This window comes from Bubalus kerabau, chromosome 13 (genome assembly GCF_029407905.1).
Source record: "Bubalus kerabau isolate K-KA32 ecotype Philippines breed swamp buffalo chromosome 13, PCC_UOA_SB_1v2, whole genome shotgun sequence".
In the NCBI taxonomy this organism is placed as follows: domain Eukaryota; kingdom Metazoa; phylum Chordata; class Mammalia; order Artiodactyla; family Bovidae; genus Bubalus; species Bubalus kerabau.
This window is the reverse complement of record NC_073636.1, coordinates 58,018,208-58,161,542: the sequence shown is the minus strand read 5'-3', so window position 1 is coordinate 58,161,542 and position 143,335 is coordinate 58,018,208. Positions and strand designations below refer to the sequence as shown.

General features: G+C 45.7%; 2 protein-coding genes and 3 long non-coding RNA genes across 32 annotated transcripts; 3 read left to right on the top strand and 2 right to left on the bottom strand.

Annotated features, from left to right (window-relative positions):
* The first annotated feature begins 24,643 nt into the window (after positions 1–24,643).
* LOC129625772 (neuroendocrine secretory protein 55) lies at positions 24,644–81,858 on the top strand. Of its 3 annotated transcripts, XM_055544605.1 has the most exons (9): positions 24,644–25,782; positions 26,030–26,115; positions 45,595–45,662; positions 45,898–45,954; positions 52,060–55,535; positions 69,916–69,994; positions 70,275–70,510; positions 77,339–77,411; positions 81,348–81,858. In XM_055544605.1, the coding sequence occupies exon 1, from the start codon at positions 25,015–25,017 to the stop codon at positions 25,738–25,740; it is 726 nt and encodes a 241-aa protein (XP_055400580.1). In that variant the 5' UTR covers positions 24,644–25,014; the 3' UTR covers positions 25,741–25,782; positions 26,030–26,115; positions 45,595–45,662; positions 45,898–45,954; positions 52,060–55,535; positions 69,916–69,994; positions 70,275–70,510; positions 77,339–77,411; positions 81,348–81,858. The 3 variants fall into 3 exon arrangements, with proteins under 3 accessions (XP_055400580.1, XP_055400579.1, XP_055400581.1); XM_055544604.1 differs by lacking the exons at positions 45,898–45,954; positions 52,060–55,535; positions 69,916–69,994; positions 70,275–70,510; XM_055544606.1 differs by lacking the exons at positions 26,030–26,115; positions 45,595–45,662; positions 45,898–45,954; ... (1 more) ...; positions 69,916–69,994; positions 70,275–70,510.
* LOC129625770 (guanine nucleotide-binding protein G(s) subunit alpha isoforms short) lies at positions 26,328–91,846 on the top strand. Of its 21 annotated transcripts, XM_055544582.1 has the most exons (15): positions 37,851–39,745; positions 44,220–44,223; positions 73,554–73,617; positions 77,339–77,411; positions 80,371–80,415; positions 84,641–84,695; positions 84,781–84,900; positions 86,678–86,775; positions 89,873–89,927; positions 90,059–90,132; positions 90,248–90,306; positions 90,414–90,534; positions 90,701–90,831; positions 91,047–91,114; positions 91,339–91,846. In XM_055544582.1, the coding sequence occupies exons 1-15, from the start codon at positions 37,851–37,853 to the stop codon at positions 91,483–91,485; spliced, it is 3,009 nt and encodes a 1,002-aa protein (XP_055400557.1). In that variant the 3' UTR covers positions 91,486–91,846. The 21 variants fall into 21 exon arrangements, with proteins under 21 accessions (XP_055400575.1, XP_055400570.1, XP_055400569.1 ...); XM_055544583.1 differs by lacking the exon at positions 80,371–80,415; XM_055544594.1 differs by lacking the exons at positions 37,851–39,745; positions 44,220–44,223; positions 73,554–73,617 and adding an exon at positions 26,531–26,592.
* Positions 45,992–59,882, bottom strand: LOC129625774 (uncharacterized). Of its 3 annotated transcripts, XR_008701603.1 has the most exons (7): positions 58,558–59,882; positions 57,151–57,911; positions 54,292–56,516; positions 48,516–48,586; positions 46,944–47,169; positions 46,500–46,562; positions 45,992–46,124 (listed from the first exon to the last, which is right to left on the bottom strand). It is a non-coding gene; the product is annotated as an uncharacterized LOC129625774 (long non-coding RNA). The 3 variants fall into 3 exon arrangements; XR_008701601.1 differs by lacking the exons at positions 45,992–46,124; positions 46,500–46,562; positions 46,944–47,169 and having other exon boundaries at positions 48,236–48,586; XR_008701602.1 differs by lacking the exons at positions 45,992–46,124; positions 46,500–46,562; positions 46,944–47,169; positions 48,516–48,586 and adding an exon at positions 52,148–52,294 and having other exon boundaries at positions 54,127–56,516.
* LOC129625773 (uncharacterized) lies at positions 87,335–140,485 on the bottom strand. 4 transcript variants are annotated; one of them, XR_008701599.1, is made up of 4 exons: positions 135,657–140,485; positions 123,601–123,879; positions 96,786–96,905; positions 87,335–87,472 (listed from the first exon to the last, which is right to left on the bottom strand). It is a non-coding gene; the product is annotated as an uncharacterized LOC129625773 (long non-coding RNA). The 4 variants fall into 4 exon arrangements; XR_008701600.1 differs by having other exon boundaries at positions 136,062–140,485; XR_008701597.1 differs by lacking the exon at positions 135,657–140,485 and adding an exon at positions 134,451–134,486.
* Positions 121,090–121,933, top strand: LOC129625775 (uncharacterized). Its single transcript, XR_008701604.1, has 2 exons — positions 121,090–121,228; positions 121,456–121,933. It is a non-coding gene; the product is annotated as an uncharacterized LOC129625775 (long non-coding RNA).
* Positions 140,486–143,335: the final 2,850 nt, after the last annotated feature.

The window sequence follows — 143,335 nt, the reverse complement described above, 5'->3', positions numbered from 1 at the left end:
ATTACTTTGCCAACAAAGGTCCATCTAGTCAAGGCTATGGTTTTTCCAGTGGTCATGTATGGATGTGAGAGTTGGACTGTGAAGAAAGCTGAGCGCCGAATAATTGATGCTTTTGAACTGTGGTGCTGGAGAAGACTCTTGTGAGTCCCTTGGACTGCAAGGAGATCCAACCAGTCCATCCTAAAGGAGACCAGTCCTGGGTGTTCATTGGAAGGACTGATGTTGAGGCTGAAACTCCAATACTTTGGCTACCTGATGCAAAGAATTGACTTATTGGAAAAGACCCTGATGCTAGGAGGGATTGGGGGCAGGAGGAGAAGGGGATGAAAGAGGATGAGATGGTTGGATGGCATCACCAACTCAATGCACATGAGTTTGGGTGAACTCCAGGAGCTGGTGATGGACAGGGAGGCCTGGCCTGCTGTGTGTGATTCATGGGGTCGCAAAGAGTCGGACATGACTGAGCGACTGAACTGAACTGAATTGTGTGTAGTCAAAGCTGTGGTTTTTCCAGTGGTCATGTATGGATGTGAGAGTTGGATCATAAAGAAAGCTGACCGCTGAAGAATCAGTGCTTTTGAATTGTGGTCCTGGAAAAGACTCTTAGAGTTCCTTGGCCAGAAAGAAGATCAAACCAGTCAATCCTAAAGGAAATCAACCCTGAATATTCATTGAAAGGATTGACGCTGAAACTGAAGCTCCAATACTTTGGCTACCTGATGCAATGAGCCAAATCACTGGAAAAGATTCTGATGCTGGGAAAGATTGAAGGCAGGAGGAAAAGGGGATGACAGAGGATGAGATGATTGGATGGCATCACTGACTCAATGGACACGAGTTTGAGCAAGCTTCGGGTGATGGTGAAGGACAGAGAAGCCTGGCATGCTGCCGTCCATGGGTTTGAAAGAGTGGGACATGACTGAGCGACTGAACAACAAAAGTGTGTATATGTTAATTCTAAACTCCTGTTTACCCCCCACCCCCAGCCCCGCTACCCCCTTTGGTAACTGTCAGTTTGTTTTCTATGGCTGTGAGTCTATTTCTGCTCTGTAAATAATTTCATTTCAATCCTTTTTTTAGATTCCATGTATGATATCATATGATAGTTGTCTGACTTTTTTCACTTAATATGATAATCCCTAGGTCCATCTGTGTTACTGCAAGTAACATTATTTCATTTTTTATGGCTTAAAAGTGTTCCATAATATATATATACACACATATATATATAAATATGCAACATATCTTCTATATCCATTCATCTGTCAGTGGACATTTAGGTTGCCTCCATGTCTTAGCTATTGTGAACTATGCTGCTTTGAATATTGGAGTGCATGGGTTTGTTTTTTTTTTTTCACTTAAAAAAATTTATATTGTAGTATAGTTTATTTTGAAATTCCCTGGTGGCTTAGATGCTAAAGAATCCGCCTACAATGCAGGAGACCCGGGTTCAATCCCTGGATCAGAAAGATCCTCTGGAGGAGGGCATGGCTACCCACTCAGTATGTTTGCCTGGAGAATCCCATGGACAGAGGAGCCTGGCAGGCTACAGTCCATGGGGTCACAAAGAGTCAGACATGACTGAGCAACTAACACTTTCACTTTCATAGTTTATTTTGGAGCAGGAAATGGTAACCCACTCCACTATTCTTGCCTGGGAAAGCCCATGGAGAGAGGAGCCTGAAAGGCTACAGTTCCTGAGGTTGCAGAAGATTTGGACATGACTTAGCAACTAAACCCCAACAACATAGCTGATTTACAGTGTTGTTTTAGTTTCAGGTGTACAGCAAAGCGATTCAGTTACACATATATCCATTCTTTTTCAGATTCTTCTCCCATACAGGTTATTTCAGAGTAGAGCTCCCTGTGCTATACAATAGGTTCTTGTTGATTATTTTATATACGCCTGCATGCTAAGTTACTTCAGTCATGTCTGACTTTTGTGACCCCGTGGACTGTCTAGCCCACCAAGCTCCTCTGTCCATGGGATTCTCCAGGCAAGAACACTGGAGTAGGTAGCCATGCCTTCCTTCAGGAGATCTCAACCCAGTGATCAAACCTACAGCTCCTGCATTGCAGGTGGATTCTTTACCACTTCAGTTCAGTTCAGTCGCTCAGTTGTGTCCGACTCTTTGCGACCCCATGAATTGCAGCACGCCAGGCATCCCAGTCCACCACCAACTCCTGTAGTTCACTCAAACTCACATCCATCAAGTCGGTGATGCCATCCAGCCATCTCATCCTGTCGTCCCCTTCTCCTCCTGCCCCCAATCCCTCTAGTGTATATATTAATCCCAACCTCCTTTTGTCCCTTCCCCTACCCATCCCCTTTGGTATCCATAAATTTTTTTGGTTTGGTCTTTGAGTCTGTTTCTGGTTTGTAAATAAGTCCATTTATATCATTTCTTTTTAGATTCCACATGTAAGTGATAACATTTGCCTTTTTCTGACTTCAGTTAGTATGATCATCTCTAGGTCCATCCATGTTGCTGTAAATGGTATTATTTCATTCCTTTTTATGGCTAATACTCCACTGTACACATGTACCACATCTTCCTTTTCTGTTCATCTGTTAGTGGACATTCAGGATACTCCCATGTCTTGGCTATTGTTAAGTAGTACTGCTACAAACATTAGGGTGCATGTATCCTTTTGGATAATGTTTTTCTCTGGATATACGCTCAGGTGTGGGACTGCAGGGTCATATGCGTGTGTGTGTTAGTTGCTCAGTCGTGTCTGACTCTTTGGAGGCTCCTCTCGCCGTGGAATTCTCCAGGCAAGAATACTGGAGTGGGTAGCCTTTCCCTTGGTAGCTCTTTTAGTTTTTTAAGGAACCTCCATACTGTCCTCCATAGGTGGCTGCATCAGTTTATATTCCCACCAACAGTGTAGGAGGGTTCCCTTTTCTCTACCCTCTCCAGCATTTATTATTTGTAGGCTTTTTGATGATGGCCATTCTAATCAGTGTGAAGCGATACCTCATTGTAGTTTTGATTTGCATTTCTCCAATAATTAGCAAAGTGGAGCATCTTTTCATGTGTCTCTTGGTTATGTGTATGGACAATGTGGTCTATATAGACCATATTTGGAAGAACTATTTAATTCTTCTGCCCATTTTTTGATTGGGTTTTTTTTGTGATATTTAAAAAAACTTTTTAAATTTGTTAATTCATGTATATATGAATCACTTTGCTGTACACTTGAAACTAGCACTACATTGTAAATTATACATTTTTCAGATTCTTTTCCCTTATAGGTTATTACAAGATATTGAGTATAGTTCCCTGTGCTCTAGAGTCCTTGTTTACCTATTTTTATATACTAGTGTGTATATGTTAATTCCAAACTCCTATTTATCCCCTGCCCCCGGTCCCACTATCCCCTTTGGTAGCCCTAAGTTTGTTTTCTATGCTTTCCTATGTCTGGGAATTTGTTTCTGTTCTGTGATTCTTTTTTTTTTTTTACATCTCACATATGATATCATGTGATAGTTGTCTTTCTTCAGTTAATATGACAATCTCTAGGTCCATCTATGCTGCTGCAGATAGCATTATTTCATCTTTATGGTTCAAAAATATTCCATTATATACATGTACCATGTCTTCTTTATCCGTTCATCTGTCAGTGGACATTTAGCTTGCTTCTGTCTTAGTTACTGTAAATGATGCTGCTCTGAATGTTGGAGTGCATTTTTTTGCTTTTTAAAAAACATTTTATATTATATTGTAGTACAGTTGATTTACAATGTTGTTTTAGTTTCAAGAGTACAGCAAAGTGATTCAGTTATACATATATCCTTTCTTTTCAGATTCTTTTCCCATATAGGTTATTTCATAGTTTTGAGTAGAGTTCCCTGTGCTATACAGTAGGTCCTCGTTGATTATTTTATACATGCATGCATGCTAAGTCACTTCAGTCATGTCCAACTCTTTGCGACCCCATGGACTGTAGGCCGCCAGGATCCTGTCCCTGGGATTCTCCAGGCAAGAATACTGGAGTGGGTAGCCATGCCTTCCTCCTGGAGATCTTCTCGACCCAGTGATGGAACCTACAGCTCCTGCATTGCAGGTGGATTCTTTACCATTAGTGTATATATTAATCCCAACCTCCTTTTGTCCCTTCCCCTACCCATCCCCTTTGGTAACCATTAATTTTTTTTCTACATCTTTGAGTCTGTTTCTGGTTTATAAATAAGCCCATTTGTATCACTTCTTTTTAGATTCCATATATAAGTGATAACATTTGTCTTTTCCTGACTTCACTTAATATGGTCATCTCTAGGTCCATCCATGTTGCTGTAAATGGTATTATTTCATTCCTTTATATGGCTAATACTCCACTGCACACACGTACCACACCTTCCTTATCTGTTCACCTGTGGGCGGTCCTTCAGGATACTCCCGTGTCTTGGCTACTGTAAGTAGTGCTGCTACAAACACTGGGGTGCATGTATCCTTTTGGATCATGTTTCTCTCTGGATATATGCTCACGTGTAGGATTTCAGGGTCATATGGTAGCTCTATTTCTGGTTTTCTAAGGAACTTCCATTCTGTTCTCCATAGTGGCTGCACCAACTTACATTCCCACCAACAAGAGAACATTTCCCCTTTCCCCACACGCTCCAGCATTTGTTGTTTGTAGACTTTTCAGTGGTGGCCGTTTTGACCTGTGGGAGGTGTTACTTCACTGTAGTTGTGATTTGCATTCTCCAGAATTAGCAATGTGGAGCATCTTTTCATGTGCCTGTTGACCATCTGTATGGAGTAAGTGTTCCATACAGACATTTGGAAGAAATGCTGATTTAGGGCTTTTGCCCATTTTTTGATTGGGTTGTTTGTTTTTATATTGAGTTGCCTGAACCGTATATTTGGAATTTAAGCTCTTGTCAGCTGCCTCATTTGCAAATATTTTGTCTTGGCCTATAGGTTTTCTTTTCATTTTGTTTCTGCATACCTTGTTTTCTTGTTTCTTTTAGGCTGCTTCACTTTTTTGCAGAATTTATCAGTTTCTAATGAGGCTTATCTTCAGTCTTACTCTTGACCTTCCCCAGAACCCCTGGCCTCCCTGTCCTGTCCACCCAAGTGCCTTTCTGCCTGGTACCCTGCTGTGGGGGCACTTGAGCCTGGTTGGTATTAACTGCTGGAGCAGAAGAGGGACAGCCATCTCCCAGGCAAACCCCAATATGAGGTGACTGGAGGCCTGGCACTGTTCCTACAGTTCCTCCTCAGCTCCCCTTCCCAGCCTGTGGAGCCAGGCCACACCCAGCAAGGTTTGTGAATGGGCACCAGGCCCCAGGAATTGTACATCAACTCCAATTGCTGTTGTGATTGGGTGGGGGGGTGGGGAGCGGTCAGTTTCTCAGAGGAATTAATCTGCTATACTGGGAACAGGGTGTCCTCCTCCTGCCTCTGCTCAGATCGCTGCATCCTGGGCCACCGCTCATCCCCACACCTCCCGCCCCTGCCCAGAGCGTCCCATCAGCTGTCGGGAGGCCACTCTGCACTTTTCAACTTCACTGCCTTTTGCACATCCTCAAGTGTCTGAGTCTGTGTTCTGTGCCTCCATTTGTCTGCCCACCCATCCCCTCATCCAACCATCACCTCAATGCCTACTCTGCTCTAAGTGTGCTCTGGGATGTAGTGTTAGGCTCCATAAGTTAGAAGCACCTGCGGGAGGGAAGACCAGGATGTGTGTGCACATGGTCTTGCAGGGCTCCCATGTGTGGAGCTGCGCTCCATGCACAACGAACAAAGAGAAAGAGACCCATCTACTCATTCTGAACAGGTTTATTAGGCACCTACTGAGTGCCACGTGTGGAGAAAGAAGCTGGAGGACCATTCAGTCGGCACAGCAGCTCTGGCCATCCCCTGGGTGCTCATCCACAAGAACTAGAAGCCATGGGAAGCAAATAGGCTTCCCCAGAGAGATCAGACGAAAGGGATGTGATGTCCAAGGAGAGCCGGACGGTGAGAGAGGCTTCCCAAGGGTGGGGAGGGCTGGCCAGGCCAGGTATCCAGTTGGGGTGAGGGAGAAAGACCCCAAAAACGGGTGCACAGGCAGATGCAGACCGGCTGACAGCTGCAGGCTAAAGAATGTGAGGGCTGATAGGGAGCTGCAGGTGCTCAAGGCCAAGGCTGGGGTCAGGGGCCTGCGCTCCTGGGTTTTCATCTTGATGCTCACTGGCCGCCACAGGGCAGTTGACCAGGTCGGGCCTCCATCAGGGAAGCAGGCAGACACGTGGCCAGGCCGGGCTGGCCTTCCCCTCATCCAACCCCCCACGTCCTAACTCCTGAGTACACAGCCTGTGGGTGCTGCTCTCTCAGACCCTTCAGGAAAGCCTCCGCCCAACCCTCTGAACCAAGCACAACAGGATTGGGGGGGGCCCTCCGGAAGGGTCCTTCATGGTCACTTTCCACAAGGCGGTGCCTGATGCCCCTTCCCAGCTCTGCCCACGTGGGGCCAGGTAGTGCCCAGGTGGACATGGACCCCTCTCCCCAGCCCAAGTTTTCACACCATCATAAACCAAAGAACCCCTACCGCCCCTTCAAACATGCACATGGAAACGGGCCTCCCAACTGCCCGCTTCCCTTCCCAGCTCAAAGGCGGCACCATTAACTTTGAAGAAACAGCCTTTGAACGTGGGCTTGGCAGCAGGCTCAGGGCACCATGGGAAGCAGAAGAACTTGACCGTGGCTCTGCCGTGGCCTCAACATTTCACTTCCAAAGGCTTCGCTGGGAAGGTTCTGTCACTGCCTTGGTCTGAATGACGGGTGGTGCTAACAATGTCGTCCTGCACAGGGGGCCCCAGAGAGAGGGCCATGGCCATGCCCACCCCCCACCCTACCACCCAGTGCCATGGTGATGGACAGAGACCCTGACCAGAATCCAACAAAAGCTGCAAATGAAAACGGGGCTGGCAGCTCACCCAGGTGCCAAGCAAAAGGCTTGTCCTTAGCAGTCACAGGAAGCCCTCTTCAGCCTGTGCTCCTGTGTCCTGCCCTGCAGGCTGGCCTCCATGACAGGTCCATGAGACTGACCATGAGGACTCTCAGCTGATGGGATGGACATCCTGCTGGGAACAGTCTCTGGGGTCTAAAGAAGAGTTAGAAACCCTCAAACGCAGCCAGACCTGGACGAGGGACCTGGGAGCAGCTAGGACGACTGATGCTGGCTGTTGCAGGGTGGCAGGGGGGTGTGTGGTGGTGCTCTGCCTTCCACAAATCTGGCGCCCCGGGTGAGAGGGATGGAGGACAAGCCCGTGGCCACCTCAGCTGAGGTCACTGCATCCAGTGGGCTCGTTGACTATGCAGCAGTACAAAGTGTTAGCTCTAGGGCTGTGCCGCTGTTAATTTTTTATTTTTAAACAGATGGTCTGGAGTTTCCTGCTTATCAACCAATACAGCTTGGCAATAAACTGGTACAGTAAATCCTCGTGTCTCGGGGTGGCTATGGGTGATGGGGAGGGGGGCACCATGAATTAATCAGGCCTCTTAGAGAAGCCCAGTTGTGAACCTAAGGTCAGCTGTGATGAGGTATTTCTAAGAGGCCCATTGCTGGCCCAGACAGGACCCCAGTCTAACTGATATCTGCAGACCCTGCAACATGGAGACCCTTAAGTATAGGTGGGTTCTATTGGAGGGTGAAGACCACACCTTACCTCCCAGGACTCTATTTTCTGAGCAAAGCTCTCCTTCAAGGGCAAGGTGAGATACCCATCAAGAAGAGGCTGAAGCACTAAGATTTCACAGCAAGGAGGGACATTAAGGAGGCTCAGTAGTATCACACAGAGTAGTGTCAGGGCTTTGTGGGGGACACAGCTGCTGATGGCTCCAAGAACACTGAAAGCAGAAAGGCTTGGGGGAGAGAGAAAAGGGGGCAAAAGGTTAACACGATAAGCAACCCCCTCACACACCACAACACGCCCACAGCCCCCAAGGTCACACCCGGATGGATCTTCAACTTGGTGTCCATTAGCCAAAACAGCCCTCAGTGCAGCAGACATTTACAGGTGATCTTCAGGCTGTTGTCTGCTGATTTAGAGAAGTAGCCATGATTTTGAGAATGGGCCCCTTTCTCAGGTGAACGTGAGCAGGCTGTAATGAAATGGGCCGAGTGGAGCTCTCCCAGGCCTCCAACATGATCTCAGACAGATCACCTGTGTGAAGTTAACTCCTTCGGCCTTAGCCCTTCTACTTGGCCAGAGGAAGGAGTCAGAGTCGTGAGGCCCTGCTGATGCTATACAGCAGGGGTGGGGTGGGGAGCTGTATGGCGTGGCCTCCTTCACAATGGGAGGGAAAAAGCTGGTGGAACCCATGATGCGTCGTCACCCAACCATCATGCAGACAAGGAAACCCACATGGGTCACGTCACCTACCTGAGACCACAGGGCCACAGGTCCAGAGCAGGTCCAAGAAGTGTCCAGGGTGGGGGAGCATGGGCGGGTCTAGGAACCTACCCTGGAGAGTCTCCTAAGAAAGGGGCATCACCTGTTGGGCCTGGGGCACTTTGTGCCAAGGCTGTAGCCCTGGCAAGGTCAATGACCCAGAGAGCAGTACTATGGGTGGCGCTCCAACGAGATCATGGAGGTGTCCAGGAGCCCCCATCATAGTGGACACACTGCACCAGACACCCCCCCCGCCCCCGCCCAGCTAACCCCCAGGTACCTGCTGTTCCCATCGGGACTAGAGGTGGCGCTCGTACTGATCTCTCTCTAGGATCACTTACCTCACTGGTCAGAAAACCTGGGAAAATCTGTATCACCCTGTCCGGAAGATGAGGATGAGCGGCCTCCTCAAATGGGGCCAGAGGAGGGGAGGCACTGCTGGTGTCCGTAAGGCCAGCGGGGTACCCTCCCCACCATGTGGGCTCCAGGCCCCAAGGAACCAGTTCAGGACAGACTGAGCCCCAAGAGCTGAGGAAGGGCCCGGAAGCAGCAGAGACCCTCTACTACACAGTCCACAGAAGGTCTCAGAGGGAAAGCCTCCCAGACACTGGCCTCTGGAAGCCACCCCAGCTCCAGCCTGACCCACCACCTGAGTTCAAATCTGGGCTCCCCCACTTTCCAGCTGTGTGGCCTCAGGCAAGTTATTTGACCTCTCTGTGCCTCAGCTTCCCTCTGAGATTACTGTAAAGATTGAACGAATGAACGTATTCTCCTGGGAGAGAGAAGGCACCGCGTGTTGTGTGTGCTCACTTGTGTCCCACTCTGTGACGCCCATGGACTGGAGCCCGCCAGGCTCCTCTGTCCATGGGATTTTTCAGGCAAGAATACTGGAGTGGGTAGCCATTTCCTCCTCCAGGGGATCTTCCTGATTCAGGGATTGAACCCGTGTCTCCTGCATTGCAGGCAGATTCTTATACCCGCTGAGCCACCAGGGAAAAGACTCATCAAACAGAGAGGAACAAACAAGGCAGGAGGAGAGCTTCCCTAGGCCAAGCTCCTCAAGGAAAGAGGACCTCCCAATCCCCCAGCAAGGTGTCCCTGAAGGCCTAGCAGTAGTCACAGCTGCCGTGGCTCTTCCCAGGGGCCTGGACAAGCAATAGTGAAGTTGGAACCACAGAGGACCAGGAGGAAATTCTGCACAGGAATAGGAATTACTCGAGAGCTGCCCACAGCCAAGGCCCCGAAGGCCCCAAGAGACCCCCACCCCCCCAGCAGAGCGCCCTCCTCCTCTCCCTCCCCTGTGCCTTGAGCCACACCCAGACTTCAGCCTTGCCCCAGCGTCCTTGGTGCCTTCCTAACCACAGCTGAGAGGCCCAGAGCTGCACAGATGTTGGTGTAGCCGTGGTCACTACCCTGACCCTGTAGAGTCTGTTCAGACTGCTAAGCGGCCACTGGAGAAAACCAGGCCACCTTGCTGGCCCCATGGGCTCAGCAAAGGCCCAGGGAGGGCTCACTGCCCCCTTCTTCCACTGCCTCCTCGCCAGGCCAGGCCACTCCAGGCAGGTCCATGAGCCCAGGTCTCCTGGCCCAATGTCAAGGCAAAGTCAAGGAGGCCCTGGGCAGCCGCTCAGAGGCTAATTCTGATGGCCCGCATTCCTCCTGAGGTAATAATAGCTCCACTTTACTGCAGGAGGCAAGTGCAGATGCCTAGAGGCCAGGCCTGCTCAGCCTTGACTGATGGGGCCAGGTGGCGGCGGGTCTGTGGCTCACCGACAGGGGGCGGCCGCCCCTCAGCTTCAGGGCCTGTGGACAGTGGGCCCCAGACACCCAAAGGCTCCCTTAGGCCCAGAAAAGTCAAATCTCCAAAGCTTTTGGGAAAATCTCCTATGATCGAAATGTTCGCGGCGAACAGAAGTCAGACTTTAAAAAAATCTGTGTGGATGAAACACATCCTGGGTGGGTTCAGGCCTGGGGGCAGCGTCCAGCTCCCCTCTGGGGTGGTAGGCATCCACAGATGAATTTCTGCTGTTAATAACAGCGGTGGCACTTCGGGGCCTGTGCGGGAAGGGAGAAAGGTCCTAGGCAGAGGAACAGCTGCCCAGGGGGCACTGGTGGGGTGCTGAGGCAGGTGCTCAGGTCTGTTCTACAGCCAAAACCAGGGCCTGAACCAAAGTTGTATCCCCACTCCCCTCTGAGCTGGGGGTTGGGTCCTGCTGACCTCCCACCTCCAGACCTGTCCCTTGTGGGCGGGTCCCCTGTCCCCAGCACCCGCTCAGAGTCCTCACCTGCCCCCCCTCCGCTTGCCAGGACCTTTAGCTCACTCATATGACCTTCTCGCTACCTCTTCACATGCTGGGCTGCCTCCCAGACCTAATCCTGCCCTGCTCTCCTGACCATATCTGGCCATGGTGAGGCGGCGGCCTCCAAACCCCGCTGCCCCTCTACCCTGCCATGACTGGGCTTCCGTGTGTCCTGGGACATTAAAAATATCTGTGCAGCCTTGGCACATAAAAGCCCAGTGCCCCCAGCTGTTGGAATACAGGGCCTCACTGGCCGGCACATGCCACCGCTTCCAATAAACGTCAGCTGACCTGGAATGCGGCGGCCAAGCCCTCCACCCCATCTCACAACTCTTAACTTGGCTCCTGTGTCAAGGGTATTGTCAGCCCAGCCCATTCCCGACCCTACAAGGAGAAGGCAGGCGCAGGCTGGGGGCCTCTGTGCCATCTGTGTGCCCGGGACACAGAGCACATGCCTGGAGTGTGGTGCGGTATCCACCACAGCTGTCCCTCTGCCTGGCTGCCGACCCCGACGGGCCCCACGGCCCTGGGATTAATAGAGCACAAGGGGGCCCGGCAGCTGGCGGGGGCAAAATCTTTCCACACGGACGGTGACAACTGACATCATGCTGATTTGGGCCCCGTAGGCTCCATGTGTGCATTCTTTTGGAAAGACCACAGCTGCAACCTGCCTGCTCACTGGAAATGTGTCCACTTCGCTGGGGAAACAGAGGACATTTCCAGTGAGCAACTGGGGGCCTTTAAGAGGGAACTCAGATGTCGGGTGGTGGCTTTGGGAGACTCGGGCTTGCAGGAGTGAGGTCTGCTCCTCAGGCCAGGTCCCCTCGGTCTGTGCCGTGGTTACACATCTTGTGGGGAAGAAGGGAAAGCAGGTTCATGACCTGACATGCTCACCCCCGGGGAATGGAGGAAGAGGGTGGCCTCAACAGCCCCCAAAAGAACTCAAAAAGAGTAGGGGTGAAATGAGATGATTTCTGGAATTGAGATCCTTTAAAGTCCACTCAGAGAAAAGGTAGAGGCAATCGAGGGAAGCAGGGCAGCGGGGCTGATGGCCATGCAGACGTGCTGAGGCCCTGGCCCCCTCTCTGCCTCGGGGCGCTTGGAAACTTCCATAACAAGTTTAAAAATATACACGTCAAAAAAGTATTCAACAGAAGTTTGCTGAGGGCCTAGTGTGTGCTGGTACTCTCTGACAGAGAAGGGAGTGAGGCCTGGCAGGTGACGGAACATCGGGTCCCCTCCTCGCGTGCCCTGGATTGGTGTCAGATGTCCCATTCCACTGGTGCATACCTTTTAAATTCAGTGTTTAAAAATACCACAATGAGCCTTGTAACCCTCCAGCCGACCCAAGAAAGCACAGGCGGTAACCTGATCAACTGGACCCCCTGTTCCCCTGCCCACCTTCTCATGGAGACAGCGAAGACATCACGCGAGTTGATCTGGTTTGACCATGTGCTGCTCATGAACAGCACTTCGCCTTCATCATGCATAGACCACTTGCTTTTGAACTTCACTATGTCTGAATACGGCCTTTCAGGCACAGGCTCTCTTTCCTGGCATTTTCTGGCAGTCAGTCAAAAACAGAAAGCGCGATGGAAGACCCCCTCCCCCACCAAACCCCTGAGCGAGAAGGGCAGCCACAGCCCTCCCAGGCCCCGGGGGCACTGCTTGTGAGGCAGCTCTGCTGAGGCCAAGGGCATAGGGTGAAGCCCCCCGTTAAGCCTCATTCTTGGCTGTGTCTGCAAACGGAACTGAAGTATGTGAAGTGACAGCAAATGTCATGGTAAAAGCAGAGCAAGACAACTGCGTCTGTCGATGTATTACGAGAAGGCAAGTGTCATTGAAAGTAGACCCGCCCCAGCCACTGGGTCCCGGTGAGCCTCCACAGGGCGCTGCAGTGTGGGAGAACTCTTCTCACCACATGTCCACCAGGAGAGGCCTTCCCTGGTTCTGGCGTCAAATCTAACCTGTCCCCTTTGATGGTGAGGGATACAGGAAGACCACCTGTCTTCACAACCCCTCTGGGTTCCACATGAGTATCTATCAGGGAGAGGAGGGTGCTGGACTGGATGTAGGCAGCGTCTGGGCCGATTTCCAGAGACGAAGACCACCGCTATCTGTTTTAAGAGCTATGCATTGATCTTGGCATATTGTATATGTATTTAAGAAACACTCAGCCAGGAGCTAAGTGATGGTGGTATAACTGTCCTTTAAAACCAAACTCATTTATGTAAAGAAAGCAAGTGAACCTAAAGAAAACCATTTCATGGCTAGAGTGTGGCAATATGGCAAAATCATGAAGCTACAAGAGCAACAAGTTTGAGCACAAATGATCTCGACACTTCTAAGAGACTGCAAAAGCTTCTCTAATTTCTAAGCTGCTACTGAGCTCAGAAAGTTCTGACTATGTTACCTGCTTAGAAGTGGCCATTCCACACAATAGGCAGCCACCTGGCTGGACTGAGCCTCCTCGGCTCCCCGTCCTGTGCTTTGGAGCATTTCCACAGCTCTGCCAGCCCAGAGCCCACCGCCCACCAAAGCTGCTGCTGAAGGAAGCCCTCAACAACAGGGCTCAGCTCTTGGTCAGGAGCCCCAAGGAACCTCTTGGAAAGCTCCCGTTTTTCTCTCCTGAGTTTGCTCTTTGCCCCAAGTTTCCATAGTGACTAAAGAAAGAAACAGACAAGCACATTACTCTTCATGCAGGCAGTTCACCCAACTCCACAAGTGCTCTCAACTGCAGACCCTCTCTCATCACACACAAGCCTATTTGAAAAATACTTTGAGATGGGAATGACTTCTTTTAAACATCATTAAAAGTAATTATATTATTAATTGTATTACCTCCCTTATGTATTTTAGTGCCACATTATTAATACTATTAAGGGAAAGCCAGGGGTTACCTGTCATCTCAGCACCCTTCTCCTCCTTAGCACTGCCTTCCACACTCAAGTATGTCCCATTTGGATGACAATGACAGTCACCCTAGTTGTGCACCATGACGAACTTGTCTATGTCTGCAATGAGTGGCTGGGTAGGAGCAGGGGGAGGACAGAGATTCAAAAGGCCGAAGAGCATTGTTTAAATTGCGGCCATTCCGAACTTAAACTGTCCAGATCCAGGATTAGGAAAAGAGGTCTACTGCTTGGGTTCAAAACTATCAGCTGCCACGTGGTAGCGGAGTGAACAGTGCTATTTCTACAGGAGCTCAGTTACCTTCAAGAAGAACTAAAAGTGGCCCTGACCCCAGAATACACGGCCTCTCTCTTCTCAGATCTTTTATTGAGGTTTTTCTACCCTCTGTCTTCGTGGCAGACTCTGAAATAAACTTCACTGAAATTCAGTGTTTTTTCTTGACCCATTAGAGACAAGAATAATGAAGGCCAGGTCACGACCCCACAGACCCAGCCCTAAGCCCTCACTCCCACCCTGGGGAGGTCTAGGCTTTCCAAGCCAGAAGAACAGGGTGGTGTGGAGAGTGGAGTCATATGTGCTGCTGGGAATCAAACTGGTGGCCTTGTATTGAAGGGCAGCTGAGCCAAGGCCCCGTGTCTACCTGTGACCCAGGCAGACAGTTAGATCCACCTCAGCAGTCGCAACCCTAGAGAAGCCCCTGTGAACACATACATAGGAGCAGGTTGAAAGGACAGGGGCGATGGTCTTCTAACAGGGACCAAGTGCATGGGGTGGGGGTCGGGGGGGGAACTATCAGCATCTTCTCTTCAGACAGAGATGATGACTGACAATCTAAGAGCCAGGCAGCTTCCGTGACCCAGCCAAGGGTCTCCAAGATACAGGGCCAAGTGAAAAGCCACAAAGTGGCATAGACATTACTTCCATTGTTTTTTTTAAAGCAATTTTGCTGTGGAAACTGGCCAGTATGTGAAGTTCGTAACCTCAGGGGCATTCGAGAGGTGGGTTATGGAGACAGTCACAAGTTGAGGGTTATTAAGGCAGACTTTGGCCTTTAGCTCTAGTTAGTATTTAAACTTATGTAATGTACTAGTTCATATATTCTACTTGTAATTAAACATTAAATATTTCAAAGTAATGCCAGAGAGGAGCTGCTGCTATGCCACAGGTTTCATGAAGCAGACATCTTGAGAAAACTGACTTGTCTTTCTTGTACCTAACTTCCATATTTGGGGGACAAGCTTTAAGTAGTTAACAGGTGCTTTTGGAGTTGGGTGAATTTTTGAACCACCGGCAGAAATAAGTGTCACCAAATTATCTTCACTTTAACCTTGCCCAAGCCTTTCCTGGCTGCTGGGTGGACTCTGCCAGGCTTGATTACTAAGGGCAGGTATAGTTCTATTTCTAGCTTCCAAACCACTTCTGGTCAGTTCCTGCTCTGCTCTTTCTTTAACAAGAGGCCGGCAGAATGTCAGTTCTAAAGTGATCAAGAAAAGAATGCGAAGCTGGGAACTGTCCATTTGGATGCTCACAGAAAGTAGATCTGATATCAAGGGGCTGACATCCAAGCCCTCAGCTTACGGTCCACGTCTCAGGGAAGATGTCTCACTTGTCGGAATGAACAATAAACTAAACCTGAATCACAAAAGTTCTCATCTAAGAGATGGCTTTGCCATTCCGAGCAAGTCCCACCTCTGAGCCTCAAGTCTCCCAACCTGTACTGCCAAGGAGCTAAGATTTCATCTCTCGAGGCACATGAAAAGATACCCAATATCACTGTTGCTGCTAAGTCTCTTCAGTCGTGTCCGACTCTGTGCAACCCCATAGATGGCAGCCCACCAGGCTCTCCCGTCCCTGGGATTCTCCAGGCAAGAACACTGGAGTGGGTTGCCATTTCCTTCTCCAATGCATGAAAGTGAAACGTGAAAGTGAAGTCGCTCAGTCATGTCCAACCCTTAGCATGGACTGCAGCCTACCAGGCTCCTCCATCCATGGGATTTTCCAGGCAAGAGTACTGGAGTGGGGTGCCATTGCCTTCTCCGAACATCACTGTTAGGAAAATGCAAAACAAAACTACAGTGAAGTACCATCTCACACCAGAGTCTACAAATGACAAATCTGGAGAGGATGTGGAGAAAAGGGAACCCTCCTACTGCACTGCTGGTGGGAATGTGCACTGGTGCAGCCACTATGGATAACAGTATGAAGTGTCCTCAAAACACTGAAAACAGAGTCACCATATGACCCAGCAATCCCACTCCTGGCCATACATCAGGAAAAGACAAGAAGTCCAATTCAGAAAGTTACATGTTCCATTATTTACAATAGCCAAGACGTGGAAGCAATCTAAGTTTCCTTCAAGAGATGAATGGATAAAGATACAGTACAAAGAGGCCACTAAGACACAAGACCCAACTTGAATGGCTGCCCCAACTTTACATTAGGTTCTTCTTGCCTCTCTGGGAGGAGCACCATCGCCTTCTTGACCTTTACCACCACCACCAACTGAGCTACAGTCAATTAAGCTATCATTTCAGCAGCTCAATACCAGTTTGCTTGCTAATTCCTTTCCTCATTTCATCACCTTCACAACTCTGGAGGGTAGGTTTCTTTGGACCCTAGAAGGACCTTATTTTGCAACTGTGGAGGCAGAAGATGGGACAGGTAGTGCCACTGGTTAGCTATGAAGCAGGAGGCAAGATGTATCTCCAGCCCCAGCTGTTCCCAATCCGGCTTCTTGTCTCTCATCCTAGCCTTTCTGTTGAGTTCCTCTCACAGGATACCATCTTATTTGCTTTTATTTTATTATTATTTTTGTACACTTTTGGTCATGCCACACGGCATGTGGGCTCTTAATCCCCTGAACAGGGATGCCTTGGAAGCTCAGAGTCTTAACCGCTAGACCACCAGGGAAGTCCCTGTTTCCTTTTAAAACCCACCTAAGTAGCTTCAGACAAAAGACATTGAGAAAATCCCTTTAAACAAAGAAGCACAGTGAGGATGCCCCACTGCACCAATCTCCTCTAGAAAAGGAGCAATGACTCCTGTCTCTCACATAGTCTCAGGAACATGCCAACACACAAAGGAAGGGTGAAGAAGCCAGGAAAAGAGGAAGGAAGAAATAAAAACACGAATCTAACTACATGACAAGACTAACTAGAAGAAGACAAAAGCATAAACCAAAATTTATTTTTAAATTAAAAAAAAAAGCCCAGAATTACCAAATAACACAGAACTGTGAAGTCCAAAAGAACATGAGTTGGAAGTTCCTGGTTTTGACATTTCAGAAAACTCTAAAATGTTCAAATTAATATGGAATGCCAACCTAGGTTGCCAACGAGGTTTTGTTTTTTTTTTTTAATATGCTGTCATTTAAAAAACTAAATAAAAACCAAATTTTAAATAAACTTCTAAAAAGTCCTCTAATATCTTCCAACAAAAAGCCCCAAGTTGCTATCAATTATCATCCAAAAAGAAATGACACTGAAATACCGAAAGGTAGGAAGCTTCTGCAGCCTCCATCTCAAGGACAGCCCCTTCCCGAAATACACTTAACCTGACAGAAACCCCACGACATCATCTTGATTTCTCTCACTCTACTGTGCGTTGGCATCTGGCAACCAGTGACTTAGCGGGACTCTCTCCTATGTACGGGATTCTCTTCTACAAACCTTCCCACAGCCACCTCTCAGCGTTTGCTGGAGCAGTTCCTCGATGCCTCATAAACCAACCAATTCTAAAGGGAGCAAAACAAGAGAAAGATGCACAAAAATCAATACCATTTCTATAAACAATAATCAACAGCCTGAATATAATGATAAAGCAGATTCTGCTCACAATAGCAACAAACAAATGCTTGGGAAATACTTGATACATATTCATATATCAAACTCCACAAAGGATATATTAGAATTATATAAAGAAAACACAAATCCTTAACGTAAGAAATAGAAACTCAAACGAAGAAGAGACCAAACTTCTGGCTGAAGGCTTAACAACGCTATTTCCCAACTTAATTTATAGATTGACTCAAAATCCAGTCAAGGCATCACCAAGGTCATTACAGAATTTGGTAAGAATGATTCTTAAATTCTATAGAAAAATAAATGGGCAAAACAATCAGAGGATTCTGAGAGCACACAGAAGATTCTTGTCCCAGAAGATCTTGAACTATAGTATGAAATGATGACTGTTAAGGCTATAAACCAGCTAAAACACTGGGAAAAGAGACCACAACTTAATACAGCAGAATCAAATTCGCTACCAATAGAAAAATACACGGGCCCCACGACTGTCCCCGTAGTCTGAAGATAGAGTGATAGTTTTCAAAACCTTCTTGTCTCAATTTGGAACAGGACCTTTTAGAGTTTCTAAATATTCTTGCCTGGAGAATCCATGGACAGAGGAGCCTGGCAGGCTACACGGTCCATGAGGTTGCAAGAGTCAGACACGACTTAGCAACTAAACCAAACCAAGCAATACCAGAAAATTTCAAAGTGACAAAGATGAAGATTTCTTGGCAATCTAAAAAAAACCCTTTTGAATTCCTGTGTGTTTCCCTAGGGTCATCTCAAGCCCTACCTCCTCATTCCTAGGCTGTCCAAATCACAATTTGAAATTCATTAGATTCATCTTGTTCTCTGTGAGTGTGAGGATGGGGTGGCAGAGGTGCTGGCAGCGGGAGCCAGAGAATTTTCCAAGTTCTTTAGTCAGGGGCCCTGGCCCACCTGCCTGGCATCCAGCAGGCCCCATCCAGCCCTCAACTTCCCAGCTACACAGATTGTTCCAGAAAGTAATTAGGAATTCTCCAAGTCCTCACTTGCCACAAACCAATCAAACTCAGCCATTTGGAAAACAAGTCTTGTTTTTCCTTCTCTCACCAGTGAAGAGCTGGGAGGGAAGTGTCAGCTCTTCAGGAAGAAATTTCTAGACCAGCAAAGGGAAAACCTCCCAATTTACAATGATTTTAGGCTTCCCCCTCAAAAAAAACCCCCCAAAACAAAAAACAGATGGAAGTAAGAGGGTCCAGAAGTCATCACCAGTCAAGAGTGAGTTTCACTTCTGATCTAAGAAGACCTGCTCTCTCATTCTTCCAGTTCTGGGACATTTTCATTAACCCCAGCAGTTCGTGTCTAACTGTGGGCCTGCTGAGACTTGTATAATCCTGGCCCTGGAAGTGACCTTGTCCATCCTCTGGCCCAACATCTCAGGACGAGCAGGCACAAGGGAAGAAGGGGAGGCAGGTATCCACCAAAAGCAGGAAGCAGAGGGTGGACCCCAGCAGGCCGGGGACCTGCTCATAGGGAGCTGGTCCAGAGCACCTCCCACCCCTGCCTGGCTGACAGGTCCCACAGCCTACAGACACTCGCATCTGTGTCAGTAGGATGGCCCTCCCCTGACTGCCTTGGGGAAAAACAAAGCCAAGTGCAAATAACAAACAAATACCTTAGAATCCTCCTAAACTCAAGCACCACCACCATGAATGAGGCTGATTCCCTAGTTATCAGAACGGACTGATTACAGAGCCCAACGTCATTTGCCTGAAGATAATTGCCTCAATTCTCCACTTCACTTTGCCCATATAGAAAGAGTCCCAATCTACCCGAGCCTCAGTGACTAGACGTGTAAAATTGGTCTAATCACATCTTGAAGAGCCTGGGCTCAAACGATGGCTCCGAGCGCCAGCCTGAACCATGACACCAGCAGACTCTCTCCCTCCCTCTGGTGCACCACTGCCTCACCCGGCCCCCAGCCAGGATCAAGCCTGGAGAGGTGAGTCAGACCCTCAGCAGAGCAGAGAAAAACAATGTGGAGGCTCTCAGTTAATGCCAGTGGCTGGGGGACAAGGTGGGAGTCAAGGTGAGCTGAACAAAAGCAAAGCGGCATGCCGAGGACACTCCTGACGGCTGAGCATCCTCTGCCATCAGCAGCGCTTTCACCCACTGCCCACCATCCCCACGAGGGGCTGCCACGCAGGGCAAAGGGTGCAGCTCACACTACATCACCTGGGCCGTGGGCAGCGCTGGCCATGGAAAAGCACCAGGCAGGCTGGGGCAGGACAGGTGACTGAGCCCAGTCCTCATTTCTCCAGGACAGAGTAGGCAGAGAGCCCGAGTCCAATGTGAACCTGGGACCACATCACACGAAAGCTAAGAGCCAGAGTCAAGACAAAGAAAGGGAGGCGTCCCGCCCCAGGAGGCCCTGGCCACCCAAGCTTACACCCTGCCTGGGGGAAAGGCCTTCCAGACACTTTCTGTTCGATCAGTAGCCTAGAAATTGCTCTGCCCATGACAGGAGCAGGTGGGCAGGCGGGTGGATGCAGGGTTGGTGGGAGAACCTCGAGAGAGCACAAAGCTAAGGCGAACGAAGGCCACTCGTGAGAGGACACCACCAGCAGCGCTGCACGGGGACACACAATAGAGAATCGCAATCCCAACAACAGAAGCCAGCCAGGTCAAAAAGATGATGACTTCCTCCTGTTGTCTGCTTCTGCTCTGGATGGGAATGCTCCCCAAATCACAACATCAGGGGCCCGGACCTGTGGCCCTTTCTACTGGTGAGAGCCAATCGATGCCGGTGCTGCTTGAGTAAGTGACATGGTGCCCAGAGAAGCGAGACAAACCCAGACCTCTGTAGGGGGCAGGCAGAAGGGCTGACGCCAAATTCCCAGGGCTGGAGGGGTTGAGCCTTCTGGCTGATTGCCACAGTCAGGGGTGGGGAGCACTTCAAACTCCCTGAATTCATTTCTACCCAAAGGAAAGTTTGAAAAGCTCTCCATCTTCAAAAATAACCTTTTCGAATGATTGTCCAAAAAATATGTTCAAGAGTGATTGCACCCACTCGCCTGGAGGAGCAGAACCGATCTTTTATCTTCCGTCTCATCTTGGAAAATGTACTGGTGTTGAGAGGACCTGTGACAATGGCCCGGCAAGCCTTCTGAGAATTCCTGTGAGTCATCTGTCTCCCCAGAGGTACCAGAGCAGGGCTTTGCACACAGTAGGCACGTGGCTTGAAAGCCTTCTAATGGGCTCCAAACAAAAGAAAAGAAAAGAAAACAAAGCCTCAAAGTCAGACGAGGGAAGACCCCACCTCCTGCAGAAACCCACCAGATGGACACTCCCTGACATAACCACTGCCCGCCGGCTTCCCTCTCTGGTTTGCCCATCTGGGAAGGATTGAGGATTTGCCACCTGTCGGCAATCCACTCTCTAATAATTGGGGGCATTTCCCACTGACGTGCATGTTGTCGAATGGCAGGGCTTGGTCCCCTCTCAATCACCTCCATCTCCCCACAGGCCTGGAAGACTGTCCTGGTCACAGAAGTGACTCAATGTGCAATTGCTATACAGCTAATTTCATTTTTAATTTCTGAGACAGCTCAGGGCAGGGAGGCAAAAAGGCCCAACATAATGAATAGACAGACGGCTGATTTCTCTGCCAGTGAGTTGTGGAGCAGAGAGCCACAGAGTCCCACCTTGGTTACAAAAGGCCCACCCACCACTGGCTGAGGCTTCCCAGTTAACACCTGTTTGCTTGTGTCCTAAAACTGCCACCCAGACATTCCTTCCCGCCATTGAGCCACCTGCACTTTCATATGCCTCTGAAATAGAAGCCGAGTTGGAAGAACACGTCCATTGATAGAGCCCTCAGCTCCTCTCCCAGGGCCTCCAGGCCCCTTTCATGAAATCAGATTCTGACTTGAAAAGAACTCAGTGAGCGTGGGGTTCTAATTCCATCTGGCTCAGGAGTCCTGGGGAAAACATCTCCAATATGTGGTCCTCTGTCTTTTGATTTAATGCTGCTCCTGACAAAGAGCCAACCACCTCCTGACAGCCGTTGCATTTCACAGTCCTAATTGTTCCAATACTCTTCCTTGGGCTGAGCTGACACAGCCTGCTGGAACTGTGTCCCGTAGGTTCTAATTCTACCCTCCCAAGCCACATAAAAGACATCTTAGTGCCTCTTCCCCAGGATGATCCTGTAAAGGGCTGGAGACAATACTCCTCACGATGAACTGGGAACTGCACTTCCCTATCCCATGGGCTCAGGGGCTACCCTCCAGCCGAGCCCCGCAGGTGACATACATCCGCACTTTATTTACCACAGACAGACAGCCCCTCGCTCCTTAGCCTGGTAACAACCCGAGGTCGTTCATCACCACTTGCTCCTTTTTGAAATTCATCCTGCAGCAAGCACTTTTAAAGTCATACACGTAATGCATTTTAAAGAGCGTTTTCTGCACAGAGCCATTTGCTTGGCCTTGGCACTAAGTGCGAGATGGAACAGTATTTTAGTGTGGTCCTCCTGCTCTCGGAGCCCGTGTCAAATGAACGCCAGAAATGTACCTGTAACTATACATGACTGGGGCTCTAAATGCGGTGCTTTGTTAAATGTTCGTTTGTTGATTAAAATGCATCTTGCAAAGAAAGTGCATTTCTAATGCGGACTGTAGTCCAAAACTATGTATTATGTAATGCACATTTTTTAATAATGCAGGCAATCTTGTGTATCTGTATTAGTGGATCAGCTCTGAGCTGCCATCTCCATTACAGGCAGAAAGCACTCCTGCAAAACGAAGTACTTTCTTATGTCCACTAAAGAATCATAATCCCCCTCATTGCTGACAGCTGGCATTTGTCTCCATTGAAAGGGCATTCAGCAGCACCCACATCTGCCTGATTTTTTCCCAATGTGCCCTGAGAACCACTTGAGTGATGTCTTTATGTTTCACTCACTGTCAAGGGGGCTGCACTGATTGAAAGAAAGAAAGCCGATGGGTCAACGTGGGCAGAACCTTTGGAAATGTCTCAGGGTGGGGCTGAGAGATCAGGATTTGAGATCTATAGCTCCAAAGGACCCTGTCCCCTGTCCTGTAATAACATCCATATGTGATTGGTGCCATCCAGGCATCTGTGACAGTAAACCCCTTTCGGTCACTCTGGACCAAAGAGGAGGAAGAGAGCACGACAAGAATGCAGACATGTGCCCTTTGACGAGGTCTGCAAATCGATTCCACTTTATTAGACCGATCAGTATTTTAATGCTACAAACGAACTCAATGAACTCAAGACACAAGACAGGCACTGCTGAGAAGCCAGGTCAGGAACACTCAAGACCATTCACAGCCAAGACGCAGATATAAAACCTTCACATGTCCAAAACAGTGGCTAGGATCTCACTAAGGTCTTAACTCTGGGCTTCACAGCTCTAAGGCGAACATGGAAGGAAAGGGGTGAGGGTGTGCCCCACCATGCTGAGGAACCGCTGTGGATGCAGGGCACTCTACTGTGGACTACCACAGAAGGTAAAGCAGAATCACCTCATAGAGGAGGGACCACCCTGATGGTCCCGTGGTTAAGAATCCGCTTGCCAATGTAGGGGACACGGGTTCAGTCCCTGGTTTGGGAAGATCCCACGTGGCATGGAGGAACTAAGCCTGTGTGCTACAACCACTGAGCAACAGAAGTCACCTCAATGAGAAGCCCAAGCACCATAATGAAGAGTAGCCCCCGCTTCCCACAACTAGAGAAAGTCCAAGTGCAGGAATAAAGACCCAGCAGAGCCATAAAGAAAGAAAGAAAAGAAAAAGAATTACCTCATGGACTCTTGAAGTCTCTGCCACGTTGACTCAAAGACAAGAAAAACCACCTGTGCCACTTGGAAGCCTGTTGGTACTTGCAGACTTGAGGAAGATGGTTTTGCTGAGTTGTACCACTGGTGGACCTGTCACTAGGGCAAAAGGGATGCTCTGTATTTGAATAAGGTGGGCAGAAGCAGCAGTCAAGTTGCAACTGGAACCCCCGAGCTTCCAAAGTACTACCCTTTCCTAAGCAAGGACCACTCCAGGGACCCCCTCCAGGAGAACATGGAACTCGTTTGATTTTCCAGGGCCAAGAGATGGTCTCATCTCCTTTGGGGTTCAACGATATGACCTAGGGGGTCTAGTTGTCCTGTAGCCCTAATACTCTGGTTGACCCAATAAATTTTCTCATATTGTAGAATGCATACTGGATCAAACAATGCTGATGGGTAAGGAGTGAGTCCTGAGTGGTTTAATGCTCTGATTAACATAAGATTAGTCCTAAAGATTCTCTCCTTAATATAAGATTGCCTTTCCTTTCCTCTTCTTCCTACTCTACCACCTTCAGCACCTAGAACAGAGGTTGGCAAGAGCTAGGCATTCAATATTTGTTGAATGACTGCACTTTGTTGAAAACCTGTTTATGAAAAGAGCTGTGAACGGTACCCTGCGGTTTCCTTGATAGCCGAACGCCCTGCAGCGCCCTCCAGGGTCGGCGAACTGGTTTGCACGTACTGAACCATCAGCACAGATCTTCCTTGAGGGATGTTCTGGGCAAAGAGAGACTTTCAGCCCGCGTTCTGCGCTAGAGCTCAGGGTGGCCCACCAACGGGTTTGGGGACGTGTAAACCATCACCTCGTCTGTCTGTGGGTGTCCTTCTTAGCGAAGATGCTTATCTAACCATTCCGTAATTAATTAGTCGCTTCAGACCGCATTGGGGAAGGATCTGGAAACGTCTCAAATTACAGTTTCTAGACCAGATCTGCCAAAGGTGTCTCACGATTAATGATTGCCTGAGATTACCCTTTTCCAACTATAATATTAAGCCCTTGGAAAATGCCCTGGACTGGATAGTTAATAGTGACGTACAGATGCTCATTCCTCCAGAATACAGAATATCTGCAAATTTTTTAGCTGCTTCAGGCTTTGTTCAATTTATCAATAACCCTGGAGAAGCTGGGGAGGGGTCCGGACACCATGGAGAACCCATGCCCCGCTGAGCAAACACTCTAACCTGTGGCTCGCTGGCTGGCTCGCTCGCTCGCTCCATGGCACCCGCCTGGTCCCCCCGCCGCTCGCGTTGTCCAAAACCTCTCAAACAAGGTTCCCTCCTGCCACCTGCCGGTCCACTAGGGTCTGAGCCTCGGCTCCGCGCCACCGCGCACCGCGCGGGGACCCGCCCCCGCCTCCCTACTGCACATGCCCGGCAGAAGTCCGGGCGCGCAACTTTGCAGAACCTCTCAGCCCCGTCTGTCTTCGCCTCAGTCTCCTCTTTCCTCTCCCAGGCGAGAGGACCAGCGGAGACACCTCTCTGGAGTCTTAGGCTGCAGAGTCTAAGACTTAGAGAGAGGGGCCCCGGAGGAGACGGACTTTCCCACCCCTTTTCCCATCCTTTCTTTATGCCCAGAGAGGGAAGCAGAGGCGCGCAGCTTTAGAAAGTTGAGTGGTCAGGAAGGTAGGTGCTTCCCTTTTTCCCCTCGAGCCGAGGTGGGGCTGGGACCGCCGGACCCAGCTTCTTCCCTCGCGAGGGGCACCTTTTTCGGCTCTAGCGGCCGATGCGCTTCGGAGCTGCTCTCTGCAAAGCCAGAGGGTGGGTCGGATTCGCCGAGTGTGCGTGAGGATGGATCGTAGATCCCGACCTCAGCTAGGGCGCCGAGCTCGCCACAATTACAACGATCTGTGCCCACCCATAGGCCGCCGGGCAGCCACCGCGCTCCTCTGGCTCTCCTGCTCCATCGCGCTCCTCCGCGCCCTTGCCACCTCCAGCACCCGCGCCCAGCAGCGCGCGGCTGCCCAGCGCCGGAGCTTCCTGAACGCCCACCACCGCTCTGCAGCCCAGGTATTCCCCGAGCCCCCTGAATCTGACCACGAGGACACAGACCTCGAGCCCTCCCTTCCCGAGTGCCCAGAGTACCAGGAAGAAGAGTTCGACTACGAATCCGAGTCCGAGTCCGAGTCTGAAATAGAGTCCGAGACCGAATTCGAGACCGAGTCTGACACCGCCCCCACCACTGAGCCGGAGACCGAGCCCGAGGACGAGCGGGGTCCCGTGGTGCCCAAGCGCCCCACCTTCCACCAATCTCTCACCGAGCGTCTCAGCGCCCTGAGGCTGCGGAGCCCCGACGCCTCCCCGAGTCGTGCGCCGCCCAGTACTCAGGAGTCTGAGAGCCCCAGACAAGGGGAGGAGCCCGAGGACAAGGATCCGAGGGACCCCGAAGAGTCAGAGGAGCCCAAGGAGGAGGAGAAGCAGCAGCAGAGCCGCTGCAAGCCGAAGAAGCCCACCCGCCGCGACCCATCCCCTGAGTCCCCTTCCAAAAGGGGGGCCATCCCCATCCGGCGTCACTAATGGAAGACGCGCCCCGGATTCTCCTTGTGTTCTTTGACCCAGGTTGGTTGCCCACCGCTAAACTGGGGAGTCTGGGGTCGGTGCAGGACCGGCGGGAGGAAGGGAGGGAGGAAAGGCAGGTTAGAGGCAAAGTGGGAAGAGAACGGGCTCAGTGAGCCGGCCCGGGACGGGCAGGGGCACAGGGCCAACTGGGAAGGGCTCCCCAGATCTCCCCCAGGGTGCCGGTGGGCGCCCAGGTGGCTAAACGCTTGTTGGACGGTGGGGCGTCTTTGCGCCCCTCTGGAAACAGCCAGAGGTCTCCGAGCTGGTGTCCAGGACGCGCGACTGAATCCCGGGCGCACCCCAGGTTTCGAGCTGCACACCCAGAAGGCACGGGTAAGTCACTTATTTTACGTGCTTTTTTCCCTCCTAGAGAAACTAGTCTCAAACCAGTTGGCCATGGCGGGTGCCAAAAACGTGGTTCGGAAGTGCTCGAGCCAACTTTCGGAAAGCAGGGCCGCTGCGCTCTAGCGACACTGTTGCAATGTGCGAAAAGTAACCAGGCAGGGATTGGGTGAGAACTCCAGAGACTTGCCCGCTCCCGGAAAGTCTCGCGCGCGCGCGGCGATTAAGGCACTTGGAGCCTGGAGCCCAGGACCCGTTGCTGCCAATTTGGAGCCGCGGGACCTCAGCGCCAGTGCCCCTCGCGGCTCTGCGCCAGTCCTGGCCGCCACAGCCCGTCCCCGGGCGCTCGCGGGGCCAGAGACCGCTGCAAAGAGCGTGCGCACCTGCCTGTGCGCCTCGTAGCCGACCTCTCCGAGCCAGCCGGCGGTTTCCCACGAATCACCTGTGCTTGGAGGGCAAGCAGAGGAGGTACGGGAGTCTCAGGAGGTGCCCAACGGGCTACCAGGGTTGGGGGCACGGACGTGGTCGTGTCGCGGTATCGCCAACCTTTTGGCGCAGCTGGTCTGATGGCGACGCTGGATACATCTTGGCTGGAGAGGTCCCGGGCTTTTTGCGCAGCTGCCTGGGGATGTTAGATAGTAGCTAAAAAGTCAGGGAGGTGGTCACGAGCCGAAAGGTAAAGCGGAACAAGGAACAGGCTGGAGACCGAGTCGCGCCTATCATCAGGGAACCCCACAACGCACCCGTAAAGAGCACGTAGCCAAAGAGCGCATTCCGAAAGAGCGCAGCACCCGCCGAGCTGGGGAAAGGTGTAGGAGCCGCCGCAAGTCCCTGGGCGGTTAGTTGAGAGAAGGAAAGGGCCAGAGGCTACGGCAGCCTCGGGGAGGGGAGGGCAGGCGGCGCGTACCTGCCATTTTTGGCTCGGGTGGGGCTAAGTTTGGAATCTGTGACCTGAAGGCAAAGCTGGAGCTCGGAAACGGCCACAATCCGGTAACGCATCTTCGGTGCGTCGTGTGCTTTTCTCGCCAATCCTGGGGGGAGAGACTGGTTAGTGAAAATGTATTTACAAAACCTCCCCCGATTTGGAAATTGATCTTTTTCTTGGTGCGCGGGCGTCTCGTTTGGTGCCGGTTTGAGCTATTCAGATGAGAAGGATTTGGGGGAAAAGTGAGGCGTTTGGAAACTTGAAAAGGCGGGTCGGGTTCTTAGACTCCTAAAATAAGGTTTCGGCGTATATTCATAACATATCTTAAGGGGTCTTCCTTCCAGGTCTCCACCCGGGGGAAGGCGTCGCGCAGCCCCAAAACTTAGCTGTGGTGGGCTGCGGCGCTGACTAATAATTCTTGGATGCTGCCCTGGTCTTAACTAGTAAACAGCGGCGAGGGGGCTTCCTTGGGCAGCGGGGGTAAGTGTCCAGAAGTCTGGAGGCTGCCTAGGACTTGGAGGCGGGTCCGGCATGCCCTGTCTTTGGCTTGAAAGCATTAAACTACCTAGGTGAAATGGGGCTCCCCAAAGCTAACGTTTCTACTTAGTGTAAAAACAGCGGCGCAGTGTTCCTATTGGAGGCATTGAACGTGCTGGCTTTTTCTCTGTTGATGTCTTGGAAGCCTGAGCTTACCCAGTTAAAGGTCTCTGGTGAATAGGCGGCTGCGGTCAGGATGCCCTTGGCTTTTCAGTGTGGGGGCTGCCCTCCCAGGTTGGAGAGTCTAGGGGAACTGTTTTCCTGCAGAGCTGGGTTTTCCATTAGAGAAACATGTTGCTTTAGCATATAAAAGTTGAAAAAAAAAGTCCTCAGTGCAACGCCCACACCTGTCACTCCAGTCTCGGGCTGTTTTTTAAACAGAAGCCTGCGCGGGAGAGGGTGACTTTCTTAACTGTAGGCATTTTACCACGTTAGTTGGGGCGGCTGGGTCCCTCCTTCCAGGAACGCACTGTGGGCCATCTTTCAGACACTCCTCCATGAACTACCTGATTGAGAAAACCTGTTACCCTCCCCCCACTCAGTTCCCTTCCCCCACCCCCTCCCTCCTTCCATCCTGATTCCAGGGTGGAAGAGTCATTAGGAACATACAGAACACCTGAGGAACATACCAAACCCCTGTGAGGAGGACCTCCACCCCACGGAGAGGGGCTTTTGCTACACACAGGATTCAAAAAGCCCTCTTTCTACCTACGGCACTGGTGTTTAGCTGCCTTTCTCTGCCAGAAGCGTTTCTGGCAAGTTCTCCAAGCATTCCCCACTCTCTAGTCTCCAACCTAGCCCTTTGTCTTGCCCTGCTGCACTGAGGTATTAGCATTTGAATGGCCTTATTTGCCCTTGCAACTTAGGAAATTGGCTCCCAAAAAGCAGCCCTTAGAGTTGACCACAGGGGTGAATTACCAGCCAGTTACTAGCTTTCAACTGGAGAGGAAGAAAGGAAGAGGAAGGGAAAACTAGTAAAATAAAGCTGGTTAAATGGTCTGCTCCAATATTCAGGATTTTTTGTTTTGCTACATTAATCATTTGCTTAATAAAAATGTGCTTTTTCTTGGACAAAAGTGTTCTTTTAAGTGAACTTGAGTTGGAAAATCATGCATCAGTGTTCAAATACTGTGTGGTGTCAACAATCTGATGCAGGTTTATTTCTGAGGCTTGGCAAAGAAAACATTTAATCTGTGTTTATCAGAATTCGGGAATTGGGAATTTTAAAGTTTGGAATTGTTTTAAGATAATGTCTGTTTAATGCACTAGAAACTTTTCCCCTGGAACTGCTATCACCCCTTTACTCTTTAGCCTCAGTTTTAGCAGTTTTGATAGAAGGTTTAATAAGGAAGAAAGCTGAAACTTCAAGGTTGGTAAGAAATGAGCTTAAAAAAAAAATGCATGGATTTTACTCAGTTTTTCTATATTATCACTGCGCTTCAGGTAAAGGGAGGCTACAGAGAGGAAACTGAGCAAAAATCTTGGTGGCTGGGAAAGTATGTCTCTTAACAGAAAGATTACAAATCACTAGAATCAAATCAAACTTCCAGAGTGATGCCACATGCCAACTCAAGGACTGCCCTTCCCTTAAAAATTGTCCAGCAAAGAGGCGAGGAGATTCTCAAATTACATCTTTAATCCCGTTTTAGAATGAGGGCTGGAATTCCTCATCCTGTTCTTCCAGTTTACCATTAATGTCGCTGTTTTCTAAATTCTGATGCCCCAGAGCTGGACAGCTGGGTCTAAGACCTCAGGCTCATCGCCCACACCTGCCTGCAGCCTGAGGTCAGGCCCAGTGGTCTCTGCCTCAGTTTCTTCATATGGAACATGAAGGAGCTGAAGAGCAGGTCCTAGCATCCCTTTCTGCTCCCAGTACCTGCAGGGTGACTAAGTAAAGCCCAGAGTTTCCCAGTTTGACTCAGATCAATGATTTTAATGCTAAAGGAGCACCCCCCCAAATGAAAGGTTGATAAAATAAAAACACCAGTTGTGAAGAATTCTTTCTGTTTTGTGTTTGTCTAATTTGATTTTCTCAAATCTGATTTTGCATTAGGGGCAAAAATGGTGCAGAAGCAAGTCAGAAAAAAAAAAATTCCATAAATAGGATTTAGAGAATTCAGGCAGACAGGTTAGAGAATTCGGGATTCCACCACAACCTCTTACTAACAAGGATTGCGGGGGGGGGGGTGACTGGCCTTCTGAAGAGCAGCTGTTAAGCTTAAGAGTTACTGTCTGTTGTAGGTGGGCTGTTGCTCATCTGCCCTCCTTCATCGCAGGGTCAGAAGATAGGCTTTTCAGGGTGGGGGCGGGCAGCCTGGAGATGCTTGCCGTTTGGGGAGAGAGCAGACAAATGCTCCCAACCTCAAACTGACCACAAGTGCAGAGTATATGTTCTAGTAACACTTAAAAGTGTCCTGATGAGGAATGACCTGAGAAATTGGCTCAGAGGCTGCAGCTAATTAGGATAAACCAGTTTTCTTTCCACCTTTTTCCCCCCTCATTATCGCTCCCTCCCAGGAGCTTTTTCAGACATTTTTTTTTCTGAATTAGTCCTCATTCATGAAATGTGAATACCACAGATTCAGAGATACACCATGTATCTGCCTCTCTACTGTGGGCTCCTGGAATAGCTAAGGTTTTTTTGCACCCTCCCCCAAACCAATCTTTAACTCTGTTGCAAATGCATGAGATTGTTTTTTAAAAACTGTTTAAGAAAAACTAATTTATGTCAAGTGATTTAACATGCCATTTTTGTTCTGTATTTTAACCTTGGGGCGGGGGGCTACATATCACAAGGCTATATATAACATGAATTTTACTGATGTTTGTTTTCTTTAAATCTCATGTTTTTTCCCCCCAAGACCCCCGATACTGGTGCTAGTGAAGTCCAAGTGAACAGCCTAGTGACTTAGTTCTTCCAAGGCCAAGAGTATGCAGTGCGGGGCCTCTGTCACCTGCTGAAAGCACCCAACCAGTAAGTGCAGGACACCTGAGAGGAGCTGGCACCGCAGCACCCCCACCTCCCCATCCCAGGGCATGCAGTGCTGTAATTCAGTGGGAGATTTGAGGACTACAAAAGCAAAGTGTAGGGGAAGTCAAAGGAAAAAGGAAAGATGGAGGGAGATGAGACACCTGAGAAGAAAGGAGGCTAAGGTTTGGAGATGGGGATCACAAAACCTGTGTTAGGGCTAGAAAGAACAGGCTGAAGCAAGAGATTTGGGGAGGAAAAGGTTTAGAGGAGCCTCCATGGCAGTCTTCAACATCAGCTTAGTATTAGGAAGAGCGTTTTTCACAGCTGAGGGTAATGGTGGGTTAGTCACCCTACAGTCACTGTCCCCCTGAGAGTCTCTTACAGGCCTGGCCCAGAAATTTCAATTTCATAGGTGCAGTCGAGCTGTCGTATATACACTTCAAATGCTTCAATCAAATGGGAAGACTTACAACCTAGGAAACCTTGCTTTATATGGTTTAAATCCTAAGTCCTGGATTCTGGATCAGGGAGAGTCCCCGAATCTCAAACTTGAGGGGTGTGAGGATCACAGAGTCCAAGACTGCCTCCCACCCACCCCCAAGCTGAAGAAGACAAATTTTTCCTCCCCCAGGCAAGAGCCAGCTTCTGAGTGCCCTGGCTTATGTTGCTGTCTCAATTAGATTTCATTAGGAGACTTTGCTCTGGGTAATTGAAGTTGTGCACAAAGGTGAAATATACCATTCCCCTTACAAAGTCAAGAGGAATAAGTCACGCAGCCAAGAAGCCCCTCGGGGCCTGGAATTTCCACCAAGAATTACCGAAATTTCAAATAGAGCTTCCACTAAAGCCAAATGTCTCTTCTGGGATTTCCTCCCACCATCCCTACCCCCAACTTTTGCCCCTCTTAGTCCCCGTTCCAGGGTGGCATTGTTCCTCTAATCTGGAATAGCCACTTCCTCCCCTGGAATTCTCAGCTGCACCATCAGCCAGCCTAGAGGAGGAATCCACAGCTCTGTCCAGGTGGCTGTAGAGAATGTCTGGACCCACCCTACAAGCCCAAGGGGGTCAGGTGCCAGCCTCGTGTCTGGCTGCAGAATGGGGTGGCCGTTCCAAGATCAGGGCCACCAAGGACAGCTAGTGAGCTGAACGCAGGGGCTAGCTGAACGAAGGGGCTAGCTGAACGAAGAGGGCTGGATTCTTGGTGGGAACCCTTGGTCCCTGGGGCTTTTTAATCTGAGATCAAGTCTTTTCACACCTCTGACTAACATCAGCTCTGCGCCTGCTCCTAAGCCTCATCCATTGGAGGCATTTTCCCTGCACTTGGCATTTGCTGAAATAGCCTGGTCACGCAGACCCTTCTGCAGACAGCAGTAGACTGCTGCTGCCTCCACCGGCTGAGGCTGGCAGAGGAGATGCTGGGAGGTAAAAGGATGGGCACAGCGAGTCCTAATTGAACAGTAATTAATTGAACAGCATCAAAGTCTTATTGCTACTCAGTCAGCACTCAGAAAACATTTGTCACTGGGAGGTTGAGAACCATAATCGTTGCCTGAATTCTCTTCCCTTTGTCCTTTCATTTCTGCCTTTGCCTTTTCCTCACAACTGGTGAAAAGATTCTCCTTTTCCTCACCTGACAGTAACCCACTGCCAGCTAATGACACATGGGGGCTGCAGAGAAGGCTCTGCAAACTGCCCCCCTGCCAAGCATCCCCCCACCTTCCGGGAGGAAATGCCACCACCAGGGGAAGAGGGATCGTTAATTTGTCTTGGTTTCTGCTCTCTTCTCTCTTGCCTACCTCCCCTCCCTCTCAAGGGACCCTCTTCCACTTTGCTTTCTCTTTATTGGATACAGGGATGAACTAAAACAGAAAGCTGATAGGCAGCTACTTACAGTCTGGATAGGCTTTAGCAATGAATAAGAACCTCCAGACGTAAGTACACTGACGATCCTTCACTGATTATGACGTGTGCTGCCATGGAGGCGTCAATAGAGCAGAAGACGGAGTTGGTGGGCGGGCGGGCAGGGAGTCATGTGGGGCCACCAAGGAAGGGGGCCACGTCCCTGCAGGTGACACTGGTGCCGTTTAAGAGTCAACAGTGAAGAAATACTGTCTTTCCATTTGGGGTTACTTCTTTACAAAAAGCCAGCTCATCACTCCTGTGGCACCTGGGCTGTCAGGTCTGACTTCCTTAGAAATGCAGTGTTTGACTGAAACATGCGTAGTATTTCCCAATCCTTTCTCAATGCATGAAGTGTAGAAACCCTATTCTTTTTAAGTAGTAGATATACAATTTTCAAGAAACCTCCACCTGGCTTCTGACAGCTCAGGCTTTCCTCCTCTCAGAGTACCATTTCACTGCAGACCCTAGCACAAGCCCTGCTGGGTGGGCGCCAAACCCCAGCCTGCAGCTTCACCCCAGTTCAGTCTTTCTTCAGGCACCCTGCCTAGTCTCTGCCTTCCTCTTCTGGGCTACATGAACCCATTAACTAATGTTCCTTCCTCCTTCGTGCTCATTTCTAAAAATATTTACCTTTTCCCTGATAGAAATCCATTCAGAATTGGAAATCGATGCCTAAGGTGATACTTTGCAATTATAAAATCATAATGGCAGATCTTACAAACTGTGCCCTCTGGCCACCTCCATCCAGGTCAAGGCCATGTTTCTGTCTTGGCCAACAAGGTCACCAGCCCTGAATGGGCTCGCCAGACAGTCCCACCAATCAGAGTGGCCACCAGTTAGCCCCTCTCAGCTGATCACCCCCAGCTCTTACCATATGGGTTTCTTGGGTCCCTGTGGTGAGGCTACCCAGCTGCCTTTCAGGTTAGCCAGCTCTTCCAACATCTGGCTACCCTTCTGCTAGTCTCTCAAATCCCACTTCTGATTTGTGGTGAAGCTTCAGCTCTGATCCCCACTCATCCAAGAGATTTGGGGTTTTCAGATTCTGGTAGCCAGTCACTACAGTGAAATAAACAAGAGTGGACAAAAGGGAGACACTAGAATTAAATGCCGCAATCTTTTCTTCCTGATCCTAATTTACCTTCAAATTAAGGGAATTGCTACTTGAGTCTAAGGGTCCTTTCTCAGCACACAGCAGTGGTTTCAACTGGGGGCGGTTTTGCCTCCCAGAGGACACTTGGCAAAATTTAGAGACATTTTTAGTTGCTACAACGAAGGGGATGCTACTGGCATCTAGTGGGTAGAGGCCAAGGATGCTCCTAGACATCCTCCAGTGCCCAGGACAGTCCCCCACAGCACAGAACTCCCTGGCCCCAGAAGGCAACTTGTGTAAAGGCAGAGAAACCGCCATCTAGACGAGCTATGCTGACCAATTCTTAAATTCTTCCCTCTGGTGTGCTCCCACCTGGCCCTTCCTAGGCCCAACACTCTTTCCTGTAATGTCCCCCCTTTTTCTCTCCAGTGCTCCAAGTGTTTGAGAGTCTATCACCAAATTTAGATTGAAGATCTAAATTGAAGATTTTATCTGATCGAGTGATTTCATATCCTAATAAGGATAACTGTCACTTTGAATTTGGGGTCCCGTCCTCCTAAATAATAGGCTGAAAGAAATCTCCACCCAGACTGTACCTCCTTCTCCCCTTTGTCAGGTCCAAAACCATGCCAGCTTTTCTCCAGGTCCTGACTTCTCCATCCCAGGTGCCAGACCTGGGCTCCCCTGCCCCTTGCATGTTGCACCGGGGAGTTGCTGGAGGGTCCTCTGGGATCCCTCTGAGTCCCTCCCTCCAGCCTTCTTGCCTCCTTCACTGTGCCTATTTCTCTCTCCCTTAAAGGTCATGACCGGCCAGGGCCTCCTTTGTTCTCTTCGGCAGGGCCATCCTCCACACTTCCCCAATCCCGCCCTAAAACAAGGCTCAAATCCTCACTTGCAGGATTAAAAAAAAAAAAAGTTCAATATCTGTTCCATTTCCTACCAAAGAAGCCTCCAAACTGCTTGCCCTGCTATTCCATGGCATCCTCAGAGAAACACTATCAGTATTCCCTGCCTCTCTCTCCCACTGCTCCCCCAGGCCCAGCCGGGTGACCTGTTCTCTTTATCCAGCCGTGTGCCACGTTTCTTACTATTGGATCTTTGTTCGTGGTAGGCCGACGTCTCCCATCCCCCGACTTTTGCTCACAGCCTAGCCATCCATCCCTCCGTGGAGGCCCATCTGCAACTCCATTTTCTCCATCAAGGTCCCCCCCCGCCCCCGCCCCAGTTGAGGGGTCTTTTCTTTCATTTTTATGTTGCTTAGCCTCTAGGAAGGAAGATACTGTCGGCCCGATCCTCATCCCATCAGTGCGTGTGCTCTCCTGGCAAATAATCCAGGTGCTACAGGCTCCTGGGGATGCAGAACAGACTCTCTGCACCCATTCCTGTTGAACGGTGCTGTAGGAAAGAGCCTCGGTGACGTGGGCTGCGCGCGAGGCCTGGCGAGTGTAAACCGTCCCTTTAGGGCCCCCATCGCGGCCTCCTTGAGGCTCCAAACCGCGACGCCTACTGACCTTCCACTTCGGCAGGGCTCAGCATCCCCACGACCTCAACTCCTTATCCATCTGGGGCCGTTCCTCTGCATCAGGGCAGTGAGCCCCCTCTCTCCTCAGGGTCTTGGCCCTCTACCTGCAGGCCCTTCGCCTCCTCCTCGCCTGGCCCTGGCAGCGGATTCCTCTTAGGGGTTTGCCCACCGCCATCAGCGAGAACGAGGGCTCCTCCCTGAGAGACCTCACCTCCCCTTTCAGCCTCGGTGACCTGGGGCATCAGGAAGTGACCCCACAGCGCCAGCTGGCCTCGTGGCGGCCCAGGCCTGGCCGCCATACGCCCGCCCACCAACCGCTCCTAACCACCCCAGCGGCACAACCTCTTAGGGCGTTCCAACGCGGCGCCCCCTATTGGACCTCCCACTCATATCCGGTTTCCGGTCTGACGCCCCCCGCTCATTCGCTAGGCAGCCTTGATTGGCGTGACCCCAGCCCAATGGCTGACCCAGCGCTGGGGTCGGAGGGGAGTGAGTTGACTGTTGCGACCCAGTTGGCACATTCCGTGGACGCTCAAAAGGTTGAGCTGTTACGTGTGGGGGTAGTTGTCCAAAGTTTGGACCAAAGTTCAGTGTTGGTACTTGGAAGTGTGTTGACCCGAAGAGCTGAGATGATACGCCCTTGGGGTGGGGGTGGGGGGCTCCAAACATTACCCGGGGTCCGACTTTGTCAGTTTTCCTCGGCACAGCTCATCCGCATGGGTGGTGGTTTACGGGGGCAGTGATGCGCGGTGGCTCTGACCCCCTCGTTCAAAGAGGGATGTATTAGGTTTAGCGAGGTGGGAGTGTGTGTGCGTACGTGGTTCGCCTGACTGTGGCTCGTAGATACAGCGATCCAGGCGATGCGATCTAAGCGATGCGCCCCGCTTGCCGCAGCCCACCTTGCACGTACCCCGCCATCCTTCCCCACGCCCTAAGGCCAAGTGATCACCTCCTTCTTGCCCAGCTACCTTCCACCTAAAAGTGGCTCATGGGTCCATGTCACCCACTGGCGAGACAGATATGATGCTTGAGTCCCGGGTCTTACGTGAACCACACGCAGCATATTTTTCCTGGGGCTCAAATCCCTCCGCAAACCCCCAAACCTTGATCTGTGTAAATGCACACGCCAAGCCCACCCAGGTGGTGTTGGCATTTATCCCTGCCGGCTCTGAGCCCACCACGCACTACAGCGACGGCGATGGGAGCTCAAGCCGGGCGAGTGCCGGGTTTGTGGCCGGACTTAGTGCCGCCTCAGCGGGCTCAGGCATTCGAAAAGTAAAGCAGCTGTTCTGGGGGACCCATAGCGAGACGAGAAGAACTTGAAGGGGGCTGGAGAGGGGCCAGAGGAGCTGACAGATCAACCCCGCAGCCGGTGCCCGAAGCGGGGAACAAGCGCACAGCGGTCGCAGCTGCCCGCACGGCACGGTTTGTATCTTTGGGCTCGGTGCGCACGGGGTTTTTCAGTCTCCGAGACCACCTTAAACCGGCCATAAATCTCAACTGAAATTCCATTTAGCCCTTTCCCAGAACAACAGGACCTCTGGAACTCTGGGGCCTTCAGTCTGTGGGGTCCCTGTGTGCGTCCCGCAACCCCCAGTTCCGTGCCGCGGCAGCTACCGCTTGGAGGGTCTTGGTAGTAGATACCCAAGACCCTCTTACTCCCTTGTATTTATCGTCGTCCCCATGAACGGGGAAGAACCCTGCCTGCGTCACCCTAGGCCACTGCAGAGACCCCAGAATGTGGTGGGGATGGGGGACATTGATGTGCTAATTTATAGGAGCCAGCCTCGGCAACCGGCAAACAAAAGCCGTAGAAGCGATGTAAAGTACCCCCAACACATTTTAAAAACAAATTGCATGCTCACACTCGTCAGCCCCTTTCCCCTCGCCACTTGTCTGCTCCGCCGGTGGGCTCACGACCACCTGTCGCATCCCCGCGCGCTCCTGCACCCCCTTCGCACGCGCCCGAAGCCTTGCGCTCCAGACTCGGGACTTAGGATCTGAGGATGCTCAGGGCTGGGGGCTGCGGCTCAGGGGTTCAGGGGTAGTTTGGGGTTACGAAACACTCCTGCAGTCCCCCCTCCCCCCGAGGAGAGTCTGTTGGGTCTGGGAGGGAGGGGTTCAGCTCCTGCGCTCCCGCAGCTCGGGGCCCACGTCTTGCGTCACGTGTCCTGCAACGCAGGAGAGCGCTCTCTCTGACCAGGGTAGAAGAGAGGAGAAACACTCCAAATCAGTCAGGGAGAGGACTGGAAGGAGCCAAAACGTCCCTGCGAGGCCTGCGCGCATCAGCCCCCTTACCCAAAGTCTGGGGCTCCCGGAGCCTGGCGCCGGCTCCCAGAGCCATCTCGACACTGAACCTGCGTCCTCTGGTGGCCGAAAAAGAGCACGACGAGCGATTTTCGGACCGAATCGGCGCGCTCCTCTGATCCAAGCAGGCGGGGCTGGCCTGGGACTGAGCAAAAGAGAAAGGAGGGGACAAGTAAGGCCAAAGGTGGTGGTGGTGGTGGGGGGGGACAGGGGCAGCCTGAGGGGATAAAAAGTGATCAGAAAGGAGCCAAGACTCAACCAGCAAAAATAGACTTGTTTTTGCCATGGTCTGGGGTTCAAGGCCTTGAACCCCTGAACCCCTAGACCTCACTAGGGTTGGAAAGTGAGGTCGGAGAACTTTCCAGCTGGTACTTTGATTTAAATTTTTTGAAAATATTTTTTTCACCCTAGTTCGGTTGGGTGCTCCGTCTCACGGGGCCCCAAGTTTATTTTAAGAAGCCGCCACCGTGTTATGGGCGTGCGCAACTGCCTCGACGGCAATAATATGTCAGGACAACGCAATAACCCCCCTGAACTCGGGGAACAGCCCGAGCAACCACCTTTGGAGGCCCCAGGGGCAGCTGCCCCCGGTGCTGGGCCTGGCCCAGCCGAAGAGATGGAGACCCCACCGCCTCACAGCGAGCCCATCCCCATCGAGACTGAAGGCGAAGCCTGTGGACCCCCAGAGGTCTCCAGACCCAACTTCCAGGACCTCGGCCAGGCCATCAAGGAAGCTGGAGCCCATGGAGGGTACAGCCCACCTCCCGAGGAAGCCATGCCCTTCGAGGTCGAGCAGGCCAGCCTGGGAAGCTTCTGGCCTACCCTGGAGCATCCTGGAGACACCACTGGGACCGGTGCAGGCCTTGAGGCCTTCAGCCCACCGGTCATGGAGCCCGGAGCCTCCCCTGAGGCCGTTCCAAGCCTGGGAAGCTACAGCCCTCCACCAGAAGAAGCTATGCCTTTTGAGTTTGAGCAGCCAGACCAGGGAGAGAACCAACCTCCCTTGCAGGTCTCAGACCTTGCTCCAGGAGGCCCAGGTTCGGTGGTCTTCAGGGCTCCTCCCGAGGAGCCCCGAGCCATCAGACCTGAAAACGCAGGCATCAGAGGAGGATGCAGCCCTCCCCTCGAGGAGGATCTGCCATTCGAGTTTGATGGAGCAGCCTTGGGGGACGACAGCCCACCTCCTGGGCTCCCCCGAGCTATCCTACAGATCGACGGCGGTGGGGGCAACCAGATCACGACAGTCGCGGTCTCGAGTGCGATCCTCCTCACTCCCGCCGCGAACGAGCCCCCCCTCTGGGTCCCCGGCATCATCGGCAGCCCATCTCGAGAGGCTGTCAGACCTCTTCCACACTTCGCGGGAGACAGCCCCCCGATGGAGGTCTCCAGACCCCCGCGCGAGGTTGGCAGCGCCCCCGTTGGGGTCGATGACGCTCCCGGCGACATGGACAGCCCCCCAGTCGCGCTTGATGATCTGCGCATCGAGGTCTCCGGAGCTCCCGTTGAGAGAGAGCAAGCAGAGGGAGAGAGACCCCCAGCCGAGGGAGAAGCAGCCGAGATGGAGGGAGGCTCAGCCACCACAGCCGCGGAGGGAGGCAAGGTCCCCGATCCCGGGGACAGAGTCCCTGCCGCCGCCGCCGAGGCAGCACTGGCCGCTCCAGCCGCCGAGGCAGCCTCGGCTGCTCCAGAACCCCCTGCCGCCGGAGCAGCCCCAGCCGCTCCTGCCGCCCCAGCCGCTCCTGCCACCCCAGCCGCTCCTGCCGCCCCAGCCGCTCCTGCCGCTGGGGCAGCCCCGGCCGCTCTTGTCACCAGGGGAGCCCCTGTTGGCCGGGCGGCTCCTGTCCCCCGGGCAGCCACTGTCCCCCGGGCAGCCACTGTCCCCCGGGCAGCCTCCGTCTCCCGGGCCACTCCTATTACCTGGGCAAAGCCCACCTCGGGAGCCCGACCCGAGATCAGTTTCCTTAGACCCCCCAGCCCGGAGATCCAGGCTGCCGATCCGCCTGTTCCGCAGCCTCCGCGCGCATTTGCCTGGCGGGGCAGGTCAGAGCCCAGCTGCTGCTACCTCTACGACGATCAGATATCCGTCAGCAGCGACAGCGAAGACGAATCCGACGATGGGACCTTCGGATGCCGCCGCTGGTTTTCGTCCAAGCAAAACCGCCGCCGCCGAAAGCCCCGGAGCAACTTGCTCCCCAACTTCCTCGTCCGGGCCTTCCGAGGCTGCGTCTTCGGATCCGAGAGCCCCCAGTTCAGAGGCGCCTTCAGCCCCAAGGTCAAGAAGGTTGCCTTGGCGGAGAAGCGCAGACAGGACCGCAAGGAAAACGCGGGGAAGCGTGGCCAGAAGTGGTCCGAGAAGAGACACAGCCAGTTCACCAACAAGCAACTCCAGAACAAGATGGACAACTCGCGTACGCACCGCATGCTGTTTCTAGGTAATGCGGCGGACTTTGCCCGTGGGGAGCAGGGCCACCCTGGAACCCCGGGAGCGGGTGGCAGGGCTGCCCGATGGGCCTCCGGGCCTGGCGGCGGGAGGGGGGTGTCTGGGCCGAGGCGGGAAGAACCTGCCAGAAAGTTCCAGCACGGGGCCCTAACTTTGCCCTGGGAGCGGGAGGGATCTTGGGTGGGCTTGGGTGGGGGAGTGTGTGCCCTTTGGGGGATAAACATGACACGATACAACACTTGAGGGTCGTTTCCAGCTGGACAAACCAGTGCCAGCGATCGTAAGACCACGTCGCCGAGTCGTGGGGTGGGGGACGGCAAGAAAGGCGGGGGCTTCAGGTGAGCCAGGAACTGCGGGGCGGGGCGGTGGGGTGGGGGGGTGGGGGGGGCGCTCAGGGGTCGCTCATGCTGGCTGGCTGGGGCCGTCGGTGGGTTGGGGGTTGATGGAGAACGTGCGTCCCTGCCTCGCCCGGCTCAGCTTCCCGGTATCAGACAGCTTGTTGTGGGTGTGCATTGGTGTCCACATTGTGTCCGCCTGTGCATGGTATCCTCAAATGTTCTCCAACCCCCATCCCTGGCACCCTCCAAATTACCCGCCGACTGTGTACTTGTACCGGGGAATGGGCTGTCTTGTGTTTTGCGCCATTGCGCGGGCAAAAACTTTCCGTGAACACACAACACTCCGGCTGTACCTGTGTGCTGGCGCTGGCGCTCTGCAGCGGGCGGCGCGAAACTGGCGGCGCGAAAAGCCTGAGAAAGTAGCGGGAGACGCCCGGGAGGATGTGGGGCCGCTAGCTGAGCTGGGGGCGGGGGCCGCCTCTGGGCGGCCTCCATAACCTATTTTCTGTCTGTCTTTCTCTCTTTTTTCCCTTTTGCGCTAAGCGTTGCCTCACTTCTTATTCGTTCGCCAAACCCTCCCGCCTTTACGGTTGAAAAACCAGACACGCAGGTATCTGGGGCGTCCGGGGCTGCGCGCAAAAATTTGGTATTCTGCACACATTCAGCTTACCTGGTGGGGGATGAAGGGAGGAGAGGCAAAAAAAAAAAAACCCTACAAACCACACCGGGACTGGTTCCAGGGGATGGGCGTGGCTATGTTTAAGAACTATGAAATCATTTTTTTTTTAACCTAGGGAAGAGCCTGAGGTAAGCCAATCCTTTACCCTTTTACCAAATACAGTAGGAGGGGCTTGGTTCTAAGAGAGAGGTTATGCGTTGGGAGTTGAATGCCCATCTTGTGTTTGAAATGCTATTAAAATAAAACTTTTTAAAACATGCTTCCAGTGTATTTTAAGTGTGTGGGTAAAATGTAAAAAAACTGTGAGACATGTAAATGTTTACATGTGAATTTTTTCAAGCAGCTTTAGCTGGGGGCAGAAGGGCTCAAAGGTAAGACCCTCTGCATATGAGCTTGGGATACAAAAACATTAAAAGATCTGTTAATAATTCCATTGGGAGGATACCGTTGATGGCCCTGGCCTCCGCCCTCCTCCTCCCCTCACCTTTCCAATAGCCTCCTCCTCCCCCCCACAACAAGACCCTCTGCTGCATCTCCCCAGTCCTTCCCTGGCCCCGCCCAGTCCCCCTCCCTCCTTCCCCCTCCCCTAGATTCTCCTTAGCTCAAATCTGGGTCTTGATTCCCGTGCCACAGTTAATCAGAGCAGCAATTAGCAAAGATCTGAATGTGTGGCTTAAGTGAAGATTTCAAAAGTGAAACTCCACAATCCTAATTTCTTTATTTTGCTTATTCTCTAACCCTCTCGAGGAATTTCAAGGTTACAATTTTTCAGGCTGTGCTACATTTGTTAAATATTTTGTAATGTGCCATATAACTGTGTGCTATTGTGATGTGTGCTTCTCACAAGTCACAGTTTTAAATGTGATGGTCATTTTATTCATGCCCACCCAGGGAAATAAGGACAGCATCATTTCCCTCAAAAACATCCAGGAGGGAGGTAGTTTTACACTTCAGATGCCCTAACTGAACTAAAGGCCCAGAGCCTCAAATGACAGTGTGGTGTTCTCCTGCGGACAGCTGATTTTGCCACAACAGTTCCATGTCAACATTCCAAACATAGCACTGGGTAGCACACCTGTGATGGGGGAGGAGCCATAATTGGGGGCAGACAGGAGAGCCAAGGCACAGTTTGCACTTGATGCCTAATTGGCAGTGTCCCTCATATGCTGCAGCCTCAGTTGCCTCATTTGTAAAAATCTTTCAAGCAGATCTTCACTAAATTCTCCTTTGCTCCATTCCCGGAATCCCCTATTCTGGGGCTTTAGGGTGGGGAGCATCATCCACTTAAATCAAGACTGGAGGCTTATGCCATAGGTTATACAAACATCTACCCTGCAGCAAACAGTCCATGTCTGAGGCTGAGCCTTAAGAACATTCGAAGTTTCCCTTGCTTACTCTTATTTTGATGCAGGGGAGAAAATTCACCTTATAAAGAAGATTAGCTGGGCTCACCTGCATCACCCTGGCCCTACGCCCCAGGTCGAGCACCTTTGCATGCAGTGTAGTCCAGTGAGCCTTGAGCCCTGTCTATCAGGAAAACCTGAATTCAGAAAGTCAGGTTGCCTGCCGTGTCCATGTGGCTCGTTGAGCCAGGCTGCGATCTGATAAGATTTTGTTTTGTTTTGTTTTTTGCTGAAGTGACGAGAGAGGTACCCCACTGGATCTGAATGACTGATTGGGGACGGGGAGAGAAGGCAGGCAGAAGACCCATGTACATCTAGGACAAACGTTTTCACTAATACTTAAATCCTAACACATAAAACATCCATACATGCCCACCCCTGAAATGTAGACCAAATGACTATCTTTTTAATAATTTGTGACATACAGATTCAACTGTTGCTTTAACAATGTGTGTGCATTTCTGTGTATATAGCTTCCCCATTTTTATTGCCCAAACAGCTTAAACACATTATAGAGAATCTTAAAAAGACAAATGATTAGATAGTCGATAACATGACTGAAATTCTAGAATAGCTAAAAAAAAGTGAAGCCCATTTCTTACTCAACAGTATCAAATGGTAGGTTTATTTCCACATTTCTGTTGCCTTTCTGAGTAATTTCAGTGGCTTAAACATGTTTTTTGGAAACCTAATTTGGGTGATTCTGTCATTTTCCTTTAAGAATTGAAGGGACTGCTAGGTTAGAATTTCTTAGTAGCTACTACATTTATTAAAATTGTGCAGGTAAATGCTATATATATAATAATGGCTGTTCTGCCATGACGGTTTATTTATACAGTGAGTCTCAATTGTATGATCATTTATGCCACCAAGCACAACAGTGAGGGCTGCATCTCATCCTGCTATAGTACCCCTTTCCTTTTTTTTTTTTTTCCTTTTTCAGTTCCTTTTTTCCTTATTCAAAATGCCTCCACGGAGTCATTTGCTGCAGTGAGAAAGTCATGGCTTATCAGGCCAAAAATCTCTTCCTTGCCTTTTAAAATCCAATTTCCTACAGATTCTCCTTCAAATAAAACCATTTTCCTATATAGCTATGTTAATTTTTATCATTTGCGTACATTACAGATACCTTGGAAAACTGGTATTAAGCAAAAAAAAAAAAAAAATAAGGTTTGTCACTTTTTTGTTTATTCCTCCCACCTCCTCACTTCCCCACCCCCAGCTTGAAAGGAACAGCTTCACTGCCTTCAGAGTTATTAGTAACCTGTAATAGAAATGATTACACATAATGATAGCACATTCTTACTGTATTTTTTAAATGCCTTTCATCCAGTCACATTTGTCTTTTGCAACAGTCTTGGGCAATAAAAATGTGATGGGACCCCATTTCATAGGCAAATAAACCAAAAGCCTAGTGATTAAATGTCAGATACTTTTGCTCAACTCTGCAAGATCAGTGAGGGAGTCTGAAGTTTCTAATTCACTGCTTGTCCCCAAAATGCGGTGCTACAAGGCGTCGTTTTGTAACTGTGCTGTGTGTTCCCTAATTCCCTTGTCGGATGACAGGTGTCCAGCAGTCTTCTGCTTCCTGAATTATAGCCAGAACCAGACAGATCCCGGCTTATAAATGTCCACTGTGTGTCCGTGAAACGTGAGCCTCCCCATTTCTGGAATACCTGTCACTGTTCTGGTGGTATTTTGTTTCCACATTTGTTGTAACCCATCTGCCAACACCACTGCCTTAGTTTGTTTGTTGGACTTCTTTTTTTAAAAGCAGGTTTTCCTTAAAGTCTTTTAAAAATTCCCCAGAAGTATTCGTTAGCGAGGTCTAAAGTTTTTCTCTTTACTCAGGTTTCTATTAAAAAAAAAAAAAAAATATATATATATATATATATATATATATATATATATCATCATCGTCATTTAAAAATAGTTGCTTTTATGCCTAGCCCCCTCCATTTTTAGTGTTCCAGTGTAAGAGACTTGTTTAGAATCTCCTGGCCTGGATCTAATGACCCTATTAAAATAACTCTTGCTCAATATTCTTCATAGTGATTATTTTTTAAAAAGTATTCCTTCCTTTTAGTCAGGGTTAATTCCTTCTTAGTGAGAGTCAGTGCATAATCTTAGAAATCACCTTTGACTTTTATGGAGGAAGGTTGATATTAAGCAAAAAAGAAAAAAAGAAATCTTTTTTAGAGAAGGTAACCTAACTGACTAGATTTGAAATTCTCCATATCAACCACGAATCTTTTTAGAGTCAATTTCCCCACCATATGAAACGTACCTCTCACCCCCAGCAGAACTGTGACCCTCCAAATCCCTCCCCATGAAGTGATTTTGGGAAGATGTGTAGATTGCAAAAGCAGACTGTCCTCTACACTTCTTGGGTTCTTTAACCTGTGTCAGAGGTGGGGTTCATCCCAGCTCACCTTGTGCCTCTTGGCCTTCCTAATGGAATGTGAAATTAACATGCCCATTGTCCATTTCAAAATCTAATTCCACTGAAAGTGTAGGGATTTTCAAAGTAGAAAGGGCAGGGCCAATTGATGTGACAGGGTCCCCACTAACAATGAAAAAAGTTAGTTAAGGAGGAAACTGCAAGCACTGGTCAGCCTAATTAACCCTGACCAGCCCTGGTGGCCCCCCCAAGAAGAGGAACTCAGACTCTGGCCCTGTTAACACTAACCTCAACAGATTTCATTGAATTAGACTGAAAGAGTCTTTGTTCCATCCGATTCCTGTTCTGGCCCATGGTCACGCAGGGCATAAGATGGTGAAAGTCGGGCCAGGGTCTCTCTTTGGGATTCCTCTAAAGGGTCAACTAGTCCAAGTGGCCTTTATAGAACTGGGGAAGGCTAATGGGAAGCCCCAGATACAAACTGACCATTGGCGTAGGCCAAGGAGCCTGTGAAAAGGGAGGGGAGGGGTGTTTCCAGAAGAATCAGAGAAGGATGTGTCCTTTTCCTTCATTGTCTAAAATGGGCATCAGGTACTAAAAACTGAGAGGAGCCTTTAACTAAGTGCTTGGCACATATAAGTGTCCAATAAATGGCAGCCATTATTTTTAGGAATCTACTTGTCTTCCTGGATTTTTCTCTCCTTGGTCCAAGTGAGGGTTTTTATTTGCTTGTTTGTTTCATATCTTGGCTTGTGGGATCTTAGTTCCCCTACCAGGGATCGGCTCTACACCCCCTGCATTGGCAACACAGAGTCTTAACCACTGAACCACCAGGGAAGTCACTAGTTGTTTTCTTTGTTTACGGTATTCCCTGTGAGACTTACAAATTCTAAAAATCCTAGGCACCCATCCTGTCTTTCCCATCTCAACATTTCTGAATACACTCTTTATACAGGTTTTATAAACAAGAGTCAACCCAAGCAGTAGACCGACACATTTATGATGGTGTGGAGTCACTGTTAGGTGAGTGACAAGATGAGGTGGGAGCTTATTTTTCACCTGTCCTGAGAAAGCATTACCTACTCCCCTCTCAGATCCTCCGCTGCCACCCCCCCACCTCCTCCTCTTTATTAGCCCTTATCTATAAATCACATCACTACTGTGGTTGAGCCCGGGGTCCTGAGCACTGATTGCTCTGTGCTTATTACACATGCCAAAAAAAAAAAAGATTGTCTCTAGTTTTCCTTCCGACAGCCAGATGGAGAAGAAGGCCAGCCACTGGGAATGGAAGATGAGAAGACCCTCCGAGAATGAGGTAGGGAACAACACACAAAAATACACACGTTTGACTTTTCCTGGTTGTTGATGACATGCTCAGCTGAGACCTGAGACGCTGTGGTCTCTGACAAACAGCAAACCCTTGAGAGGCGCGGCCCCCTCCAATCAGAATTCCTGGAGTACTTTCACCCAGGCAGCAACTGGGGGCTGTAACAGAGAAGGACATTAGGGGACTGATCTGTGACAGAGCAGTGAACGTAAGGGAGCATGCGCTGCCATCCTGCCTTAGAGGAAGAGTGCACTGCAGGGTAATTTGTTAAACCTCAGGAGAATTCTCAAGCCTTTTGACTCGTGGAGTTCTGCCCACAGAACTTGAACATGAGATCTTACTGAACGTTTCTTAATGATTCAAATTGGGGCGAGGAGGGAGGTATAAAGGCATAAATTGTTATCGGATCCCAAATTTATTATGAGTCAGTCAATGTTTCTGAAGTTGTCACACACACTTGGTGTGTAGGACAGAGTGAGTACCTTAAACTTCCCTTAATGAGTTGATAATGGAAAGGGAACTCTCGTACTCACTTTTGAAGGCGCGCCACAGACAAGCTTTCCCAACCTCCATATCAGCACACAGCGCCAATTCTTCTAAGGGAAAAAGAACTTGATTTATCCAGCTCTCGCCTCTCCCCTTTGATCAAAAGACCAGAGCACCTCACTTCTCTTTCCTCTCTGAGCAGTTGTGCCTTGCCTCAAACTGATTGCTAATTTGCAAATGACTGTGAAGATATATATATACACATATATATGTGTATATATATATTTTTTTTACAGGGAACCTTCATTCAGGTAAGTTTATAGCTGTGGGATTTTTTAAAAGAAACAGTAATTCCTGTGATGAGGCACACAGACTAAAAGCAGACACTGTAATGTAGTCCATGGCCAAGACAGGCTGCTTGCCAGGGCTCTGCTGAAGGATACAGAGCGAGGTCTTGCATCTCAGCAAGTCTCCATCCAGGCCCCACTGACCTGGGGGACCACAAGCCTGGGCCTCCGTTTCTTTAGCCATGCAAGTAACTAACTGGTCCATCTGAAAAAGAAAACAAACCAACCTGTTGAAATAGGCCATGTCACTTATGAGGTACACAGCCACTGAAATTGCTGGGGCATGTGGACACTCCCTTTTAAGAAGATGCTGCTTGTTTATCTGCGGTTCCGTAAGGTACCTCCTAAGTCTTTTTGGCCTTTGTAGTTTCTGAAGTTATAGAAAGTGTCCGTGTTAATTCTCAATCACTGCTCTCTGGATAGGTCTAGGAGGCCCACAGTCTACTTCATTAACTTATTCATAAAATCATATATGTCATTCAGGGGTCCTTCCACCCACTGCTCACCCCCAAATATGAATTATTTTTTTACTGACTGACTCTAGAAGGGCCAAGAGATGGTGGGAGTGAGTTGGTATTTCAGGTGACCACTAGATGGTGAGGTGGTACAGGCAGAAGAAAGGTGTCGCATCTGTAGTGACAGCGAGAGGGGAAGAGGAGAGCCAGCCAAGACAGAGGAGGGTCCCTCTTCCCTGCAGCCCCACCCCAGGACAAAGCCCAGGTTCTGGTCAAAACCCCTTTGGTTGGTAAGGCCCTGGAGCTTTGGTCAAACCTAGTCTCTTATTCTTAAACTGTGATTTCTCCTTGCTGGCTCTCTGCTGGGATTTTAGCATTTTCAGGGGACTCTGTATAACAGAGGGGTCCTCCATAGGCAGACCACTGACATGTTGCCATGGAGACCAACCTGTGCAATGTAGAATGTGTGGGAGCATCTCTAACCTCTGCCTACTAGATGCCAGTAACACACACATACACACAATACACACATACACACAATACACACACACACATACACAAAAATACATACACATACACACACACAATACACATGCACACAGACACATAAACGTACACACATACACGCAAACATACACATACACGCAAACACACATACATGAACGTACACATATACAAACATGCACACAGACACATGCATACATATACACACAAACACAAATGTACACACATATACACACAATATACATGTATACAAACGTACACAGATACAAACACACACATATACATACATGCATACATATATATACACTAACATACACACCTTCTCCAGGGGATCTTCCCAACCAAGGGATTGAACCCGGGTCTCCAGCATTGCAGGCAGACGCTTTAACCGCTGAGCTACCAGGGAAGCCCACACATACATACATATACACAATACACACAAACATACACACATTTACAGACACACAGAGACACATACACACACACACACACACCACCACCACCACATACACACAGTGTGACATCCAGAACTGCCTCCAATCATTGCCAAGTGTCCCCTGGAAGCGGGGGAGCAGAAATCACCCCCAGTTGAGAACCACTGCCTTCACATCAACATCAAATCCTAGGAAAGGCAGAGCTCATACAGATCATAACCTGACCACCTTAAAAAGAAACCTATTATCTTCAGAGAAAAAGTTGCTAACTTCAGTTACTAGTAACCACTCAGAAATGTTAATTCCAGTCTCGGTGATCCTACATTCTCCGGTAGAACTGATTTCCAAAAAATCTCAGAGAAGAAGGTGACCTCCGGAGGTTCACTAGATGACCCTAAATGGAAGAGAAAAGGAAATTATTCCAGGGAAGGAAATAATGAATCGGTCTAAGATTGCTGATTACGCAAGTCAGTCTGTAGCTAATCAATAGTAGATCAGGGCATAAATAGATTTTAACCCTTCAATGATCTCATCTACCACTTAGGGGTTCTTTAGGGGCTTCTGTCTGAAGCAGGCAGGGAATGGGATTCTCCCTATCTGATGTGCATAAATTGATTCACTCTGCATCAGACAGGAGTATGGTCAGGATAGTAAGGACTGGTACTCAGATGGCTGCTGGTCACATAACAGCTCTAGGTGGCTGGGGCCCCACCTGCATGTGTCCCACAAAAAAAACACAAGCAGAGCCTGTGATTGGTAATGTGTGCACTGTAGCCATAGGGTGTAAGCCCTGCTAGCTGGGTCACTGTAGTCCTAGCCCTACGGGAACCAGCCCACTGCATGGGGGTGACCCCTAACCGTTAGGACTTGAGATTTCAAGGCAGGAAGTTTAGGGGTGGGTAGGGGGCAGTGGAAGGAATGCCTCTGAATGACTGTACTGATGAAGGTAAAATAAGATCTTTTAGAAATAAGACACACTTGTGCCAACAGAAGTGAGAACCCAAGGACGTTTCCTGTTCAAGAGTTGCACTTGGTTTTTGGTAAGATGGTAGATGCACCCACCCGTCCATACCCCCATTGCTAGGGCAGATTCTATAACCAATATCTTGGAATAATCATAACAGGACTAAGTGATTTTTAAAATTTTTTACAGATTATTTTTTTACTCAAGTATAGTTGAATAAGTCATTTTATTTTTAAATAGTGGCCTAGCAACCCCCAGCTTGCACCTAACCAGCCCCCCTCCCCGCCCAATTAACCCTTATGGAAGGAGACTTTTTGCTTCTTTATTATATTTTGAGCCTAAAACACTTACATGTTTGCCCCCTTCTCGTCTTCCAAAAGAGCTATTACAGATTCATTTGAGATTTATTATTTTTTAAGAATTTTTTTTTTCATTTTCCTTAGCGAACTTGGAATTTGGGGCCCTTAAGTTAATTGCAAAGTCTAGAAGGAAAAAAAAAAAAAACCCTACTCTCCATTCTACACACCTATGAGAACTTAGATTTTTGCTTTTACTATTAAGATTATTTTAGGATAAAGAGTGAAAACTGGTTGGTAGTTTAATAAATTATCTACTGGACATTTTTTTAAAAAATAGGTTCCAAGTTTAGTTAAGCAAAGTGCCCTCTAACTAAGATCTGCTTATTGCAGAATCCTTGAAATTACCCAAGGCATGTTTTTTTTTGAATGTTGATTTTGACTTTTTGCCTGGGACCAAGTGCAACATCTTTCCAAGGAAATGCTTAGAAGGCTCCGGGCAGAACCCAAAACAAATGCCAGACGTTAGGGGAAAAATTTTAAAAGTTGGATTGTCATAAAACTAATAGCTGTTTATAATTCCACACTTAGGTGATTTCATTTCTTCCTTTTTAGCTGCTAAAAGGGAAGCATATTAAGATCATTTTGTTTTGCAAACAAATGGCTGGTTTTAAAATGGACACTTGGAGGGTTCTCTTTTCCAGTTGGAGGGTTTCCTGATTCCAGAGGGCTCTCGGGATCTTTATCCTTGGGAGGTTTGGTCCGGGATGGACTTGTTGTGTTCATCCTTTGCCATGCTCCCAAGTTACCCGGATTGCGGAGGGGATGGGCAGAGAAGGCCTGGCTTCTCTGGAGGGTCCCAGGATCATGGAAAGGGTACACTGGGTGAACATTAGCAGGCTCTCATTTCCAGAACCTTGGTTGATTCCACTGCTCTATTCAAGGATTCCATGAATTTGCCAAGTGACAGCCAGGAAAGGCCAAAACTTGATTCTTAAAGTACCAACAAGGCTCCTCGTCCTGAAGATTCTGCCATGGTCAGGGGAAATACTTAAACTTGGTGGGCGGTCCTAGAGAGAGCCAGGAGGTGCATCTGTCAGTGTTCAACTTTATGTAGAAAGAGGTAATGACCCAAGGGACAAAGCCAAATCCCTTGCAGACGTCTTATCCTGAGATTTAAGTTGACAGGTGGCACAGGTCTCACTTTTTATTCTTTCTGACCCTAAAACCTTGATTCCCCAGAGATAGGGTCTGACTTCCCATATTAAGGCAGGCTCCAAGCTGGGCGCTGACCTTTCATTCTGCCAGGAAGAAAGGGTCGGGGAAAGGCCACCAGGACTGCTTCATTGGAGAAGGGCGGGGAAGCGGGGAGCTGTCCCATTCTCCCCAAAGATCTGCCCAGCTCAAACCTGGGGTCAGAAATCAGCCTCTTAAGAGATTCCCTCATTTTTTCTTTGCTTTCTCGTTTTCTCTTCCTCTCTTTTGAAATTAAAAAAAAAAAAAAAATCTTATTTTAGGGAGGTTTCTGAGCAAGCAATACCTTTTTTTTTCTTTCTTTTTTTTTAGGGAAAGGGGCCAGAACACCAACTATTTAGGGCTGGGAAGTGGAGACAATAAAATAAAGCAAGGCTGTTCAGATCTGGCTGGCAGATGGCGCTCGGCTTTTACAATTGAGAGCCTGGCTTTCCAGAATTCATAGGGAGCTTGCGCCCAAGACAGAATTCCGCAGCCCCCTCCCCTAATCCTCTTTCCCAGGGTCACAGTCCCCGCCCCTCAAGGCCCAGGGATCATTTTCTTTTTTTTTTTTAAGGTTTTCCAGTGGAACAATGGATCTCTAAGGACAGATATCCCTTTTAACTAGTGGTTCTGTTAGACCATGGCCCGTGCAAAAAAACACACTATCACAGTGACCTCTAACCTCCCAGCCCTTTTGCGTGCCCTGGGTCTTCCAGGAACCAGTTCTGAGACCTTGGGCAAATTGCTTATCTTCTGGGTTCCAGTTTTTCTCATCTGAAAAAGGAGAGGACTGTCCTTTTCACTTTAAACTTCTTTAATTATCTTCTTAAAAGTTTTAATAGGACAGGTATGCCAAATAACCATCCTGCCCCACCACACTTACACATACACACACACACACACACACACACATGTCTTTCTCTCTTTTCTCTTAAAGCATCCTTTCCAAAATAGCAGCTTGTACAGGAAATATTAGGCCTGCCTTTTGCCCTTTGGTACCTAATTAATAATTTCTGGGTACCCGTCATTGGGAGAACCTCTGCAGGATGCACAAGAGGGTTGGATTCTTTCTCACCCCAATCCAGGGCTAGAAAAGAAATTCAGAGGTGGCAGAGGTCCTTTTGTCCATCAGAGAAACCCTGGGAGGTTCCTGGAGGAGTTAGCATTTGAGACAATATGGGAAGATGCTGGGAGATGAGGGAGTAGACTTTGGGGTAGATACTCAGAGCTGTCTTAGAGAGAAGATACTGGTTGAGGGTAAATCCTTGGTTTTTTCCATTCATGAGAAAATGGTTGGGGTTTTTTAGGGTCTCTGAGATTTCAGGGCTAGTTTTTCTTTTCTCCCCTTTATGACCTTTCTCTGCCTCTCAGGGCTGCAAGCCTGTTGAGCTTTCAGGGGCATTCTTACTAAGAAGAGTTTTCCCCAGCTGAGGACCCCCACCCTCCATCTCAGGCCCAACCCTGGGCTTAAAGGAAGGTCACGTCTGTCATGATGAGGCCAAGTCCCGTGGAGAGACAGTGAGATCTGATGGTGTCCAGGGCCAAGTTCCTTGGTTCCAACAGAACGGGCACCCCTTCCATTTCTCTTCTCCCCTCCCTGCAGCAGCTGTAAAATCATGAGGTCATCTATTTGAGAAGGGCCACGTGAACTTCCTCCCATGCCAGGACCTACCAAATCCTGTCACAGAAGTTCATTCCTGTTCAACAAAACCTACCCTCCACACACCATTCTTAAATACACCCTCTCCCCTTCCCCTTTATAGCTGAAAAAAATAAATGAAACTGAATAAAATAGACTCTACGCCAACAAGTTTCTCTTAAACTCCCAATTTCCTGGGGCTCCTTTAAAGTTTTTTTTTTCCTGCCCCCACCTTCCAACCCATAGCCCTGAACTTTGGACAAGGCAGGTTAACAAGGCTCTCCCCCTCCCCCAGGTGGGGGTTCCTCTGGATGTGGGTTCCCTGGGAAAGCAGGGCAGGTGGGCTGCCCTGTTAAAGACACCTTTTCCAGGCCAGTAGACTTCTCCCCCACCAGAGGTCAGCAGAGAGCTCAGAATGACTGGGATGCTCACAGGAAGTGGGATCACTTAGAATTTTCTAGATGAAATGTAGCAAGCCCTACGGAAAAAAGCCCCAGGTTTTAGGGGGTGGGTACCTCAGATTAGGGTCTCATCCTGTTCTGGGTCCCTGGGAGTTTAGTTTTAACACCAGTGCTGCCATTCTGTACTTTAGGGAGACAGGGAGCTTAGGTCCATTCATTTGGTGGGTTTCTCTACCAGTTTCCCCTCCCTGGACAGCACACACATCTTTACCTTCTGGGGGACCATGTCCTCTTAGAACCCAGTCTCCCACATCGGGCCAAACTGCCCACTTTCGCTGCCCACAGGACTGGGAATCCACACCCCACACTTTCCCTGACCCCTTTCCCTTTTTCTTCCAGAAGTTGTACTTATTGTTAAAATGACATTATAATATTACAGGAAATCCACCCCCCGCCCTGCCCTTATCCTGTCAGGGTTTTATATCTCCTTATCTCCTCCTGTTCTCTACCCAGACATATGGATGTTTCTAAAGAGGGTACTGATGGCGGTGCGCAAACAACTTCACCTTTAACTCACCCCCCCACCCAACACTCACTGACTTCCTGAGCGCATTTCCCACATTCTCCATTGTGTCTTTTCAGGGTTCTTTTACTTGCTCAGCGCTTTCCCCTGGGGTGGGACAAGGGGGGAAGGAATCTGAATTCCTTTCTTTTCTGAACTTTTGTGAACTCAGAAGTGGAAAAACCAGCTCCCCTCCAAGCCAGTTCTTTCTTGAGGAAAGAGAGAAAAAGAAGGTACAAAAGGAAAGAGAGAGAGCAACATAGAGATGAAATTAAAAGTTTGAAAGAGGAGGGAAGAGGGGAGAGAAAGAAAGAAAAAGTACTTCTGCTAAATGTAGCTCTCAACGGGAGCCATAGTCCCTGCCCTCTAGGAACTTAGAATCTGGGAGGAGGAGGAGGAGAGGGGTCTGGTTACAAGGAATGGAAGCTGCACCGAGTAGAGGATGGAGCGCTGTCAGTCCAGGCTGAATGGCCAGCGCAGCTGAGGGGCCAGGCTGCCCTTGACTGAAGGCCTGGGGTGCAGGCCCAGGAATCCGAAGGGCAGGTGGGGAACAACACAACACATCGCTCCCTCCCCATCCCACCACCCTTCAGGACCCCACCGTAGTAGGACAGGGACTGGGGGCTGGTGCCGAAAGCCAAGACCAATGCCCCTACCTCCCTTCCCCACCATCCCCTGAGCTGTGACCTCCACTCTTTCTACCACAGTTGGCCCTTTTTCACTTGCTAGAACATTCTCCTGACCCTAAAATGATTCCTCAATTTTTTTTCCCCTTAATTAGTAATAAGCCCCCTTCTGGCACAGCCTGATTTTCTGAGTGTTTTCACAAGCCTTACCCCACTGAGTGGTTTGATTTTTAAGAAATCTGGCACCCGTTGGACCCTTTTGACCTTAAAAAAAAAAAAAGCCAATCTTTATGAGTTCTTTGATTTGATAACTACTCAAAACAAAGCAAAGTAAATCTTCAAGTTGAAAGTGAACACCCTGTATATTACGTATACCTCTCAGACGTTGAGGAAATCCTCAGAAGTTTATAGGTTAGTGTCCTCCAGAACTTGGCTCCTGCCAGACCCAGTATAGGCATTGTGTGCTTTTTTTTTCCTTCCTTCCTCCCTTCCTTCCTTTCTTCCTTCCCCACACTTTTGAAAAACAAGTTTTATTCTCCTGGGTATGTTCATTAGGGAGAGGAGACAATTCTGTTCTGTGAGGAAGGCGGAGGGGGCTTCTGCAAGAGGAGACAAGATTGATTGCTTTGAGCTGGGGGGGCCCTCAAGCATATCACACCCAGATGCAAATCTCTCAGGCTATTAAAAAAAAAAAAAAAAAAAACACAAAAGCTGATTTTAGCTTCCTGGCATTACTGGGGAAAATATTCCGTCAGCTGCCTCTGTGTCCTGTGCTTGATTCATTAGCTCAAGCAAAAAAAATAAAATAAAATAAAAATCTTATCCTAATTTGTTGTAGTAGGACCCCATTCTCCCCAGTTTCGGCCTAAAGCAAAAAACAACAACCAAAAAACGTAGTCCACAGAGGCAGAAGACTTTTGCTAGGTTGAACAGGATTCGTTTGTTCTCAAGGTTTTAACTTCCCTCCACCAGGAAAAGTTCACCCTTTTCCCAAGCCCCCAAGTTAGAAACGTGTTACTAATTGATTGGAGCTAAATTTGCATTGCTTTGAAACCCAGCAGAATGGCCGATTAAGGGGCGAGAGGGGGGAAATGTAATTGCTAGCCTAATAGCCCAGAAAGCAGCTTCACCACCAATTTGCTTATCGAATGGGCCTTCTGTGACCTTTAAGAATCCTTGGGGGGGTGGGGGGAGTGCGGGAGAGAAAAGAATCCTTAGGGGTAAAGGGTCATCATGGCTGTTCTTCAAAAAAAAAAAAGAAAAGCTTGTTGGGAAATGTTTAATGGGAATTTAGCATAAAATGACACACCTAATTGAAGGAAATCATGGTTCCAAGTGAAAACAGTTGTCACGAATTAATTTTTGACTATTGGCAGATCTGAGGTTTACCTCATATGTAGACTGTGTCCAACTTGGCAAAGAGCATGGAATACTGCCCAGTTCTCAGTGCAAATGCTCCCATTTTCTCTCACTGATAAGTCACTGCCGAATTGGGGGGTTAAATGAGATGTCAAAATGGCTGTGTTTCCTTTTTGCCTTTCTAGTAGCATCTCTTAAGTTGCAGTAGCCAAGCATGTGTCTGCCAGGCCTCTCAGAAGCATGAAATCCTTGCTGGGTCGGTGAGTTTGCCTTCATTTGGGCATTTTTGTTTATTCATTCATTCACTCAATATACACTAATAATGTGCCCTTCCCCATGGGGAAGACAAAGGTATAAGGCATTGCTGCTCTCTTTGGTCTTACAATCAAAACAATCCCAGGAAGTTAACCGTGAACCATTGCTGATTAAATAGGAAATAGACATGGCAGGTAAGAAAAGATAGAAAGGTTGTCAAAAAACACAGATGTTGGTGGCCTTCCAACCCTTCCTCAACCTAGTTGAGCAAAGCAAATCAATGGTCACATAAAATATGTTGAGTCCTGATAATGAGACTGTAGAAAACCCAGAAGGATCAAAACAGATGTCCACATGTAGATTCGACAGGCACACGGTTCAGATTTCCACATCAGTCCGGGACTGAACAGTTGTAGGTAAACAGCAGGGGTGGGACCTTCTCGAGGCCCAGTGTGGGTCTCAGAGAAGCTACCGAACCAGGCCTTTCTGTAGGAGGTGTTGCTGGGGGTTTGCTGGGCGAACTGAGGGATGGACTTGCTTTCAGAAGGGACTCCAGAGGCCTGACCCTGGGATAGTGAAGCTCCTTCTTCATCCAGCTCCTTTAGCCAGCTCCTTCTCTCTTCTCTGATTTGTCTGGAGCCTGAGCCTTTCAGGATCTTCTGGGACTGAAAATCCTCTTAGGGGATAGCCTTAAATTCTTCCACCTAAGCTTAGACTCTTCTGTTTATGTCTAGGATTTGTATTCTGAGGGGTGGGGTGAAAAAGCATTCACAGTTTGCATCCAGAGGTCCTGAGGTACTGTGAAGTGTTTTCATCTTAGCTTGGGTCCTCCATCTTAGCTTCTGGGATCCCCTCCATTTTGGTTTTAGTCAGTTCTCCATTTTAGGTCCTCAACTGCCCTCCATTTTTGCTCCAGTCCACCATCTTAGATCCTGGCCTGTCCTCCAGCTTAGCTTCTGGGCTCTGGGACTCTTTTTCCTATTTTCCTAATGGAAATAGAGATACTCATTATTCAGGTTAGTATAATTAACCCCCAGTCTTTGTGGAAAGAAAAGTGCAGAGTTAATTGCAGAATTTAATTTCCAGCTTTTCTCTCACAAATACTTTTCAGTCATCTCTTCAGAGCCTTGGAAGAGTTGTTTTATCTATAGGGCTCTTGTAATACTCAGCATAGGATATACAGTTTTTATAAAAATACGTGTGTGTGTATACAGATAGATAAATAGAGAATTCTTATTTTAGATATAAGAGGAGGGAAGTGCTTTTGTGAAGGCGATTGAACTGAAGGAACTCCCCAGACAACAGGGACTGGTTTTATTTCAGGAGTCAAATTCAGATTTACAAAATTAATAAGTTTGGGCTTCTCCTTGTTTGTGACATTTTCATACTTTTCACCTGAGAGGCACACTTCAAAATCAATGTGAATGAAAACCCATTTTCAGGGCATAATGTGAAGCTTGTTTACCAGCTCAGGGGGGAAAAAAAAAATCAGTTTGCCAAGTCACTTTGAAAACGTCCTTTATTACAAGTGGCTGCCTCTGTAAATGAATTAGTTATGTGCAATTACTTCCCCACCGCGGCCTGATGCTCTCTTGAATCCGGACCACTCTGCTAGGATACCTTGAAAACGTTGTCCATCCTGAGAGAACTGATTGTTAAGAGATGGGGCCACCAAGGCGCCGAGAACTGCAGTGAGCAAATGGTCCCACTGCTGGGACTCGGGGGCCCCCGGCTGCAGAGTTCCCTTTCAAAGACATCTGGACAGCTGAGGCTGGGAAGACTGGATTTTGCTTCCTTCCCGCTCAGGGATGAGCCTGTGGCAAATTGGAGAAGGGGGCTTCTGGCCCCAGGCCTCCTTACCTCCCTGCAGGTGGTTGTGTTCTGTTCAGTTAATCCCATTAGCTGGCAAAGGCTTATGGGGCTACCCTTAAGGGACATTTGCATTTTAATAAAGAGCTCTCTGAGGCCAGAGAGCTGAAAGAGTCACGTTTTTAATAGTGAAATAGAATTCTAACAAGAGGCTGGGGAGGGAACATTTGGGCAGTTGACACCCGAATGCTTCCCCCACCCCCAGCTCTGTGCACCCCCAAGCAGTGAATTCAGCAAATTGGCTCCCTGCCCCCACCGCCCCGTGACCCCAAGGCTTGCTCCCAGCACTGCCTGCCCCCTCCACCAGCTCTCCAGGTACAGCTCAGCGGATGTAGGAGGGGGCCTCATCCGAGTGGCAGAGTCAGGTCCACATCGAAGCTTCAGGTGCCTGACTCATTCCGGCTCAGGCCGGTAATAACAAGCCCCATGTTTTTCTCCAGCGTCCACTTCTCTGACACACAGAATAGTCAGGAAATAAAAGATTCGAGTACTATACAGCTGCTTTGCTTTCTCTACAAAGAAAAAAAAAAAAAGAAAAGTCGGGGGTGGGGAGGGAGAAAGGAGCAAGGAGGCAGGAGACTAGGCCGGCAAATAATGATGTCGCAAAAACAAGCTTATTGCTGGTGTGTTACATAAACAGCCCCACCATCCTTTGCTGCAGCCCAGGGAAGAAGCTGTGCCGTAGTGACACTTGGGCTAGTTTCACACCTGAGCTTGGAGTTACTCAGAGGTGCATTAACAACTAATGATTCAATTGAGGGAGGCCTGGATTGCCATTCTGACTTGCCACATATTAGCATACCCATCTAGAAACCCGGAATCTTCCAGTTAAGCTCCCCAGTGAAACTCAGAAGGGGCCTTTCCAAGATGCCTGATATTTAGGAAAAGGAAATTAAGCTAATTGTGAAAGCGCCTGACATGTTTCCTTAATATCTAGGTAGTTGAAGGCTAGGATTGAATATTATGAATTCCTCACATGATAAGTGTTTGAATAGATGTCATGGCTTCCACACATGGTTTTCCAAAGGTGCAGCTCAGAAGTACTCAGGGCCCTGGCTTCCTTTGCCTTCTTTTTTTTTCTTTTCTTTTTAATCTCCTTTCTTTCCTTTTTCTGCCCCCCCCCTCCCCCCGCCCCTTAAATGTTACTGCATTGCTCACCTGAAATGTCCTTTTCAGAAAGTTCTCTGATAGCTCACAGGCTGGTGACGTCTTCACAAAATGAGAGGAGCTGAGATTGCCAGAGAGGGCCCTGGGCACTGCAGTGGCTGTGACAGGCAGGAGTGTCACCCAGCGGAGCTCTGTAGCCCTCGGCAGGCAGGAGGAGGGGGGCGCATTTCATTATGCGTGGAAGTTATAGCTTTATTTCAAACACAAACATGCAGGCCAGCAAGGATATTAAATACGCAGTCACTCTGAGCGAGGAAGGCGCTCGGATTTTATCTTCCTTCCAAGCAGCTTCCTTCTGCCCCTTAGATAAGTCAACAGGGAGAATCGACCTCCAAGTGTGGCTACATTGCGACCCCCTGACAACGCCTGGGAGGGAGGGAGCCGGCATGATGGAGCTGAGGGCACCCTTGCTGATGGGGAAGATGGCCTCACAGCACCTTGGCTGCTGCCGCAGAGAGGCCGGCTCCAAAAACATCGATTTTTCTCCCCATTCTCCCAAGGTTAGGATTCTGCTTAGAACTCTCTGCTTCCTGCTAAGATTTCCATCACCAAAGGGCCTGATTTCAGGCAGAGAAAGGACCACTTTAGCAAATGAGAGGAGAGGAAAGCTGAGGGTCATTTCAACTGCGGCAAAAATCAGCCATGCCATTTTCCCTGACAGCACTTTAATTATGATGAAAGAACAAGATGGGTTTTGGTTGTTTTTTTTTTTTTTTTTTTTTAAACCAAGGAGGCTTGTGCTGGGGGGAAGGGAGGGGGCTCTGAAAGAGATATGAGGGGAGTGCCAAGCGGGCTGTCACTGCACAGTGATGGATATGCCGAAGGAGGGAGGGAAGCCCCCTGCCCGTGGTCCCGGGTCCCTGCTCCAGTTGTGCTGGTCAGGCCGGCTGTTTGTAGCCAGGGCTGAGCCTGGCCTGGGAAGAGCCCACAGGACAGGCCTTAGCCAGTGCCTCCTGAGTGCTGGCTTCTCCCTTCCCCTCTGTGGAGTGAACTGTGACTTTAACCTCGAGCTGGGGGAGTCTCGCTAGTGTTCTGCTCCACTGGCTTTTAAAGCAGCTGAGGGGTTTTCAGTGGTCAAACGTCTCATTGTTGAAAATGGTGGGGTGTTTTTTGTTTTTTTTTTTTTTTTTTCTTTTTAAAGTCAGGTTCTAGGGCCTGGGAGCTGCAGAGGAGGCCAGAGAGAACCCTTCAGGTCTGAGGGCTGAGGCCCGAGCTGTAGCAGTGGGAAAAGAGGTGGAAAGCTGATGTTAATCAGTTTCTTTCAGGTCTGGCGAGAATCAGGGAAAAGGCCCATTTCCCCTTCCACCCACCCTGCCTTGACCTTCGACCTTGAGCTCTCAGGAACTCCTCCCCCACCCCCCCACCCCCCCAGCCCCTGAAGGTGGCCCTGGGATTCAGACTGGCAGTATTTAGAGAAAAAGAAAAGTGAATTCCAGACTCACTCTCAGCTGAAAAGAGCCTTAGCTCCTGGGCTTGGGAATGTGAGGAAAAGAGCAACATGGATCCAAGCCCATGGGGCCCAGGAATGGAGGGAGGTGGTGGGGCATTATTTCAGCCCCCTCCTCCGTTTTAGAACCTTTTCATGCCCTGCAGACACCAGGTACCAGCTGCTGGAGAGCCTCTAGGACAGAACTACACAAAGCAGGAGACGTGATGTGACCCTGACTTTGTGCCTCTGAATTACCCAATGTCTGTTTCACACGCAGGCAGAGCACCCGGGAGGCTGCGGTAAACACCCAGGGGCGTAGTGCCCCCAGCCCTCGGGGGTGGGGTGCTCTACGCCAGCAGGTTCTTCCAAACAGTCCATGACTTTTCCAGGGTCCCTTCTGCCCCTCAGTGAACCGTCAGGCTGATACAGACCCTTCCGGTTGTGATGACAATTACCAGGCAGAGGGTAGTGAGACAGCAGGGACTTAGGGCTCAATGGCAGGAGAATAATGGGCATTTCCCAGTGAAGCCACTTTATTTCTTGCACTTTGCCGAGAGAATTCACAAGCCAAGTACAACACCCGCAGGATCTCACGGGAGGTGGCAGTGGTCTCAGGGTGCAGAGACGCCTCCTTTTTCTAGAACAACTGCAGTGTCCCCATCTGAGCCCCGCCAAAAGGCAGATTCTTTATCTAGATGCTCGGCGACTCTGCCTGCTGCAGAGATGGAGGAACTGTGATCCTGCTGATTTCAATGGACCGGTTGAGAAAACACGAGAGAAAAACAAATCTTTTTCTCAGTTTTCTCTTTTCTGCTTGGAAAACAATATTAGGGGCTGGCAGTTGGGTCTGCATGGAGAAAGATACAGGGGCAGCATCCTGACCTCCCGCTGTGTTGGGGGTCTGTAGGTATTTTAGAGGGATTTTAGTTGGGAGGGGGAAAAAAACAGACAAATAAGATACAGAGTCTATGGGGTCAAAGCAGGCCACATTAGGAGATTGTACCTTTTCAGTGTCTGAGTTAGAATCGTCTGAGAGGATTTTGGGTCTCTCTTAGAAATAAATAGGCACTTTGGAAAAGGAAAATATCCTGTTCTTTAAGAAACGGGGGTGATCGGTTAATGCCAGGCGGCCGTGATCTTAATCCTGTCTGAAGAATTGGTCTCATTTTTCATGTCAGAATTAATATTGGTTGAGATTAGATGGCTTCTTAATTTAGACCATTTGCATTTTACAGAGTGCTTAAAAGTGGTGGGGGGGGGGGGCGGCGGCGTCAAGCCACTTTATGATGGCACCAGAGCCAAATAAATAGGACCATATAAAAAGGTTATATTGATAACCTTTTACAACATCCATTCTTTCTGCCCTGTCTTCGCTCTGGCAAACTTTGAGTCATTTAGCACAACCTGAAAACTCGGATTTTCCTTGCTCGAAAAATGTAATGCTTCCTACTATAGTATGTTTTTTCTTGTCGCCCACAAACTTCCTCTTCTGGTGACCCTTCTGACTTTTTGTGTTCTTGACACTGTAGCATCCAATCAATTTGGTCAAAAGTCCAGTTGTGAAAAAGCATCTGGATGTTTTGTCCCCAGACAGCCAGTTTGTGGAATATTTGAGGATCAGCTCATCTGACCCCCTCCCCTGACATTCCTCCCCCAATCCCGCCCCACAAGTAGACTTATTTTTAGGGATCAGAGGAGACAGACCTAGAAAGCCAGCCTGCTCTTTGAGGAATGAGGAACTAGAAGGGGCATGAATAAGACGTGAGACCCTCGTGCTTTCTCTGCAGTGGCCACCTGGAGTCTGCTGCAGAGGGGCAGAGGGTCACCAGTCTTTACAGGCAGGCACACAGAGGGCAGTCTTTGTGATTAGGCTCTTGGCAGCATCATTGTCAGGGTCAAGATTTATCTGGTGCCTGTGGCCACCTTAGCATGAAAAGGAGGCTGAAGCCACCTGCCCTCATTTTGTCTTAGATTACCACCAGCTCAGGGCAGCTAGTGAAAAATACGGACGAGGAGTATTGCTTTCATAGGAAAAAAAAAATTGGTCATGATTCAGTTTCTTGAAAAAGTGCCCCCCCCATCCTTTATTCTCAGAGTCACCAAAACTAGGACTTGATCGTCAATCTCTTCTCATTCTTTCTCATTTGGCTAGCTGATTCAGACTCTCTGGGCTTCAGTTTCTTTCAATAGCCAGGCAGGTGGGGTAGGAAGGGGATGCTAGCGGGGGCAGAGGAAGGGGGAAGGGCTCCTTGGCACCCCTCCCTCCTGGACTTCAGTCTCAGGCAGAGTAGTTCTATTTGCAGACAGCTCAGCCAAAGCAGAGCGTTGCTATTACCCCCAGATGCTGTTTCCAATCGATCTTACTCATTTTCCCTCTGGGGTGCAGACAGGGCAGAACCCAAATCTGCTCAGACTTCCCAAGCCACCCAGCCTTGATCTGTTATTTTTATTTTATAGTCACAGAACCTTGAAGATACTTTTTCAACAGTTTAACCACATACCGAGAATTACAGGGGGAAAAGGTCAAGAATAGATAACTTTCATTTATTAAGAGTTCATTAAGCAGACCTCTGAATTCTAATAATGACAAATCAATGTCACATTGCTAAGAGGAAAAAAGTGACAACTGGGTGGTTTCACAGAACTCAGGTGTTGGGAGGAAGGTACAGCAAGGGTTCACCTATAAATTAGAGTGATTTTGTTTGTTTCCCTGGGGTTTTCATGTTGCTAGTACCTTTTTTAGTGTGTTTGTAGTTTTACTGAAAACGCATATAGTTTTCTCTCACTATCTCTTCTACTTTGGCATCCATTTTAGAAATTAAATTTTTGTTGTAGAGTTTTATTCTTTAGCTTTCTTCTTCTTCTTTTTTACAAAGTTCCCTTCTCTGCCTTCTGTACCCTCAGTAAATCTAGAGGATATATAGTTATGCCAAGGTGAGGAATACACATCTATTTAGCACATTTAAGAATGTGCAAGGCAAATGAAATATAGTTATCTTATATCTGAGATGAAAACATTAAGTATCCTTGGGGATCACCCTAGTTAGTTCACAATTTGGGTTTTTTTTTTTCCCCTGTTGCATTCAACTAACTTGTGGCAGATCAGTGAAACGTATTTAAGCTGATTACTGATTTTTACTCAAAACTATTTAAGAAATTCACTTTGAAAGCTGAGAAAGACTTTCAGTTCCCCTGCTCTGGAGCGCCCCCCTGAGGCCTGGGTTAATAATAACACCATGATAGGAATTTGCAGCTAACTAGTTAGGTCTTTGTGCCCGGTCTTGAGTAAACTCAGAGAGTTGGTGATGGACTGGGAGGCCTGGTGTGCTGCAGTCCATGGGGTCGCACACCACTGAGCGACTGAACTGAACTTGAGTTGGGTCTTTCTAGACTTTAGGATGCTTTGAATGGTTATGAGTAAACAGTATCCATTTAGCTTGAAGATTAGATGTCTCTGCATCCCAACTAAGTTTTATATCAGCTTCCTCTGAAAGATTCTTTCACGAGCTTTTTGAAGCAGCTCCCAGGGAATCCAATTATGAAATCATCCTGTACTCAGAAGGTAGAGGTTCACCTTTTCAGAATAAGGGAGCAGCAGCTTCAACCATCATCTTCATGAGAAGCATCCTTATTGGAACCAGGCCCCAAAGTGGGACATTTGTCAACTTCTGGAGGTGGTTCTCTGTCCATCAGCCACCTGGCCAAAAGATAGGGACCCCATGCCTTTGTGGCTGGTGGCATAGACGAAAGAAAGCTTCATCTGGGCTCCTTCTTGACTTACCCAGCCTTCTTCTTGCCCTCTCCAAACCACTAGGACACCCTATAGGCATTTTGCTCAGGCCAGACTTTTGACAATGCAGAGTTGCTCACTTCACACCAGAGCTCCCAAGGTTTGGTCTGGAGCCTTCATTGGCTTTCCTCAAAAATTAGCTGCCTTCATGAGTGACTGCTGATGTCTAACTCCTGGTCAGATGAAGGGACCTAGTGAAACCTTTGCCCTGCCACCCCACTCTCAAGGTGTTCATGTCTTCTATCGATGAAGGGCTAGTTTTCATTTCTTGGTGTTAGGTCACTGCAACCCTGGGATAAAAATAGGTGTAGTTAGTATGTTACAGATTAGACTCCGAATTTCCAGCTTTGTGCCACTTCCTCTAGTAATACCAATTTTGGTGACACATTTCCTAGAATCCCAGGCTGGCTTCATTTGCTAAAATCCTCCAAGGACAGATCTGTTTGCTTTAAAACCTAGAAGGATTTCAAATCAGACTTCTCAGCTCCCACTTCCTCTCCCCACTGTCTTCTGTCTTGATTTTCTTGTTTTCTATTCAGGGAGCAGGGGCCCCCATCCACCGCCTCCCCAACCCAAGGCTGGCGTTTTTGTTGACGGCTGAGCACACGTGGCCTTCCATGTGCAAAAGGCCCTTTCCTGGCTGGCTCCAGAGTTGTCACCAACGAGTCAAGGGGGAAAACTTGAGTTAGGCCTCACAATTTCAGCCAAGCTGGGCATACATCGAGTACACCTGTCACTTGAACCAGTGTCCAAAATGCAGCCCTAAGGGTCACAGCTGTGGCATTATTTCAGCATGAGCAATTCAGTATTTAATGTTCCTTGGAAAAATAAATCATTCCAAGTGGCTACTGTTCACCTATTAACCCTTAGAGGATTTCATAGAAGGAGCATGGGGATGCCATCCATAATCTTCTTGGCCAGCAACATGCGCTTCCCAGTTCTGTCTTTTAAAATACCATTCCTTATATAATAGAGAACAGGGAGTTGCAAAAACAGCATCCTCTTGCTTTGTGGCAGGAGCAGCCTTCCGGGATGAGAAGTTAAGACTTTCTTTTCCTCTCATTTATATTTTTACCTGCGTGGTACATAGCTTTCTACACAGTGGCATTCCATTTCTTTCCTCTTTTCATGGTAGCTTATATTAGCCTGCTATCACTGGCAAGTCTTATTTTACAATTAAGCGCTGGGTGTGTGTGTGGGGTGGGGTGGGGGGCAGTTCATCATTAATCAGATCTTGGGATTTCATGTGAACGGCCCCCCAGAGCGACCCACATTTTAAATGTATCCTCTTTTCTGTCACCTGGGTCTTCATAAATGAATTGTCCGTCTGCAGTTAATCCAAACAGTGCAAATCATCCTGAAGGCGGAGTGGTCCCCCTTCTGAAAGAAATTGGCTATATTTAGTTTTTTAAGCAAGCCTGCTTTGTGTTCTTTGTAAAGTCAGCGACATTCTTTCAATTTTTTCGGTGTAATTAGCACAAAAGGAGCCGTAATCTGAGAAGGTAGTAGAGACTTCAGCCACCAAGAAACAGGAATGTTCGAGAAAGCGGGCAGAGGCCGCCTTCCCAGTTCTGGGCGGCAGGCAGAGACCCTGGGACGTGGCTGTGGGCACAGCTGAGGTCTGTAGCTCGTGAAAACATCTCCTTTCCATCTGATCCCAGACTGATTGCAAATGCCCGTTGTTTCGCTGGCTAGTTCTCTCTTCCTCATAACTTGCAGAGGTCGGCAAAGACCCGAGGAGTCACTGTAGCATCTGGGCTTTGCTGAGTTGAGTAGCTCCTGGCTCATCAGGCAGAGGGCTGTGCACACCGCCCAGTCCTCCATGGACCGCTGGCAGAGGCGAGGGCACTCTCTGGGCAAATACTGAGTTGTGACCAAACAGAGGCTAAACGGAGATGGATGGGGGAGGAGCAAAGCTGGGGCTTCTCTGGGAACCAAGCATTTGTGCCCCTCAAAATAAAACCAGGGAAGGAGGCGGAGCTAAACTATAATTACACATTTTTCTATTTCATTTTCAACATGTGTGGGCAAACACAGAAAGATGAAAATGTATCCACAGATAAATGTGTGACTAATTATGTCCCATTAATTGCTTAATTCTGGGTTTACCAACAACAGATGGAAGTGGGTTTGGTGGTGGGGGGCTTCGAAGGCAAGTAACATCCACAGCCCCATCAGAAACTTACTTGTCCCAAACTGAGGCTAGTAACTAATTGCAAGCCTGTTTGAAAACAGTCATCTACACTTGGTTGGTAGGTAAATACAGTAAAAACACCAAGATGGTAAAAGTTGTATTTAGCAGTTATTTCCTTTATACACAAAACAGCACTTAATGAAAGGAAATTTATTACCTGATTCATCCAGAGTATTTAACGCTCTAAACACTTAATTATATGGGGCTAAATTTGAAGAATTGAATGCAATGGGAAAAAAAAAATCCCAAAATCTTTAAAATCAGAACAATTAAAGGATTTCTTTTTAGAAAGATATCTTATTAGGACTTTAGGGCTCTCTTGATTGCACCAACTTGCTTTTTGTTTTTTCCTGTTGGTACTTGTTTAGTAAGATGTTGAATCAAAATGTCATTTAACTAAGACATCTTGTGAACAAAGACACAAGTGAGCTGACCCTGTACCTATTGTTAACTAGTCCTCCCTGCATTATTTTTCATCCTGGATGAATTTCTATCCTAAACGCCAAATTAAAAGTTTGAAGCAACAGGCTTTCCCATTACCTAACAAAAGTTAGTTTGGTTTAGGAAAATTAACTCTTCTGCTATAGAGTGGTAACAGTTTTACATACCTCACCCCTCAATTAGGACCTCCAGTAAGAGGGTCCATTGATCTGTGGTTGATGTCAGTAAGCCCCTCATCCAAATTATCTACCTTGAATCTTTGCAGGGCTATCATGTGTATCATTGTTAAGGTTTCAGTTTTTAAAAGGAACAGTGTAGACTCTACTCTATTGTGTTCCTCTTTCAAAGTGTTTGGTGACTTTGTTAAAAGTCCACTCCTGGGAATGTCATGAGAAAGGCTCTAAGGGTCTTGGGAACTGGGCATCATAGAGACCAGGACATTCCTCTCTTTGATGGTGTCCATCCATCAGAGTCAGGGAAGATCCATCAAGAGACCAAAGACCCAATTTCCCTCATTTTGTGAACCGGACTTTTAAGATGTTTGATCTGTATCCCAAAGCCACTGGCTCAAAAAATTGGGTCCAAACACATTGGCCAACGTGCCTCCATATTTTGTTTTGATTAGAGTGTATTCTAAGTTAAAAATAAATTATTTTAGAATTAATAGGAATCAAATTGGGGAATTTCGTGTGGCCCTGTAGTTAGTTCCTTGATGTCAGCTTTTGAAAGGAAGTTTCGCTAACTTGAACACCATGTTTAGCTTTGAATGCAAGTTTAGGGTTACCTTGTGGTTGTCACTGTTAACTGGTGAGTGTGACAAGGAAAAAAATGCCCTAGATAAGCAGTACATTAGATTTTTAAGAACTTTATGGGATTAAGTAATAGAACCTTCTCATCAGGGATTAACTAGGAAGGCTTTTTACAATACCTGCTTCATCATGTGTATAGTACAGGTTTCAAGTCACATTCATTTGCAACAACAATTTCTAGTCGTTGCAAATTTCTAATTAGTTCTAATTTCTAACTAGTCATTCTAGTTAAAGTGCAAAATGTGCTTTAAAGACAGAAAGCCCCATTGAAGTACTAAACATTATTATTAAAAACTTACAGCTAAAAGGTTTCTGTTTTGGTAGAAACCTATTTGTTTCCTAGGCTATTAAAATAATATCATAATTTTATTTTCTCTGGAACCTCACAGTGACCCATCTAATGAAAGTCCAAGAAGAACACATGGCTTGTCCAAAAACTTAATTACACCATTAAGTGTAAAAACGTTTTCAAGATTCTGAGCTATAGCGAGTATATTGCTTCTAAAAGCAGACGAGGCATTCTTTCTCAGACAGGAAGATGCAAAAAAGCCAAGGAACACATCCACCCATAAATATGAAGCTTACAAGACCACTAAAAAAGAAAAAGAAACCCCTTGCCAATCCATCCATTGTTGTAAAGTATGCTTTGCTGGAGGGAGCTGTGGATCGGTGTGTATAGCATGGGACCCCCCCCTGTTTCACAAAGTCATAGCTGGGGGTGACCTAGTGTTTAGGTTACGGGTGTGTTATTATCCCCACTTCTTGGCTTTGGCAGGGAGCAGGTCACCTGAACCAGGCACTTTACACCCGGGACATTCTGGCCCTTTGCCCCTCTTCAGAGCTTGAAATTTCCACGACTTCCATCTCTCCCTGAGCCAAACAAGAGGCCCCTTCCACTGGAAAACTCTCCAGTCTGGACTGTTCCAAGAATTATGCTAATGGATTGCTCCACTCTCAAAGCATAAACCAGGCACTTAAAATGGTAACAACCTATTAAAATAAATCACTAATTCATATGAAAAGGTCATGCATGGTGGCCTCTGAACCTGAAAGCTTTTTTTAAATTTTTTTAAATTAAAACTTTTAAGGCCCTGGGTAGGTCAACTGCTAGAGTGAAAACTGTAGACAGTATCAGCTCACCATGCCAATTAAGTAAAATCTCATCTTTCACTTTGTGTCGGGTGAAAACAGAAAGCCGAACAGACCACAAACGAGCTTGTGTTTCAGAGCTCTTAGTGGCCTTTGCTTACCTGTAAACCATTGATTCCACCTGCTGTCATATATTTACAAAGTAAATGCTTTATTTGTTCATCAGTGGTTGGTCATAATAAAATATAGGTGAAAGCTACACTAAAAAAAAAGAAAAAAAAATTTTTTTTCCCAAGAATGGCCTGCCAGGTTAGAAGTTGAAATGGCTGAAGCCTGACCTTGCTTTATACATTCTAGGACAATAGTCCTGATTGTACTTGCCTGGAATATGTGTCAGCATATGACATGGGACAGCTTCACTCCTTTCAAAGTTCAGGCGGCATATTTATCTAAAAGGGGGGAGATGGTAACCCAACTCAGGGATTTCCAAATAAGGAGACTCTTCATTATATTCTTTGTAGTAATGTGTAGCTCCTGGCATAAGTATCAAGGTTGTATTGGTTACTATTTACCTTGTTCCTCTTAAATACAATGTATTTGCTCTTCGGCCACATTAGAAGCAGGAAAGGAAGATGCTTTGGAACAAATGGAGCTTAACAAAAATCTGGCCTGTTCCTCCTCCTTATAAGCCTTCACCAATTTTTAAAAATGACAGTCGATCAATTAATCAAATTCAAGCAAGAGGTTTTTATTTAATAGGTAAAGATAAAAAACTCAATCTTTAGGTAGTCTCTAATCTAGCTGGTGAATGACTAAGTCATAGTTTCAGACAGCCTTACTGTGGAATTTATTTATGAGAACATTCTGGTCTATAGGGTGAATATTTTTATCCGTTTTTGTTTTGGTGGATGACAGTTCCTTTGAGGTTTCTGTCGACAGAAGGTGTATTTTTGTGTGGAAAGAGAGGACATATCCAGAGCGTGATCAGAACCTGGCTGATTTGGGAATGGGGTGGAAGGGCAGACACAGCAACTTTTCTGCAAAGTCCGAGAATGTCTGGGCCCCGCTGTCAGGAGAGGTAGCAGATATAGATAGACCATGAGAGTCTGGAGTGAAGATTTCGCTTCCTGTTCTTAATTCCGAGTGTTCTCTGCTGACTTTGAATTGCGCTGCCATCTCTCAGGTTCACGAAGTGAGGCCTTGTAGAAGGGGGGTGGGCGTGGGGTTCGGAGGTGTACCTGATGGGGTCAACAACAAATAATAGGGGACACCTTCATCTGTCACACCTTTTCTTATTTTGAGTTGAGCAAACTGGGGGAAGGGGGGAATTTCAACAGTCCCGTTGAATGATTAACAGTGCCTTTCTATTTTCAAAGAAAAACTATAGGGACAATTTACTCAAGGCCTCTGACCCAACCAATCAATCACCCCACCCCCTAGGTATGTTAGCTGTGTTTCCATTTACAAATACGCTGTTTTCCTCTTTTTATCCTCCAACTTTTATCCAAAGTTTTAATGACTGTTTCAAAGTGAAAGAAAATTAAAGAACGGAGAGAGTAGTAGTCGTGACTACTTGTGAATTTGGGTTGATTGGCAGGTGACCCGTGAACCACCAAAGGCAGTTGCCAAGGTCTTAGACTGACATCCTGGCTACTCTTGACTCACCTGGGCACCAGGTGAGCTGCTGGGACCAAACTTTTATTGAATGAATGAATGAACTGTACCCAAGCAGACACCCGCTTGACTTCAAACGACTCAACCAAGGTCCCAGGAAAAGCGAGCCACCGCCGAGCCGTTGAGGACTGACTCGGTGTCACTGCCCTTAACCCACTGCGCTGGGTCTGCAGTATCCTTAAATGGGACAGTGCTGGGGTGGGGTGGGGGAAACACTTGAAAGTTTTTAAACAATTCTCAAACAAATTCGTGATCAATAAACTACGTTTCCATCTGTTCCAGAACACCCCCAGCCACCGCGGCCCGCGGGCCCAGCCACGGATAACTGGGACACCCTGGCCCACCACCTCGCCAACCCGGGAGAACTCCAAGGGCGCCGACCCCGTGACCTGGCCACCAGCGCTCGGCTCTCGCGTCGCCGGCTTCACCTGGCGATGATGCTCGTTCCGCGCTCATATCACACCGCACATCGTCTATCACGCGCCGCGATTAATTAGTGCCGACACCTACCTCCGCGGGTGCGCGCCGCTGGGAGGGAGGGCTGGGTGGCCGGCCCCGCGCACGCTAACCGGGAAGCGGGAGGTAAGGAGGCGCGCAGCCGGGCAAGCGCCGCCGTCGCACACTTTGCACGCCGCCCAGGGCTACACCACTCACCGAAAATTGGGAGGCAGGTCTGGGAGGCGGGGTCCGGCGCCCACCGCCTTGGGCGCCCCCAAGCCCCCCAGCGCCGCATCCCCCACGCCCCGCGCCCACACCTGTGTGGCCCCCCGCACCCGCCCGCACCCCCGGGGTGCGCGGCAGCCCGTTTGGGCACGTCCCCGGCGGGCCGATTTTTCGGCTTCCCCTTCGGTTTATAGGGGCCGCCGCGGTGGGTCCGTCCTCTGAAGAGAGGCTGGGGCGTCATCGGGCCGCTTAGGAGCGCTGCTCTCCGGCTGCACGCTCAGTCGCGTCGGCACCGCGGAGCGGGCTGCGTCAGGTGGCCGGCCCGGCGTGCTGCTCGCTCGCTGGCTCTCCGGCTCCGGGCGGCGGCGCCGTGGCTGGAGCGAAGCCTCCCGGCGCGGGGCGGCGGCGGGCGGCCGGCAGGCAGGCAGGCAGGCACTGCCTTGCGTGTGAGTGCACCTCACTCACATGTAAGTCCGGGGGCACCGTGGCCTCCCGCGGAAGTGCGAGTCGCCCGGCGCGGGGCAACAGCCACCCGGGCCGGGACAGGGCAGGGGCGCCCCGGCGCTACCGCCCTGCCCGAGCCTTCGGGGCACCCCCCCAATTCTCTCTCTTCTCTTCTCTTTTCTCCATTGGCGTGCCCAAGAGCCTAACCAAGGAGCGCCTGAGGGTAACAGCAAACTCGTGCCATCGCGCCTTCTGCACTTTTTCTTTTTTGAGTTGTTTGACATTTCTCGGTGCTTTTTGATTTCTCGTATTGTTGGGTGCTTTTTGGTTTGTTCTCGCCCCTTTTTCGTTTGCTCATCCGTTTTGGCGCTAACTCTTAGGCAGCCAGCCCAGCAGCCCGGACGAAACCCGGCAGCCGCGCTCTGCGGCCCCCGGGACAGAGCCGCGGGGATCGCAACAGACTCCCCCGACACGGGGCGCACGGGGTCCGGCCAGCCCGAGGCCGGGGGCAAACAGGGCGCCCGGGCCAGGCGAGAGCCAGGCACCCCGAGGTGGCCGAGCCGTCATGCTGAAGATGGCCATGAAACTCAAAGCTCGAGCGTTGGAGAGCGAGAGGAAGACAGCGTTGGCTGCGGCCGAGGTGGCTGCCGAAGCTGCGGCGGTGGCTGCAGCGCTGGCCGAGCAGCGCGCGTCGCGGAAGAAAGGGGTAGCCGAGAAGCCCCCGAAGAAGTCGGAGCAAGAGGCGCCCGGCGAGAAGTTGCTGACCGAAAAAGAGAGGCGGAAGATGGAGAAGAAGCTGCTGGAGAAGAGAAGAAAAGAGGAGAAGAAGAAGGAGAAGGAGAGGAAGAAGTTGGAGAAGATGCAGAAGAAGATGAAGAAGAAGGGGCTAGAAGCCCAGGAGGAGGCCCGAGGCCCGGAGGTCGCCGCCGCAGCCGGCGCCGCCGCCGCCGTCGAGGGCGCCGCGGAGGGCGCCGCCGGGGTCGGCGTGGGCGCCGGCGCCGGGGCCACGAGTAGGATCTGGATTGAGTGGGACACGGACTCGAGTGACGAGGACGACGACTACGACGACGAGGAGGAGGACGACGACTACGACGACTTGATCGACGCCCTGCGTGGCTTCAGGAGCGCCGTGTGGGGGTCCGGGCGGCTGGAGATGAGCGCGCTGAGCGCCCACCTGCCACTGCTGACCTTCCTGGTCTTCTCCGTGCGCAACCCCGCGTGGGTGCTGGACTTTCTGCTGCACCCAAGCCCGGACGAGGGCCGCGGCTGCGGCTTCTTTTTCGGGGCGACCTGCTGCTTCCGAATGTTCCTGGGCTGCGCCTTCTTTTCCTTCGTGGGCGGCCCGGCCAAGGCCAAGCGCAGAGGACGAGGGCACTCCGGGGCCTCGGGTGCCTTCGGATCCCGCCCTGGCGCCCGTCGCCGAGGGCGCGAGGAGCGGCTCATCTAAGTCAGACCCCCACCCCCGCCCCCAGACACCACCATCGCTGTGTAGTGTGGAGTTTTATTGAGTATTTGTGTATGTGTGTTTGGACACATTTTCCTTTTCGGTTGCTCTGTCCTTTGGTTCGTGCTCGCCTCGCTTTTTCCACACTTCCCTGCTCTCTAGCTCTCTCTATGTCTCTCACTTCTTTTCGAAAATTTTCCTAAGTCCGGGCTCTGGCTCGCACTCCCTCCCCTTCCGCCCACCCCGGCCCCTCGGCGGCGCCCGCGGGAGGGGAGGGGGGCGCTCGGCCTCGGGGGCCGCAGGGCGACGCGGCCCGGGGGGTGGAGCGTTGGCGTCGTGCGAGGGGTCGTCACCGGCTCGGAGACGCCCCCTCTCCCCCCGCAGGCCGGCCCCGCTTGGGGCCCAAGCCAGGGGGGGCGAGGGGGCGTCTCCCGGGCCCGTCCCGTCCCGGGCCGGACGCGGGCGGAGGGACCCCCCTCCCCGGGTACCCGGGGGGGGGGCCTCCCTCTGCCAGCTCCCGCCCTCCCCGCCGCCGCGGCCGCTCCTCATCCCTCCTCCTCCTCCTCCTTCCACCCCCCTCGCCGCCGCCGCCTCCGCCTCCCCCCGCCTCCCCCCGCCCGCCGCGGAGCTCTGGGTCGGGGCGGCGGCGGGGCTCCGGCCGAGGCAATAAGAGCGGCGGCGGCGGCAGCGGCGGCAGCAGCGCCCGCAGCTCCGTCTCAGGTCCGCCTCGCTCCGCGGCGGCCATCAGACCCTTGGGCTCAGGCTCGAGGGGCTGGGAGCTGCGCGCTCCGCTCGGGCACAGCGACACCGCCCTCCCCGCGCGCTCCTCCCCGAGGAGCCGAGTCCGCGCCCGGCCCGCCCGCCCGCCCGGCGCTGCCCCGGCCCTCTCGGCCCGCGTGAGGCCGCCCGCGCCCGGCCCCGCCGCCGCCGCCGCCATGGGCTGTCTCGGAAACAGCAAGACCGAGGACCAGCGCAACGAGGAGAAGGCGCAGCGCGAGGCCAACAAGAAGATCGAGAAGCAGCTGCAGAAGGACAAGCAGGTCTACCGGGCCACGCACCGTCTGCTGCTGCTGGGTAAGGGCGGGGCGGGGGGCGCCGGCCCCGGCCCGGCCCGGGGGGGCCCCTCGGGGCGCCCCGCAGGCCGCGCGCGCCGAGCCCGCCCCCCGCCCCGGGCGCGCGCTCCCGAGCCCGCCGCCCGCCCGCGGGCTCAGCCTCCGGGGGGCGAGGCCGGAAGGGGGACCCCGGGGCGCCATTCGGCCGGGCGGGGGCCTGAAATGGGGCGGGGGGCCGTGGCGACGCGGGCGCGGGGCTCCCTGCCCTGGCTGCCCGCTCCCGGTCCCTCTCCCGTCTTCCCCGCGCTCTCCTCTCCTCTCTCTCTCTTTCTTTCTCTCTCTCTCTCCCTCTCCGCGAGGCCTACACGGCGCCGGGGCTTCGGGTGCGTGTTGGGGAGGGGGAGGGGGAGTCCCACAGGGCTCGGGAGACTGCGACAAAAAGAGGGTTTCGGGGACAGGAAATGGGGTGGCGGGCCACGGGAGGGGGACCCGCCTCCGTGGGGTGTGTGATTTGTCGGGAGAGGGACAGGGAAAAAGCCAGCCAGCGGGGTGGGGGGGGGGGACGCCGCGGTGGCGGAGGGGGCCTCGTCGAGGGGAGGTTCGGCGGGGGAAGTGGCCGCGGAGAGTCGGGGGGGGCGGGTGACATCAGCCCCTCGGAAGGGCTCCGGGTGGTAAAGGTGGTGCAGCGAGGGGGAGGGGGCGCGGGCGAGTCGTGGCGCCGGAGCCGAGGGGGGGGCGGGGGGCGGGAGGAGGCTGCGCGGCGGGCGCTGGGCGCGACTTGGTGCGTTTGGGGCAGGACACCCTGTGTGCGCGGAGCAGACGTGTCCCGGGCCGGGCCGGGCCGTTGAAGGAAGCGAAGGAGAATCGAATAAAATAAGGCCGAAAAAAAAAAAAAAATGGAGTTAGTACGCTGAAGTGCCCAGTGAAGCCAAATGACACGTCATTTTACAGTATGACCTTTTTTCCCCCTTCCAGATATGCAGGCTTTTTGAAAAGCAAAGAAGAGAATTAATTGTAGCAGCTGCCGCCCACCCCCCAAGCCCCCCCCCCGCAGCAGCGCCCCCCCCCCCCCATAAACCATTAGCACACACACATTTTCCTGTTAGTCGGCCACATTGAGAGCGCTTTGTGAAAAAAGGAAAAAAAAAAAAAGACATGCACAAATCAAAACTGGAAAATGACATTTGTCTGTAAATGGCTTCTTGGTCTGGAAATGGCGTGGTTTTTTTTTTTTGTCCTTTTCAAGGTGGGGGGGGGGGGCGGGGGGAATCCAGCGCACTTGAAGGAAAAGACTTTTTTTCCAGGTGGAAGGAGAGGAGAATACATGAATTAGTTGTTTGTCAAGTGACATTTGGTTGTTTGGTTTTGGGTTTTCTCTTTTGATTGCGGTTTTTCCTCTTTGGCAAAAAAAAAAAAAAAAAAGGCGTGGGGGGGGGCTGTTAACTCCAAGGAGATGGCCTTTCCCCCATTTTTCTTAAAGGTGCTGATTTGGAAAAATAAATAAATAAAAGAAGCATAAAAAATTGTTGAAATGACCAGAAGAATTACACAAGCATTGAATTAGTATGGAAGTTTTCCATTTCCTTAGTAATTTGGCTATCTGAGTGAATTTGCTAGGTTAAGACCTAGTTCAGGGTCACATATCAACAAAACAGCTTGATTATAAAGAATAAAATGTAAAGGGCTGTTTTTCCGTTGTGGTGGTGTCTCCTTTGCTTTTGGGGGACGGGTCATGTCTTTGTTCTCCTGGGTCCAGATTTATGTAAAGCAGAAAATTAAGTGAAAATAAGTCTCTTTGGTGTCTATGCATTTGCAATTACAGTAATTAAATGGTACATATGTTGAGCTGTTGTCAAAAACTTCTAAAGGTGGAATTATGGTGTGTGAATATTAATTGCGTATAATTTGATTTCAAAGTATAAGCCTAGAAAAGTCTAGAATCTTCCCCAGGAACACTCTTTTGCTATCTGAATAATTTAAAACAAGTGTGATGCGAATGGTACCTTAAATTTCTGACACCTTTGCACAGTGATCATAGTCTCCCCTTAATTTGAGACTGATGACTCTGAATGCACCTGGCATCACTCGGCTAACCTGCCCCAGGTGTCCTAGTCCTATTATCATAGAAAGCGTCTGGCGTGGGGCTCTGCAGCCCGGGTCAGTGCCATGCGTTTTACATCTTTAAATGGTGATTCTCACCGAGTGCTGCCCCTTACCCAAAAAAAGAGGAAACATGATGATGCCCTTTTTCATAAAAGAGGGTCATCTTTGTTAATTTAATGGAATAAAATTTGAATTACAGAGCCACAAAAGATCTTGCAGTAGTTTTTCAGTTTCTCTGATTTCCTAAATGTGGAAACTGAGGCACGGACCTCTGTGTGCATGTAAAAGAGAGGTGCTACGAATTTTAACACGAAAGAAGAATATTGGAGATTCTGATTAATATTATGTACCATTAATATTTTAATTTGTGAGAGTTAGGCTCATTAAGATAGAATGTTTGCTTTGAAATCAATGTTTCTGTGGAAACTAATTTTAACTTTTTACAGATATTGATTACAGCCTTGTGAAAAGGCAAGAGAAGGAGGAATGCTTTGCTCTCTGGGCAGTAAAACAAAACAATAAAAAGTGAAGAGGGGCTAAAAAACCAAATAGGTTTGTGTGGGAGGGGGACAAAAATTGTCCACTCAGGATTATTTGTTGGAGAGAGTATCCATTTACAAAGGCCGAGAAACTAGCAATCCTCCTCCTAGCTTGGTGGAACTATGTTTTTTCCATAAAACACATGTTTTTACAAATTTAAGGTGATTTCAAATGGGGCATACGCCCTTTTTCTAGCTCTGTTAGTCGTGAAGGGCTTGGAATCATTGAAAATTCAGTCGTTTTCAGGAATATTTTTCCTTATGATTAAAGTCTTGTCCTTTTTAACATGTTATTAATAGGGTTCTCAAGCACTATATTTAAATATTTTTCAAGAAGACAGCAAATCGATGGTCTTCATCCCCCCCCACCCCCAAATGGTTGTTATATCCAGAGAGAGTTTACCTTAGAAAAATAAAAGTTTGCAGTAAAAGGGGGGAGGGGTGTGGAGAAGTGGATCAAATGGCATATTGTGGGGCTAAGGGGGTGATTTTTAAGTAGCCCAGGGGACAAGAACCCTGCAGACAAAACAGCTACTTTGAGAAAATGTTGGAGAGCTGCTGTGTCAATTTAGATCTGGGGGCGCCATAGGGGTCTGGGCATTGTCTGTGAACCCTGGGGTATTTTAACCATGAAACAGCTGACAAACAATGAATTATGTGCACATACACATTAAGGTGTACGTTTTTACCTGTGAATGCTCGTAGTTCAAAGATCCAGTTTCATAGTTATATCTGTAATTTTCCTACCTCCCCCCACCATGACAAAATTGCATCATTCTTTGTGCCCACCCCACAAATTTTAAAACAACTAAAAGAAAAAAAACACCTAAACAAACCAAAACCTTTAATTCTTGTTTGTTGTTCTGATGGTGAAATACTGCAGGTACACACAAAGTTGGATGTTTATTTCATTTTTTCTGCGTCGAAATGCCAAGGAAATTTGCACGTCTCTTATTTTGCTTGTGTTTTGCGTGTTGCTTCTACGGAGAAAACAGCAGTAGTGTCTCTCTTTCTCTCTCTCTCTCCCCCCCTCTCTCTCCTCCTTGCCCAAAGTGTGTAAAATGCCTCTTTCTTAACCTGAGACTTACTTTCATTTTCTAGGTGCTGGAGAATCTGGTAAAAGCACCATTGTGAAGCAAATGAGGATCCTGCATGTTAATGGGTTTAATGGAGAGTAAGTGTCAAATCTGTACCAAGGGCACGGTCAGAGTACCACATTTTATACTAACCTTTAGGAAGTTCAGGTAGCTTTTAGGGGCTGGGCAGCCAATGTCCGCTTAATATTTTCAGCCTACATATCAGGAAAGAGCTCTTTAGGGGCTGTTTTCCTCCTTTTTTACTCTTTGGTGCAGCAACAAACAGTAATAGTTATAAAGCCCCTGCGTTGGCCCCGTGACAGGTCTGCGGTAGGTTTTGGTGCAGTGGGTCTCCAACGTGGCTAACACCGGCCCTGGCCATCCCTTTGCCTAGCCACGTTGACCACTGCAGAGCTGGTCCCCACCCCCAGCACATTTCAGCGCAATGCACCAGTGCAGGATGTTTTAAACTATTAGGGAAACATTGTTTCAATAATATTCTCACATAAAACAAAGTGGGAAGAGTCAGCCCTTGTTAGTAATTCATCATCCCCCCCCCCCTTTGGAATTATCATGGGCAAATCATCATTTCCCTTTTTAAAAATCGATGATCTTGCCTAAAGAAAAGAAAAAGATATTTAAATGATGTAAAGGCTGGGAGTTAGGTACTTCTGGCCAGACCTAGGGGCACTTTTGCCTTTGAAAAGTCCTTCAAGGCATCTTGCTTTAGGACAATGTGACAATACCGCAGTGAGAATAAAGATGAAAAGAGAGAGTGCATATACGAAGATGTAAGCTATAGGAAAAGAATGCAAATAAGGGGCATAGGTCTCCCCAGACCCACCTCAACTTTCACGAGGGTGGGAGGGCTGGTAAGGGTAGTTAACCTTACAAACACTTGCAGGCACTCGTTTGTAGTTAACTAGTTGGTTAGCAGTCCTATTCCTTTTCTTAAATCTGGGTTCAATTTAAAATTGCATTCCCCTTTAGTTTCCACAGGGGAGGCTGAGTCAGAGGGGCATAGTTTTAATTCAGTTATGCACCAACTGCTCCCTCCAATGAACTAATAAAGACCAGTTACTGTCTCCTACTATGCACTACACAGGGGGAAACAGATGAATTTTATCACCTGTTAGAAGGAAAAGAACTGCAGGAGGCAGCTCTTTATGGAAAATTCTAGAATTTCTTAGATCAAATAATCATGGAGGGGGAAGGTAGAGAAAAGGATGATATCATCCATACAAATGGACATTTAGTTTAGGGTGCTTTTTAAGTTTAAAATTCAGAGGGATGAGTTCTTTTACCAGTTTTATGAATGGCTCTCCCGATGAGTTAACAGTATGCAACTACATATTGATTAAGTCATGTTCACATGTCACAAATTCTGAAATTCTTAATTTGACACACCTTTCAGTAAAGCCCGGCCACCAGAGACTGTTATCTGTCAATTAAAACAAAAAGCCTGAAATAGGCTTTTTGGTGTGATTTTGTAATTTAAAGAAAAACCTTGCATAATTTTCCACCCAGCAACTTTCCGGGGAGTGCTGCTTTCAGGAGGCTTGTTAAGCAAAAATAATTTGACCATGTACCCTCTAGATAAATATTTTGATTAAAACTGGATGTGGCCTGCATTTTTAAAAGGATGCAGCAGCCACTGTTTACCTTAGCTCAGGTCCAATAGAAGATAGGACATCCTTGAAATAATTCACTTAAAGTTTTATTACTCTGTGGATTGTCGTAAATTTTTTTAATTTTTAGAGAAAATTTTCTCCCCCCTAAGTGAGCCTGTCTGTAATGCAGACAAGGCATTTAAACCAGCACTTCTCTTTTCTGGGTTGTCCCCCCCGCCCCCCCCCCCCCCCCCCGCCAAAGAGGAAGAGACATTCCCAGCTTGCCTGTTTGTAGAGGAAACCATAGGTAATCTCTGAGGATGTTAAATTTAGCCTGTGAAAGTGACATACAGGGGAATTCTTTATGTGAGCCTAGAAACCTTATTTTTATCTCATACAAATGAGCCTCCTTTTTTCTTTTTCCTCGCTGCGGTATTGCAACAAAGGCGGTTTCCTTCTCCACTAGGAATTCCCTGCCAAGTGAGGACATCCGTCCACCCAAGGGGATTCTGTGTGGTGGCTCAGGGTCTCTGCCTCCTTGCTCCGTAAACGTGCGCTTTGTCAGGGCTGGGCTGAGCTATTACATTTGCCTTAACTGTCCGCAGACTGCTGTGCCGAGTACCTCTGCAGAGTAACCGTGGCATATTAATCTGACCTTCACAAACACAGAGGTCAAATGCGGATTTTCCTAACTCAATGCTAGCTAACTCTGTTACATTTGGGGGTGGGGGAGTGCCATTAACACTGGATGAGCTAATAAGCTAATCAATTACAAAACCTGGTAGACAGCTTAAGCCATCCTGTCCCTCCCACCTTTAAGGAGGAGTTCCTGCCAATCACGAAGATTGGGTTTGGGGAGGGAGGGGCTTGGTGGTAGTGGGTTTTATTCTTTTAATCTTTTTTTTGCTGTGTGCCTCACAGTCGAGGCACACTTTTAATTGATGACAGTTTGTGGGGAACAATTACATAGAAATAAAAACATAGGTAGCTGCCCAAGTCCAAGAAGGGAGGAAATTAATAATGCACCAGAAAATCACGGGCCAAAAATCATGGACCTTTTGTGTGTTCAGTACAACACAGCGACTGAGGTCTGGAACCATCAGGGGCCTTACGCGCTGCTATATTCTCCAAAGAACTGTGAGATAAATCACTGGGTTAGCTCCCTGATGCATGTACATTTAGTGAAAGCACAAGAAAATAATTATCCGTCCCTCCTGTACCTGACGGAAGTCTCCAGAGGGTTCTGCTAATGCTGCAGTGAAGGTGTGGAATTCTTACCTCCATGGCCTGCAGTCTCAGTAGACGTGCCAATTTAGCCAGGAAGGCGACCTAAGAATTAACGGGAGGATGGCGGCCGTTTGTGTAGGAATGTAGGGAGGCTGTGTGGGGTTTTTGTGAAATTGCAGTGCCTTGCAGATTAGGTGAGCTTTCAATCTCTCTTTAAAAGGGGCGGCGAAGAGGACCCGCAGGCTGCAAGGAGCAACAGCGATGGGTAGGAACATTCAAAAACAGAAAAACTTTTTTTTAACACACACACCTGACACACACAAAGCTCATACTGGGAAACAGGACACAGAGAACCGGGAAGAAAACCAAAATCATTTAAGGGCCATCAGCCATCTTGGTATATACATCTGCAAACAACACAATTTCTTGTCATTTCAGAGCAAGTGAAGTGCAAAACGGTGTGTTTTTTTTTGTTTTTTTTTTTTTTTTTGCCATCCTTAAAGTATAATTAGATCCAGCTGGGGGAAAGCTATAGATTTCAGCATTAAGACGGTCAGTTTAGGATTTCAAAAATTGATGGTTTCTATCCCCCACCCCCAGCTCTCCATTTGAATTGGCTACTTGTTTTAAAAACTGGCTACTGTTTTTAAACCTACTAAATTCTGTCTACCCTGTGGCTGGTCTGATGTTAAAATTTCAGACCTCTTTGGGGGGGAAAAAAAATCTTTTTTACCTCTATTAAAATACGTGGTGCCGCACCGTCCTTAATTGGGCGGGGGGAGATAAATACTTGGCACCTTGAGGAGGAGGGAGGTCATTGTTGAGAATGATCTGGAAAAGTCTCTGGTCTTTTTAAAATTGTCATTTTATCCAGTGGACAGGAAATTAATGATGGCCTCCATCTTTTTCCACTCATTATCAAATTATTTTTTTTTTCTGCACTTCCTGCATCCGCACTGCCCATCACACTCATGCACACATACATACACGCATGCCAGGTAACCCTCTCCAAGCACTGCTCTGCGTATTCAGCATGCAGTGAGGGAGCAGCTCTTTGTCCTGAGAACATGAAGAGCCAACTGACCTAGCCTAGGGCACCTCAAAAATAGCTTCTGTGGCTCGGGAGGGGAGGGGCAAAGGAGACTGGGGGGTCGGGACCAAGTAACTGACACATGTTTGTTCATCTGTTTTTTTTAGACTATATAACCCCTAGATGATGGCTTCAATTTCTCATCTTCCCGGCTATGTCCTATCACACTTTGCATGCTGGAATTGCCCGTCTTAGGAACTTCTAATAAGAATACTATTCTGTTGTGGGGGGGTGGGGGGATGGGGCCCCAACACCTAACCTCTAAAGATAACTGAAAAAAAAAAAAAAAAAATTTAAAAAACAAACAAAAAGCAACAAAAAAAGTAATCCCTAATTGACAAATACGTAGTGTATCAACCACCCAAAGCATCTGCATAAACAGTGATTGACAGCTTACTGTACCAAAAGTTGGCATTTGAGAGCTATGACCCCTCTCTATTGAACCCACTTCCCTATTGAACCACCTCCTGTATACTTCCTAGATGCTATGCTAGATCCCTGACTGAATCCTACTAATACCTACTAACGGCCTGCTCTTCTATCTGTGACTCTGTTCTACAAGTAAAACTTAAGTATTAACAAATGTGATAAATAAAAATTCTCTGCATGTCTCAGCAATCCCTGTATCTTGCGTCTGTCTTCTGTCTTTCTTCTTTCGTCTGTCTGCCCACCAAAAAAAAAAAGCATAAAGATAAAAGGTATAGAAGTCAGTATACAACATAGCCTTCCCCTAACACATGGGGGAGGGGTGACCATCTCTTAAAATTTGAACCCAGCATATAAAGCAGCCCTGATCTCAAGCTTTATACATGTTGGGGGGGAGGGACGGTTACAAAATCCAGATGGTTCTTCCAGCCCCCACTTTTCATCCATCAGAATTCTGTATGTAGTTGATACACATTTTGGCTTTCATTACGTCAAAGACATATGAGGAACTTTATCAGAGAATGTCACAATCAATGTTAAATTCATTAAGCGATAGTAAAAATTACAGTAAACCTGCCAACCCCCGGTATAATATCTACATAGTAATTGCTTCAATGGAGGAATTTTTGTTTTAGTATTACACACCCGAATTAGATTTCAGATTTCTATTTTAGCTGTTTTATACTTGATATACTCCCACACCTATTCACATACGTAGATGAATACTGAGCACATTCTCAGAATATCCGTATTTAAGACTGGAAGTTTTCCAATTACCATACTACTACTTAGACCAAAATATCAAACTGAATGAAAGAACCAGGTTTCTGGAAATAACTTTTCTCTTGTTCTGGGCTCATTTGGGCATTAATACCCAGACATACATAATTTTAACTATTGGGGGACCTTAAAACCAAAGCTCCAAGGCTCTCATTACCATGGAAATGGAGCTTCTTTCTAATGAATGGGAATGGGACTGTCCTGTGGGGTTTTAACTTTGAATTTTTGTGTGCAACTTGGGAACAAACACAAGTCCGTTTAAAACTCCAACATCTAAATACCTGATTTAGGCCGTATCGCCAAGTCGGGACACGATTAGGAATTTCAGAAACTCACGAACTCGCAGAAGGGTTCAGGATGAGATCCCTTTATATCGATGCTGGTTGCATTAAGAGTCGGGTTTGGGGCACAAATCTCCCACTCCTGGTTGGCAGCACAGCTCTCCTGGAGTTCTGCCTTGCAGCACTTTTATTAAAGAGCCATGAGGGGGTTCCTGGTACCATCTGTAGACTTGCACCCGCAAAACATACACCTCTTCAGCCCCTGATGAGGGCAGTACCTCTAAACTAGCTCCCCCCATTCAGATACGAGACGGGCAGGGTCTCGGAGGCCAGCTGCACCCTGGGGAAGGGATGAAATGAGCTCATTTCCAAATGAGGGCCCACCGCTCAAACGAATATGCAAAAGGCTTATTTTGAAAGGGTGAAAGGCCAAGTTCTCCGCGGGGTGGGGCTTCGCAGGCGATCACATGGCCACACACCCCAGCCCAGGAGCCACCTCCCCCTCCCCACGTGTCACTGACCTCCCGGGCTAAGCTGCTCTTGCTGTTAACATCCCCTCCCCGCGTGTCCTCTACGCTAGTGTCCTGTCGTGTCCTGCCCCTGAGGGGCTACGTGTTTAATTACCTCCATCCCAGTACTCGAGGTGAATTAACCCTGTGAATATATCAACAACCGGATTCCAGAGGTTTCTTTAAAAAACCCCCAGCAAGAAAAACATAAGCCCCGTCCCCCTCCTGCCTCTGCCACCGGGACCCTCCTCCCCTCCCCTGAGGACAGCACCTTCCATCTTTGTGACACCACTGTCACCTCCCAGGACCTGATACTCAGCATGTGTGTCGTGGGTGTGGTCCAATCCCCTAGCCCACAGGTGACCCACTCTGGGCAATACTGTGGCAAGAACACAGCCCCAAAGAACCTTCCCTGGCTGTGTTTGATGATGGACAGTGTCTGAAGACACGGGGATAAGCACAATGTCAGGGTTCTCCAGAGTCAAAGGGCCTTTACCTGTGTCCCCAGGGACCCTGAAAGTGGCTTCCACACAGACCACACCTGCCCTCCCAGGTGTGCAAGTTAAAATCAGAATTAAAAAGTGATGAAGGCACTAACATCTACTTAACTGTGGGGCATAGGCCACACCACCTCCCTCCCCTTCCCCCCATAAGTCCCAGATCTTAAAGACTTCCAGGGAGGGGTGGCAGAATTCCATTTTACTCTGTTCACATTGAGGGATCAGTGTATATTAACATCAACTAGAAATATTGGCCACTGCTGCTGGCTGCATGGAGGGACACACAGTGACTATTCCAATAAATAAAAACAGGGCCCTTAAGTCTGTAATTAACACTACCACCTACGTTTCATTCACTGCTAGTCCCTATGCTAATCCAGTGACTGAAGAAGCCCCAAGGCACACCGTGACCTTTCCCCACCTCCTTAACCCTACAATAACACTTCCCCGCCCCCACCAAAAGCTTCAGGACAGGGATGCATGGCGTGCTGCAGTCCATGGGGTCTCAAAGAGTCAGACACAACTGAGCAACTGAACCTCCAACAGGGATGCTAATAAAGGCCAGTAGGAACTTTTAGGAAGTGCTGGTATGCAGTGGGGGCCACAAGAGGGTGGAAGCCCCTCTGAATAGTAAATAACCAATCCACACTTCTGGTACAGTAGCCACAATCCTTATCTAGATGCTTGGGGTTCTGCCCCCACTTGGGCGTGTCCTCAGGACACAATGGGTGGTTATCATTTGAAACCACCAATATTCAGGAACCTCCAACCTCAGCCCAGATCTGAACCCACCACTCCTTCAAGAACAGAATACTATTTTAGTTGGAAAGTCGTGATTGAAACGACACTGTGAGTCAACGTGATGCAATATGATTTTTTTTTTTCCTTTTCAACCCCACTGTAGTGAGAAGGCCACCAAAGTGCAGGACATCAAAAACAACCTGAAAGAGGCCATTGAAGTACGTGCCTGGTCCTTTTCTGTCCTTTCTTTTAGCCTCCCTTTCAGACAGCGCTCTCCCCTGACCTTTGCTCCATCATTTTCAGACCATCGTGGCCGCCATGAGCAACCTGGTGCCCCCTGTGGAGCTGGCCAACCCAGAGAACCAGTTCAGAGTGGATTACATTCTGAGCGTGATGAACGTGCCGGACTTTGATTTCCCTCCCGTAAGCCAAGCCTGCACCCGCTCCCCACGCCACCAGGGACCCCCCTCCCGCTACTCTGCCACAAAACTCAGTTTGCACACTGCCAGCAAAACCTAGTTCTTTGACACTGTTAGGAAACAGTTAACCCATTAAGAATCCTTATTCTTTAAAATGACAGCAACAGCTAGCGGTAAGCATTAGGGTTTCAGTCAAGACGGAGGAGCAGAGTGCTGTCACCCCGTGTGTAAGTCTTGACTCACTCCTCTCCACAGGTAAACATCCCAGTTCAATACCACCATTCCCACTGCACTGGACTGCAAATTTTCACAGAAGAAAAAGTCATGACTTGTGGCAGGCTTAATTATTCCCTTATACACATCTTGTGACCAAGTACTGTATGTTGCGTATGGCACAGAAATGCTAATCGTCTAGCTGATTGAAACTATTCTGAGATACCAAGGAATGAGAGATGAAGTGCCAGCTCTGAGTTTTATAAATGGGAGTTATTCTCATTTTAAACAATTTGCCATTTAACTTTTATTAATTTTTTTTTTCTAAAATCAGTCCTTGCCTTGGTCTAAATGAAGTCTTTTCTCATTAATTAAAAAAAAATGACAAAAGGCCCTCACCTAAATGTCATCACACAGGGATTGTCTTCTGTGTTCCCTGGCTGACGTGCAGGATGCTTTTTGCACAGATTTGTCGGCTCCATAAAGAACTATTTTTAGGGAACAGAGAACTGCCCATGCCCTAAGCATATATGTTTTGACCCTTAGTGAGGGAAGAATAGTTTATAAGAGGGGAACAGGAAACAAGATGGAAAGATGGGCAAGTTTATAAGGTCCAGAAGGAAAAGACTCGTCTGCAGCAAAAACAATGACTTATTGTCGCCTTTTGTCAGGATTTCGTGGGAATTTGTGTTTGTATATTTTAAATGGGTTTGGCTGCAAACTTCTATCCAGGAAGCAGTATTAATAAGTATGGCTAGGTAAATTCTCTTAAATAGGAAAAAATAAAAGAAGAGTCAAGCAGTAAACACAGCATACATAATGCCCAACACAGACTCTTCTGTGGTTCTGTAGCTCTAATAGAAAAAAAAACGTGGCCCATTAAAAATGCACCAGGATGGTGACCCTTAAGCGTTGTCCCATTTAGCTTTTGACCCTTTTCTTGCTGCATTCACATTGCAGAAAAACCTTTTCTTCCCTTGTAAGGGGAGATTGCCCCCATATGATTAAAAATGTTTTTACGTCAAATGACATATGAACCGTGACCTATTGGAGTTTAAAATCAGGCAGAGGTCATTTGCTCCTTTGATTGATAGGCATTGACTGGCATGGTCAGATTTGCCAATGGCTCCCAATTATAATATTTTTGCTAAAATTCGCATTTTCCTGGAAGGAAAATTGCGGTCTCACCACATCTTCGTAAGTGAGACGTGTTATCTCCATGATATCAAATCATTTATTGGCAAAGTCTCCTAATCAGCTTGTATTCCTCCTAGGTAAGCAATTGGGTGAAGAAAGAAACTTATTCAGTACTTTAGTTTGGCCCGTCATCCCATTCCCAAAAAGTATAGGATGAAAACTACCCAAGACCAGTAATCCACAATAAGAGATCAGCTGGTCTCAATTTCGAAATACGTGTAGCACGCTGAAGTTCTTTATGAACACTCACTCCTTAGTTTGCCTCGAAACAGGGAATAATTGCACCCAGGGTTGGTGGCAGGGTGAACTCTGGTCTCAGTGACTGGGAGCAGCCCCCGTGTCTAAACATTCCCTCTCTTGTTCACTTCCAGGAATTCTACGAGCATGCCAAGGCTCTCTGGGAGGATGAAGGGGTGCGTGCCTGCTATGAGCGCTCCAACGAGTACCAGCTGATTGACTGCGCCCAGTAGTAAGTACACGGTCTCTACAGCAGCGTGCGCGCGCACACACACACAAACGCATAGAGAACATCCTAAAAACCACAACTCACACTGTTCAAGTTACTTCTTTTCAGAGAAGCCAGCCAGTTATCCCCACCTGCAGTTTGAAAGTTCTAGTCTGATTCACTGGTTTTATAAAGCCCTTAATTGCGCTTTTTAGTGCAGTGACATTATTTTTATACAAACAGGTAATGCCTGGTAGAGCAAAATGATAATTACCTGCAGTAAAGTGATGTTCATAATTAATTACCTTGAAGTAATTAATTTAATTGACCTCCAAGCATGTGGGGAGATAGGACGGCTTTCACACTTTGGATAAGGTAGAAGTATTATATTTTATTGCTGTAATTTAAAACGTGACAAAGAGGAACAGTGTGGCAAAAATATGCCTCCCCCTTCCTTCATGGCCAGTCCGTTGCTTTGCCGTTTCCTCTATCAGGGAAGTGACTGTAGTGGCTGCCAGAGTCCAGCATGTCTAGTTCATCTAGAGTTGGGTATTGTGTTGAAGTCCATTTCCTATCCTTATTGATTCATTCACACTGGGCTTAATTTGAGGATGCTCCCCCCATGGGGTCCTTGCTGTGTCCCTTCATGGGCTCTCTTCCAGTGGATGTGATAAACACAGCTGGAAAGTTGCCTTTTAAATAGTTTACGACCTTCCTTATCCTGTACATAACATAGCAAATATGTGATGTTCAGAGCCATAAAAGATATTTTAAAGGTATCGTTTGTTTGCTGATGTTGCACAAATGTACTCAGCGGTCTCAGTTATCATATATTCTCAAGTTGGATTGTCTTTTATGACTGGGGGAAGGGCAAGAGATATTTGTGATGTTTCAGCCTCTCTTACGTAAGTAACTGCAACACACACAATTTTGCTATTGAAAATATTAAGTAACCAGGAACATGGTACCCGGCTGGCTCACAAAAAGCTAAAACTGCATTACTTAGGAGCCCCACGCCTGAGGAACTTAGGAAAACCACTTGAAAAAACAGGAGGCAGGAAGAGGTGACAGCACTCCACTGCAAACACAAAGCAAGGCCCAGACTCCTGTTATCTACACGAGCGCTTATGTTAGGGCTGTGACGCCTGTCAGTTTCTCTCTCCCTGACCCTGCTTTCCCATTGGAAGTGCGTTTCATTATTTTCAATTGTCACACATATAGCTGTTTTGTGATTTCATATACAAGCAAATCTGTATATTTTTTCAACAAGTAAGAAAAAAAAAAGTCCATCTTGGCCAGTCTCTGTGACCACCCCCCCCAACCCCCACCCCCTCTTCAACAAAGTCTCTGATTTTCTCAAAAGTTTGAGCTTAAAGCTGGAAGTGCTAATTATAGTAAGGCAAAACAAATGGAAATCCTGGAATTGTTTGCCTTTTGTAGTTTGGATCCAAGTCAGAAGTACAGGTACAAGATTAGAAGGATTTAACCACCCCAGTTTGGAGTGCTCTGGGAGGGGGGAGGGTGTAACAACTTCATTAATTAACAGTTTAGCCAGCTTTTTTTTTTTTTTTTTAATCTCACACCATTTAAAAGTTTTTTGTTGTTATTGTTTTTTAAAGCAACACTCAATTACTCCTCCAACTTTATCTGAAAAAGGCAACATTTGCAGTTTATGGAAAGTTTTAAGGAAACTCTAAGAAAAAGAGAACACAGCTCAAATTTTATAAAATGTCTTCCCCAGCCCGATGATTGGAAAGCAGCTCTGCCCCTGCAGTGACCAGTGTGTGTCTGGTTTCACTGCCTTTATGTTAAAAAGTTGATCTACTGCTATCTTGCCCATTTCTTAAGGTGCCTGTTTTTATTTGTTGAGCCCGGCTTTGGCTGGCCCCACTCCAGATGTCTCTCTCACAAGATTTGGTGCTGATGATCTATTTTTAGAACTGTGGTTCTGTTGCCATGGCAACATGCTGGAGGCCAGGGCGGCTGGGGAGCTATTTCTGGACTGGTACTGTAATGTAAGACTGATTGGGCAAGTTAGTATATCCTCTAAGCCAGACTAACTTTAAACTGGTAAAAAGGAAGGAGGAAAGAAGAAAAAAAAAAAAAGTACAGAATTTCTTTAAATAGACTTTTCTTTGTGATTTTTCTTCTCTGATTAGCCCACTTAAAATAATTCCAGACCCCTCCCCCCAAGGGGGAAAAAGAAAAAAGCTGGTTTTAACATTAACACAGTAATTAGTGTTTTAAAAGTTATTTTCCTAACAGTGTTATCTAGTCTGGCAACACAAGCAAGGTACTTTTTGCTTTGGGGACAGTGTAGAGCTGTGGAAAGGGAGGTAGAAAACACTGCTTTTCCCCTATAAAGCTTTCTCATCGTTAAGGATGGCCCCTAAGATCTCCACCCCTCCACTGTGCAGGCTCCCAGCCTGAATAAGGGCCCCTAACCTGGGTGGCTGTGAGGGTTTTTGAAAACGCTAAAGTTTAATATCTGGACTGTGCTATTTCATAGACAAAGTAGAACGGAAGGGAACGTTGTGTCTGTTTCCTGTTCAGTGTGGTAAGGGCCCGGCCCCTTCTTACAAGTAGAAGGAAGGGATACCCTTTCTGAGTAACTCAGACAATCTCATTTTCATTAGTCTCTTGGGAGGGAAAAAAATCCTTGCTGCTCTTAAGTGTGCCATTTTTTTTTCCATTTTTTAAAACTCTGCATGACAGGAAGGGTACAATTTTCATCCTACTTGCCATTTTAATCAAAGCCAAACAATTTGAATTTAACTCAGTCATTATCAAATGGCACAAAATCAATCAGCTGATTGATCTGCACAGAACCAGCCTTTTAAAATTAAAACAAGGCCAGGAGAGCCCACTCCTAGTTCCTGGATTCCTAGACCTACTACTGCTCAGCCAAGTACATTTATCTTATATTCTCTTTGCTTTAACCTCTCTAAAGCATAAGCTTGGAATCATAAGCTTAATGAACACAGCACAATTCCCACCGACTTAATGCCATGTAATTGTGGGGTGATCATTTCCATTAGCTGGTCTTTGCAGAGAGGCAGGAATAGTGGGTGGGCAAAGTGGCATGAGCATGTGGTCACCCTGGTGCCTCTTTTTCTCCCAGCTTCCTGGACAAGATTGATGTCATCAAGCAGGATGACTACGTGCCCAGCGACCAGGTATGCACACGTTCTCACAAGCAGAGGACTCGGAGCCCTCTGTCCCAACTAATTGGCAACTCCAGATTGGCGATTATAAATGAGTTTTAGTTGGTTTCAGTGAGATCCCTTGACCCAAGATTCTGTTTTAGGATCTGCTCCGCTGCCGTGTCCTGACTTCTGGAATCTTTGAGACCAAGTTCCAGGTGGACAAAGTCAACTTCCAGTAAGTAAACGGTTCCCTTTAAAAAAAAAAAGATATCTTGACGTTCCCTCTGGTAGGGAGAGCGGTGGACCAGCGTTGGCCCTTGGAGTGACCAGGTATCATTTCTCTCCTGCAGCATGTTTGACGTGGGCGGCCAGCGCGATGAACGCCGCAAATGGATCCAATGCTTCAATGGTACGGAAGCCATGGGCTTCTCTGCTCTTTAAGGACATTTTGCTTTTCTAATGTTAAGGATCACTTTCTCTGCTAACATGCATTATGTTTGCTTTCTTGTGCTGAAGATGTGACTGCCATCATCTTTGTGGTTGCCAGCAGCAGCTACAACATGGTCATTCGGGAGGACAACCAGACCAACCGCCTGCAGGAGGCTCTGAACCTCTTCAAGAGCATCTGGAACAACAGGTTTGTGCAGTGACGCACCCCCCCCCCCCGCCCCCCCCATCTCCTCCCTACTGATGTCAAGGTCAATAGAAAAGAATCTTGTACAAGTTCTTGTACAAGCATCTCAAACCGCTTGCAAAAAGAATACTCTCTTCCTGGGCAATAAACCCGCTTCCCTCTTTCTTAGATGGCTGCGCACCATCTCTGTGATTCTGTTCCTCAACAAGCAAGATCTGCTGGCTGAGAAAGTCCTTGCTGGAAAATCGAAGATTGAGGACTACTTTCCAGAATTTGCTCGCTACACTACTCCTGAGGATGGTACGTATGGCCTTCTGCAGTTGATTAGTGCCCATTGGTCCCACAGGGTGTTGCGTATGTTAAAGATTTCTGTTCTTGATTTTAAAAATGAATGATCTCTAAGAATGGAACTCCGCTTCCCCAGCCACCACCACCACACTACAAGGGGTCTGTAGGGGGAACAAAAGAATCTCATTCTAATTACTTAAGTAACAAAGTATTTATATTCTTGACAGCGACTCCCGAGCCCGGAGAGGACCCACGCGTGACCCGGGCCAAGTACTTCATTCGAGATGAATTTCTGGTGAGTAGAGGCTGTTGTTTACTTAATTCTAAATCTGAGGATCAAACCATCCAGTGCCTCCATGTTATTTCACTGATAGCCAGCGTGACTCTTAGGCTTTGTGCCCTTCAGTTGGGGATAGTTTCCGCATGATGTCGATAACTGGTGGGCAGAGCTTGGTAGATGACATCCCCTGGGGAGCCACTGGCGAGGGGGCACTGACCGCGGCTCCTCTGTCCCCACAGAGAATCAGCACTGCTAGTGGAGACGGGCGCCACTACTGCTACCCTCACTTCACCTGCGCTGTGGACACCGAGAACATCCGCCGCGTGTTCAACGACTGCCGCGACATCATCCAGCGCATGCACCTCCGTCAGTATGAGCTGCTCTAAGAAGGGAACCTCCAGATTTAATTAAGGCCTTAAGCGCAATTAATTAAAAGTAAGATATAATTGTACACGCAGTTGATCACCCACCATAGGGCATGATTAACAAAGCAACCTTTCCTTTCCCTCAAGTGATTTTGCGAAACCCCCTTCACCTTACAGCTTGCTTAAATATTCCAAATTTAGAAAGCTTAAGGCGGCCTATAGATTAAGATTAAGAAAAAAAGGCCACAAATGTTCCCTTCTCTCTTTAAGTAACTAAAATAATAGCAGCAAACAGAAATAAATGAAGTAAATGAAGCAAATGAAATAAATATCGTGTTGTGCAGCATTAAAAAAATCAAAATAAAAATTAAATGTGAGCAAAGATGTGACTCCTGTGAATTATTTGCGGTTTCGAGCAAACACACACTGTTCAGGGTTTGCTGCTACTGCTAAGTCACTTCAGTCGTGTCCGACTCTGTGCAACCCCTTAGACGGCAGCCCACCAGGCTCCCCCGTCCCTGGGATTCTCCAGGCAAGAACACTGGAGTGGGTTGCCATTTCCTTCTCCAATGCATGAAAGGGAAATGTGAAAGTGAAGTCGCTCAGTCATGTCCAACTCTTCGCGACCCCATGTTCAGGGTTTGGACTACATCAAAAGTTAGGAGGCCCCCGTATTTAGGTGACAAGTCCCCAAGGTTATAAGTGGGTGTAAAATCTTGCCATACTTTTTGTTGACCTAATCTTGGGTTTCTGAAAATGATTTTCAGACAATACCAAATGTTCACCCTGTCCTCCTCCCAAACCCATGCCCTGAAGAAAACCACTAAGGTCCATCAAAAAATTCCATACTTTGATCATTGCTGCCCTATCCAAGTATTCTACCAATTTATACCTTTATATACTATCTCATGGTGTGTCTACTTACCTACTCTCCCCAGTCTGCCTTTCAGCTCTCTGTCCATCCAGCATCTCAGTTGGGTGGGAGGAATTTAGTAATGCAGTTTCGAATCAAGTGGATTTACTCAAGAAATAGTGTACAATGTATATTAAATCATCACACTGTACACACTAAATATATTAAAATTTGTCAATTATAACTCAGTAAAAATGATGGGAGGGGTGTGGGAGGTAGGGGGTCGGGAGGAATAAACCTGGTACAAAGCTATCAAATAGTTACAAACAAATGGTATAGTGATTTGGGGAAAAGTTAGGCTGGATCCCTATCTCATTCCACATGTAAATGAACTCAATGTGCAGCAAACATGTATGTTTAAATACAGAAAGTTACTTTAAAAATGGCTATCTTTACAATTAAAATCTTGGTTTATAGACGGCCTCTCTAAGTGTGACCTAAGATTTAAAAAATTTAAATGGGGGGAGGACTGTAAAAAAATTAAAATCAAATATGAGTGGGGGCAGGGGTGGGAACTAGGTAAAAAGTAAGAAAGCATTCATTTCCCTAATAGGCAAAGAGCTCTTAAGCATTAATAAGCAAGCCCATCACAAAAATGGGCAAGGTACATGAACAAGCAATTTTACTTTTTAAGGTACAAATAGCTAATTACCGCTACACCTCATCTCATACACAGATGAACTCAGTAGGTCAAACACATATGTTTATATATAAAAATGTACTTTAAAAATGGTGATTTTTACAATTAAAATCTTGGTTTATAGAAGACCTCTCTAAGCGTGACCTAAGATTATAAAATATAAAGCAGGGGTGGGGAGATGGGAGAGGACTGTACATAAAATATGAATCAGGGTGGGGGTAGGGGTGGAAATTGGGTAACAATATGTAAGAAAGGATTAATTATCCTAATTAGCAAAGAGCTCTTAAGAATAAGCAAGCCATCATAAAAATGGGCAAGATACATGAACAAGCAATTTTACTTTTAAAAAAGGTACAAATAACTGTCTCTACCTCATCCCACACACAAATGAACCCAGTGTTGGTCAAACACATGTTTAAATACAAACGTACTTTTAAAATGGCAATTTTTACAATTAAAATCTTATGGAAGGCCCCTCTAAGCATGACCTCAGATTAAAAAAATATAAAATGGGGGTGGGGAGGTGGGGTGGGAGATGGCTATACAAAAGTTAAATAAGAACAGGGTTGGGGTGGAAATGGTAAAAATACGTAAGAAAGGATTAATTTCCCTAATAAGCAAAGAGCTCTTATTTAATAAGCCATCACAAAAATGGGCAAGATACACGAACAAGCAATTTTACTTTTTAAAAAAGTACAAATAACTAATTATCTCTACATTGTCCCATACACAAATGAACTCAGTGTTGGTCAAACACATATGTTTAAATACAAACATGTACTTTTAAAATGGTGATTTTTACAACTGAAATGGCCCATCTAAGCATGACCTAAAATTAAAAAAATGTATAGTGGGGGTCGGGGATGGGGTAGGAGAGGGCTGTATAAAACGTAAGATCAAATATGAATGGGGGTGGGGGTGGAGCTGGGTAAAAATACGTAAGAAAGGATTAATTTTCCTAATAAGCAAAGAACCCCTAAGAATTAATAAACAAGCCATCACAAAAATGGGCATGGTATATGAACAAGCAATTTTACTTTCTAAAAAGGTATAAATAACTATCCCTACCCTCATTTCATACACAAATGGACTCAATGTGGGTCAAAAACATATATTTAAATATAAAAATATATCTTTAAAATGGCTACCTTAAAAATAAAATATTGGTTTATAGAAGGTATTTAAAAACCATAAAGGGGGGTTGGCTGAGGAGAGTGCAAAACTTAAATGTGAATGGGGGTGGGGATGGAGACTGGGTAAAAATCTGTAACAACAGGTTAATTTCCCTAATAAGCAAAGAGTTCTTAAGAATAACAAGCCCATCACAAAAATGGGCAAGGTACAGGAACAAGCAATTTTTTACTTTCTAAAAAGGTACAACTAACATTGGGGAAACCATGCAACTTTACTCATAGTGAAGTGAAATACAAATAAAAATCTTGCACCATTGCTGGGGGAGGGAATGGGCACCAGCACTCATAGGTCCCACACCAAACTCACTGAATCCTTGACGGGTCATGGCTTGGACCTGAGATCCTCTTGGGCTCCCTATAGTTCTTCATCCCCAGGCTCATCCCTTAAGCTCATGGTCACCCATGGTGTGGCTTCCTAGAAGGTTGGGAGGGAGAGACTAGCTCACCCCCAGCATCAACCACTGCACCCTCTGAAACAGGCCAAATGGGACATCAGTTAAGTTGACTCTCTACCTCAGGCCCAAACCCTACTTCCTGTTCTATTTTCCAGGTCGAATTAATCCCAGCCAATTAATCCTTAAGCTCAGTACTGCAGAGGTGAGCAAAGAGTGTGCCACTGAGGGCAAGAAAAGTAGCAAACACCCCCTATCCATTAACTTTCCCAAAGTTCCTATGTAATATTCATTCCACATACAAATTGTGTGCTTACTAGTGAGATTTCATCACAAAATGACACTCAAAAGCGGCCCAAATGAACATACAATCGACATGAGTACTTGCTATCCAAATACAGCCGAAGACCTACCCCTTAAATTTGCATAATCCTCCAAAGCATCTCAAATAAACACTAAACCCTGGGCAACAACTACAGGACCAGCCCAGCCATAAAAACACCCAGCCAGGTAAAGTGCTGGCAGAGAAGAGTTCCCAAACCCCTCTTCCAAGATGGCCAGCCGGAGGCCCCACCCATCCAGAGAGTCTAGAACCTTCTTGGAATAATCCACATTAGGTTGCTATAGCGCTGGCCACATATCCATCACAATTAGAAAACAAACTCTCAGGCTATAGAACATGTATATGTGAAAAATGCAATCCCAGAGCCCCAGGCCCTGCTGATCAAAACTGGCAGAGACTGTGATGACGTCCAGAAGGATGGTAGTAAAAGTCACAGTTATCTAGCATCCACCGGACACCCATCAGCGCCTAACCAGGCAGCGTCCACTGTTTCCGCCTTTTTTTACCAATGACTAAACACGGCCTAGAGAGGCCAAAGTAACTTGCCCCAAGAAAGATTAGTAAGCAGGGAAGATGGGCTTCAAATTCAGGTAGCCAAAGCCCACTGCTTGGCTGCTATCATATCCTGTAGTTCTAGACAATACAGGAAAAGAGAGAGGGTCTCCTGCTAGTCTTTCCAGGATGTCAGTTGTGGGGAGACCATGACCCATGGTCTCCATTGGATTCCATAGCCGGTGGTGATGGGGGTAGGGAGATTTGTGAGTAGGCAGCAGAGTGGAAGGGAGGAGTGCCCTCCTCCCTCAGAGTGGCACTGGACACATGCCCCCAACCCAGGGATTGAACCTGTATCTCCTATGTCTCCTGCATTGCAGGCAGATTCTTTACCACTAATAATAAACCACTAAGTGGCCTGATGAAGCTTTAGTTTGAAGAAGGTCTAGAATTTTTACCCATCTTCACTTTCAAAATTATCCCCAAAGAAATGGCCACCACAGCACAGCCCTTCTATGTCAAATGGTATTCTCTTATCATAATAGTTTCTTGGACATTTTTTGGTCTTTTTATTCCACAAATAGAGAGCAGAGAATCTATGGCAGCCACTGGGAGTTCAGCTCTCATGGGGTTTACGTCTATCAGGGGAGACATGCATTTACCAAATAAATAATTGAATTACAGATGAAGACAAGGCCTCTGGGCTAGTAAACAGGTTGGGGGCAATGGGGAATGGGAACTATTGGAGGGATTCCACTTGAGATAGAATAGCCAGGGAGGGCTTTTTGGAGGAGGAGGCTTTTCTTACTGGGATACAAAGAATAAGAAGGAGCTAGTCATTTAAGTATGAGTTACCAGTAGCAAACATCACTCTTCTTTAAAGTATTATTAGCATTTATAGAGTACTTTACTGGCACTTTACGTGCCAGACAGTGTCCTAGGCCCTTTATAGGGTTTATTCCACTTAATCATTTTGAAACCCTAGGAGGATGTACCCTATCATCCATGTAAGATGTGTGCAATCTGTTATCCCACTGAACAAAAAAAAAGGTAAAATATATCTAAAACATTGTGAATAATTTATGCAAACTATGCTTTTAACACTGGTTACACTATAAAGGTCATGCAATATTCACTTAATTAGTGTAACTGCTACTCAGGTTGCTAACAGAGAGTTGGGAAATTTAGTGTCTCTACGATTATTTTTCTGTGTACCAACATTTATATACTATGAACAGAACAGTTATCTGATTTTGCTTGTCTTGTTCTCTGTATCAGTTAGGAATGTATTCAGCCACACATAACGGAACCTGACTTGGAGTGGAACAAACAGGCTTACATCTCTCACCAAGAATTCTGGAGGTAGGTGTTTCCTGGTTTTATCTCAGCAGCTCATCAAACCGCAGAGCCAATGCCTCCACAATTCTCTTGGCTTCTGTCTCCTGGTTGCAAAATGGTATATCTTAGCCTAAAGCAGAAAGGAGAACAGGACGCCCCAATCAGCTCTTTCATCTGGAATGCACATGCTTTGTAGATGCCCTTCATTCTCTCTACCATGTGAAATATACAGAGATACCAGGATAGCAAGATAGTTAGAAGGCTAGATAAATAGCTAGCCAGCCAGCCAGCCAGAAAAGTATCTGTTCACTAACACTATTGCACATTCATGCACACACACACACGGATTTGTAATATTTTGTTGCACAGACCTTAATGGAATATCTCCACCCAGAACCTGTTGTTTTTAAGGATTAGGGAATACAACAGGTAAAACATTCAAATCATAAAGGACTAACTTGCATAATTATAAATCAGTAAATCAGTTTGAAAGCTTGGATGAAATAGGTAATTTTCCAGAAAACATTGGTTAATCAAAATTGACTGGAGATAAACAAAAAAAAAAAGACATAAGCGGACCATATAACATAGAAAAAAAAAAATTACAGAGCCTAGAGAACACCATGACCAAAGGGCTTCAGGCTCTTGTGGGAAGCTAGAGAGTTCAAGAAAATATGAAAGTGGTTTCTTGGGTGCCAGTGTCTGTTTCTTAATATAAATGCTGATTAAGCAAGCATATTCTATTTGAGAAAATTCACAGAACTATCTACCTATGATTTATTTGATTTTTTTTTCAGTAATGTATACTTAAAAAAAGAATCTAGGATGAAAGGGAAGAAAGGATTCTTTATATATAATGAGGAAATGGAAAAAGGCAGACCCAGGTAGTTATATAGGGGAATTCTACCAAACCTTTAAAGTTCAAATAATTCCAATGCTACTTAAATTATTCAAGCATATAACCAAAGGAAAATTTTCAAAATTATTTTTATAAAGTAAAACACTGATTCTAAAACATGCCAAAGATTGCATCCAAAAATAAAATTACAGACCAATCTCATTTATGAATATCAATCATAAAACTTTAAAATATAAGCAAGCAGAATCCAATATTATCCAATCTAATATTAGATTAAAAAATAAAACATCATACCAAGGTAAGATTTATTCTTTGAATTCAAGGTTGGTTCAATATTGGCAAAGCAGTAATATTTGCCAGAATTTAATACCTATTTATATTTTTTAATAATCCAATAAAATAGTGATCAATGGATGCCCCCTTAATATGATGAATTTATGTAACATATACATAACATTAATTATATTATATAAATGTTATATATAGATAAATTATCATATATGATACATCTATAAAACATATTTTTCTCCAATACTCAACAATTTACTTGATGAAGAACATCTAAAACTTTTCTACCAATGTCAGAAATAAGAGTCAAAAAAGACAAGGTTGCCTCACATTGCCATAGTATATCATTTTATTGAGCATATAAGCCAATTCAATTAGACACAAGAAAAAATTAGAGGTCTGAGAATTGGAAAGAAGTAACACACAAATGATATAATTAAATAACTTAACTCCCCCAAAAAGTACACAGAAAAACAATTCCTAAAAATTGAGAATTTAGCAAAGAACAGAGTTCTAAGATGAACATGTAAAAATCAATAGCCTTTCAAGTTTGATTTTCCTTCTGAATGATCTACCCAACAGCTGACTTGAACAACATAACAAACACATAGACACTAAGACTTAACAGATACATGCCACTGAATAAATATCATTCTCCAACGCACATGAAATATTCTCCAGGATAAATCATGTCACAAAACATATCGCAATGAATTTAACATTAAAATCATTCTAAGTATCTTTTCCATCTAAAATGGAATGAAACTAGAAATCAAAACAGTAAGAAAATGAGAAAATTCACAAATAGGTGGACACTACACACATTCTTGAACGATGATTGAGTCAAAGAGAAGATTAAAAGGAAATTTTAAAACTGTGTTGGGATAAACAAAAATGAAAATATAACACGCCATAACTTACGGGATGCAGTAAAAGCAGCACCAAGAGGAGTGTTTATAATGATGGACTCCAACATTGAAAAAGAGGAGAGACCTCAAACAAACAACATAACTTCACATCTCAAAGAACTAGAGGAAGAACAAACTCAGCTGAAAGCTACCAAAAGAAAAGATACAATAAAGATTAGAGCAGAAGTAAATCAAACAGAGGGCACAAATCAAATAGAGAATAGAAAAACGGGGGGAAACTAGGAATTGGTTTTTTGAAAATATAAACAAAACCAACAAACCCTTAGTGAAACTAACAGGGAAAAAAAGACTCAAATTTTAAAAATCAGAAATGAAAGAGGAGCCATTACAACAGATGCCTCAGCAATTAAAAATAAAAAGATAATAAGGGATTATTATGAACAATTATATGACAGTAAACTGGATAACTTAGATGAAATATATAAATTCCTAGAAACATACAACCCGCCAAAACTAAATCTAGAAGAGACAGAAATTCTGAACAGACGAATTACAAATCAAGCAGATTGAATTAGTAATCAAATCCTTGCCAACAAAGAAAAGCCCAGGGCTAGATGGTGTCATGGATGAATTCTACTAAACATTCATAGAGAAATTCATACCGATTCTTCTTAAACTCTTCCAAAAGAACAGAGGAAGAGGGAACACTTCCAAACTCATTTTATGAGGCCAGCATCTGATACCCTGATACCAAACCCAGATAAAGACACCAAAAGAGAGAATTCCCTCGTGCCCCAGGGTAGGATTCTGCTTTCACTGCTAGGGCCTGGGTTCAATCCATAGTCAGAGAAATAAGATCCTGTAAGCCACATGGCATAGCCAAAACTACAGACCAATACCCCTGATGAACATAGATGCAAAAATCCTCAAAACACTAATGAACCAAATTTAATAATGCATTAAAAAGATCATATACCATGAACCAGTGGGATTTATCCCTGGGATATAAAGATAGTTCAGCATGAAGAGTAAAAATCACATGATCATCTCAATCAATGCAGAAAAACATTTGACAAATGTCAACATCCATTCATATTTAAAAACTCTCCTCAGGGGCTTCCCTGGTGGCTCAGTGCTAAAGAATCCGCCTGCCAATGCAGAGATGTGGGTTCAATCCCTTGTCCGGGAAGATCCCACATACCTCACAGCAACTAAGCCTGTGTGCCACAACTACTGAGCCTGTGCTCTAGAGCCCAGGAACCACAACTACAGAGCCCATGTGCCACAACCACGGAGGCCCACCTGCCCCACGTCTGTGCTCTGCAAAGAGACACCACTGCAAGAAGAAAGCCCGGCTACTGCAATGAAGGGTAGCCCCTGCTCATTGCAACTAGAGAAAAGCCCGGGCAGTAACTGAGACCCAGTACAGCAATAAATAGATAAATAAAAAAAATTTTTTTTAATCTCTCAACAAAATCAGTGTAGAAAGAACTTTCCTCAATGCAATGAGGCCACCAAGGAAAACACAGCTAATACCATAATAAATGGGGAAAAATTGAAAGCTTTTCCTCTAAGATTCAGTATAAAACAAAGATGCCCACTCTCATCTGTTTTGTTCAGCATAGTACTAGAAGTTGTAGCCAGAGTATTGGACAGGAAAAAGAAATAAAAGTCATCCAGACTGGAAGGGAGGAAGCAAAATTAATTGTGTTTGCAGATGACATGATAGTATATGTAGAAAATTCTCAAAACTCAACAAAAAACAAAAAAACTGTTAGAATTAGTATGAATTCAGTAAAGTTGCAAGATAAAAAACATATTAAAAATGAGTCTCAATTCTATACAAGCAACACATTATCCTACGAGGAAATAGATAAAACAATTCCATCACAATAGCAAGAAGGAAAAAACAACAACTTAGAAATAAACCAAAGAGTAGAAAGACTGGTACACTAAAAATTATAAACCACTGATGAAAGAACTAAAAGAAAACATAGGTGAGTGGAAAGACATCCTATTTTCATGGATTAGAAGAATATTATTAAAATGCCCGTACTACCCAAAACGGATCTATAGATTCAGCACTGCTGCTAAGTCACGTCAGTGGTGTCCGACTCTGTGCAACCCCATAGATGGCAGCCCACCAGGCTCCCGTCCCTGGGATTCTCCAGGCAACAATACTGGAGTGGGTTGCCATTTTCTTCTCCAGTGCGTGAAAGTGAAAAGTGAAAGTGAAGTCGCTCAGTCGAGTCCGACTCTTTGCGACCCCACGGACTGTAGCCTACCAGGCTCCTCCGTCCATGGGATTTCCCAGGCAAGAGCACTGGAGTAGGGTGCCATTGCCTTCTCCTAGATTCAGCACATTCACTCTCAAAACCCCAAAGACATTCTTTACAGAAATAGAAAAAAAAAATCCTAAAGTTAACATGGAACAAAAGACCCCCAAATAGCAAAAACAATTTGAATAAGATCAACAAAGCAGGGGTAACACACTTTCTTTTTAAAAATACACTACAGGGACCTCCCTGGTGGTCTCTATGGTAAGATTGTGTGCTCCTAAGGCAGGGGGCCTAAGGTTGATCCCTGGTCAGGGAACTAAATCCCACAAGCTGCAACAAGAAGATCGAAGATCCTGCATGCTGCAACTGAGATCCTGCACAGCCAAATAGATAAATATTCTAAAAAACACATTACAAATCTACAGTAATAAAAACAGTAATATATATGTAATAGATACATAATTATATAATACATACTTATTTGATATCTATTATATAATGTATATAATTATTATATATTTATATACTATATATGCCCATATAATATAATATAACTGTTTATTTTACATTATATGTATTTCATATCTATGGTTATGCTTCTATGAGTTTCACTCTGTTAGATCGATCCCACACATAAGGGAGATCACCCAGTACTTGTCTTTTTGTGTCTAGCTTATTTCACTTAGCATAATGTCATCTAGGTTCATTCACATTATCATAAACAACAGGATTTTTTTTTTTAAGCTGAATAATATTCCATTGCATATACAATCTTTTTTAAATCCATCAGTAAATAGATCAATTTAGATTGTGTCCATATCTTAGCTATTGTGACTAATTCTGCAGTGAATGGGGGAGGGTTATCTCAAGACACTGATTGTATTTCTTTCCGCGAGTACCCAGAAGTAGGACTACCGGACCATATGGTAGCTCTATTTTTAATTTTTCAAAGAACCTCCATACTGTTTTCCATAATGGCCACCCCAATTTACATCCAATCAGTAGTGTGTTCAGTTCAGTTGCTCAGTTGTGTCCGTCTCTTTGCGACCCCATGAATCGCAGCACGCCAGGCCTCCCTGTCCATCACCAACTCCAGGAGTTCACTCAGACTCACGTCCATCGAGTCGGTGAAGCCATCCAGCCATTTCATCCTCTGTCGTCCCCTTCTCCTCCTGCCCCCAATCCCTCCCAGCATCAGTCTTTTCCAATGAGTCAACTCTTCACATGTGGTGGCCAAAGTACTATAGTGTGTAAGCGTTCCCTATTCTCCACACCCTCACCAACACTTACCTTTTACCTTTTTGATAATAGTCACTCAGACAGGGGTGAGGCAGTATCTCATGATCGTTTTGATTTGCATTTCCCACATGATTATTGATAATGAATGTGTTTGCATATACTGTTGGCCATGTGTATGTCTACTTTTGAGAAATATCTATTCATGTCCTTTGCCTATTTTATATTCAGGCTATTCGATTCCTTTTTTTGAGTTTTATGAGTTCCTTACCAATTTTGCATATTAACCACTTATGCACACCTATTCTTCTATTCCCTACATTGTCTTTTCCCTCTGTTGAGTGTTTCTGTGCTCAACCTTTTTGGTTAAATGCAGTCTCACTCACCTATTTTTGCTTTTGTTGCCTGTGCTTTCAGTATCCAAAGAATCACCACCCACACCATTATAAAAAACTTTTTTCCTATGTTTTCCTGTATTAGTTTTATGGCTTCAGGTCTTATGTTTAAGTCTTTAATCTATTTTGAGTTGACTTATTTTTTTTTTTTTTACCATTTTTAAAATTGAAGTATAGTTAATTTGCAATGTTGTGCTGGTTTCAGGTGTACAGCTGTCTATGGACAAATAGATAAAATACTGTATATGCAATGGAATATTATCCAACCTTTAAAAAAAGAAGTAAATCCTGTCATTTATGATAATATGAATGAACCTAGGTGACATTATGCCAAGTGAAATAAGCTACACAAAACGGCAAGTACTGGGAGATCTTCCTTATATGTGGGATCTAACAGAGTTAAACTCATAGAAGCAGAGGGTTAGGATTGGTGGTTGCCAGGGGTTGGGGTTATGCAGGGGAGGGGAGGGATAGTTTAGGAGGTAAAGTTTCAGCCATGCAAATGAATAAGTTTGGGGATCTGATGTACACAATATGACTGTAGTTAATACTGCATCGTGCTTTGAATTTGCTAGGAGAGTGGACCCTAAGTGTTCTCACTACAAAGAAAAAGTAGAAAAGAAAACATAACTATGTGAGATGATGAATATGTTAATGAACTTGATTATGATGATAGTTTCACAACGTATATATATACCAAAACATACATACATTTTCTATAGTCCATGGAATTCTCCAAGCCAGAATACTGGAGTGGCTAGCTGTTGCAGAATCTCCCCAACCCAGGGATTGAACCCAGGTCTCCTGTATTGCAGGCGGATTCTTTACTAACTGAGCAACCAGGGAAGCCCAGGAATACTGGAGTGGGTAGCCTATCACTTCTCCAGAGGATCTTCCCAACCCAGGAATTGAACCAGAGTCTCTTGTATTGTAGGCAGATTCTTTACCAGCTGAGCTACCAGGGAAGTCCTTCCATTATCTATTACACCTCAGTAAAGATGGGGAAAATCAATTAGCATGTGAAAGGTAAAACAACAAAGCTTTTAGGAGAAAACACGGGAAACTACTGCTTGGATAGGACTCACAAGTTGTATTTCATTTATATGACTTTTTAAATTTTATATTGGAGCATAGGGCTTCCCTTGTGGTTCAGACGGTAGTCTGCTTGCAATGCAGGAGACCTGGTTTCGATCCCTGGGTGGGGAAGATCCCCTGGAGGAGGGCAGGGTAATCCACTCCAGTATTCTTACCTGGAGAATCCCATGGACAGGGAAGCCTGGTGGGCTACAGTCCGTGGGGCTGGATAGGGTCGGACATGACTGAGTGACTCACACACACACACATAGCCGATTAACAATATGGTGGTAGTTTCAGTTGGACAGCAAAGGGACTCAGCTACGTACAGACATGTATCCATTCTCCCTCGTATATAACTATTAAATTTTGCCTAATTCATAGGTTTCTCCCTCTCTTCCTTTTTTTTTAAACAGCTCTTATTACAATTTATTTAGTTGTTGAAGGAAAAGGGTTATTTGTCCTCTAGAGTTTTCCCTAGTTTAGATTTTGCCACCCTGCAGTTCAGACCTATTTGGAATTCTTATTTGAACAAAACAACAATTATGAAAAAAGTAAAAATAGAAATATAAAAAGTAATGAAATTATCAGGGAAATCTGAACACATGGATATTTGACAATATTGTAAAAATTAGTGTTAACTTTTTAATATGTGACGAGGGAATTATGGTTTTATTTTTAAAGGAGCTGTAATATTTTAGGTGTACACACTGAAGCAAAATAATATGACGTTCCAAAGGAATCTAATGGGCTGGGGGTGGGAGTTGTAGCAGCAGGAGTCTGGTAATTCCTTAACAACAGGCTCTTCCAGCACAGCAGTGGGAGCAGGGGAGAAGGCTTGATTTGTAGCACTTGCCAATTTCCATGATGTAAATACTCCCACTATGGTTGGCTGCAAACTCCCAGCAGTGTGTCATTGAACACAGAATTGGGAAGAGAATCTTGGGTCTTGGAACAGAACATGGAACTGGGTCTTGGCAGGCAGAGCAAGTCAGCTCCAGGACATCCCTGGTATCGGGCAGAGGTCAAACAAGATTAGCTTTGAGTCCATCCTGGTTGAACCTGAAAGATGAGTCCTTGAGGGTTCATTAATTATTCTAATTTTAAAAATTGAGACATAATTGACATACAATGTTATATTTGCTTCAGGTGTGCAATGTAATGATTTGACTTATTTATTGCACAATGATCACCACAATAAATTTAACATCCATCCATCACCACACAGTTTAAAATTTTTTGTGATGAGAACTTTCAAATCTCTCTTAGCAACTTTCAGACAATAATCTTATTAATAATAGTCATCGTGTTGTATGACACCCCCATCTAATTCTGTATATGCTCATTTTGTATCCAAATTTTAAAAACAAGAAAAAATAAAGAAAAATCCTAAATCTCAAGATTAAACTTTATTTTTTTTTAAACTTCCAGAGTAATGAGTGGCCATTGCAAATAATTATAAACAAGAATTAGGACTTCCCTGGAGGTCCAGTGGGTAGAAATCTGCCTGCCAGGGCAGGGGACATGGATTCGACCCCTGGTCCACAAAGATCCAACATGCCGTGGAGCAACTAAATCCATGAGCCACAACAACTGAGCCTGTGTGCTCTAGATAGAGCCCATAGCCAGTAGCAAGAGAAGCCACTGCATCACAACGAGAGAGTAGCAGCCATTCTCCGCCGCTTGAGAAAGCCAACTCACAGCAAGGAAGACTCAGGGCAGCCAAAAATAAATACGTTTATGAAAAAAAAAAAAAAGAATTACATGTAATCACATCAGTGGTCCATGAGAGACTTGCCAAAGTAAATTAACGGTAAAAGTGAGAGCTACGGTGTTACTCAGTGCCCACTACCTGCTTGACCTTGTTTAGTGCTTTACAAGGAATAACCCAAGGGGCTATTGTCATCCGTGTTTCACAAACAAGGAACCCGACAACCAGACAGCTGAACAACTTCCTTGGTCTACAATCAAGCAGCCATAAGGGGCAGTACTGGGATTCAAATCCAGATAATCAGGCTCCAGAGCCTGTGATTTTCAACTCTGACCTAAGACACTTGATTCAACAGCCAAATTTGTTGGATTGGAGATAAATCAGTGATGTTGCTGAAAGACAGTCAATATGTGTTGTACTGAATTCAGTCGCATCCAACTCTGTGCGACCCAGCCTGCCAGGCTACTCTGTCCATGGAACTCTCCAGGCAAGAATACTGGAGTGGGGTTGCCATTTCCTTCTTTGGGGGATCTCCCCGACCTAGGGATTGAACCCAAGTCTCTTGCCTCTCCTGCATTAGCAGGTGGAATCTTTACCACTGCTCCCCCTGGGAAGTCAATATGCCGTCCAGGAAATCCTTTCCCCATTACTGATTCACCCTGTGGACCTGTGCTGGACCAAATGATGTGCAAGGAGCTCAAGCTGCTGAGCACAACCCCAAGGAAGTCTGGGTGCCCTCCATGTCTTTAGAGCACACATTTTGAGACACAAATGTGGTTTTGAAATTAGGGACTTCGGGTCTTGCTGTGTAGGTGGTCTCCAGCCTTGCATCCCAGATTCCTTCCTCTCTAAAGTGAGAAATACCAACTGAGAGCCATGATTCTGGCTGGGAGGGCAGACTTGGGAGTAGCTTTAGGAAGAGAGTGAAAGAAAGAAGTACTTCCATCTAAGAATCTGGAATCAATGGCCTTGACCATACAGCCTAGAAGAGCACCTGTCATTCAAAGTCATGAAGAGTTTGAAGATGAAATACCTGGAGAAACAGGAGGGCCTTTCCATCAGTCATCTCTTGAAATTAATGAGATCATCATGGTGGCTCTTTCAATAAAAGGAATGTGAATGTAGACCTCCCTGACCCTACCTACCAAAAATTTTCTCATGGCTCTCAAGATTCCAATGCCTTAGATTCTTTAAGTTTGATGAACCCTTTAATGTAGTTTCATTCAGATGATTTGATGATGCATTTTCCCCTTAATTTCAAGCCAAAAAAAATTTTTTAGTACCAGATTGCAAATAGACTGGCCACTAAAAAGCTGTAGACCAGAGAAAGAGAAGCTCCTAAAGAAAAAAGTTATGACCAACCTAGATAGCATATTCAAAAGCAGAGACATTACTTTGCCAACAAAGGTCCATCTAGTCAAGGCTATGGTTTTTCCAGTAGTCATGTATGGATGTGAGAGTTGGACTGTGAAGAAAGCTGAGCATCAAAGAATTGATGCTTTTGAACTGTGGTGTTGGAGAAGACTCTTGAGAGTCCCTTGGACTTCAAGGAGATCCAACCAGTCCATCCTAAAGGAGATCAGTCCTGGGTGTTAATTGGAAGGAATGATGCTGAAGCTGAAACTCCAGTACTTTGGCCACCTCATGCGAAGAGTTGGAGAAGGCAATGGCACCCCACTCCAGTACTCCTGCCTGGAAAATCCCATGGACGGAGGAGCCTGGTAGGCTGCAGTCCATGGGGTCACTAAGAGTTGGACACGACTGAGCGACTTCACTTTCACTTTTCACCTTCATGCATTGGAGAAGGAAATGGCAACCCACTCCAGTGTTCTTGCCTGGAGAATCCCAGGGACGGGGGAGCCTGGTGGGCTGCCGTCTATGGGGTCACACAGAGTCGGACACGACTGAAGTGACTTAGCAGCAGCAGCATGTGAAGAGTTGACTCATTGGAAAAGACCCTGATGCTGGGAGGGATTGGGGGCAGGAGGAGAAGGGGACAACAGAGGATGAGATGGCTGGATGGCATCACCAACTCGATGGACGTAAGGTTGAGTGAACTCCTGGAGTTGGTGATGGACAGGGAGGCCTGGCGTGCTGCAGTTCATGGGGTCGCAAAGAGTCGGACACGACTGAGTGTGAACTGAACTGAAAGAAAAAAGTGGTAAAAAGGTGAGGGGGAAATCAAACTGGTGCAGAAAGTTTTAAGGAGAATTTCAAGTTTTCTCGCCTTCTCAAAAGAAAAAAAAAGAATTATTGTCACTGAAGTAGCTGGAAGAATTCTTATTTGTCTCTAGGAACCAGAATCCAATGAATACATATTGCAGAAATGAATACATATTGCAAAAGAGAATGGACCTTTCTTTAATTAGTAACTGGGAAATCTAAAAACCAGCAGATAATCCAGGTTAAATTCAAAATGATAGTACATGATAACAAAGCATTAAACCTTTACCCATAAAATTGTAACTCACAATCCATTGAAAAATCACCCCATAAAGAATTCCATAATTGCTTCTCTCTGCAACTATACACATCTCCATTTTCTTCATATCGAGGTTCAAATATTCTTATAATAGTTTCAGCAATAAATTGAAGTTGTAGTAGTAGCTTACCCTTTGCCTTATGGCTTTTAGTTTTATTAAGTAGTATTAATAATAGTAGTAGAGACACAATGAGGTCCCTGGTGTGTGCCTGTGATGAGTTCAATCGATCAAGGTTCAACCCTTGATGAGATCCATCGTGTCTTCAAAATAAAACTGTTATTTCTATATAAAAGAGGATTTGTTTCACATCTACATACTGAAGAGAAAAATTAAACTTATGTCACTTTTTACCCCCCCAATTAGGAGTTTTAAATTCAGACATGGAATTAACTCACCCTCACATATGACCATGATAAGAGCTTTTCCAGGCTTGATTCAGTGAATCTGCAGCAACTCAAACCTTTATCGTAAGATTTTAAATTCAGGTGAGTTTCAGGAGTCAGTTTCTGCCCTTGTCCTCAAAATAAGCAATTCTGCCAGTTTTCCTCTGCATTCCATTGTGGCTTTAAGTTCATCAAAGCTGGTTCCACCAGTTGGTGCCATCTGAGGAATCTTATTACCTTGGGCTTGCTTCTGCCTCATTTAGTTCTTCCCCCAAATGATACTGACCCTTTGTTTCCTGACCCTGATGCTTGATGCACCTCTTTACAAATGAAGAGATGAACTGAATTGTAGTAAACAAGATCCAGACCACAGAACGTGGGGTTTAGGGACAGAAGGCAAAGGATGAGCATCACAAATCAGTCAGTATGTTTCTCTAGTTAATAGAACAAAGGAGAAGACCCTTCAGTAACTCATTGGGAATTGAAGAGGCATTTGAGAGCACTAGGTCTCTTCCTGGTTCGTTTTTTTTAAAGGCCTTGGCAGAACAGTAATAAAAGGACCCTTCCTTAACACCACCGGGAGTGAGAATGGATCCGACAGCCAGCAATGCTCAACCCTCCTGAAGTCGGAAACAACAAATTTCTGTTCTCATCACTGTTATATAATTTCGTTCTGAAAACTGCACTTCCAGAACAATGAGACAAAACAATAATAACAAATGGAATTAAATACATGAGAAAGTAGAAGGTAACATTCTCATTATGTGTGGATGAGATGATTGTATGACTTTAGAAAATCCCAAAGAAAGCTTGCAAGAAAATCCCAAAGAAAGCTTGCAAGAAAATCCCAAAGAAAGCTTGCTAAGTGTACTACAGTATGAAATTAACACGAGCACTGGGCACCAAGCGCTTTAATACTCACCTGCTACATTCCAGTAGAAGATAACATCTATGGAGTAGTTACCCTGGGTCAGGCACTGTTTAATTCTTTGCTACTCATAAACTATACAACTATAGCAATAAAATTTTATACTTAGTGTTTATTATGGGCTAGGCCTTGTCAAAATACTTCAATACTTTTGACAATTGTAAGAGGCTTTAAATCCTCTTTGTGTCATATGATATTATAGATTAAAAATGTGTTGTTACCACATATATAACATAGCTTATAATTACACATATATGTGAATTTATACATTATCTATTAAATTATATATAATGTGTTATACTATGCATTATAAATTTTATTTTATTACCAATTAGTCATGGTTAGATTTTTACATTAGTACATACTTGTATAACATTTCTCATGCTATAATTACATATATATAAAGTAATATATTACCAATTATATAATTTATTATGCTATACTGTATTTTGTTATATAGATTAATATCTACTCGTGTGTTACATTTAGGGCCTCCCATGTGCCAAAGCGGGAGATGCAAGAGACTCGGGTTCAATCCCTGCATTGGGACGATCCCCTGGAGAAGGGAATGGCAACCCACTCCAGTATTCTCGCCTGGAAAATTCCATGGACAGATGAGCCTAGCAGGCTACAGTCCGTGGGGCCACGAAGAGTTAGATATGACTGAGCACACACAACAATATGCTACATTACTACATATATATTTCATATCATAGTTACATGTGTATAATGGATACAATTGTACACATTAAGTTATATACAGCTAAACTACATCATTACTACATTATGTTTTCAATCACACCATCTATGGAGGAGGAAAGTGAGGTACAGGAAGGCATCCTTCATTTGAAGTCACGAGGCTCCTGGAACTCCCATGCCACTCTGCTCTGGCTTCAGAATCACTCCTTTTTTATTTTTGGCTGTGCTGGGGGCCACAGGGCACGCAGGATCTTAGTTCCCACACTGGTGATTGAACTGGTGCCCTCTGCAGTGGCAGCGCTAGTCCTAACCACTGGACCACAGGGAAGTCCCCAGAACCCCTGCTCCTAACCTCTGCGCTCCCTGCCACCCTCTCTGGCGCCGCTGAGCTCTCCATTGACTGTGGGGACCTCTACCTGCTCTGTGCCTGGAAAGAGAGGCACGGACAGACACTCTGCATCTCCTGCATTGGCAGGTGGATTCTTTACCACTAGCTCCACCAGGGAAGCCCTAATGTTTCTGCCAAGGGTCAAAAGCTCAATGAGCATGTCATGTGTGATTTTAAAATTCCAAATGGCCCCATTCTCCCAGCTACATGGTACTGAAGGTGGGAGGAACATGTGGAAAGGCAGGGCGCGTGCAGGACACAGAAAGGGAGGCAAGGCCATTGGACTTCTTCCCTCAGGATTGTGAGGAAAGAACCACTGGTGACAGATGCTGCAGAGGAAGCATATTGGGGGAGCAGCAGCCGGACCACTTTGGAGCTGAAATGGTAACCAGGAACCGGTGGGAGAAGCCAGGTGGCCGAGCTGGGCAAATGGAGCTGATAAGCAGGTAAGCAGAGGAGACACCCAGGAGAAAGGTCCTGTGGGCAGCTTCTGGGCTCTCACCAGCCCCCCAGGTCCGTGCCTCTGTGGGTGGTCTGCATTCCCCTCAGCCACCACTCCATTTCCTCCCCTCCCACACACACACACCTTGATTACTTCCAGGGAGTCTATATTTCTTGGTGGCACTAGTAGTAAAGAACTCACATGCCCATGCAGGAGATTTAAGAGACACAGGTTCAATCCCTGGGTTGGGAAGATCCCCTGGAGAAGGGCATGGCAACCCACTCCAGTATTCTTGCCTGGAAAATTCCATGGACAGAGGAGCCTGGCGGGCTACAGTCTTTGGGGTTGCAAGGAGTCAGACGCGACTGAAGCAACTGAGTGCACACACACATATTTCTTGCAATAATTGGTGTGTGTGTTAGTCGCTCAGTCGTGCCCGACTCTGCGATCCCACGGACATAGAGGTCCATGGAATTTTCCAAACAAGAAGACTGGAGTGGGGTGCCATTCCCTTCTCCAGGGGATCTTCCTGAACCACGGTCTCCTGCATTGCAGGCAGATTGTTTACCATCAATAATTAGACCCACCTTGAAAACCACCTGATGGTTGGGGACAGAGTAATCGCACTCAGAGTTTATAGCACATGTATCAACACCACCATTAACCTCTTATAAAGTAAAACCAGAAAAAGGTACAAACCACCACCACAAGAAAAACTATAAAATATTTAAGAACAAATTTAACAAGCGCAGGTTTTTATTAGATGAAAACTGTAACTTTACTGAAATACAGAAAAGAAAATTGGAATAAATGGAAAAAAAGAAAAACCTTCTTTGTGCTTGGCTAGGAGGATTCCACATTGAAAGATGACAATTCTCTCTAAACCAACCTCTAAATGTAACACAACCTCAGAGTACACTTTTTTTTTTTTGTCGCTCCATGTGGCTTGTGGGATCTTGGTTCCTCAACCAGGAATCCAACCCATGGCCCCTGCCATGGAAGGGCAGAGTCCTAACCACCGGACCTCTAGGAAATTTCTTACCCTGATTTTTTTTTCCCTACTCTGATTTTTCGAAAGCAGCTAAATGATGCTATGTAGCTCACCCTGGAGATTGTATCATACAAAAGAAAAGCAGATAAAATTCTGAAAATGAAGGTTATGGACAGAAGACTTGCCAACTAGATATAATAATATTCTAAATATTACAACCATGTGATAAAGAGACAGAGCATTAGAACAAAACACAAGTCCAGAGAAGAGACTAAAGTATTTGGAAATCTAATATATGATCCAAGTGGCATTTTAATGCATTGGTCAGGATTCGTCGGTTACATGTTAACAGAAACTCAACATGAAATAGCTGAAGCAAAGCGGGGATTGGATGGAGATTCATAACACTGCAGGAAGATCAAGGGCGGATATCTGCATCTTGGATTGATCCTCCCAGTTTTTTTTCCCCATATGGTGAAAACCCTGTCCCACGGCCCAGTTCTTCCAATCTCACCATCAAAACTTGACTGAGAAGCAAGAAACAAGCAACAGACCAAGGGCATACCTTCACACACGCTTCCATTTGTATGAAAAGCGTGCGTGCGTGTGGTGTTGGGGGAACATGTGTATCTGCGTACGTTTAAACTATGCCCACCCCAGCAGGATGCAGAGTAAACAGAAAGTATTGGATGCCTCCAGGGAGCAGGTGCAAGGTGAGAATCACTTTCCCTTTACTGGACCTCAGGAAAAGCGTTAAGGACGGTCCCCAGGTCACAGCCCGGCTATCACTGGTCTGTGCAGGTGCATCTTGTTTTATTGATCTACTTACTCCCTTTTACCTGCAATTTCCCTTTCCACCATTGCCAGCAATTCCAGGATGTTAGATGTCCAACCCTTTGGGGGGTGTGTGTGTGCTTGGGGAAAATGTGTAAATTGTCTGGGGGCACATTTTTTTAAAAAATGAAGCAAGTTTATATATTAAAACAGTGCATGCACCGCAAGGGGCATATCAGATGTCATTTACTTGGACCCATTCTGCATTTTATGCACCTTCATCGAATGAAACTCTTACAAATGATTGGCTGTGGCTTTGAAGCCACTTATCTTGAATTTGCATGTTAGTATCGAACATGCTTCTTAATAGATATATCTGCAATATTTTGAAGAGAATACATGCATTTGCCCAGTGTTTGCATTTGTCCAATGAGTTTGTAACTTCATTTTTTAAATTTATTTTTAATTGGAGGGTAATCAGTTTACAATATTAAATTGGTTTCTGCCTATATCCATATGTACCCTCTCTCTTGAGTCTCCCTCCCACCCCACCCCATCCCTCTAGGCTATCCCAGAGCACCAGATTTGAGCTTCCTGCGTCAGGCAGTGAATTCCCAGTGGCTTCTAATTCCACATATGGTCACGCACGTGTTTCAGTGCTACTCCCTCAATTCATCCCACTCTCTCCTTCCCAATGAGTTTGTAACTTTGGATTTGACAAATGTGATCGCTCTAAGAATAAGTGGAAAACAAGTTGATGTCTTTAGGATTAAATATGTTAGTTACTATGCTAGTTATCTTATGGTATCTCATTAGTCACCCCAAATTAGATGGTGTATGGCAACATGTACTCTGATCAACCAGCAACAACAAACCTGGATTCAGATTAACCACCAAACTAACCACAAACATAACAGACTTAACCCACCACTCATTATTCCTTCAGATTTCACTTTTAATCTTCTATGCTTGTTTTTTTATTCTCCTTCAGGGATCACAGTTCACTGTGCATCAGTTTCCAATAATCCCAATGGACTCTGTTTGCCTATCTTCATTCATTAAAAAAAAAAAAAGATTTGGATAGATTGGGTGCTTCCCAGGTGGCACTTGTGGTAAAGAGCCCTCCTGCCAATGCAGGAGACAGAAGACAGAACTTCCTGATCCCGGGGTCGGGAAGAATTCCTGAAGGAGGGCATGGCAACCCACTCCAGTATTCTTGCTTGGACAATTCCAGGGATAGAGCCGGCTGGCAGGTTATGGTCCATAGAGTCCCAAAAAGTCGGATATGACTGAAGCAACTTAGCATGCATGCATGTTGGATAGGTCAGATGTTTTTAAGATTTTTCTTGAGGTATAGTTGATTTATAATATTGTGTTAGTTTCGGGTGTGCAGAACAGTGATTCAGTTATATACATCTGAATCTAAAGAGTAATATACATCATTTATATTTATATATATTGTTAGATTTTTTCTCTTATAGGTTATTACAAAATATTGAGTATTGCTCCCTTCAGTCATTCAATTTTACTCATTGTAGAAATAGGATGGTTGCTCTGCTGAGAAGCAGCAGCTTCGTTCTGTTCAGTTCAGTCGCTCAGTCATGTCCGACTCTTTGCAACCCCATGGACTACAGCACGCCAGGCCTTCCTGTCCATCACCAACTCCCAGAGTTTACCCAAACTCACGTCCATTGAGTCAGTGATGCATCCAACCATCTCATCCTCTGTCATCCCCTTCTCCTCCTGCCCCCAATCTTTCCCATCATCAGGGTCTTTCCAAATGAGTCAGCTCTTCGCATCAGATGGCCAAAATATTGGAGTTTCAGCTTCAGCATCAGCCCTTCAATGAATATTCAGGACTGATTTCCTTTAGGATGGACTGGTTGGATCTCCTTGCAGTCCAAGGGACTCTCAAGAGCCTTCTCCAACATCACAGTTCAAAAGCATCAATTCTTCAGCGCTCAGCTTTCTTTATAGTCCAACTCTATTTACACATGACTACTGGAAAAACCACAGACCTTTGTAGGCAAAGTAATGTCTCTGCTTTTTTAATATGCTGTCTAGGTTGGTCATAACTTTTCTTTCAAGGAGTAATCATCTTTTAATTTCATGGCTACAATCACCATCTGTAGTGATTTTGGAGCCCAAAAAATAAAGTCAGTCACTGTTTCCATTGTTTCCCCATCTATTTGCCACGAAGTGATGGGACCAGATGCCATGATCCCACTTTTCTGAATGTTGAGCTTTAGGCCAACTTTTTCACTCTGCTCTTCCACTTTCATCAAGAAGCTCTTTAGTTCTTCTTTGCTTTCTGCCATAAGGGTGGTGTCATCTGCATATTTGAGGTTATTGATATTTCTCCCGCCAACCTTGATTCCAGCCTGTGCTTCATCCAGCCCAGAATTTCTCATAATGTACTATGCATATAAATTAAATAAGCAGGGTGACAATATACAGCCTTGGCATACTCCTTTCCCAATTTGGAACCAGTCTGTTGTTACATGTCTAGTTTTAACTGTTGCCTCCTGACCTGCATACAGATTTCTCAAGAGGCAGGTCAGGTGGTCTTGCATTCCCATCTCTTGAAGAATTTTGCTCAGTTTGTTGTGATCCACACAGTCAAAGGCTTTGGCATAGTCAATAAAGCAGAAATAGATGTTTTTATGGAACTTTCTTGCTTTTTTGATGATCCACCGGATGTTGGCAACTTGATCTCTGGTTCCTCTGCCTTTTCTAAATCCAACTTGAACATCTGGAAGTTCACAGTTTATGTACTGTTGAAGCCTGGGTTGGAGAATTTTGAGCATTGTTTTACTAGCGTGTGAGATGAATGCAATTGTGTGGTAGTTTGAGCATTCTTTGGCATTGCCTTTCTTTGGGATTGGAATGAAAACTGACCTTTTCCAGTCCTGTGGTCACTGCTGAATTTTCCAAATTTGCTGACATATTGAGTGCATATGTGCTGGTATATTGCTCCCTTCAGTCATTCAATTTTACTCATTGTAGAAACAGGATGGTTGCTCTGCTGAGAAGCAGCAGCTATAGTATCCAAATTCCATTTTTCATATTTCCAGGAATCTTCAACAGAACTTTCACATCAGACCAAGAATAGTTTATCAAATATCTTTACATCAGGAGCTTGTCAGAACTGCCCTCTCTGAACTTCCCTTTATCCTGAGCTGCCCTTGACATATTGACGTGAGGATGTAATGCTGATTCTTGTTTCTGACCCCACTAAGCAACATGGGGTATGTTATGTTTAATTTATATAAATGGTGTTATGGTACAGATCTCCTTCAGTTTTTTATCTCATCCAACACTTTTAAAAAAGTATTTTACTGAAGTAATAGTTGATTTACAATGTTGTTAATTTCTGCTCTAAAGGAAAGTGATTTAGTCATACCTATATATGCATTCTCTGTCATATTCTTTCCCCTTGTGGCTTATCACAGAATATTGAGCGTAGTTCCTTGTGCTATATAGTAGAACCTCGTTTGTCCACTCTGTGTATACTAGTTTGCATCTGCTAATCCCAAACTCCCAACCCATTCCTCCCCCTGCCGCTTCCCCCTTGGCAAGCACAAGTCTGTTCTCTCTGTGCATAAGTCTGTTTCTGCTTCATAGATAGGTTCATTTATGTCAGATTTTAAGATTCCACATATAAGTGACATCATATGGTATTTGTCTCTTTCTGACTTCATTCAGTATGGTAATCTCTAGTCCATCCACATTGCAGCAGATGGTATTTCATTCCTTTGAATATGTGCAGAACACTCTTGTGTGCTTTATCCATTCGTCTTGTCGAAGGACATGTAAGCTGTTTCCATGTCTTGACTGTATAGTGAAGGACAGGGAAGCCTGGCATGCTGCAGTTCATGGGCATGCAAAGAGTTGGACATGACTTAGTGACTGAACAATGACTGAACAGCTGTTTTTAAGATCTATCCCCAACGCTGTGTATGTGCCTGGTCCACAGCTTCCACTGTGTACATGTATCAGTGAGTTAGAGTAGGTTACACTGTATCAGTCAGTTAGAGCAGATTACACTGCAGTAACAAATACTCCCCAGATTACAGGCATATCTTGTTTAATTGTGCTTTGCTTAATTGTGTTTTGCAGATACTGCATTTTTTAATAAACAAATTGAAAGTTTGTAGCAACCCTGTCTTGTCAGATGGCGTTAATGCTTTTTAGCAATAAAGTATTTTAAAATTAAGGTATGTACATTGCTTTTTTAAAACACAATGATACACATTTAATAGACTACAGTATAAACATATTTTTATATGCACCCTGAAACCAAAAAAATTCATGTGATTTGCCTTATTGCTGTGGCTTAGAACTGAAAGTGCAGCATCTGAGGTATATCTGTGTAATAGTTTAAAACCACAAAGGCTTATTTCTCATAGATGTTGCACATCCACTGCAGATAAAAACACCAACCCTTGACTTCCATTTGCAGCTGACATCCACTCTGCCCACATTCTCACGACCTTTCACTTTTATTTCACATGGTCCCACCTACCTTACATGGCAGGGAAGTTCAGTCCCACCACGTGGTCATGGAAAGGGAAAGCTGGAGTATTTGTGGACAGTCCTAATGACCACCAGGGACACTCTGGCTGCCTTCAACTCCCTGTTCCCCCAAACAATGGCGTGATAAACATATGGAACAAACCTGTATTTGTTCCATACAGGCCCATGGCCACTGTTTTAGACATACACCCAGGTGTGGGATTGCTGGGCAGCAGAGCACATATTTCATTTCCCTCAGGAGTACCAGGTGATTCTCCAGATGGCTGTCGCAGTCTGAACTACAAGCAGGCACAAAAGTGTGTCTATCCCCACATCCCTCTGAAGTGGAGGAAATAACCACCTTTCAAAATTTTGCCAAATAGGGATAAAGTGATAACTACTATTGTTCTTAATGTGGTCTCTTGTTTCTAATGAGTTAAAGCATCTTTTCACATACTTTTCAGCCTTTAAGATGCCTTCTTCTATAAAGTGCTTGTTCATAACTTTTTCTTATTTTTTTTTTCCTATTAGGGTTACTATAGTTCTATTGTTGATTTTCAAGAGTTCCTGGTAGAAATTTTTAACTGTATGGCCTTCAATATCTTTTGGATTTAAACAACATGAATATACTTCTGTCCCCCCAGAAAGTTACATATTATTTTAATAGCTCACATATCATCTCCCAACACTTTGGGGGGAAAAATTAAAGAAAGGAAGATAGAGCAGGCTTGAATCAGAAGCCATACCTGAGCCAATTGAAGTGGGCTGAGAAGGTGAGACTTATACAGTGACAACTTCTATTTAAACCACAAAGTTGAACAGAAGAAAAAATTTTTCCCAGAAAAAAGGGGAGGGTTGAGGGGGAGAGGAAGGGAGGGATGCTCTTCTTTTGGGCAGACAAAATAACAGATGATCCCTGGATTGGCATTTGATATAAAAATTAAGGCCATACATCCATCAAGATTCTTTTGATTGCAAACGACAGAAACTCAACTGAAACTAAGTTTTAAAAAAGGAATGTGCTGGTTCAAGTAACTCAAAAGTCCAATGGATAGGATAGCTAGATCCAGGTGTTCCAATAATATCTTCAGGTCCCCATCTTTGATTCCATCTCTCTGATAAGCTCCCTCCAAGGTAGGCTGTCTCCAACAGCCAGACACACATAGAACCTTAACAGCAGCAGCATAAAGAAAGTGGTTTTTTCTTGATCTCTGTGGTAGAAACACATCATAGGGAGGAATTCTGATTGGTCCAACCTACAAGACACACCCTTTTCTAAACCAATCACTGTGGCCAGTGGGATGGAGTTGCCTGATTGGTCAGATATGGGGTCAAGGGTAGATGATGGATAAGCCACTTCAGACACAATGAGAGGGTGCCCCATAGAAAAGAAGGAGAGAGTTCTTGCCAGAAGGAGAGAGAAGACATGTTGGACAAGCAGAACCCAGAAATACCAGATCAAGGCCAGATTTCTACCTCATTCCTTACATCAATATGCATTCCATATGGACCAAGGACTGGGGCGAATGGGAAGAAACCACAGGAGAGTGAGAATCTTTCAGGTGACTGAAAGAATTAGGGGCTCAGCAAATGCCCTTCCAACCAAGACACTAAAATCAGACACTATGATGACAAAGACTGATGCCTTCTAAACTTCCATAGCACAAACACAAAACAATCAGACTCTCCATAGGCAAGATCAAGAGACAAACTGAGAGGAAAACATTTGTAACCCACACGTCAAAGTACTGGGATCCCATATGTGCCAAAGAGTGCTTAAGAGATTCAGACAAGGTGGACAGCCGCATGGAAAGCTGAGAAAATGACATGAATTAATTCAGAAAGTGATGGTGCAAGTGCAAAAGCTGTCTGAAAGATAGGAAAAAAGATAAAAGTTTAAAAAAATTGCCAACTCTGGGTAGAAATATGAATGTGCTCAGACTTCTCCTTCAGGCCCACCCTCCAAAAGCAGATGGAGTCCTGGTGTGCACACTCTGAGCCCGAGGAGTGGCCAAGGGGGTGGACAGAGCTTGGAGGTGTGGGCTGGGGTGTTGACACATGCATGTCCAGTCCCTTCAGGGTGGGACCTAGACAAAGATGGAAGAAGGTGCAGACCCAGGTACCTCTGTTTATACTCTTGATTCGGGTCCCTTGGATGCTCAAGGGGTGGATCATTCAGAGCTTTTGAGCGCCAGGTTAGATTTAGGGACATTATCCTAAGAGCAACAGGAGGCCCTCCTAAAGGATTCTTGGTAAAGAGAAGGACAGAAATAAATTCAGGTTTTTAGAAGATCCTTCTGGCTTCAAGGGGGTGAATGGGTGTGACATTAGAAAGGAAGAAGAGGGAAGGGTTGGGAGAGTGCTGTCATAATTCAAAACAGAGACGATGGCAATTTACATTGGAAAAACAGGAAAAAGTGAGGAGGAGAGACAAACATGGTCCTGGATGCTATATGGGGTTGGAGAGAGCAAGGGATCAGGGGTCACTTTTTAGGCTTCTGGCACCTGTTACTGGTGGGCAGTGGCGCAGTCTATTGGGACAGGGAGCTGGACAAAGATTCAGCTTTGGTGGGAGGTGGGGAGGGAGGGGGGAGAGGAGACCACAGACACATCGAGCTCATTGCCTTTGAGACATCCAAGCAGGGATGCCAAGCAGGCAATCAGATGACTAGGTCCAGAGCTCTGGGGACAGGCTGGGTTGAGGAGACACGTGGCGTCAAGACTAGATTTTACATCATCCAAGGTGCCACCTACTGGAAGCTTTACCATTATTTCAGATAACACTAAGAAAGAAGAAAAAGCACTGATATTCAGCTATACTATGCCCCAGACTGAATAGTTCTGATTTCAGATAAAATGTGAAAAAAAAATGCATCAGAGAATTGATTAAATTGATTGTTAGGGTGTAAGTCTGGCTGCTTCTGATGAACTGAAGTGACAGGGACATGGTGTGATCGAAGGTCCCTTCTGTGATGTGGAGAAGCTGGAAAAGGTACTATGGCCTTGCTGCACGAGGGGTCCTGGGGCCCCTTTGCGTATCTCTCCTTCCACTTTCTGGTGCACCCATCTCCAGAGCTGTTTTCAATTTGCAAAACTAAAACTCGGACCCCATTAAACACTAACCCCACATTGTCCCGACTCCCTAGCTCCTGGCAACCACCATGTGATTTTCTGTCTGTGCATTTAACAACCTCTGGTTCTCTTTAGTATGCTCATCCTCAGAACCCAGCTGCCCTACTGGGAAGAAGCCTGAAGTAGTTCATGAAGAGGTCACTTGGGTCCCCAGCCCCTGTTCCAGAGACCACCGGCCAAAGTTCAGACACTGGAGCAGAAACAAGCTAGCCCCACTGTGCTCAGTCTGAATTCCTGACCCAAAGAAACCATGAGAATAATCCATGTCACTAAGTTTGGGGATCATTTGTTATGTAGCCACAGTAACTGGGACAGTAGGTAATTCTCACAAGCAATTTCTCTGTGAAGGAGAGGAGGAAACTCGGGGAAGGGGGTGACCCAAGGAAGGTAAGTCAAGGACAGCTGGTCTTTGTTTTGCTTCTTTAAGATGGAAGCAATCTGAGTATGTTTTACAACTGAGGGGAAAGAAATACCCATGTGAGGAAACTTGAATGACTTCCCTGGTGGTCAGTGACTTAAGACTTCATGCTCTGAATGCAGGAGGGGCCCAGGTTCAATTCCTGGTGAGGGAACTAGATCCCACAGGCCACAATGAAGACTGAAGATCCTACATGCTGCTACTAAGACCCAGCACAGCCAAACAAATATTTTTTAAAAAGGAGACTTGAATATTCAAATGAAATAGGACAAGTCCATGGGTAAGTTTTTCAGTGGATTGGGTTTGATCCCTGCCAGGGAACTAGATCCTGCATGTCACAACTAAAGATCTCATATGCTGCAATGAAATAAAATACACTTTTTTTAAAAGGAGACTTGAATATTCAGATGAAAGAGGCTGTGTCCATAAGGTAAGGTTCCTGATGCGGTAGAGTGGAGGCGGTTCTAAACACAGGTGGAGGGCTAGCCCACCTGTGAGGAGGGACCACTTCCTTATTATCAGGTGTAGGAAGGGTGTGCTGTAGGAGAGGACCAGGTGTTCACAAGGCTATACCTGTAACGTGGAGAAGGTGGTGGGGCAATTGTGGGATAGCCGCTCTATTCTCTGTGAGGACGTGAGTGGGGAGGGTGAAGTCAGAGGTTTGGGGAGAAAGTTAGAAACATCTCTGCAAAGAAGGGGAGGATATGTTGACCTGACAAAGCAGCAGGACATGAGGACTGATGGCTTACTTGATGCTGGTGATTAGGAATCTCTAGGAAGTCAGGTGACCCTGGTATGTGCTTTTTTTCTCTACAGGAATTATCTACCCAGGTGCAGGCATGATGGAGTCACCCAGGGCTGAGGTTCTGAAAGCGCATGTGATAAGATAACAGGGCAGTGGAATCAAGGCTTTAGCAAAAGAATGATTGTACATGATGCAGCATGAAAATTAGGCTGGAGAAGGACAGAAATTACGGCAGGTTGGGGCAACTGAGGCATTTTGACTCAGCATTCCCACTTCTACAAATTTATGTGGAAAAGAACATTGTGCCTGAGTGTCCAGCAGTTAAGACTCGGGGCTTTCACTGCCGTGGGCCTGGATCTAACCCAGCTTGGGGAACAAAGATCCCATAAGATGCCCATGCTCAGTCACTTCAGTGGTATTCAACTCTTTGAAACCGGATGGACTATACCCTACCAGGCTCCTCTGTCCATGAGATTTCCCAGGCAAGAATACTGGAGTGGGTTACGATTTCCTACTCACAAGATGCACAGTTACCCCACTCCCCCCCCCCCCAAAAAAAAGAGAAAGAGTACTGTGAAAAAAGAGAAAATGTGGACCACTTCTGGTTTCCAAGTCCCTATGTAAAGAACTTAGAAACAGTCACTCCATCCTAACAAGTAAAAAGCTGGGCAGATTATTAAAAACAAAGAAAACCCGACTAACTCTTCTTGGATCTCTAAGATGGAAGAGGACACAGAACAAACTTCTGCCTTGAGACTGGAGAGACCAAGAAGCAAATGCAGCAATCGCTACTTACCAGAGTGAAACTCAGGTCAAAACCCTGGGGACCAATGTCATGCAAGAAAAGCTGAACTGTAATTGAAAGACTGCTGGAGGCTCGGTGTGGATAACTCTGAGCTTAAAAACCTAAGACCACAGGGGTAGAGGGACCCCCAAATATCATGAGATTCACCAGCAGGAGCTCAGCAGTGGTGGGGGGCCCCAAATATCATGAGGTTTACCAGCAGTAGCTCCAGCAGTTCCCCCTAGTAGTAACAAGTACCTGAGAAGAATCCCCTCAGGCTACCAGCACGAGAGGGAGAAAGGAACCATTTTAAATACTCAGTACAGTCTGTTCTTCTTAACAAGGCCTGACCCTCAGGGGAAGTAAGTACCAGCACCTGGGGAAGGGAAACACCCAACTGTAGTCCGTTGGCGTCATTTGGTTCGGCCTAAGTGTAAGGAGAGGGCTTCCCTGGTGGCTCAGAGGTTAAAGCGTCTGCCTGCAATGCGAGAGACCTGGGTTCGATCCCTGGGTCGGGAAGATCCCCTGGAGAAGGAAATAGCAACCCACTCCAGTACTCTTGCCTGGAGAATCCCATGGATGGAGGAGCCTGGTGGGCTACAGTCCACGGGGTCGCAAAGAGTCGGACACGACTGAGCGACTTAACTAACTAACTAACTAAGTGTAAGGAGATCAAACCAGTCAATCCTAAAGGAAATCAGTCCTGAATGTTCACTGGAAGGACTGATGCTGAAGCTGAAACTCCAATACTTTGGCCATCTGATGTGAAGAGCTGACTCATTGGAAAAGACCCTTATGTTGGGATAAGAAGGCAGGAGAAGGGGATGACAGAGGATGAGATGGTTGGATGGCATCACTGACTCAATGGACATGAATTTGAGCAAGCTCCCGGAGTTGGTGATGGACAGGGAAGCCTGGCATGTGGTAGTCCATGGGGTTGCAAAGAATGATCCCATGGACTGAGTGACTGAACTGAGCTCAAGTGTGGAGGAACACGGGTGAACTTCATGGTCCAGAGACACAAGCTCACGAAAGACTTAATCACAGGCTACAGGACCCTTCCCCTCCCCTACTCCTCACCACCATGTTACTAAAGGGCTATTTACAGCATTTCTTTTTTACCTAGTACATCATATATGCCTATCAAGAAAAGAAACACCTGCAGCAAAGAAAATTTTAAAAGGCATACGAAATGGCAAAAATCACAATCTGAAGAGATGGAGCAAGCATCAGAACTAAACATGGCAGAGATGTTGGAATTATCAGACCAGGAATGTAAAACAATTAATATACTAAGAGCTCTAATGGATAAAGTAGACAGTAGGGAAGAACAGATGGACAATGTCAGCAGAGAGATGCAAATCTTAAGAAAGAACTAAAAAGAAATGCTAGAGTTAAAAAAAAAAAAAACTGTAACAGAAATGAAGAATACCTTCGATGATGGGCTCACTGGAAGACAACATGATTCCAGGAAGAGTCTCTGAGCTGTAGGATGTACCAATTTGTTGTATTAAGTGGCTAAGTTACGTCCAACTCTTCACGACCCCCTGGACTGTAGCCCACGAGTCTCCTCTGTCCATGGGTTTTTTCCAGGTGAGAATACTGGAGTGGGTTGCCCTTTCCTTCTCCAGAGGATCTTCCCAACTCAAAGATCAAACCTGTGTCTCCTACATTGGCTGGTGGATTCTTTTACAGACAGAATCCTGAAAACCTGAAAAGCAAAGAGAACAAAGACTTAGTTGTGTAATGTGCATGGAATACCAGGAGAAGGAAAAAAAGAGCAGAGAGATATTTGAAATGATACTTTCAAGAATTTTCCCAAATTAATGTTAGCAGGCCACCCATCCAGGAAGCTCAGAACACCAATTAGGATAAATGCCAACCCTCCTCCCCACCCCAACTCCGGATAACCCCTACACCAATATAGATCATTTTCAAACTACAGAAAATCAAAGATGCATAGAAAATCCTGAAAAAGCCAGAGGTGGGTAAGGGGTTGGGGAGGGGAGGCCCATCTTAACTAAAGAGGGAAAAAAAGGTAAGAATTATATTTCACTTCTCCTCATGCAAGCAAGAAGAGAGTGAAATGAATTATTTAAAGTGTTAAGAGAAAACCCCACTAACCTACAATTCTTTATTCTGGGACATTATCCTTAAAAAATTAAGGAGAAATTAAAGATTTTCTCAGAGAAACAAACAAAAAAAGTAAGAAACTCTGTTGCCAGTAGACCTGTCTTGCAAGAAATATTTAAAGTTCTTTGAAAAGAAGGAAAATAAAGTAGTCTACATAAAGTAAGGAAGAGCATTGAAGTAGAAATAGTGAAAATAAATACTTTCTATGTTTTTTAACTTGGCTGGGCCTCGAGACATGTGGGATCTTAGTCCCCTAACCAGGATTTGAACTCTCACCCCTGCATTGGAAGACTGGGGTCTTAACTACTGGACTGCCAGGGAAGTTACAAAACTTCTATTTTTGATGTTCTTAGTATAGCTAACAGATAATACTTTGTTGAAAACAATAATAGCAACAATATATTTGATTATGTCTGTTAATGTGCATATATGCTTATATGTGATCAGGTATAAACAAAATGAATGATAGCAGTAATACAGGGATAGGAGGAAGAAATCGTGAATAGTTTCTTATTAAAAGGCATTCACACTACCTGTGAAATGGTATGATGTTATTTGAAAAATAATTTGGATTGGTTGTAACTGTAGCCTGCCAGGCCCCTCTGTCCACAGGAATTTCCAGGCAAGAATACTTGAGTGGGTTGCCATTTCCTACTCCAGGGTATATTTCTGACCCAGGGATCAAACCTGCATATGTTGCAAACTCCATTACAACTACCGAAAACAGTTGGGGAAAAAAGTACAATTGATAAGCTAAGAAAAGACAGCCTTCAGAATGGGAGAAGATAATAGCAAATGAAGCAACTGACAAACAACTAATCTCGAGAATATACAAGCAACTCCTACAGCTCAACTCCAGAAAAATAAATGACCCAATCAAAAAATGGGCCAAAGAACTAAATAGACATTTCTCCAAAGAAGACATACAGATGGCTAACAAACACATGAAAAGATGCTCAACATCACTCATTATCAGAGAAATGCAAATCAAAACCATTATGAGGTACCATTTCACGCCAGTCAGAATGGCTGCGATCCAAGAGTCTACAAGTAATAAATGCTGGAGAGGGTGTGGAGAAAAGGGAACCCTCTTACACTGTTGGTGGGAATGCAAACTAGTATGGGGAACACATGTATACCTGTGGTGGATTCATTTTGATATTTGGCAAAACTAATACAATTATGTAAAGTTAAAAAAATAAAATTAAATATATACATTAAAAAAAAAGAAAATAGAGAAAATGGAATTAAATACTCAATTGAATTGACAAAAGACACACAAAAATAGGAACAAAAACAAAGGCAACAAATAGAAGACATTAAGGAATATAGTAAATATTAATCCAATTATATCAATAATCACTTTGAACATTAGTGGTCTAACTGTACCAATTAAAAAACAGATTGTCAGAGTGGATAAAAGCAAACAAAAAGATTGAAGTATATGTTGCTTACGGGAGATCCTCTTTAAACATAGAGACACAGATTTAAAGTACAGTTGACCCTTGAACAACATGAGCTTGAACTTCATGGGTCCACTATATGCAGATTTTTTTCACAAAGTATGTACTACAGTACTACATGATCCAGGGCTGTTCGAATTCATTGATATGGTGAGTCAACTGGAAAGTTGTACCTGGATTTTTGACTGCACAGAAGGTCAGCTCCCCTATACCCAAGTTGCTCAAGGGTCAACTATAAATGGATGAAGGAAAATACACTATGCTAACACTAAACATTGGCACCCCACTCTAGTACTCTTGCCTGGAAAATCCCATGGACGGAGGAGCCTGGTAGGCTATAGTCCATGGGGTCACAAAGAGTTGGAAACGACTGAGTGACTTCACTTTCACTTTTCACTTTCATGCATTGGAGAAGGAAAATGGCAACCCACTCCAGTGTTCTTGCCTGGAAAATCCCAGGGACGGGGGCACCCGGTGGGCTGCCATGGGGTAGCACAGAGTCGGACACGACTGAAACGACTTAGTAGCAGCAGCAGCAGCAGCAGCAGCAGCAACACCAAACAAAAGAAAGCAGGAGGAGCTATATTTGTTTTAGACAGAGCTGATTTTAAAGAAAGCTTTATGGTAGAAAGTGAAGAGGAACTAAAGAGCCTCTTGATGAAAGTGAAAGAGGAGAGTGAAAAAGTTGGCCTAAAGCTCAACATTCAGAAAACTAAGATCATGGTATCTGGTCCCATCACTTCATGGGAAATAGATAGGGAAACAGTGTCAGACTTTTTTGGGGCTCCAAAATCACTGCAGATGGTGATTGCAGCCATGAAATTAAAAGACGCTTACTCCTTGGAAGGAAAGTTATGACCAACCTAGACAGCATATTAAAAAGCAGAGACATTACTTTGCCAACAAAGGTCCATCTAGTCAAGGCTATGGTTTTTCCAGTGGTCATGTATGGATGTGAGAGTTGGACAGTGAAGAAAGCTGAGCGCCGAAGAATTGATGCTTTTGAAGTGTGGTATTGGAGAAGACTCTTGAGAGTCCCTTGGACTGCAAGGAGATCCAACCAGTTCATACTAAAGGAGATCAGTCCTGAGTGTTCATTGGAAGGACTGATGCTAAAGCTGAAACTCCAATACTTTGGCCACCTCATGTGAAGAGTTGATTCATTGGAAAAGACCCTGATGCTGGGAAGGATTGGGGGCAGGAGGAGAAGGGGATGACAGAGAATGAGATGGCTGGATGGCATCACTGACTCGATGGACGTGAATCTGAGTGAAGTCCGGGAGTTGGTGATGGACAGGGAGGCCTGGCGTGCTGCAGTTCATGGGGTCGCAAAGAGTCGGACACGACTGATCGACTGAACTAAACTGAACTAAACCAGGGATAAAGAAGGGTATTACATAATGATACACAATTCTCCAAGAAGATGTAACAGTTCTCAATGGACATGTATATCAAACAACAGAGCATCAAACAATGTGAGGAAAAAACTAATAGAACTACAAAGAGAAACAGATAAATCCACTATCATAGTTGGAGACTTAACACCCCTCTATGAGAAATAGATTCATCCAACAGAAAATCAGAAAAGACACAGGTGAACTTAACACTAGCCATCAACTGGATATAACTGACATCCTCGGACTGCATCATCCAACAACAGTAGTTCCTTCTCAATTTCTCACGGAACATTCATCAAGAGAGACCCCATTGTGGGACATAAAACACATCTTCCCAAATTGAAGAGAAATCATACAATAAGACATTCAGAACCCAATGGAATTAAACTAGACATCAAGAACAGAAAGATGACTGGAAAATCCCTGTGACTGAACAAAACATTTCTAAATAACACACGGGACTAAGAACAAATCTCAACAGATAATTTGAAATATGTGAACATGAAAACACAGCTTACCAAAATTTGTGGGATGCAGCAAAAGCAGAGATCAGGGGGAAATTTAAAGCATTGAATACATACATTAGCAAATACAGAAGATCTAAAATCAATCATCTTAGCTTCCAAATTAGGAAAATAGAGAAAAAAAGAAAGAAATGACAGTGAGCAGAAGAAAATGAAGAATTTGAGCAGAAATAAATGAAGTTGAAAACAGGAAATCTATAGGGAAAATCATGAACCCAATGTTGGTTCTTTGAAAAGATCCATTATGGCAATAAGGACTTCACTATAGATTCTATAGACATCAAAATGATAAAAAAGGAATAGTATTATTTGATAATGATGAAATGGGCCAATTCCTTATAAGATAAAATCTACTAAAATACATGCAAGAGTAGACAACCTGAAAAAAATAGGCAATCTACATGAACCTATCTATATTAAAGAAATTGAATTAATAATCTTCCAAAACAGAAAACAAGAGCCTGAGAGGAGCTCATTGGTAAATTCTGCTGTTGCTGCTGCTAAGTCACTTCAGTCGTGTCCGACTCTGTGCGACCCCATAGACGGCAGCCCACCAGGCTCCCCCGTCCCTGGGATTCTCCAGGCAAGAACACTGGAGTGGGTTGCCATTTCCTTCTCCAATTCATGAAAGTGAAAAGTCAAAGTGAAGTCGCTCAGTCGTGTCCAACTCTTAGCAACCCCATAGACTGCAGCCTACCAGGCTCCTCCATCCATGGGATTTTCCAGGCAAGAGGACTGGAGTAGGGTGCCATTGCCTTCTCCAACTGGTAAATTCTACTAAACCTTTAAGGAAGAAATTATACTCATTCCCTACAACCTATAGTAGATTATATATTTTAGAAAAATAAATATTTTAGAACTTTGTCTTCTGATGCACAAAATTTTAAAAGATTTTTAGGAAGTCCAATTTTTCTATTTTCTTTCTTTGCTGTGTCTTTGGTTCATGTCCAAGAAATCATTGCTGAATCTAGCATTGTGAAATTTTGCCCTATGTTTTCCAAGATTTTTACAGCTTTGGGTCTTATATCTTACATACATTAGATCTTTGATCCATTCTGAGTTAATTTTTTATATGATGTTAGGTAAGGGTCCAGCGCCATTTGTTAAAAACTATCCTTTTCCTCACTGAAACATCTTGATAGTCTTGTCAAAAATCATTTGATGATATATGTGTGGGTTATTTCAGGTCTTTCTAGTCTATTTCATTGGTCTATAGGTCTCTCTACATGCTAGCACAATGTTAGCAAACACTGTTTTGATTTACTGTAGCTCTGTAGTAAGTTAAGTTTCAGTGCTCTAATATGTAAACTTTTAAAGAAAGCATCTGATAGTAAATATTTTAGGTTCTGTGGAGGAAGACCAAACTCAATGATGTACATACTTACATAACAAGAGAAGAAACAAACAAGTTTTTAATTGATGAAATTAAAAATATAATAACTAATTTTTGTTATATAGGTCTGCTAATGAGAAGAACGGGGTACTTTCAGAGAGGATAATGGTTGCTTAGTTGGTGATCAAAGTTAGTGTCCCCTATAATCCAATGCAAATATTCATCTGTGAACGCTGATCTGTGATGCGGTTTCGTTTTCCACCTTTGAAAATGCCCTTTCACACAGACAGGCACTTCCAAAACTGGCATCAGTGCACAAGCATGTGATTTTAATTGAGCATCTTCATCACATACAAGGCAATCACAGAATTCTAGTAGGTTCTTCTCCTGACATTTCCATTTAGCAAGTCATTGCATTACAGGTTAATCACTTCCCATTGAACGTTGGGCAGAAGCTGCTCAGTTACAGAGTTAAATGGATTTTTGAATATATAGATTTCCTTTGAGTTTGCATCAAAGTCTAAAAGACACTATTTGAACTGCAGTTTGAACTCAGAAACTAAATACACTGTGAGTTCATCTGAGAATTGAGATCTTCACTCTTGTTTCAAATTTGGAGCATGAGAGGTAAAACAACTTGACATTGCGTGTGATTCAAACACTTTTAGTTAGTAAAGCTGAAATGACTAAACCACAGTATATTTTACATATAAACTCTGTATAGCCTTTTAAATATTAGTTTGAATTCATTAAAAAAATTTTTTTTCAAGTCCACAGCAAAATTCAGTTTCCAAAGCCATTCAATATTTGTAATAGTGGTTGACGGAAAGAGGTTCTTCTTATTCGGAAAAATTTTAGTCTTCACTCAGAGCTCAAAATATCTTGATAAAGCTTGGCTAATGATAAGCCTTCAAATTTCTGAGTTACAACAAAGTTACAATATTCTGAGTTCAGCATATCCCTCTTACAGTTCCGACAAAAATGTCACAGAACTGATGTTCATGTCCACAAGAAGAAATGTAGTTCACTATTGATACTGATTCAGTAATACATGATAGATTCAGATATTTCCCTTGAAGTACAGTGAGTTACCATAAACACCTTACATTTTCACAAGCTTTGCATGTTTTCCAGCCAAGCCAATTGCTGTCTCACCCATATTTTTTTACCGTTTTATTGAGAAATAATTGGTACACAATCTGTACAAATTTAAGTACGCAGTATGATGGTTTGATTTACAGATATTGTGAAATGATGACCACTGTAACTCAGTTAACAGCATATCTTCTCATACAGATACAATAAAAAGCGAGAAAAAAGGAAGGAAGTGGGGAACTCTCCTTGTAATGAGAACCCTTAGGATTTGCTCTCTCACCTCCCCTGCATGTCATGCATTACTGTTAGCTCTAGTTCTCTTTGCCTCACACCTTCAGCACTCCGCATCTTATAAATAACTGGAAGTCTATACAGTGTGATGCACACATATTTTAACACCTCTGGTTGTAACACACCTTAGTTGATTCTACTTCAGGCTGTGCTGAATTTGTGTTTTATTAATGTCTTTGAGAGCTTCCAGGTGGCCCCAGTAGTAAAGAACCCGCCGCCCAATGCAGGAGACATAAGAGACGCAGGTTATTCGAACCCTGGGCGGGGAATATCCCCTGGAGGAGGGCATGGCAACCCACTCCAGTACTCTTGCCTGGAGAATCCCATGGACAGAGGAGCCTGGTGGGCTACAGAACATGGTGTCACAAAAGAGTCAGACACGACTGAAGTGATTTAGCCCTCACCATGTCTTTCAGTAACTACAGGTGAGACTATTTTCAATATGACTATTTAGAGAAGCTAATTCTGTCGTCACTTCTAAGCACTGACTCCTTAAATAAACACCAACTGAGTAGTAACATCTGCCCTGTTTTTAAGTTGTTCTTGTTCCCAATGTCCTAAATTCCTCAAGCTTCTATTCTCAGTATGAGGCTAATATACTTTAAAAACATTTTGTTTCCTGGACCCATTTATTCAGCTGTTGCAATCAAACACCATTTAATTAACTTACCACTTATAAATGGCTTCTTTCTTGGCTAAGAAATGAGCCTCTTGACAACCAATTTTGGTATCGGATTCTTTTTCATTTTTTTCTGTGTGTTGAAGAGAAATTCTGTCACAAGATAGAATTTTCTCTCACAAGAAAATTTAAGACAATCTTAAATTTTCCAATCTTTCTAATCTCCCCTTTGATTTGAGAATATTTGGATGAATGCTTAGTGTGGTTGTGGCCCCACTAATGTATGCTGTAGTTTTTAAACACAGCTCTAATGTCATCACACAACACAACATCTTGCCGTGTAATGTAATAACAACAGAACCCACACTCCATTATGCTGTACAAGCATGATGGTCAGTCCACTTTGGTCTTCTTTTCTTGTTCTGACATAAAGATGAGCACTGGAAACTTCTTGTTTAATCACAGTATGGCAAAATGTGTGGTACTCCAAGTGCCGCCGAGTTCTAACTGTGTGACTGCAATTTGCATTGTTCCAACCACTGGCATAAAACCGCAAGCGCACCACACAGTCTCTGCTACAATTACTCACCTTTGCTTCAGTAGCAGGAAAACACCCACAGAAAGTATGTAAACAAATAAGCACGGCTGTGTATCCTTAACAGTCTATGGACATTGAAACCTGAGTTTCAAATAATTTTCATGTGCTGCCAAAGAGTCTTCTTTTATTGTTTTCAACCATTTAAAACTGTTTATAAAGAACTAATGCCATTTGCAGCAACATCAATGGACCTAGAGATTATCATACTGAGTGAAGTAAGTCAGAGGAAAACAACATATGATCATATATCACATCTACGTGGACTCTAAAATACAACAGAAATGCACCTACTTATGAAACAGAAACAGATTCACAGACTCAGGGAACAAAGTGGTGGCCATAGGGGAGGGGTTGGGGGAAGGATGGATGGGATTAACAGATGCAAACTTGTATATATAGGATGCATAAACAACTAAGAGCCTACTGTATAGCACAGGGAACTATATTCATTATCCTGTGATAAACCATCATGGAAAAGAATATGAAAAAGAATGTGTACATATAGATACACACACACACAACTGAATCACTTTGCTGTACAGTAGAAATTAACACAACATTGTAAACCGACTACAATTTTTTTTTTTTTAATGTAAGAACTGTTTAGCTGATATCACACAAAAATAGGCAGGTCAGATTTGGTTCACAAGCCATAGTTGCCAACCCTTGCTTGTGCTCAGTCATTCAGTTGTGTCTGACTCTTTGCAACCCTGTGGACTATAGCCTGCCAGGCTCCTCTGTCCATGGGATTCTCCAGGCAAGCTAACCCCTGCTATATGTCAATAAATGTAATTTTTATTTTTTAAACTTCAACTTCATTTCATTGTTTTTTTTTTCATTATTTGTATAGGTAATTATTTTCACATGACCTAAAATGGAATAAGTTCATGAAAGGCAGAGGGTATAAAATCTCCCTTCCACCTTGGCCACCAGCTCCTGATCGCCCTGGAAGAAAATCAAGGTTGCTAGTTTCTCATGTAATGTCCCAGAGCTATTCTGTAAAATAATAAGTAATTACACACGTTTATACTCTTCTTTCCTCTTCATCTTTACATAAAAGGCAACATACTCCACACCCACTGACATGGCAACAGTCAAAGGTGGACAATAACAAGTGCTGACAAGGATGCAGAGAAATTGAAACCTTCACACATTTTTCGTGGGAATGGCAAATGCTGCAGCTGCTTTGGAAAACAAATCAGCAATTCCTCAAAAAAGTTAAACAAAGAGTTTATGTACAACCCAGAAATTCTGCCCCTGGACATAGACCCAAGAGAAATAAAAATATGTTAACACAAACATTTATACACGAATGTTCTTACCAGCATTACTCATAATGGCCCCAAAGTGGAAACAAATAACCATCACCTAGTGAATAAACAAAATGTGGTCTATTCATATAATGAAATATCTTTTAATCATGAAAAGGAAATGAAGTACTGATATACAACACGGTTGAACCTTGAAAATTTCACGGTAACTGAAAGAAGCCACATACTATATGATTCCATCTACAGGAAAAGTTCATAAAAGGAAAATCCAGAGAGAAAGTAAGTTAGTGGTTGTTGGGGGCTGGGAGGCGGGAGGACTAGGAAGTGGCTGCTAATGGTAACAGGGTTTCTTCTTGGGGGGCTGAGAACATTCTGGAACTAAACAGTGGTGATGGTGGTACAACATTGTGAATATACTAAAAACCACTGAATCGTACACTTTGAAAAGGTGAATTATATGGTGTGAGCATTATTTCTCCATAAAATAAGGTAGCATCCTATACACACACCCTTTTCCCTTAACAGTATCCAGTGCGACCCCATGGACTACACAGTCCATGGGACTCTCCAGGCCAGAATACTGGAGTGGGTAGCCGTTCCCTTCTCCAGGGGCTCTTCCTAACCCAGGGATCAAACCCTGGTCTCCCGCATTGCAGGCAGATTCTTTACTAGTTGAGCCACCAGGGAAGCCCAACAGTATCCAGAGGCCAATTTAAATGGGGTGAGAAATGCAGAAGCTGGGAAATAGAGTGGCTGCCTCTCTCGGCATCAGCAAACTTTAAATTACCAGTAGCCCAAATCTCGAGGAAGGGAATAGAATCCCAGAGCCTTTCTACTATGTTCAAAGACCTTTGAACTGACTATAAGAAGGTCCAACACCACTGAAAACCAAACCATCACAGATGGATCCTGTGGCTTGTAGAGTTCACTGTCTACAGTACATTTAACTGAAAGTTATAGCAGTAGTTGAGAAAGGCCAACAAACTGAAAATGAAATTAAAACATGCAGGAATAGTCTGTGATTCCCTGAGACCCCATCACCCTGAAACACCCCTCACTATTTAGGGTCTTCTCCCTAAGACCCTCCCCTTCCCAGGAAAGACACCATCCCCTATCCTCCTCTCTCCAAGGTTTGCTTGGCTGGGAAACAGCATCCAAATCCAGGGTGGTATGGGAGCGAAATGCAGAACAAGAAAAGTGCATTCCACTGTGGAACAGGGGCAGGAACTGGCTAGCACATAGAGGTACACACCTTGGAGGCACCAGCGAGAATGGACTTGGGGTGCATGGAGAGGGAAGGTGGGGTTCTCTTTTCCATTGGAATGAGGTTAGGGGTTTGAGTGCATTCTTTAGGAAGGCATGACAGCTGCTTCTGCAGCTTGCTGTTTTAACTAATGCTCTGGACACTCCTCTGTGCAAAGTGACACGGGGAGGCCAGTAACACTTCGGCATCAGATAGAGAAAAGGATTCAAAGACTTCAGGAGAGAGGAATGCTGAAACTTGAATGAACTCCCCCAGTGCCCCCATCTCCCACCCCCACTCCGTCTCCCATTAGACCTGGAAAGACCAAGTGTTCCTTCACCTTGAGGAATGGTCTGGGAAGAAAGATGTTAGTCTTTTAAAATGGGCTTTAATTGACTGTTTTCCTAACTAGGGAAGGCTGGTGGTGAGGGGGGCTGCAATGGGCCTTCCTGATCAATTGCAGCAGGGATGGGTGGAACCAAGGGTGGCTGATCCAGGTGTTACCTGCCAGAAGTAAAGTGGACCTAGTTATCGTAATTGGCAACAGAACAGGTATGTTTATTTAACTTCACGAACTGGTGTGGTGCCCAGCAATCTTTAGCTGTGATTAATTCATCATAAAGTTCTCAGGAATTAAAGTGACAGATGACTCATTTTTTCCCCCATAAAATAAGTCCAGGTCTAATGGGACTATGCCCAACTTAAGAAAACCAACAAATTCTATGTAATTCTTAATGCTGCGTCCTTTCACTGATTCAATCTCCATCTATACTCAAGTAGATGTCAGGTAGCCTTGAGACCTACTGAAGCATCATAGCAAATTATAAGTCTGCTTCCTCATGTTCCCTGAAGAGAAATGTGCCCCAGAGGAATGAACAAACTCAAATCTTTGGTCTACTGGATACTTATTCCAAGTTAATGCTAATCATTGGGATCCTATAGATCTTGTCTGCCTTCTGGAGTGCAGGCTATGTGGATCTAGAGATAAATGGACCAGGTGTACCTATGGCAATCTCGTTGTTGTTCAGTCGCTAAGTCCTGTCCGACTCTTTGCAACTCCATGGACTATAGCCCACCAGATCCCTCTGCCCATGGGATTTCCCAGGCAAGACTTCTGGAGTGGGTTGCCATTTCCTTCTCCAGAAGATTTTCCTAACCGAGGGATCAAACCCAGTCTCCTGCATTATGGCAAGTTCATCTGAAGGCTATTTTCTGTGCAAACAGAAACAGCTGAAATGGATTGTCAGCCTCAGGGAGAAAGCCTGGACTGGCTTCCTAAGGCATGGAGTGTCACTATGGTATGCAGAGTCAAGAAGAAAACACCGGAACTCCTTCCTTTCAAAATAGCAGTCAAAAAGCAGTATCACCTCTTGAATAAAAAAATACGGATTGTTATAACCATCAAATATTTAAAAGGGGTATGTTTGGTGGTTTTCACTGACATCCCCACTGAATCCACCCAGCCCATCACATAAGATGTCAGTGAATTAACACAAACTTCATCAAGTGGATTCTCCTTACCCGACAAAAGCAACAATGTTTTCTGGAAACTGGTGTGTACTTTGATTTAGCAAATGTTTTAATTCCTTTACAGTCCTTCCTCAAAGCCCTCTCTCACTCTAGGGCTTAAATTGGTCCCATTAAATAAACACCTTACACTAGCTGGTCAGTTACACTGAAAGCATCATTTTTTGGTTTGTTTTGACTGTCCCATGCAGCTTGCAGGATCTTATTTCTCTGACCAGGGATTGAACCCTCACCCTCAGCAGTGAAAATTCCCCTGGACTTCCAGGGAATTCCCAAAGGCCTCGTGTTTGATAAACAAAGAAAGTAAGAAGTAACAGCTGCCATGAAAATTTCTTTAGGGTTTTTCTGCACCAAGAGATCCTTGGAGGGGCAGGAGTATGTTCATTCATCACATAGTACCTTGGTTTCTGCAGCAGGACGAGTATTATTCAGACATGATCAAACCAGTCAGTCCTAAAGGAACCAATCCTGAATATCCATTGGAAGGACTGATGCTGAAGCTGAAGCTCCAATACTTTGGCCACCTGATTCGAACAGCCAACTCACTGGGGGAAAAAAACTCTGATGCTGGGAAAGATTGAGGGTAAGAGGAGAAGGGGGCAACAGAGGGTGAGATGGTTGGATGGCATTACCGACTCAATGGACGTGAATTTGAGCAAACTCCAGGAGACAGCAAAGGACAGGGAAGCCTGGCGTGCTGCAGTCCATGGAGTTGCAAAGAGTCAGACACGACTGAGTAACTGAACAACAACAACAAAAAGCCATGTGTGTCTCTCACCCAGAGAACCCAGGCTTGCAGCTGTGTTTTAATTGGCTATGACTTTGCATTATCTTCATTTGGAAAGTAAGCAAGATTCTGGAATTATCTAGGAGATGGACATGGAGGAATTTTAAACATTATACAGGATTATGAGCAAGTGTCTATGCAAACACACATGTGTACATGCACACACGAAAGCTAAGAGGTGGATGCAGTCAGCAATTACTGGTTTGGCCAGGCACCCTGATGCCTTTAGGGAAGTTATCTCCAGCTCCATCCAGTGGCGTGAAACGGGTGCCAATCAGAGGACCTCATTCTGTGTTCTAACCAGGACTGGAAAGTGACTCAGGCCAACCATAATTCTGTATTGGTAGGAACACTGTAAGTGTCAATACACAAAAAACCCAACGAACATGCTTTTGAAAGAAGAAAAACTAAGGGGTGTTGATAGAACACTCTACGCAACAAGAGCAGAACACATTTATTTCAAGGACACGTGGAACACTCACCAAGCTAGACCTTACCGTGGGAAATAAAGCAAATCTCAACAAATTTGGAAGAGCTGGAATCATACAAAGTATATTCTCTGGCCACAAAGGAATTAAAATAGAAACCAAGAACAAAAAGTGTTAAATACCCTCAGATATCTGGAAATTAAGTAATACACTTCTAAATAACCCACAAGTCAAGGAAAAGTCTCAAGGGCAATGGAAAATATTTTTTTAATTCAATGAGAATGAACAACAACTAATCAAAAGTAGAATGAAGCTAAATAGTGCCTCGAGAAAAAAATGATAGCATTAAATACTTATATCAGGAAAAAAGAGTCAGTGATCTATCACCTTAAGAAGCAATAAAAAGAGTAACTTTAAACACACAGTAAGCAGAAAGAAGCAAATAATACAGATGAAAGTAGAAACCAATGAAATTGAAAACAGAAAAATTATAAAGTCAATTAAACCAGAAAGTAGTTCTTTAGATCAATACAATTTATAAACCTCTAGCCTACCTAAGGAAAATAAAAAAGCAGAGATAAGATATAAATTACCAACAAAATAAAGAATGAAAAAATAAAAAGAATGAAAGATCTTACACTATAGATCTTAGACATTAAAAGGATAAGGAAGTATTTTAAACATTATACCTACAAATTTGATAATTAGATAAAATGGATGGATTCTTTGAAAGATATAAACTTCCTCAGCTCACTAAAGAGGAAGCGGGTGGTCTAGATAGTCCAATATATAATCTAGAAATTGCATTGTAGTTTAAAACCTTCCCCTCAAAACCCTAAATCAAACCAAACCAGAAGTCCAGGCCTAAATGTATTCAGAGGTGAATTCTAGCAAACATTTAAGAGAGAAATAATATACATTCTCACAAAACCTCTCAGAAGATGGAAGAGAAGCAATTGCTTTCTAACTCATTTCTGAGGGCCCTACTTACTGTCAAAACCTAAGATAAATATTACAAGAAAAAATAACCTTCAGACCATATCCCTCATGAACACGAATACAAAAATTGTAAACAAAACATTACCAAATTGAATTCATCAATAGATAAAAAGAATAATGTATCCTGAAAAAGAAAAGATTAGATTACCCAGGGAATGCAAAATTGGTTCCATACTCAAAGATGGATTAATTTAATATGGAATTCAATAAAGCAAGGAAGAAAATCCATATGAACATCTCAGTGCAAGTGAAAAAAAACTTGTGAAAACATTTAACAGAATCCAACATTAATTTATCATAAAATAAGCTTTCCACAAACTAGGAATAGAATGAATTTCCTTAAACCACTGAAGGCAGTTACAGAAAACCAACAGGTAATGTTATATTTAACTGTGAAAGATTTAACGTTTTTCTCCTAAAAACAAGAACAATGCAAAAATGTTCATTCTCATCACCTCTATTCAACATCATTTTGGAGGCCCCAGCCAGTGGAATAAGGTAAGAGCAAGAAATAAATATCATGTAGGTTGGTGATAAAAAATAAAACTGAGTTACAGATTACATGATTGTCTATGTGGAAAATATAAAGATTCTATTTTTAAAAACCTTCTAGAACTAATAAATGCATTTAGCAAGGTCACAATATTACAAGGTCAATTTAATCAATTAAATTTCTAGACACTAGCAATGAACAATTACAAAATGGAGATTTTAAAAGTACCATTTACAAGGACACACAAAAAAATCATGAAATGTACAGGCTAAAATCTAACAAAATATGTGTAAGACCTGCATGCTGAAAAATACCAAACACTGATGAAAGAAATAAGACCTAAGTAAACAAAGAGATATTTTTTGCCTTCATGGGTTGGAAGACTCAATATTATTAAGATGTAATTCCACCAAAATTGATCTATAAATTCTATAAAATACCAAGCAAAATCCTAGAATGATTTTTGTAGGAATATATATGCTGACTCTAAAATTTTATTGGTAAAGGCAAAGGAACTATAAGTGCGAAAGTAATTTTTTTGAAGAAAAAAATGGGACTCCTGGTTTCCTGTCTGGCATGTAAGAAGCTTAGAAGTCACCATTCCATCCTGAACAAGTGAAAAACTGAACAAACAGAAAAATCAACCAGCCTTGGCTCCCAGGTTAGAAAGACACACAGGCACAGAATCACAACTTAACTCGAGCAGAAACCGCCACAGAAACCAGCGCCTAGGCAAGTAAAGTCGAGTTTGGAAAATCTCGACTTTTTTGGACAGATTGCTGGAGGCTCAGTATAGACAGTTCTGAGAGTTAAAGACTTCAGGGGGACCCAGTGATATGAGAACACCCAAACTTTCCTGGTTTTGCCTCCAGGAGCTTCACACGGGGGTCCTCACAGTGACCACCAGAGAAAAGTTCCCTATGCCTTCCATTCGAAGGTGGAGGCGAGTTCAGTTCAGTTCAGTTGCTCGCTCGTGTCCGACTCTTTGTGACCCCATGAATCGCAGCACGCCAGGCCTCCCTGTCCATCACCAACTCCCGGACTTCACTCAGACTCATGTCCATCGAGTCAGTGATCCCGTCCAGCCATCTCATCCTCTGTCGTCCCCTTCTCCTCCTGCCCCCAATCCCTCCCAGCATCTGAGTCTTTTCCAATGAGTCAACTCTTGGCATGAGGTGGCCAAAGTACTGGAGTTTCAGCTTTAGCATCATTCCTTCCAAAGAAATCCCAGGGCTGATCTCCTTCAGAATGGACTGGTTGGATCTCCTTGCAGTCCAAGGGACTCTCAAGAGTCTTCTCCAATACCACACTTCAAAAGCATCAAATCTTCGGCGCTCAGCCTTCTTCACAGTCCAACTCTCACATCCATACATGACCACAGGAAAAATCATTGCCTTGACTAGACGGACCTTTGTTCGCAAAGTAATGTCTCTGCTTTTGAATATGCTATCTAGGTTGGCCATAACTTTCCTTCCAAGGAGTAAGCGTCTTTTAATCTCATGGCTGCAATCACCACCTGCAGTGATTTTGGAGCCCCCCAAAATAAAGTCTGACACTGTTTCCCCTGTTTCCCCATCTATTTCCCATGAAGTGATGGGACCAGATGCCATGATCTTCGTTTTCTGAATGTTGAGCTTTAAGCCAACTTTTTCACTCTGCTCTTCCACTTTCATCAAGAGGCTTTTTAGTTCCTCTTCACTTTCTGCCATAAGGGTGGTGTCATCTGCATATCTGAGGTTATTGATATTTCTCCTAGCAATCTTGATTCCAGCTTGTGCTTCTTCCAGCCCAGCGTTTCTCATGATGTACTCTGCATATAAGTTAAATAAGCAGGGTGACAATATACAGCCTTGATGTACTCCTTTTCCTATTTGGAACCAGTCTGTTGTTCCATGTCCAGTTCTAACTGTTGCTTCCTGAGCTGCATATAGGTTTCTCAAGAGGCAGGTCAGGTGGTCTGGTATCCCATCTCTTTCAGAATTTTCCACAGTTTATTGTGATCCATACAGTCAAAGGCTTTGGCATAGTCAATAAAGCAGAAATAGATGTTTTTCTGGAACTCTCTGGCTTTTTCGATGATCCAGCGGATGTTGGCAATTTGATCTCTGGTTCCTCTGCCTTTTCTAAAACCAGCTTGAACATCTGGAGGCAATTAGCCAGGTTTAAATACTCCAGAGCATTCCGTATTTAACAAGGCATGCCCTCAGGAGAAACTACTTTAGCAGAGCCCAACTTACTAGGCTTTTACCAGGCGTAGCCTGCAGGGGGCTGGGGGCGGAAATACACAACTCCAGCCCCCTTCAGCCCTCCCAGCCCACCTAAGAGCTGGCGGGGTTGGGGGGCGGCGCTGGAGGCAGTGGTAGAGCTCTTAAACCAGGGACAGAGGCTTACCAAAGACCAAGACCAGACCTAGGACTGGAGAACCCTTCCTTTACCCCTACGTCATACTTCAGCATTACTGAAGGAAGTGCAAGTCCCTTACCCAGGACAGCATGTTGAAAGTTGACTTGCCTTTTTTTTTTAACCACACCAGGCAGCATGGGATCTTAGCTCAAGAACCAGGGATCAAACCCACAGACTAGGCATCAAACACCCACACACACCCCAATGCACTGAAAGTGTAGAGTCTTAACCATTGAACCACAGGGAAGTTCCCGGAAAGCTGGCTTTCAACAAAAAATGAAAAGGCATACTAAAAGGTAAAAAATGCAATTTAAGGAAACAGAGTAGACATCAGAACCAGAGAGATGGCAGGGAGGTTGGAATTATCATATCAGGAGGTTTTTTTCTTTTTTCTTTTTTAATCTGCTAAGGGCTTTCATAAAAAAAGAACTAAATAATGTCATTTGCAGCAACACGGATGCACCTAGAGATTATTGTACTAAGCCAGAAAGACAAATACAAATACCATATGATATTACTTACATGGGGAATCTAAAATATGACACAAATGAACCTATCTATGAAGTAGAATCATGGACATAGAGAACAGATTTGTGGTTACCAACAGGGAGGGGGTTGGGGAAGGGTTGGGATTAGCAGATATAAGCTATTATATACGGACTAGATAAACAACAGGGTCCTACTATATAGCATAGTAGGGTCCTGCTGCTGCTGCTGCTGCTGCTAAGTCTCTTTAGTCGTGTCCGACTCTGTGCGACCCGATGGACGGCAGCCCACCAGGCTCCCCTGTCCCTGGGATTCTCCAGGCAAGAACACTGGAGTGGGTTGCCATTTCCTTCTCCAATGCAGGAAATTGAAAAGTCAAAGTGAAGTCGCTCAGTCGTGTCCGACTCTTAGTGACCCTATGGACTGCAGCCTACTAGGCTCCTCCGTCCATGGGATTTTCCAGGCAAGAGTACTGGAGTGGGGTGCCATTGCCTTCTCCGAGTAGGGTCCTACTATATAGTATATATACCTGTAGTACCTATAGTAGTATATATACCTATATGGGTATATATATGTATAGTACCTATAGTAGGGTGCTACTATATAGGTATCCTTGGAGAATCCTACTATATAGGTATACCTGGAGAATCCCATAGACAGAGGACCCTGGGGGGGGTGGGGTGCAGTCCGTGGGCTTGCAAAGAGTCAGACACGACTGAGGGACTAACACACAGTATATAACATAGAGAACTATATCCAATATCCTATGAGAAACCATAAAGAAAAAGGATATTTAAAAACATATATATGCACAACTGAATCACTTTGCTGTACAGTAGAAACTAACAACATTGTAAATGAACTATATTTTTAAAAAATATTAAAATTTTAAAATAGGCTAAAGGCTTTAATGAAAAAAGCAGACAGCATGCAAGAACATAAGAATAGCATAAGCAGAGAGATGGACATTCAAAGAGTAAAAGAGAAATGATGGCGATTATTAAAAAAAAAAACACCCCACAACAGAAAGGGAGAATGCTTTTGATGGAATCATTAGTACACTGGACACAGCTGAGGAGAGACTCTCTGAACCTGGGGTTATGACAATAGAAACTTCCAAAACTGACAAGCAAAGAAAAAACACTGAAAAAAAAAAAAAAGATCAGAGTATCTATGAACTGTGAGACACCTATGAAAGGTATAACATAGTCATTGATGGGAAAGCCAGAGGAGAGGAAAGAAACAGAAGAGATACTTTAGAAAATGATGATGACAATTTCCCCAAGTTAATGTGAGATAAAAAAGCACATGTCCAGGAAGCTCAGAGACCACCAAACACAATAAAAACAACAACATGACGACCCTGGGTATATAATATTGAAACTTAAGAAAATAAAAATAAAGAAAAAGGGAATTCCCTGTGGTCTAGCAGTTAGGACTTGGCGCTTTCACTCCTGGGGCCAGGGTTCAGTCTCTGGTTGGGGAAATAAGACCCCATAAGCTGAGGGCAAAAAAAAGATTAAAAAAAAAAATCGGAAAGAAGCCAGAGGAATGAAACCAGATTTCCATTCACCTTCTTCTCAGAAACCATGCAAGCAAGAAGAGAGTGGAATAAAATATGTGTGTTTAGAGAAAAAGAAACACAAACCTAGAATTCTGTACCCTTAGAAATGATCCTTCAGAAGTGAAGGAGAAATGAAGACTTTCTCAGAAAAACAAAAATTGAAGATATTTGTAGATCCAGTAGACCTGCTTCATAAGAAATGTTAAAAGTTCTTTAGAGAGAAGAAAAGTAATACAGGTCAGAAACTTGGACACACATATAGAAAGGAGGAGCACTGGAGAATAAATAAGTAAAGATGAAAAATCCAAACTTTTATTTTTCTTATTTTTTATTGATCTAATGAATCCAAATGGTTAATCCAATTGGCCTTAATTAATGCAACAGTATCAATAGTCACATTAAATAGCAATGGTCTAACTATGCCAGTTGAAAGAACTAGTCACAGTGGATTTAAAAATTACTTATCTTTATGTTGTCTGCAAGAAGCCCATTTTAAACATAAAGACATATAGA

Excerpts from the sequence above, each read along its gene's own strand:
- LOC129625772 (XM_055544606.1), top strand. The coding sequence starts at position 25,015 with ATGGATCGTAGATCCCGACCTCAGCTAGGGCGCCGAGCTCGCCACAAT.
- LOC129625770 (XM_055544582.1), top strand. The coding sequence starts at position 37,851 with ATGGGCGTGCGCAACTGCCTCGACGGCAATAATATGTCAGGACAACGC. Across the intron at positions 90,133-90,247 it reads GTGGACAAAGTCAACTTCCA|CATGTTTGACGTGGGCGGCC; the intron begins GTAAGTAAACGG and ends TCTCTCCTGCAG. Across the intron at positions 90,535-90,700 it reads AAGAGCATCTGGAACAACAG|ATGGCTGCGCACCATCTCTG; the intron begins GTTTGTGCAGTG and ends CCTCTTTCTTAG.